The following is a 140947-nucleotide window of genomic DNA, read 5'->3' as shown; positions in this document are numbered from 1 at the left end:
CATTTCCTATTCATATGTAATATGCACTTTTATCCACACTGTAGAGTAGCGGTCCCCAGTCACCGGGCCCATTTGGTACTGGGCCGGACAGATAGTTTTTTTCTGGAGGTCAGTATCCAAGGCCACCCCAGAATCTGACCCGACACACACACAGCAATAATAATAATAATAATAATAATAAGCTGGGTTGAGTCAGCTTGAATTACAGGTATAAATTGGTTTTTCAGCATCCGACCCGGTGTGGACCCAGGCCCAACCCTGGACCGACCAGAGACTGACCTGGAACTTTCCTGGAACTTTCCTAGGTCAGTTCCGGTAATGTCCCAGATACTTCGCGGGACATTGACCCGGGATCCAACCTTGGCACCGACCCAGGACTTACTGTACCTGGAAAAGGCCAAATGATGAGACGAAGAAGAAGAGCCTGCAACTTCCAAGAAAAAGAAAACTGCATTTGAGAGACAATATCAGCAGTCCTACTTAAAAATACAGGTTTATCGTTTTAGGTGATTCTTACGCACCAAGCCCGGTCTGGGTAATATGTGGCGACAGGCTCGCAAATGAGGCAATGAAGCCTTCTCGGTGAAGAGAAACAAGCGCAGGGTTTACATGAAACCAGTCCGTGGCGCATAAAAGGTTGGGGAGAGAAGCAGTGTGTTAGTGTTGTTTTTGAGGCTGAAATCTCTTTCACACAGCACAAAAACACCTACTTTTGTCCTCACTCAGCATTCATTCCCAGGTCAAATGACTCTGCGGTAGTTATGGGCATTTATCGACTCCAATCAGCAGTGCACGTTGAAGTTGCGGATGTTGGTGTGTGAATTGGCAGAAACCGCGAAACACGAACATCGCTCAGTGGGCTTTCAAGTAAAAAATTTTAAACAGTAACCATCGTAATATTGTCACGGACCTCGATGTTGCTTTCGTGTTTGTGACAGCACACGTGACACAGCAGGAAAAAGACGAAACTATGTATGGTTTAAAAATTTTCTGAATAACTTCAATGTTCACACAGACTACCTTCGCCTGTCAAAAGTGGCGACTGCTGTCTGCGATTAACCCAAACATCTCGGCCTCAGAGATGTGCTCAGTTTGATTCTGCCACCGCAGCAATGGGAGCGGTGCTTTTTCAGTTTGTCATATTTAAAGGCCCATGAATGACAAATGGTTCTTCAAATAAACACAAAACTGTGTTTGTATATGAAGGGCTCATTTGCAAAAACAGATATCTCCCTGTTTTATTGTTCATTGAAGGGAATGTCAATGAAACTGCTGTTGTTTTATTCATTTTAAAAGTGGCTTTTATCTGTTTTTGCAAATTAATTCTTCACATTATATGACGAGCTTCCAGATAAAGAAACATGTTTTTTTAATATATTTCCCAAAACTCATACACTTGAGTCTACAAAGAGCACGCTGGTCTTTGTGGCAAGCCAGACCATGTAGCTGGAATGTTGTTTATTGGAATTCAATGTCTTCAAGCAAATCCATTCCCAAAACTGTTTCCCAGCCCACTGTGTCAAGACCTTGACCCCAGGGACCATTCCCAGGTTTCAGCTAAAACATGAACATCAATCATAGTTTAGACTTTGAAAGAAAGCGTCATGGATTGAAGGAACTCTGGCTATAGTTGTGGGTTTTCTGACCACCAGGCTGTCTTCTCCCGGGACATTTATCAACCAGAACTGCAGTAAAAGCACACAGGGACACTCGCCAGCCAAGGCAAAGCTCCAAATCATAACGTGGCTAAAAGAATTTTTTAATGTTCCTGGGAAGGTCCCCCCAACACTCGCGCAATATTACATCAGTAATAAATATCACCTCTCAACTCATATTTTACATTTGCAATCTGGATTTGGCTTCAGGTTTAATTCCCTGTGGATAATGGATTTTTTACTGCTGACAACACAGATAAGGTTATAAGAGCGAGATAAGTCTATCTCTGTAATCTTTTCATTATTATCCACCCGGAATAACAAACAGAAATCATCCTCTCCTGTGAGACAAAACAGCCAATTTTGGACCATTTTCTTACTCCCTGAAAGACAAACATCAGTAGACGTATGGCTCAGGGGAGTTCTTGAGGCAAACCAGAACATATGTCTGATATTTTTCTCCAATGTCAGCTCACATTAAAACTGCACCCACAGTGTCCCACCATATCACATCAGATACATATCTGGCTCTGGGATGGAGGGATGAAAAGTCTGTCCATGCAATCTCTGTGGACTTTCTCGTGGAGCTTTAACTCTATTTTAGCCACCCAAAACAGATAGACACGCTCCAGCTGAGCTCTGCTCTGTGTCATCTGCAAAGTCAGTGATGTACAAGCTGTGCAGCCAGAGAAATGCAGTTTAGTTACACTGAAGAACAAAGTAATAGTTTCACCAGTTGCTCTCAATCAGGTCAAAGGGTTTCTGTCTGGAAGGCAAACTGTAATCAAATGCTTCACGTTGAAATTTTCTAAACCAAGGCATGTTTAGATTTGACAAACCTTTGTAGTGTAGTGCAAGTTTTCACATTCCTCGATCAAGTAAAATAAGGTCAGTTTTTGTGAAGTGAACTCAAATGCACTCATGAACAACAGCATCCAAAAACTTCATCTCAACATGTCTCCCACCCAAAGTCACAAATTAATGGTGGTGTTTATATTCTGCGGCCTAATTTACAGGTGTGTCCTAAACACCTCACGTGCAGGCTGTTGCAGAGCATGCAACTCAGACAGTTGTGTGACAGAAGCTCACTTATGAAACTTCAAAGCTATAAAAATGCTTCTGAACGAGAAGTTATCACTAAGATGAACTTCATCAGTCATTTCTTTCCAATTAAATGGGTTACGCTGCTCAGTCAGCTAGTTAGCATTAGGTTTTTGCTGCAGTAGAGTTGAAACAAGCTGCTTAGTTGCTCACCTCTGTCAGCTTACTTGCAGCCTAGAAGCTGCACTAAGTGCAACATGTAGCTACAGCTGCTACTGTAGGGTAAGGTAATTTGTGTGTCTGAATAAACAGTTTAGATCAGACGTGTTTTTTATTAAAATTATTATTATTGTAATGGTTGTTCAACTGTTCAACGGACTTATCTGCAGACTGTTTTTTTAAAGGGACAAGTTTTTTCCAGTGTTGGGAAAGTTCACTTTCTACATGAACAAGTTCAAAGTTAAGTTCACAAATTTGAAAATCAACTAGTTCAGTTCATGAGAGAGAGAGGAGACTGGAGCGCTGCTGGTGTCCCTCAAACCACCGGTGCTCATGGAGGGGAAAAATGTCCAAAATAAGAGGAAAACTTTTGGGTGTCACCCTGAAGAAGGCGCAAGCCGATACACGCTGGTGTAACTTTAATGAATGTAGCCCATTAAATTAAAGGCCTGTTACATTTTTCAAACCCACTTGAGTGCCTGGACTTGGATTTTTTTGTGCCATTTTTTTTGGCCAAAAGTTTTCCTCTTATTTTGTTCAGTTCATAGTTCATTGAACTAAGTTCACCGTTCCAAAAATGAACCAGTTCATAGTTTGTTTGTTTTTTTCATGTGTTTCTGCAAGCTATTATTTTTCAAAATTATTGCCACAGCCCGTATAGAACTACAGACAACAATTATTTTATCAGTTTTAACACTGTAACTAAGTGTCAGATTTCATCTTCATATCCAATTTTGAATCCTTATACAACCAGGGCTTACATTAGCATTGGAGGGACAGCATTTCCCCATTGTTGCTTTAACGTCCATTCAGTCCATTATTTGTTTGCTTGCACATACCTTGAAAGGCTAGCCGGGTGCTTCAGTTCAATGTACCGTTTCAGGTTTGCTGTGATGTTTTAGCCGGGTTTTCACCTGGAAGGCTGTATAGAAATCTGGCACCCTATTGAACGAAGTTAAACTGAGACAGCGTGCCATTCACAGACACCAGAATGAACGAGTTCACAGTAACGTTCATCAGGCAGTAATACAGTAGGTTCAGTTCACGTTCGCCCAAAATATGAACGAGTTTCAGGCACAACACTGTTTTTTTCTGTGGACAGCGCTGCTTCATCTGCTCTTCACATTGTCATCATTGCTCTTGGATGCCTTCATATATAATATTGCTTGGAGTGTTGTTTTTTGGTGTTTTTTGTGAGCTGGAGGTATTAGAGTCTGCTATGCCAGTCTTCTTACTGAGCCTAGTGAATTTAGTGAACCCAGTGAACCTCTAATATGCTCCAGATATAGATACTAAATGCAGGATCAGCAGCATAGGTTCTTCACCCAGTGAAAGGTTACATGTCAGACATGTTGCAGTGGCTTGGAGCAAAATGCCTCAGAAAGTTCAGAAACCTCATGTGATGTTACAATAGCTCATGTACAGTGATCCTGATTTCTACATTTCAACCAGTTCAACATTTTTTTCCCACTGAAGTTCTATGCATGCATGTGAACACTTTCCCAAGTGAGTCATCAGAGATGATTTGTGGGAATGTACAAAAGGGGAATCTTTCCAGTATTTTTCCCTGAGAACAAAAAATGGGGTGGTTTTTCATCAGTAAACAACGAAGTATGCAGCCCCAGGGCAATCGCTAACACTGGCCACACAGAGCCCACTGTGTCGAGGAAAAAGTAAAGCAGAGCAATGCATATCAGAAAAAAGAAGACAGAAGAGCAGAAAACCCCCAAGCTTTGTAAGATCTGCAGTTGGTTTCTAACAAAATAAAATATTTGCTTCAGTGGTATAAATCAAATGTTTTTTGTCCTTTAAATGAATATCATAGATCATCTGACTGTTTCTAATGTTGCCTAACCTCCCACACAAAGTTCCTGCTCCACCTTCACAGACTGGAGTTTTAGTTTTGGGATAGGTGAAGAAAACAATTCATTAAAACGATCAGAATCACCTTTGGTCGACCTAACCTGCCCTAGTGGTGCCGATGCAGTGGGGCTTGTGGTTATGTATTAAAACTTCTATCGTGTACTTTGGATGTCTGATTTGTTTTGTGGAGGTTGGTGTGTGCGTGCCAGAAGCATGCCAGCTTCAGTATGTTCATTAAACTAAGATGGTGAACAACATTAAACTTGCTAAACATAAGCTTGTTAGCATTGTCACTGTGAGAATGTTAGCATGCTAACATTTAGTGCAAAGCATCAGTGTGCCTATGAATACAGTCTGTGTGCTTGTTGACCTTTAGTCTTGTTGAGTAACACTTTGCACTTTCCTCTGCTGTCTGCCTTATGCACATGTTTTCTGTCATTAGCATTTACCTGTACACTTTGTTTTCTGAAAACCGCAATAGAGAGCAGAGGAGAAGCACAAAAGAAAGCAGTCTGCCAAAGTAAGACTTCATAGCATGGAGCATTTTCAACCTCTGGATGATTCCCCTGAGGTGCAGTGAGGTCTGAATCCTGGCCACCTGCACTGTTCTGTATTGTTCTCTGTTTCCACGTCCTGTATGACTGAAAAAATAATCTGCTGCTGCCGTGGTTGCATTGTTTCAACCCTGCATGTATCATAATTCATCCTGTTATAAATAGCTGCAGTGTGTTTTCAGTATTTCAATTATGTTACTTAAAAAATGTTAAAAAGCTTATTTGACAAATTCAACAAGATACACCTTCTTTATCAGTGTAACATGCATCATAGCGTCATTACCTTCTCATTAAATGTGGAAAAGCCCTTCATGTCTCCCCTCAGTTCTAATTTTGCGAGTGTAAAACATGGGGAAACATGAGTTACACAGTCTCATTCCTTTGTGCTCTGTTTGGTGATGCATTTGGCAGTCTAACCTCCATTGCTGACAGGCCTTTGAGCAATAGGCTCATGATCTATAACGTTTGGGCGCGTGTTCAGTTGGAACTCTTTCCCGATTCCACAGCACAACCTCACATCAACATGTGGGAGTGACTGACAAATGAACATAGCTCGCTGTTGTTTGGCCATAAAGTAACAGAATAATGGGGAGATTGTCATCTTGCAACCATCTTTAGAAAATTTAGGGTTATGATTTATTTTTCTCGCCTGTCCGCCGCTCCCGACCCTCTGAGATTGTGATTCAGTCCACAACATCCAAGGTAGAGCCTGTTGTCATTGTTGGATTCCATTCAACTTGAATTTCCATAAATAACCCAGTTGACTGATGTCCCTGTCAAGCAAAAGCCATATTATATATTTGCAACCCAGCTGGGATTTAAGTTACAGTGTTAAAGACTCATTTTCTTGGAAGTTTTGTCTCTTGTTCTTTTTATACTCGTTTATTGTTTTTATGTCTTTTGTTTTGTGTCACTCAAAAAGAGACAGAGACAAGCAGCCACTTCATAATTACACTTTGCTTGACTTCTGGAAACTTCCAGCTTCAGTGATGGCTTCACTTGAATCAAATCATTCTTCTTTACGCCAGGAAAGTAGCCACATATAAATAATGGTAATAATAAACGGCATTTTAATTCATATTAGTACAAGGAAAATGATAAGAAAGCACCTGGAGGCACCAAACCTTTGAAAATGAATCGCTCTCTATCTGAGATCACTCACAATTATCACCTGTATTTGTTTTTAATATTCTATCTATTGCCCTGCAATCAGCTGGCGACCGGTTCAGGGTGTACCCCGCCTCTCGCCCATTGTAGCTGGGATAGGCTCCAGCCCCCCGCAACCCCGAAAGGGATAGGCGGTATAGATAATGGATGGATGGATGGATTCTATCTATTGTCAGAACAGATCATCTATGGTGTCAGGTGAAGAAAGTCTTTAAGGGTGCTTTATTAAAGGCTTAAGTCTATGAATTCTGCTACTTGACTCTTTGATAGAGCACGAGTCTTTCGCAAAAAGCCGCCCTGTTTTAAATCAGCTCTAACGAGGACCATTGTGACAGTGTATTTGAAATCTCATTATATCAGCCCTTGATTTAATTACTCTCAACAAATGTGCAAAAACAGCAGTCAAGTGGCTCTTGAGGGCCTGTGCCTCTGAAAAAACATCACATAAAATTACATAAAGCCTTGATTACTTTCAGAAACCGCAAGCTCTCACTAAAGTGGCAGTGACTGCTGGACAGTTTATTAAATGAGTTGTGCACTAAGGAAAATAAAAGAGGAGCTATCACTACCATATGTTGTTTTATTCTACTTTGTTTTCCATTAGCTATAAATATATTGATGATTCCAAGAAGTATAAGTCAGTGTGTTTTTAGTGTTTTGTCTGGAAAGGTTCAATAATTGCTATGGAAACATTTTCTTTGCAACAGAAAGTGTAATCTCTGAGGAATTCAGCCTTTATGACCACCGTGTGTCAGTTTGATTTCAGTTCAATCCTTTGCTAGTCTCAGACAGGACACTGCAATATGGGTTCTCTTCTCTTTGCTGGATGCTCTCTGCAGGTGATAATATCAGTCTGTCGGTCAGTTGGTTCACTGCTTTGGTCCAAACTGAAATATCTCAACAACCGCTGGATGGTTTTCCCAATAGCCTCAGCCTTGCTAATTATCAAATATCAGCATGCTGACACACTAAACTAAGATGGTGAACATGCTAAACATTTTAACTGATAAACATCAGCAAGTTAGCATCATATTGTGAGCATGTTAGCATGCTGATGTTAGCCTTTGGCTGAAATCACTGCAGTGCTGAAGCACAGAGCTGCTGGCATGGCTGTGAACTGTCAGTCATAAATAAAACCTGTTCAAGCCCTCCAGGAGCCTCTTTCAGGAGGAAAGCTGAGTGTCTCTGCTCAAGGTCTCCCAGGATTTTCAGAGGTATCACCACCATGCTGCTTTTCTAGAGAATGCAACATAATAATATTTTTACATGTGTACCATTTAAAACTCATGTCACACAGGGTGTTTTTTAAGTTGTAGTAAAGGCGTTTGGCATCTTGAAAACTGTGTCTACACTTCTGCCCTAAAATGTAATGAGATGGTTTATCATAACTAATGTTATGTAAGTTAGTATTTCAAACATTTTTACTGACTGACTTCTATTTTCTAAAGATTTGTCACACAGGCATTCAGCGCATGAATAAATGTCTTGTAAAGCTTGTGTACACCTTCCTCCGTGTCCCCCTGGAAATGAGCGTTTACAGGTTGTTTTAAATCTGCCCCCGAGCCTTCTGGCACTCAGCCATGACCCAGTTGTTGGTCCCCTTCAGTAAACTTAGAGGGGAAAACAGACGTTATTCATCATTATAAGATTAATCATTGCTCGTGTTGAACTGTGAGTTTCACAGTTTCACAGAATGGTGATCTGAGCTTAAACACCACGAAACAAAAGTGCACCTGAAAATCCTCAGTCAAGTCTGGTGTCTGTTTTCTCTCCTCTTGAAGTCATGGCACATTTGCAAATGAAAAATAACACATTTTTATACTTCTGGCACCCCTTCATCCTGTGCTCTGTATAAAGAGAGCTTGAGAGCTTTACCTTTTATTGATTTCATTTTTTACAGTAGGAACTGGATGAATAATGAGATCGGGCACATGGTGGCTCTTGCTATACACTTTGGCAGAACATGAGAGTGACCTGCGGGGACATACGCTATTCATCCCCTTCCATGATTAATTACTTCACTTGTGCTGCTTTTCTGACATGAGTTCCAGTTCTCGCTGACATGGAGAAGCCAGCAGCACTGATAAGCTCTGCTGTTCTGTTGCACTGTGCTGCCGGTCTCTTGCTTTCACAGGGGTTTGGGAAGGTTTCAGGATAAAACATGCACATCTGCATGTCATGTTGACCTGAACATCTTGACCAGAACATTAGATTTGTGTTGGTCACAATGTTTGCTCAAACCAAAGAGAAATGATTCTATTAGAAATACCAGTACACAAAACTTTTGTTCCTCTGGATAACTTAATGGAGATGTGTCAGCTTTAGAATGAGCTTCCTTTCTACATAGGGTTAGGGTTATCTCAGTAAACATGACTTACATGAGTATATGACCTTGGTCTTTTGAGCAGATCTGATGCATTTTCCAGGCATGTTTTAGGGTGTTTTGCCCACAGCATGTTTGGATTAGTGGGATCCTGGTTGCTCTTGTTCATAAATCATGACTTATGGCTAGAGCTCTCAACTGCTCATTTAGGGATTAGAGACTTAAGGTTTGGGCATGAACCTTTATAATGCCACGTTGTCTGTGGCACATTGTAGTCCACGTTTTAAAGCAGACAGAGATACAGTAGAATAAATGGCATTTCTCCTGCTAAATGCTCAGTTTTATAGGTTAATAGCGTCATATGACTTCATCCTCTTGCTTCTCCCTTCAGGATGCTCAGCCAATGAGAAATGAACTCTGGAGTCTCTGGAGACTGGTGGGGCCAAACTGATGTGGCTGAAGTCCAAACACATTCTAGCTGCAGGCAGCAGGACTGGGCCAAGGTTAAAGGCATAGCTTGACGTTTTGAAATTCAGCAGATTATTTGTCTCCAGGAACTTGTCACACTATAGGAAAATCTTGCCAGTTTGTTTCCCTAAAATGGCTCACTAGCATCATTAGCATTCCCTGCTGAAAGCAGCACAGCTGGCCAGAGAGAGAGAGAGAGAGTTTGCTCTGCATTGTTGAAACCTTCACCTGAATACGTTATGCATATGCAATACTTTTTTTCTCCTCCTGATGAATTACAGATTCCATTTATTTGCAAAAAGGTAACTCTTTGTCATTTTCTGGCCAGCCTCCACTGGACTTTCCTTGGGCACATAACAGGCCAGTCAAAGCTGCTCTGAATTCACGTTAAACAAAGAACTCAAAGCAGCCAGACCACCCAAAACATTCATGAGTAAGATTATGAGCGGCCGGAGCAGCCAGCTCGTGTCCTGCTCTTCCAGTGTTCTGTATACACTCTGTGACTTTGATCACAGCTCCATGATTGATGCCATATTTTTCATTTGCATGGGTTTGTCTTTGTGATCCAAATTATAGTGTGAAGAATAAATGTCAGAACTCTAAAACAAGCCCCCCCTCTTTTGGGCATGTACCATATCCCGTCTCATAAAGACACACATGGTTCTACTTAATCTCTCTCTTCATTGTGGGACCTTAAAAACCTTTTGATTAGAGTAAATGGAATATGAAACCCCAGATTTGGGTCTGATGGTGTGCCTTTCTATGAGCAACTCAAACGAAACATTGAATTATTTCTCATACAGCCGCACTGAAGCGATGTTCAACTGGCTGCATTACAGGACTTTGGTGCTGTGTTTGATGATTAGCTTCCATTCGACCCTTGGCCTGAGAAGATAAAACTGAGCGCATACATCAGCTTCCAATGCAGCAGAAACACATCTAACACACACCTTGCACTACATCTACACTCCTATAATCCTACTTCCACAGTTACCAAAGGAAATGAATAAACGCTCATGTTTCAGCGTTTAAGTTGCATACACTTTACTATGATGGTGCCATTTTACAAATAACAGTTGTAGTTTTTGATCAAGACCCAGATAAAGGATGGGGGAAAGAGAGAGAAAAATAAACTTATTGGTGTCTGTGGCTCACAGTCTGCAACACAAATTTCCACAGTATTGATAACATCAGTGCAACATAATCTGAGTTTATTTTCAATAGAAATCCTATTATTCAACTTTTCTGTTCAGCTGCTGTAGATGATGACCCCCACTGCCCACTGGGGCACTAACCAGAAATCTCAAACATCTGAAGAGATGGCTCCCTGCTGTTTCCCCTCCACCAGCTGACATCGGTCAGTGATCATCGCACTCCTCCACCCATCCAACCACGACCTGGGTTTCTCCCTCCATCCCCTCATCTCTCTTCTCCTTACCCTTCCAGATCCTCATACATCCGTCCTTCATTATCCCCATTATCCATAGCATGCATTAAACTATTCTAAATCCAAATCTTCTTGCTGTGTTCTTTATTAGAGAAAAAAAGTCTTTGAAGTTCAGGAGTTATTGTGTACCCTCTGAACTGCTGGAAGTACTTTCGTGTGAAACAGATGCAGTCTTGAATTTGTATTAACAATAGCAAATTAACATGACATACTGTGAGGAGTTTCAGTCCTACAGTGATTCCCATCCTGGGGGCTGCAGCCCCTGACGGGAACCTGAAAAGAACGCCAACTGTTTTTTTTTTGGTTTGTTTTTTGTTTTTTTCAGACTTTCCTATCATCTTTGTGCCTTTTCTAGGGTTTGATTTTTTAACTTCTCAAGGCCTCTGCAAATAAATATACCCGCTGACAAGAGGTCACAAGAATCCATTGCTTTATTTTAAGGGGTCATGTGCAGAAAGGTTTGGAAACACAGTTCTGAAACATAATGAAATATACTTCAGTTTAAAAAAAACAAATAAAAAGCCTTCTAATTATTTTTAATGATAACCTCTCTCTAATAGCTTTGCTTTTCTTTGTCCAGTAGAGGTAAAGAAAGGAATTTTTGGCTGCTTCCTCCCTCTTGGCCGACAGTCCAGACGATGAGCCCCGTTGCTTCTTGCTAAAGAGTTGCTTTATTTAGTCCTTTCTTTACACCCTTAATTCTATAGGATGAGGAAAATAATCCCACCTGTACTCAGAAACCAGTACTTGTTATGCTGCATTCCTTTCACTTCAGCCTCACTGGAGGCTGGACAGAGGTTTCAGTTGTCTTATTGCAGGCTGACAAAGAAAAAAAAGGCATTTTCTGTCTCAAATATATGTCATGGTTGGAGATGGAGGATTTCATTTCTGGATATCTAATGGTGTTATACTCTATATCCCTCTGTTATATAGCTAACAGAATGTCAATGATTCAGATGACTATGTGGACCATCAGACTGCGCAGGAACTGAGACTATTGCACTTTCCTTTCAACTAAAAGAGACACAGTTGCAGACACTAGTATGAAGCAGAAATCTGGTGTTTCTCACAGTTTCTCCTTCATCATTGCTTGCTGTTGTCACTCAACACACAAACAAGTGCACACCTTGAGTCTACATGTTGTCTAAAGTTAAAACTAGAGGCTGGTGCCATTGTTGGCTTGGTACTGATACCACTGTAGATTATGTAAACCAGTCAGCAGTGTAATTCCAGACTTAACATCAAAGGGAACAGGTTCATTCATTCCCATTGCTAACAGGTACAAGGTTGGTTTCTGTAGTGTCTGGTGTCTGAACTGGCACTGGCCTAATCTCATGAACATGAAGGATAACGTCTAAAATGTCTGCATTGTGTAACCTGCTATCAAAGCATTGCATTGAGAGCGCTGACACTAAATGCTGGAGCTCAGAAAGTGGTCATTACTCGTCTTAAATGCTTTGAGATTTGGTAAATATAAAGCTCATGGGCAAAGGAATGTCCTCAGTGACCCTATCCTCACACAGACATGCCACACAAACAAGCTCACACTGAAGTCAGGAGTTTATCTCCTCCTAGATCTCCAAGCACTCCCTGCAGTTGGCCGCTTTATGTCTTCAAGAAGCTATTATAAACCAGACATCCAGATTGGGCCCAAAAATGCTCACCTTTGAACACTGCTTTTAAAATCAACAGTGCAGAAGATCATGAGAAAAAGTAGAGCAGATTTTTGCGTTACCTTCTCTGTCCTATTTATCCTCATGCATGTTTCCCCTCAGGCAAGGTCAGAGGTGAGTGTTACAGTGATAAGTAACCAAACCATCCCTGTTAGGCTTGGAGCTGAGCCACAGTGCTGCAATCACATTGTCTTACCTGAGTAAGCTGTTGCTGTAGTTCTGTATCAACAGAGTTATGGGAATGCTTTCCTGCAAAGTTTCCATATGACTAGCACATGAATGTTTACATGAAGCTGTTAGCTGCAAGTATCAAACATGTGGAAAGTGAGACATTAATTCATGGGTATGGAAGGCTCCATGATCTTTCTCTGGCAGAGCTAGACGAGGAGATTTATATTGCTTTTATATGTGTGTGTTAAATGTGACTTTATCAGCATTAGCAAGCAAACATAGCTTAGCACAAAGACTGGAAACAGATCCATCCATCCATCCATCCATCCATCCATCCATCCATCTTTGGACAGATCCAGCTGTTTCTGTTTCCTGTGATTGTGCTAAACTTTGTTAACTGGTGTGAGAGGGGTGTCAATCTTCTCACCTTTTCCTTTAAGTTGCATTTGCAGTAGATACTCACTTCGTCTGTTCAGCAGAAGACTAAACAATGTTGTGTTCAGACAATTGATTTTGGCTTGTTAATGATGTTTGCCGGCTAACAAAGCCACAACCACACAACATGAATGTGTCAAAAAAAAATGGCATGCAGTCTCAGCCACACTAAGCTGAATCATTAGACTAGTTTGCCATGAGCAGAGGTCAGCTGTGGATCCGTCATCACTTTTGTTTGCAGACAGATCCTGATCCTGCTGCAGTCAGCAGACCTCCTCAGAGATGCGCATTAATGAGGCTGCTCATTGGGCCTTTCCGTATACCCATTCAGAATCACATGGACTGTGTACAAAGCACTCCTTTGAGAGGGGATATCTTTAAAATGGTCTGTGGTGTGCAGTCCATCTGACTCAGCAATCTCTGCAAAAGCAAAAATCTGCTCCTGATCAGACAGAAGACGCCACATAGAAAATTTGTCACTGGGCTGCTCACCCTAATTACTTACAGAAACTCTCAGGTCTTCTCTGGTTTATAATGGTTTCACTAATTAGGGGTAAGCCTTCCCTTGGTAGGGGGACTATAAAAAGGGAGCCATAGCATGTGGAGTTACGGGTTATTTTTTTGAGCAGGAAATGCAGTGATGCACTTCTGGCTGACCCAGCTAAGTTTGTGGCTCAATGTGAAGCCTTTGCAGCACTAGTCAGAGAAGCACGACTTATTGTTCAATAGCATTCAGTCCATGCATCCTTTGTCTACTCATTTAGTGATAAGGGGTGTTCTATGTACAGGAGCATTAGTGGTTCACTTTTTTGCCGACAAACAAAAGATAATTCCTATTTTATTATAACTTGGGGCCTTGTTTTGGTGGTTTTGGCTGGTTGCGATAATGTTGCACTCACCAAAGAAATTTCTGGGCTCGGGTAACGCTGCAACGTCACCACAATAAAATCTGAGTGGGCAAAAATACACAAGTGATTAAATGACCAGAAGGGTTGCAAACAAGCCACCAGTTTAACCAGATTATCTAAACCACTTTATTTGGAGGTTAAATCAAAATGTCTGGAAAAACCTTTATGACTAAGAACTGTGGTTCACACAGGATGGCAGAGGCAGACCAGGAAGTAGTCTGTAAACAATGACGGATGTTTGCAGTTTGGTCAAGCATTTTACTGTTTGCTTTGGTTTTCTCTCTCGTATATGTTTTTCTTACCTGTCTTTCAATCATTTTTAGCAATGTCCCTAACTTTAGCTTGAGTGGATTGCTCTCATTACTGGCAGGAATGATGACCAAAACTGCACATATATGACCCAAACTGAGATAAAATTATTTTTCAAGGACCAAAGGTGCAGATCCAACATGTGAGTTTCAGTCATACAACCATCTGTCCACTGTCCTTCCCTCCTCTTCATTTACTGGAGAATTCATGGTACAAATTCTGCTCTTCTATAAAAGATAGTATCACTCTAATGAATGTGTGCATTGCATAAACTATACACTGTTTTAGAGACTGAGATCATTAATCCTTGGCATTAAGTTCAAATATAACATGGGCCTCTCAATAAGATTTATTTTTCCAAAGCAAAAGCTTCACTAGACAGGAGCTGGTGAAGCCAAACATTCTTTTTGATAAGGAATCTGGCTCAATTAAAGGCATCAAACCTGCAACTAGATATGACTATAAACCCAGGCAAGAGGCAACTAGGAGAACAAATAAATATTTCCATTGGCTCCACTCCAGGCTCTCCTCTATCTGCTCTTATGTAGGTCAGACGATTCAGCCTTTTTTGACACATCACTTCCTTCCCAAAAAGCTTAAAAAATGTCAGACACCAGACCTCCCATTCTAGACTCTGACCTTTTTCTCAGAGTCTTCAGACACGTATAAGTCATCATGTTCAGAATCGTACAATTCAAAATTTCCACCTTCGCACACACGGCTGCATTCTTGGATTGGTCATAGACAAAGACAGGCAGAATGAGTCCACGTCAACCAGTGGAAAATAGCTGTAGTTGCATGTCTGAAATGTTGACGGTGAAACCAATGGCAAAGCAGAGTTTGTAGGCTACAGTGAACTGCTACGAGGCCTGCTGGCCACCCATCTCACCTATTCACTTACTATAGCCACAGTTGTCCCAGCTGGCAATTAATTTGATATGTCACAGAGAGGAGGCAGAGAACTTGGGTATATGTGCTGGCATATGTTTTACAGTCCACACTTTATCTTCTTTCTCTCTTTCTTCTGTTTAATTTGAATGCTGACCAATGGTACATGGATAAGTTTATCATACATGTGCTCTACCATTTTTCTCCCTCTGGCATTTTAACACATTTTGGGGAAAATTACATATTACTTTATCTTAAAATGAGGCCATTAGTGTTTTTACTTGTTTAAAGCAACAAATGCTCAAAATTGCTAGAATAGAATATGGACCAAATGGCTTTCTTATACTTAGAAGGCCCAGAAAGGCTTGATTTTAAGGATATTAGTGCACAAATGAGTATCCTTAAGAAATGTAAAAAAGATTTTGATACATGTCCCTCGGCAGTCAAATGAAGGTTGTTATTATCAAGAACTGTTAAGTCAAGAGCAACTGGACTTGTTTAAGGTTTTGATTATATTTTACCTTTCATCCATAAGGCCTCTTCAGTCCTGGCTGACTGATGTGGAGTACCAGACAAAACCTCTGTAGGGTTGTGAAGGTAGGGTATGTGAGCTGTTAATCCACCTGCTTGTCACAACACACTCATAGGAGGGTTTAAGGTATGAAATTAATTCATCTGTCTTTTCAAAATGTTTGATTATAAAGGCTTGGTGACATAGTGACTATTGGCTGGACTGGTTGGTGACCTAAACATGAACAAACTAACTAACTAGGCTAGTTAGTGTGACTAGTCAGTCACAACAGTTCTCAAGCTTCTCTGTTTTCTTGTACTGTGTTGTTTACTCTGTGTGGCATTTTGTTTATGGTAGTAGAGCCATTTCATTCAATTAAAAGTTCTTAATGATGGAAAATGAGTTTGCCAATGTTAGCAAGCATCTTAGCTCATTAGCTTAGCCACTAAAGGGACAATAAGTTCACAAAGTTAATTTTAAAGGCACATGTACACCATGGACTCCTGTCTCATAACTGTGTGTAAAGCACTGCTCTTAAGTGGAGCAGAGGTTAAAGTGAATGGTGCAACACAACTAGTAAGATATGATGAGTCTTCTCATTTTGGATGGTCCCTTTCCTCAAAGATCGGGACAGTCAACTCATACCACTGGATTTACCTCAGTGGTATGAGTGAACCAACTAATCGCAGCAAAAAACACTGGAATGACTTGAATTCACAGTAAAATTTCACTGTTTTAAATACCAGTCCTTAATATTGACATTAAACCACTGCACAGCAGGAAAGAAAATGCAGTATTAAATAGAACTGTTTCTTAATGGCTTTATTTTTGGAATAAATATAATGGAGTCAAAGACAATTACAAATGCCTGTGTAAAAAAGATTAAAAAAAAGTATTTACATTATTTTTTGCACAGAGCTGAATAAATGTATACATAGTATACAATACAGCACATGTAGGTCATAGGTTTCTTTTGCTGTACAAAGTGCAAAAGCTGAAAAAATAAAAAAAATTATAATCAAAATGATAATCCAACTAACGCAGGATCCATCCTGTAGTGGGATGTTGGATTGGACAATGTGGCCCCTTTAAAAAACAAAACAAGAATATATGGATTACAGGATTTCATCGAGCGTGTAGAAAGAACAGCTTGGCTCAGGCTGTGGGGCCATGAACAAGGAGATCCAGGAAAACACACAATCTGTACATCATAACAGAGACCTGCCAGGTTTTCTTCCCGTTTCTACTTTATTGTTTCATTGATAATAAATTATCTGTGGTAACTGTGCCAGACAGGCATGACTTAACATGGCTGAACACTGTGAACTTAGAAGACAATTGATGTGGTCAAATGACAGATGAAATGAAGGAAGTGATCAAACATGCAGGCATTTAACGCAGCATATGTGCGTGTGTGTGTGTGTGTGAGTGATATCAAGCTAAGCCCATATCTCAGATGAGCAGTGCAATGTTGGGTGCAGCCTGATGATATCACTGAGTTGGCGTCCACAGCAAAAACCACTGGCCATCATTTCCTCTCCTACAGACTGTAGTTCAGATTCTAGTTTAAACTGTTTCTATGACTGGTGCTGAGTGAGGTGTTCCTCTTTCAAAAGGAGAAATGCTGGCTGCATCATTATTGTCTGTTTCTGTGAAAGTTTTAGAAATTATTTGAATTAAATAAACAATGCAGCACACAGTATGTTAAAACACGGCCACAACTGTATGGCCAATCAAATAATGTGATCTGTTTCACCAATTTCAAGGTTTTATAAGGTTCCCTGAAAAAACATCTAAAAGATGGCCAATGAAGGTCGCACATAATCATTAAATGGATTGTCCTTCTCACTGTGAAGTGTTGTGCAGCACACAGGCCTTACATTTTAGTCCAGTTTGTAAGAAGTTCTGCATGTTGACCCCAGTATATTTGCTTTCTGAGCAAATTTTCTTTGAAAAACCAGAGGGTGTCACTGATCTGCCTGCAAGAGTCAGCTAAAACTCTGGAACCTGCACAGCTCAATTATTACCATATGAAATGGGACCTAGACTCATAAGGTAAACTACATTGATTGCTTGAAAATGGGTATTCTGTATCTGCTGCCATCAGAGTTAGACCTGGATAATGTCTTTTGAAATCAGAGTGATGGCAGTGAAAAACATCTTCCAGCATTCACCCTGCAAATTTCACTCTCCTTCCAATATGTGTCCCATGACGCAGGTGGAAAAATCTGCACCTAACAGACACTGTGTGTGTAATATTTGTGAGTGGATTCAATTCAGTCCATTTAAAGGATGACAATAATTTGTAGTTCATAGGTCTTAATTACTAGCAAGGCCTCAGGTTACAGAAGTCCAGCTCCTGTGGCTTCCGAAAGCCAGTGCAGTGGTCCCTTGGAAGCAGATGCCCACTTTGGGTTTTGCAGTTCAGTGGTCGTCTCTTGAAGCCTTTCCCACAGGTTCTGGAGCAAGGTGACCACTGCCCCATATGCCACTCAGGACATGGGTCTCCACAAACCCTGGTGGCTGGGGGTCTTTGTGAAGGACCACAGTCCAACCCAGGCTTCCCATCCGGTCTTAGACACTGCACCATCCTTCTCTGGATCCCACTGCCGCAGGTCACTGAGCACTGGTCCCAACCTGTGGATATCCATTTCCCAAGAGCAGGATCCTCCTTGCTATAAGATGTCTTCAGGGTGTCCCCTCTCTTCTCCTTGGTACTATCCTCAGCCAGGACACTGTTATGGGAACTTTCACGCCCGTCCTTCTTCAGAGTCTTGTCCTCCTTGGTCTGACGGGCGAGGTAGAAGGAGTAGCGGATTCGTGGTGGTGTCATCTGGCCTGCACACAGCACCTCCACAGTCAGGGCTTCTCCTAAGGGCTTCACGGCATGCAGGGTCTCGGAGAGGCCGGCTGTGCCACTGTAGCGCAACAGGCTGCTCTTCACGATGATGTCCCTCTCACCAGCTGACACTATGTAGTTCCCATTGAGCAGGTAATGTCCCTCGCTGTTCTTCACCGCCAAATAGTTGTCATCACTCAGCATTCCCTTGTAGCCTCGCTGACGGATGTCTATGTTGGCTGCGCCGACTGGCAACATGACAACAAAGTTGTAGCCGTGCCTGCATGCCAAAGCATATTTCAGTCAATGAGAGCTTATAATAGTGACACTGATAATTCTATCATGTTGAAGTAATGGGAGGAAAAGAATGACGTAAGCAATATTCTCTAAAGGTCCCGTGATGATGTGGGTTTTACTCACACAGGCTTTGTGAAGAGTCCCGACACCTTTTTGCAGCCTTTGTTATCACCTCCGCAGATTCCACACCTATCAAACTTCTTGGTTGAGCCAATTTTTCCATCACAGCCAGCCTTAATGCACTTCCCTTGGACACACACTCCTGTGGAGTCTGGGGAGCATGGAGTCCCATCCACAACCTAAGGGTAGGTTAGGTTTAAGGTTAGTCTTTCATGTACACTACACATTACAAAAATCTCACAAGAGGCAACATGACAGAGCATCCAACACATACTACAGTCCACATAAGAGTCCCTGTGAATTTACTTAACTTTATATCTTTATTCCAGTTAATTGAAATACTGAAGTAGGAATTCCTTTGATTACACACACTGCTTGTCTTTACGCAAACATGTGACTGATAAGTTCACTTAATGTGAGTGTGAGCACCCTTACACAAATATTTTTTTCCACCCTAGGGTGTATCATACCTTAAAGCTGACATAGAATGGACCAAACTCCAGCTCAAGTTCTCAACTAAACCGTACACAGAAACTATTGTTAACTCATTTTTTGGTTCAAAGTCATGACTGTGGTTAAAACATCCAGCTGCTCTGCTGCTCTGTGATTCAGAGCTACATGTCCTCTGAGTGATCTTATCTACTCCTCCTAAACCGGTATGATAGAGTGAAGTGTGAACTCTGTCTCACTGCTGCTTAAGCTCAGTTCACACCCTGCTATCTGAAAGAGCTAAACTCTACTCCTCCTCTTCTTCATTCCTTCCTTCGCTCTTTGTACTTAGACCAGAGGCAGCTGGCTGACAGGCAGTCACGTTCGCCCACATGGACTCATTGTTATCTTGGCTTCATATTTAAAAATCTATCCTTAATTTATTCAAACTTTAATCTGATTACCAATCTGATTATCTTCACAATTGTTCAGGCAAAGCAAACAATACACCTGAGGTGTTGCTGTTTACCTTTGGTGCTAGGACGTAGAAGTAGCCAGTGCCATTAGCCCTGCAGATGAGTTTACACCTGTCATCCGTAGACACTCCAGAGTACTTAGGCACCCACACCACGGATGGGCCGATACGGTTACTGTTGAAACTGCGGCCACTGGTCATACACTGCTCCTCACGATAAGTCATACCTACACAGAGGGAGAGAACAAAAGGTGAGAGGTGGGAACGCTCTAGGGGGAAAAATGTCATTGGACATAGCTGTCTGTTTTGAAAGACTTGTACCTGTGTCAGGGCAGCGGTTCAGGTTGCAGGAGCGGTATTTGACCCGAACCCCTTGGCAGTATTTACCCCCATTTGATGGAACTGGATTGTTACACTCTCTTTTGGACAGTTGGACGCCGCCTCCACATGTGCGTGAGCAGGCACCAAACAGGCCCCACTTACCCCAGCGGCCGTCCACCTGGAAAAACACAAACCAGTCACATATTACAGGAAGTATAACATCACCTTGCTTAATCACACCCCACTTAAGGTATATGTTGACATGAAGAACTCACGTGAGCCTTACCTTGGCACTTTGGACATGTTTTTCAGAGCAGACCCCTTGGTCGCAGACCTGTCCGTCCCCACAGTGGGTGCCATCTGCCCAGGGGAAGTGCCGAGTCATACACACCAGATGGCCATTTGATTTTCCTGTGCACCACAGACGGCCGCACGGTGGCAGCATAAAGGGACAGGGCTTGGAGCCTTCTCCGAACGCAAGCTCACACTGACGATCAAGGTTGTAGGCCACTCCTGGCAGCATGTCGGGGAGGACCAATGGTTTCTGAGGGTGGTCAAGCAAACATTCCCCTGGAAGAGACAGACGCAGTAAGCAACACACTGAAGGAGTATTAACTGTAATGTATGGCTTGTCTTTGTCTTTGATTAAAGATTTCACCAAAATATTATCACAAAATCACTAAAAATGCTGCATTCTATTCTTATGCATCAATATTTCCACTATGTTTTTCATTAAATGCGTGTGTGTTGTTTGTGGGTGGGATTGTGGGTTGGGGGCAGTAAACAGACATTGCCCTTGTGATTTGGGCTCTTTGAAGTGAAAGCACAGCTTGATGCAATGCATGCAGTGTATCCCACATACCACACACAGACACATCCACACAAACATGCACAAGTGCCCCACACACAGTCACCCCCACCCCATCCCATTCCAAAACTCTCCCTAAAACCCCTCACACACCACAACCTCATGTTTGATCCCACCCTTGTTGCATGGTTTATAGAAATAAAGTTATACTCGAATCATGTTACACTTTCACATTTGAGCTTAGACCTTAGCTTTACACTCTTTAGCAAAGTGACATGCAGCTAGCAGGCAGTGCAGAGGTCAACAGCATGGACTCCACTGACAATAAATGGCATGCAGAAACTTTCCAGGAACAGGCTAATAATAGAAAGAGTTTGACGAGCAGGTGCTTGGAAACACGAAGGATCAACTGGATGAGAAGGTTTCCAGGAGAAGGTTTTATCACTCAGCAACACACAGAGCTTCCCACCCTTATGGGGAATTTACACATCCAAAAACAAGTCATTTGCAGGGAAAATCTGGGTTTACTTCCTTTGAACTGTTTATTGTGCCATTCCTGTTGTGGTGAATTCACAACAGATAATAAGGCTGTGAGTGAATGAGCTGTAAGTGGTGGCAAACTTGTTTCCTCCCAGTTTACCGCAGATTTGGCAGAAGAAACACACTGATTAACTGATACAAGTACAATACTATATAAACAAGTCGCTAAATAAGCTGAGTCTCACTTCTTCCTTCCTACACGCTCTCCAAAGAGCAATCATCAAAAACAATAGCTGTTATTGTGCGTGTGTGGAGAAATTAACTGGTTACAAATGATTTTGGGCACAGAACTGCACAAAAACTGCCTCAAACATGTGGCAACATGTTTTTTTTTCTCCCCACTGCTTTTTGAAGTCTAGATTTATGACAGACAGCGAGGAGAAACCACATCATGACATTGTTAGATAGAAATCACTCTATGTCAAGTCAAAAATGCACTTCTGTATCTCACTCTGGACCAGTTTGTGTTCTTTTGTACCCAGGCCATCTCTAAAATGGACACAGAAAGAAGCAAAAAAGTTTGTCTATTTGGAGTAAACCTGCATGGGAAACACTGGGCAGATACACCTCGCTGTCCAAACCGCTGTGGTGACTCTCCCCAGAACGAGCCCTCTAATATGGGACAGATGTGGGGGCAGTTTTAAAACAAACGTTTAGCATTGCTCCAAGGCCAAGTCCTGTGGTCTGGCCTGCTTGGCAAACAATCTGCATGCAACCAAATACATTTCTTTTTGGCTTTTGTGAGTCTTTTCTATGAGTATGGTACTATTCTGTAGGAAGTTAAACAGATGTCACATTTGAAGCATTGACGGACACTGAAATTCAGTCATGCTCTCACTTGCATTTAGATGATTGTAGTCATAGTACAAATGAAAAAAAACCTGAGCAAAATCCAGAAAATGTCGAAGTGCCTCACTGCATGGAAGTCATATCTTGATCCACTGACAAACAGAATCAGAAGCGTCTGATTGTGTGAATAATGGCGTGAGTATGTGCTCTCCTAATGCAATCATCACCTTGCTACATGTTTGTGAAACACTGTTGGCAGCCTCAAGCTCCCTTCAGAATACCCCCGTGATTAAGCATCAAACTCCTATAACATTGCCAGACTCATGATGGAAAGTTTAAAAGAAAAAGTAGTAAAATTGATGAAGCAGAACCAGATATTGTCTTTTTATTCCACGGACTCATATTCATTGTCATTACCTGGCATCTTATCCACAATGCAACTTGACTGCTGACAGTTTGGCAAGAGATTCAGCTGTGTTATGCTTGTAGAGGATAATGTAGCCTTGAGCTGCTAGCCTCAAGCAGAGATGAGGAGCTGGATAGTGAGGTTTGGTAAGGTCACTTCTTTTGAACTCCACACCCCCAGATTTTGTTCATTTTTACACTCATAGTCTTCAATGCCAGTGGACGCTGACTCAAGCGACATCATTTGAGACATCACTATCTGGTGCCAAAAATGGCTTTATACAACTTTTCAGACACACACTATCTTTGTCATGGAAACTCACCGTGCCCACTGTCCAGGAACTCTGTGATGATGGCAGCGCTGCAGGGGGACCAGGGGCTGGTACGGTTGATCTGAATAAGGGTCGGCGACATCATGTGGTTGTCCTGCAATTTCCCAAATATGTCCTCACAAGCCTTCACATTGTCATGTGGCATGTTGAACACGTGTCCTGTCAAGAGGAAACAAGACGTCAGTTGTCTTTCAGGAACGCATGGATACTTTTATCTGCGATTGTGCATGTGCGCTCACACTATAGGAAAAACTACACCACTAATGTGTATTGAATGATGGATGGTGTTGGCAAGGCTCACCGAGCTCATGAGCAGTGGTGAAGGCTGAAGGTAGACCGTCGTCTTCGATCACAGAGCAGCTCCTCTTGGGGTCGCACATGGTGCCAACATCCGCCATGCCAAGAGTGTCACAGGTGGAGGCTCCACACAGGTCCTGGACACAAAACAACATTTTGTATTAGTACGTCTGAGAGGGTCAGAGCTAGAAAAAAAACAAAAAACATCTCACTTAACAAACTTGGCCATGGCCTTCATTTCTGTTATTGACAACATTGTGATCTGGTTGTAGCACACAATTTTGGATGGACTCAAACACATCATCAGTGACTGATGTACCATGGGGTCACTGGGTGTTTTGGGTTTTTTTAACATCAGACACCCTAATCTAGGTAACACCGCGAGCTGATTGGGCTTCTCCAATCACCTAGTTATTAGCTGTGATCTGGGAACATTGCATCATTGCTTGAGCAAAGTCCCACAGGGCAACAAAACATGATCTGAAAACTATGTGCCCACAACTATGGTAAGTGCAATGGTCAGTTAATAATCATTAGTGATGTAATCATTTTACAGTTGGCCTCTGTTTTATCTCACACATACATTGGGCTAACCTTAGAGTTTATTCAAAACCTGTGTGATTGTGTGACTGTGAGTTCTATTTTGGTGATGTCATCTCATTCCCAGACGTCAGAAATTAACTTGGTGAGTACAATGCTATTAACACCAGTAATAAATATGGCCAATACTATGAAAATAAGGCTTAACATGTAACAAACTGGAATTATCCTTTAGGTTTTCTTGTTGTCACAAATAGTTTTCCAGAGACTGGGAGAGGATTCAATTAAGTCATGTAAGGCTTTCCGTTCAGTTTAGTTTTTTAGAGGGCAATGGTGTTTAGCGCACACCTTTGTCTATGAGGTAATCTAACAGTCCCCAATCACAACATTTCCATGCCAGAGCAGAGTTTCCAGATGACCTATTTCTACACCACAAGGTTATAAAACCCAATCTTAGAGAGTATCCATTTGGAACTGAACCTCCTAATCACAGGACAACTTGGGCAGTAACCGCCACAGAGAACCGCCCATCTGCCTGGCCCATAAACTGCACTGTCTCTACATACCCAGAGTGGCGGTCAGCTATTACAGCTAAAGCACATTACTGGTTTAATGTCACACAGCCCCTGCAATCCTCTGCTGCACTGAATGTACACATAAAACACAGTGCCAAGTGAAGACCTCAAGCGCTATGACAAATCATTCCTAGAATAAACCGCAAAAACCACAGTTGTTGGCCAGTGCAAATCGATTCCAGATGTGCTCATGTGCAGATGACATCTGAACGCTTGAGCCATTTATGAGCAAAAACTAAAAACTGCAAGATGAACAAAGGAGAAGAAACAGCCGTGTCAATGAGTTTGTTCCTTGCTTTGACCTACTTGCCACATCTGTCATCTATCTGTGCATTTTTTGTGTGTTTCTGCAATTTAAAAACAATATGCAAGTCATCTCAGCAAAGAAATATTTCCTTTTAATTTTGTGTACAGATTCCAATGCATTTAACTACCATCTGGTGTTTCATGGTTTGTGTTTTGGGTGCAATATTCCTAACTATCATGTTGCTAAGAAGTTCACTCAGTACCCAAGTACTCAATTAAAGACTATGAGGAGTGGAAAAAAGGTCTGACACAGCAGTATCACACACATGGCTTACGACATCCGGACATATTTGGGTGTACTTCTTTCTTTCTCAACCTATTATCTATCATGCAAACAAAGGCAAACATGCTGTGAATGAAAGTGCAACCAGCCCCATCTCTCCCAGGGGAAACATAAATATGTTAGTTTTACAGTTAGATTTAGTCTTCTGGAGATTGGCTGTTGAAATACAATGAACTTTCTGTGTAACTTAATGAACTGAGTAAACGTTCTTTACACAACAGTCATGCTAGCGATAGAGTTTAAAGACAACCACAGTTGCCTCTGGACAGCACTGAGTTGGTCTTCATAAAACCTACAAATTACACTGTGGGCTGGTAAACATCAGACAATGGACGTGCCTTAAATGCCCACTGAAAGCCATGGTAAACCAAAACAATACCACTGACTAAACTCACACAGTCAGCAAGTCATGACTCAACAGAAGGTGGACTGTTGTCTGAATTTCTGACCTTTGCTGATTTGCTGAGCAGAATGCACTACTATTAGCAGGCATGTGTGCAGACACATTTTTTGATATCTGAAGCTGTAAAGTATTAAACTGTGTCGTGAGTCAAGGTTGGATGAACTGGCATGTATGCATGCTGATGCCCTGAATGGCAAAAGGTTTAGTAAAAATATGTCATTTAGATTTTAACAAACAAGACATGGCAGTTCCATACATAATTTGATTTCATGAGGGCTATTGTGTGGTCTCGTGGGGCACTTCATCCTTGAAGTGTTGACACTGTTGATGTTAGGAAGTCCAAAACAATACTCTGTATTGCTTTTTGAAGGAGAGTTTAGATGGATTCAATATTCTATTTATTCATACTGAAGCTGGAATGTCTTTGTTCATTGCAGGGAGAGTGAAAGTGAAATGTCAATATAAGCATATAAGCTGTAGGTTCCTACAGTACTGTTGTATCTAAACAGAAGCTTGGTTTGATGGATGTTGATTAATTAGCCGTAGTGATTTACATTTGTTCTTTGTTGTACACTCTAAATACTGCCCTGAGCACTTAACACTGGTAATAAATGGGTAAATGTTGTCAGAGTCAGTTTTTCTTTCCCAGTGTAGGCAAGAAATTCCATCAGCGGGAATCTGTTTTTCACACATAAGGGTTAGGACCACTGCCAAGAGATTTTCTTTGTTTGACCAATCCTGGTAAATGCTCCTGAAATACAGCACTTGTTACAGTTTGTCAAACCCTTGATCAAAGCAACGCTTTCACTCATGCAGTCCAATATAATGTTAATTCAAACAATGACTGAAACCCATGACGAGTCTCTTTCTGCTTTATATAGCAGATTACGTCTACATGACTCGCTGTCTGCAGGCAGGACCAGCACAGTTAGAATGGGGTCACCTAAACTGGATACAGAGTTTACAACATCAACACTGCATGTGGAGTTTAACAGCCCAAAATCTGGTAACACCCTAGACTTTGCGTCAGACATACTTTAATGGAAAACACAGCAGATTTAAAGTGTCATAAATAAAGAGGAAAAGCATACTGTACGTACACATGAGGCTTAGAGTGAGTGACAAAGGAAGTGCATGACAGAGTGAAGAATGTGCTTTAAAGAAGCAGTAGTGCAGGCTGACTGCAGCTGCGCAGAACTGCACCTCTGGAGCAGCTTGTTTCAGACTTGGGGCAAGCAGGTGGGGCAGAAACATAGAGGGATGGGACATCTCTGACATGCACATAGGAACTCCCCACCCCCTCCTACATCACTCCCCCCTCTCTCCATCTCTCCCTTCAGGGGCCTGTTTAATGAGGAGCAGGCAAGGCGGTGGGTAGGGGGCTGGAAAACCCACAGCTGCAGGAAGAATGGGAATGGCTGAGAGAAACGAGACACTTCCGAAGACTGCATCCCCTAGTGCACTGTGGGTCTGCACATTTGGCAAAGTTACAGATAAAACAAGCAATTGTTTGAGGTCTAATATGATCGTGTGTCATGTTGTGTTAATGCCATTGGCCAAAGGTAATTCAGCACCTTATTATGTTGCCATTGACTCCTTAACTCTGGTGCCGGGGGCTTCGATATTGTAATTGCATCTGCAGTTCACCCTTTGACTGCAGACTGAACATTATCCAAACATTATCTTTCTCAGTAATCAAATAAATATCTGCTGTGTTGACTTATTAACTTTACTCCAAGTCCTCAATGTAAAATTGGCCAGATTCCACAAGACAGACAGGTCATCACAGATAAATGAGTTACACACTGACCAATGACTATGAGCAATGACTTCATCTCTGACCCTGTTTCATCTGCCAAAGATTTGGGAGTGCAGCGAGAATTCGGTGGGTTCCAAGTCTATAAAATTATCCTCCGAGGAGCCATGAAGAGCTATCAAGACTATTGCTATGTTCAGCTCAAGTAATTTCCTTAGTGACCCAGCCTCACTGTCAAGTATGTGGTGATATCGGTGGACTGGATATTCACCGAGTTCCTGCTGCCTGAGTTCACCAGAGGTGGAGTGTATGAAAGCAAACCGGTTAACTGACACAGCAGGAGTTGTTGGGGGTACGCATGTCATGTAAAAGCGTCAGTATTTGGTGAACCAAGCTCATCTCTTAACAAACATAAATATGCCTCATACACAAAACATTTTTGTTATCCTTATCATCATCAATGTCGTAATTATTTTTGAGCATATCAAGATGAAATAATGTATTTGCTGAGAAATAAAATCATCGGATTTACACATTTCTGTGCGTAATTACGCACACTAAAATACCACATTCTCTGCTGTTAGCTCGTTATAGTGTGAACTCAGATAAAGCCATTTTTTCTTGTTACCTGTCTAGTGAAAAGGATCGCTGTGTCCCAATAATCTGGATGCTTGTCGTTGTTTTTGTTCATCTTTTTTTGCCAAGTGCAAAAGTTCCGCAGGGTCATGGCTGCGTTCCCGGACACCTTCGGTCCTTTGTCCTCCTCGGATATGATCACGATCTTCACAACTACGATGCTGATGGAGTTAAGAATACTGGGGTGTTTGTAGAGCCTCGCTGCCACTGACATCAGGGTCAGGAGGTAGTGTTTTAGGTCATCTCCATGGAACGTCGCCATGGACTCGTCCGCCACGACGAGCGTCTCCACGTACCTGTGGACTGAGGCGAACCGTTTGGCTCTCCCCATCCTCTTCAGCATCGTTTCGGTCACATTGCTGTCATCTGTCAATCGCTTGTATTTCTCCAACGACTGCGCAACTTGATGACTGATGTCGCTGTCCACTGCGCACCTGGAGGTTGAATTGAGCTTCAGATTGTTGCTGGTTCTGCGCCGGATGATGTGTGCACCGTCTGCGCTTCTGGTGTCATTCCGCGCCGGGCTGATAAAATACTCCCAGCCTTGGAACCCGAATGCACCATTTAAACCTTTACAGAGGCTCAAAGCAGCGTAAGAATAGCGGTCGGCATTCACATATCCTGAGTAGAAACACCGGTTCAGGTCAGTGGTGGCATCGGTGTTGGAGAGCCAGAGTGCGTCTTGATTAGAAATGGATGGGGCAATGAAATTAGAGTCCTGGTGTAAATCGATCACTAATTCCTGCTGGAAAGCTCGTATTTTTATGACACATTTTCCATTGAGGTTTTCCACGTCGTTGTCAAAATCCCTCCTGTCATGGTTGTGGTTATCCAATCTAATCGGGAAGCAAAGTTCACTTTCCATGCAACGCACAAGTTTTGAAAGTGTCACCACAAAGTAGAGGAGAAAAGTTGTTCTGATAAACATGACGATGTTTGCATTCAATAAAGAATGCAATGACCAACAGAAAGCAAAACGTTAATGAATCTGCGAGCTCAGTGGAAGCGGTGGGAGCCACAGATCAGGACGAAGAGCATAATCCAATGCGCAGGAGTCTAAAACAATGTAGGTCGCACAAGTCCGCTCAGTGCAAACTCCTCCTGGTCATTCCCATTCCCATTCTCCACCTGTGTGTGCTGAGTCGACGGCTGCCTTCTGTGGACTTTATGCATTCTCGTCATGTGTAAAAATCTGGAAACCGAGTCTCACTTTTGGAGGGGGGGAGACTTTGGAGGCGCTCATTGGATGCGTTTTCTGCGGCCACTTGAAACTCAGTGAGCAGCAGGCCTATCATCATGTCCCAACACACTGGAGTTATCTCCCACTGACAGCGCTTTGTGCATAATCTGCAGAAGTCAAGTCATATACAAAATGACAATTTTGGCCGCATGTAATCATAAATGCCATTAATGACATTAGTTTTTAAGAGAAATGTGTCTTCTATCCCTAATTTAAGAACTTACTGAGAAAGATGTTTTATTAACTCTCAAACGTTGCATCTTGAATTAAATATTAAAGGAAGAAATTAAAGTAAAGCTGACATAAATCGCTATAATATGGCAGCTGAAGTCCCTTGGAGGAATATGAGGTCTCAGATTCTTTATCAGCTGTCATGTCACGGTCTGATTAGTTTCTCCGCGTAAACCGCGTACGACATCTGGTGGATAGGAAACGAACTGGCTTCAATTGAAACACTGAGGGCGGTATGACGTGGTGGAAAGTGACGGAGTACAATTGCTCAAATACAGTACATGACACATTTTCGAAACACTTGTACTTTACTAATGATGAAACTTTTACTTTTACTCAACAGAGTAAATTTACATGGTATTGATACTTTTATTGAAGTGAAGGGTTTGAAAAACACTTCCTCCACCACTTTCGCTTAAACGCCGCCTGCTTTTGTTTCCCTTTCCCAGCCCGTTGCCAGGAACGCAGCAGCGGTTGCTAGGCTAAGGACCCCTGCTGACGTGTGTCCACAGAGGAGCCAGTTTTGACTTTTGTAATAAATGTATATAAAAATTTGTACGGAAATTATCCAAGTGACTGTTTGTTGTAAAATTGGCCATGAAAATATCCCGCATGCGAAGACTGAGTATATGTGTGTGGCGAGTCAAACTATATGTATTTTGATATCTTTTGTGAAACGGCCGTTAGCTTTGCTCTCTAGCGTGTGTCATATTTGTTGGTACTGTATCCAAAAAGTAGAGGCACACAAAGCTAAGCTGCTCAGTAAACAAACAGTAGCAGCTACTCGAGGCTACTAGCAAAAACCTTTGGTTTATAAAGTGTAAGGTTTCGACGCCGAGTGTGTACATATTCTGTATTTACACACAAAAAGCCGCTTGTCTACTTATAAATGTGTACTTTCTGTCAGTTGTAAGTTAACGTTAGCCTCCTGTTCGCCGTCGACATGGATTTGTATCACGTTTTGGAGCTGGTGGGAGAGGGCTCGTTTGGTCGAGTTTACAAGGGAAGGAGAAGATTTACTGGCCAAGTAAGTAGGAATGTGTAGGAATAGCAGGTTCGCAAGCTCTTTGGTGGGTTTGTTCAGTCACACAGTTACACCGTCTGTTCATTTAGGTGGTGGCGCTGAAGTTCATGCCAAAGGTGGGTCGGTCTGAAAAGGAGCTGCAAAACCTCAAGAGGGAGATCGAGATCATGAGGGGGCTTCAACATCCAAATATTGTCCAACTCTTTGACAGCTTTGAGACTGAAACTGAGGTATGTTTACTCCAATCTAAAGTCTAAATCACATAGAATGCATTACAAACAGTTGCTATCACTTGATCTAACTGATTCTGTCTACATCTGAGTTTATAATCCCATGATTTGTGATTTATATGCTTATAACAGGTTGTTGTTGTAACTGAGTATGCAGAGGGTCAGTTATTCCAGATTCTAGAGGATGATGGGAACTTACCAGAGAGCCAGGTATATATGTACAATATTCAGTGTTATGCCAGACATTACGTTAGAAATGGCTTCACATTTTCTCATCCTTCCCTTCTTCCAAGGTCCGTGAGATTGCCTGCCAGCTGGTCTCAGCTCTGTATTATTTACACTCCCATCGCATTCTTCATCGTGACATGAAACCACAAAATATATTGTTGAGGAAAAGTGGGGTGGTGAAACTGTGTGACTTTGGGTAGGTAGATGTTGATCATTTTAAAGAAAACATAGCTGCATTAATCATTTCCACGTAGAGAAGCTGTATGTGATGCAATCCTGCTGTAGGTTTGCCAGGGCCATGAGCGTCTCCACCTTGGTGCTGACTTCTATCAAGGGAACGCCGCTGTACATGTCTCCTGAGCTGGTGGAGGAGAAACCATACGACCACACTGCTGATCTCTGGTCCCTGGGCTGCATCCTCTATGAACTCCACACGGGGGCGCCTCCGTTCTACACTAACTCCATCTTCCACTTGGTGCAGCTTATAGTGAGGGACCCAGTCAAATGGCCAGACACGATGAGTGACACCTGCACGGTACAGTACAGCTACAGCCTATTACTGACATGATTTCAAACATGTCGCCTGTTGCCTTGTCTGATGCACGTCAGGGGAGTCAAATCCTCACATTTTAGCCAAAAAAAAAAATACTGACCACATGTCCCTGGTATCCTCAGTGAAAGGAACAAATTGAGATTAGAGATAAGGTTTTTGACATCAACAAACAGGCCTTAATTATAGTGCTTATTTGGTGTTTCCCTGATAGAGTTTCCTGAAAGGTTTGTTGACCAAAGACCCTCAGAAGCGGTTGTCATGGCCAGACCTCCTGCACCATCCCTTTGTTGCTGATGGTGTTCTAGGTGATGCTTGAGTCTAATGGAAATATCCAAATATGCATAACGTTGGTCTGTTTTTGAGATGATCCTAACAGTTTTATTCCCACATTGATGTGTTGGCACAGTGCTGTCAGACACAAGTGTTTTCAGCCCCCTGACAGTCTCACCCAGCCCAGACATGCTGGCGCTGAAACTTCAACAAGCGGCGGCGAAGACAGTGCCGACTTCTGGAGAGAGCAGATTATTGCGAAAGGCCAGGGAACAGAAGGACAACAGCAACAGAGGGAAACCAGTGGGCAGTGATGGTGTGAAAGTGAGTCACAAATTGATTTCTCATTTTTAGATTCATGTGGAAATTCATGGAGGAGCTTTAGGCTGTACTGTGTATATTAACAGAAAAAGAAGGATGGAGTAGGAAATGAAAGGGCCAACCCTACGACGGCAGCAGCATCCCCTAGAGCCAAGCCCCCCCCCAGTGATGTCTATGTTGCTCCAGGTCCCGCCATCATGACAGCTGCCAGTCAAAGCCTCAGCCCGAGGGATCAAGCCAGCGTGAGATCAAAACACAGGTGTTCATGGAAACTTAGAACAGAGATGCAATACGCTACCCAAACAGATGATGTGTGTGTTCACAGTTATGTGCATGTCCTCTGCAGGAGTCAGATCAGCAGGGACTATGAACAGGAATTCCCCTCTGTAGAGGTCGGACCACGAGTAGTGCGGAAATGCAGTGAGGCCAGTCAGAGCACACTGCACAGGCAGGTTAGTGTTGGCTGCTTTGTGATTAGAAAACATGACTAGTTCCCTAATATATGCTCTTTCAGATGCAAATATGTCCTGATAATAAACTGGCTGCTTTCCTTAAGGAAAATGTGTCCTACAATATCAATAATTCCTGCAACACATATTCACCATGAAGTAGTTGCTTATTATTGGCTCTTTATTAGTCATTATAAAGGACTTATTATACCATATTCTACAAGTACTAAACTATTAACAAAGGGTTTTCCCCTCAATAAGCTCCTAATTACTACTTATTGATAATAAGTAATGAACTTGGTGTACATGAATTACAATCTTAATAACTTATCCCTAACCCTAATCTTCTTACCCCCAGAAGAAGTCATTAATAAGTGCTTTATCATGACTCATTAAAAGCAAACATGCTACTAGTATGCATGCTAAAAAGCAACTAGTTAATGGTGAATATGTGTAGCTTAATATAAAGTATGACCATAATTTCGTCTTCTTTCAGGATGTAGACAGTGAGGACTACTGGGAGAAACTGGCCCCAAAATCAGACCCAAGCAAGCAGCAGAAAGAACCGTTAAACTGCAGCGCCATTATGCCTCAACTTAAATCCAAGATCCTGGCATTTAAAACTCGGGTAATTAAGCACAACTTTCAACTGAGCATGAATTGATTCTGCCTTCTAACTGGTTAACATTCAGTTTCTTTCTTTTGTCTGGTCAGCTAACAGGTGGCGTGGTTAAAGAAGCATGGCGGATTGACACACCGCTGCAGGTCTTGCACAACCTGATTCTGACCTCTGACCCAGAGAAGTCGTACCGCATCGGCAGGGAACTTGGACTACCACATGTCTTATTTGACCTAGTCCATGATATTGTTGAAAACTCAAGCTTCATCAAGGTCATTGCTCAGGAGTGGAACCATATTCAACAACACAATATTCTTGCAACCGTATTTACTGACTTTTATGTACCTTTTGTCCTTTTTTTTCCTGCTCAGCAAACATGGAGTGTGCCAACACTTGGAGAAATTATTACTGTGCTAGTGGTCTATTGGGAGAAGCACTGCGACTGGGTAGAAGAAGAACATAGGTTTGATTATCCCTTTACCTCACTGAAGCTGATTTTGCTTACGTGTTAAATGTTGTATGTATAGAAGTGATTGTCTTCATTCAACTGCTGCAGCTCATCATCTGTTCTGTGACTGTAGACTGGAAGAGTTCACCAAGCCCTTCATCACAATTCTGAACCAACCAAGCCTCATTTCTTTGGCAGTAAGTACTCATTACAGTTATAATGTATAAACAGTTGTGACTAACATAAATAAAACAGAGTGTGAGAATTTGCTAATCCTGTTTGTGTGCAACAGGGGAAAGACAATATATTTAATATTTGACCTCATCAGATTTTTCACAGTTTGTTTATTGTGTTCTGTTTTTCTTTATGTTTTACACAGCGTCTCAACTTTTTGGGAATGAGGGTTGTATGAGTTTTACAGTTTGTGATTTCTTCTTTAGCCTCTGGCTGCCTTCGTTTTGTCTCTGTTAACACAACATGTTGATGCTGAAGTTGATGTGGACAATCTAACCTCCTTGCTGAAAAACCTGCTGTTGGGCTCATTTGAGGTACTGAATGAGTCATTCATATATTTTGGCATCAATTTGGCAGTTTTTGACGCAAGTTTAAAGTGATCCACCACTGTCTCCTCTGCCTCGTCAGCCCTGGCGTTCTCTTCTGTCTGGCCGGGGACTCTGCGATGGCCTCCTGTCTTTACTACTACACACACTCTCTGAGGTCAGACCCTAACTTCAATGTGATAAAACATTTGACTGGATGAAGACCAGACAAAGAACTGCAGTTTTTTAAGGTGTTTTTTTCTCTTTTAACAGCATGAAAATGGCTCTGGATCTTCATGTTTAGATCCAGTAATGTTTCTGGATCTATGGAAAGGAATTGGTGCTTCACTAGCAATGCCAGACATAGACTTCTGCTCAGCAGATGGTGACTATATGTATCCTATGAATCCCACCATATTAAAAATGCTTTTGTACACATTTTTTTATTATATTTTCATTTCCTTTTTCACATCAGGGCTGTATTCCTTTCTGTCTGTCGCGCTGTTTGTCTTCACCAAGGATCCATACTTGTGCATTCCTCTGTTTTCTGAGTGCGAAGCAAAATGTGTGCACACTCTTGGCCAGCTGCTGGGCACTGACTGGTTGGTGTTTCTAATTAACTTACTGTTTCATTTGTGCCACCAGTCTACAGCTACTACGCCTGGAGCTAACGATTCCATCTTTTATACCCCACAGTCTTCATTTGTTTGCTGCAGGCGGTCCTGAGAGACTCGAGGTGGATCTGAGTCACGACAGCGTGTCCGTGTTGAGCTGCCATTTGTTGTGCTTCCCGTTTGCCCTGGACCTGCCTTCACACACCATGTCCGCGATTTTCCACTTGTATGACAGTTGTGGTATTGTTGCGAGCCTCATGCAGGTTAGGGCCTTCTCATGCTCCGGCAAAGACCTCGCTGACAAACATAATTCTCTGATGCAACAAAGGATAACTCTTGCAATAGGCTCACATCAGGCACACACACAACTGTACATCTTAATGACTCTTGTGAGAGCATCATGTTGTTTGTTGTCAGCTGTTTGATCTGTGACGAGTTGTCTGGATGATTTTGTTTTTTTCTGCTTTGGCAGGTAATTCAAACTCTTCCTCCTCTGCTGCTGGAGCTGCCTCTCTCCCTGCTGAGCCGTTTGCTCCTGGGTGACCCCGGCCGCTCTGTTTCCCGCCTCAGAAAAGCCGCTTGTGGCTTTTTCGCACCACCCAGGAACAGCCAGCTGCCTGCCTCCAAACACCAGACTCCACAAACCAGAACTGCGAGCTCTCTGCTCTCCGAGCTGCTGCAGCTGGATGCGCTGTGGGATTCTGCCGTTGAGCTCCTGACTCTGTTGTCCCAAGTAGCCCGCTGTTCCCCTCCACCTGCCCGCCTTCAGCTTCACCTGGAAGCCTCAGTGCTGCACCAGGCGCTGGCTCACTCTCATGACCAGATCAGGGCTGCCACTTGTCGGCTTTTGGGAAATTTGGATCCATTTAGGCCTCCTACTCTGCACACCCTGAAACCAGACACTTTCAAAAGCATGATAGACTGTCTTCATGATTCCTGCATGCCTGTCCGGCGGACAGCTTGCAGGGCAGTTGGGAGCTGGTTGGGATATATTGCGGCAGGGGCAGGGTTTAAAATGGGTTGGCCCAATGGAAAGGGCAGTGACACTACAAGGTGGGGCAAAGAGAAAGAACCAAATAAACACATATGTTCACATAGTAAGGCAGCAGGAGAGTTGACTACAATAGAAGAACAGGGAGTGGATGATGAGGAGGGGCGCAAGTGGATAGAGGAAGCCAGGAGGACAGCGGCCATGCTGGCGTCTCTGATCACTGACCCCGATGCCCTCACACGTCGTCACTGTTGTGCAGCCCTGGGAAACCTGGTCAGTGTTGATGGTGCTGTGTCCTTGTTGTTGGAGGAAGACGTGTCCAGCTTACTTCTGAGAGCTGCATGCACGGATTCCCATAAGGCAGTGAGACGAGCTGCCATTGCAACCCTGTGCCTGTACAGCAGGCAGGACGCAACATGTCAGGTAATGAAGTGAGCAGGTTACAGGGGGGCAGATGTCGACATTAGGGTGATTCCGTTTCTGTTTTTCAGAATTTGGTTAGAGGGGCGTTTTAATGCAACTTCCACTTTTTTTTCTTTCCGTGCCTTCAAGACTTACCTCTTAATCAGTAGTATTGCCTTGGGCTCTTTCATTCCTTTATATAAGTTTGTTTTCTGGTTGTGTTTCATTACATTTTCTTTCATGGGTTAGTCAAATGTTATTCCTCGTTCAGCCATACCTCTGTGCATGTGATGGCACTTTAAACACATCAAATGAAAGTTGGTCATTTTCTTTTGTATCTATTTGAAGGTCCTGATATCCCTCGATGCCAGTAAGAAACTTCTTCAGGCTTCACAACACGCACCTCCACAATGTGACTATCATCAGCTGATTGGACAGCTGTGAGTGAGTCCTGTTCACCAGGAATGAGCAGATTAAACTCCCAAGTGCAAATAATTCTCCTTCCCTGCTTACAATACTGCTTCCTGTTCAGTAGAGGACTACAGACAATAGTCATTTTTTTGTCTGAAGTTTGTCTTTTAGAAAATAAATAAATCAGAGTTTATAGCGCAGAGAATGAAAGTGGTGCAAATTACAATAAAAAGTCACTTAATGAATTTCTTGGTCGGAATGACTCGTGTCGTGATTGTATGTTGAAATAAAAGTTTGTCAGTATTTTTCTTTTCATGACACCAGTTCAAATTTCATGAGAGAAAAAGTAATCGAAATTACCCAGAAACTACGGCAGCGTTATCTAGTGAACAGATTCTTTCGACCCTTCATCCTCTCCAGCAGTCGTCATGAAGAGTCGTTATGAGCAGGAAACGTGCATGCATTAACTCTAACTGAGGTGCAGGTTCAGGATTTTAGGCTTCATGTTTGTTGAAGTGTACCGCAGGTCATTTTCGGACTTTCAGGGGATGCGTTTGATGATCCGAATCAACCATGTTAAAAAAAAAAAAAAGTTTGTTGTCCGGCTTTATTTTTTATTTTTATTTTTTATTTTTGGCAAATATAAGTTATTTGATTTTGGACCATATAAATAAAATTGACTTGATTTATTGAACTGTCGGGGCACTACACACTACAATACTACACAGCTTTTTTTTTTTCTCCAAACAGCAAACGTGTATTTTGCGGATCCCGTTTAATGAATTAATTCCTTTTAATCTGTTCACTTTGCAGCGCAACACGGACTAAACACGAGGAGCCCATTAATGAGGACAGATTAATGAAAGTTATCGCTCCTCCTGAGTGCCTGCGCGCGCTCGTCCGCCTCCGTCAGGCCCTGCAGGTTTGGACTTCACTTCGTCAAAAATAAGAAATCTATCTCTTGGTTTCAGTGAGCGGACTAATTTCTGGTGATTAAAACAGAATCGGTGCAGGAAATAATCAGTTTCAGTCAATTCTCCAACTCGGAGAGAAAACCTCTGAAAAAACAACGGACTGAGTTGATGACACACTTTATTATTTTAAAGGAAAAAAGTTGACCTCACACAAAGGAAATATGAATGTAGAATTAAATCAACTTGAAATTACAAAGCGTTATAATGTCCTGTCCTTACACGTTTTTGGTTTTAACATTCGGAGCTGATAGTACACCGCAGGGGACCCAACAATGTGACGTGATTTCTTTCCAAACTCAGAAATAAATGTCTGGAAGTCAGCGCTCATGTCCAAGATTGTCTTAAAATAAATGCATAGGAAAAAACTATCCTCGGTCGAGGCATGTTTAACAGTAACAGTAGTGGTTATTTGCTCAGCAACGAATGAAGTGGAAAATAATTCGGACCATATCCTCTTACACCAAAGCTAACACTTCAAAAGCCTCCACAAATAATCTAATGAGATTTTTTTCTTTTCATTTTCTACAAAGAAAAGGCTAACACACTCCCTGTACATACAAAAGTTGATAGAAATTAGTGCAGATCAGCCAGAGGCCTAGAAAACTTATTGCCTGAACAAGCAGTTTAGAGGAAGAATCCCTCTTGTTTCTGAAATCCTAAATTTTATACTCCAATAGAGAGAGAGAGACAGAGAGAGAGAGAGAGAGAGAACATTTATGGAAAAACATGCAGAGGGAGGCTGCTAAAACTCTAATATTTATACGATTAGTAAAATCTTTTTTTTTTTTTTTTTTAACATCAGGAAAACCAATAGCAGTGAGATCTTTACCAGTAAAATGAAGCACAGAAGTCTGTAGTCTCCTGCCTTGAATCATTTGTAGGACTGGAGGACAAATTGCATATCCTGAGCTGCAAATCAGATTCTTTTCATTTGCAATATGCAAAAGACAATTTTACAGATTGCCACAAACACAGTAAAATGTGAGTTTCCGCCTTCAAAATAAATAATAAACTGGTACTGTTTTGGTCACAGAATGTATAATTTGCAATCATTGCTGGAAAAGAATGGGTGATTTGCTACATTAAATGTAAGCAAATATCAGGAAAATAAAACAAATGTAAACACAGCAGACACAGTGACATTTCTGAGAAAGCAAGGTAAAATGTAGAAGTCTGACCTTCAGCAAAAGGAACACGAAATTAATTACATACAAATCTCATCAGCTAATGAATATTTAGAGCTGCATTAAACCTGATGTCAATCAAACTTTGTCAGAAAACTAATAAAACTTAATAAAAGTGTAGCATTAAAATGATAAAGTTCTACATTTTTGCAAAGTTTTTTGCTCTTCTGTATATCAGCAGTTCTTTCCACAATTGTAAAAATCAACTCCAACACAACACAGTTCTAATATTTTAAAATATTCATAGCATTTAGAAATATCATCTGCTGATCAAGGGAGGCCAGAAATTATTCTAGAAAAGTATTTGGTTTGAAAGGTGTGTTCAAAATGAAATGAAGCTGTTTCACATGTTGACGTCAGCAACATATAAGACTACTTCAGCCACTGAAAGGGGTGATACATTAATGGCAAATGAAAATTAAAAGTAGAAAAAAAACCTTAAGTTCTATTGCTGACATCAATTCGAATGTAAGGCTATTGAAAATATTAAACCTGCATAACAAATAACATTACGTCTTCAGAAATTACCCTATTTCAATCAGTAGATTCACGCAGTGCGCGATCTATTAAAAATGATTGTCAGTTAAAGCATTGCAATGCCACAGTGCAGGCTCAAGTGATTACAGTGCGAAAGCAATGGAAGCATCGGATAGTGTTGATTTAAAATGTAAAAAATAATTCACATTTGCAAAGCATGCATTTACCCCGCCCGCCACAAAAAAAAAATTAAAGACGCAAACATTCTCCCTGTTACGCCCTCTTTAAATGTACTTGCTAGGAGCTTGGTGTTACGCTGTTGTGTCCTGCTTGTGCCTTTGGCTACGGGCCTTGTAAACTTCAATCAGCAGGTCTTTGACATACTGGATTTCACGTTCTACCGACTCTGCCTTGTCCCGGAGCTCCCGGTTCCTCCCTTCTAGGCAATGCAACTGTTCCTCCAAAGAATCTAGCTCCGCCCTTTTTCGCTGGCGATACCTGCATTAAGCAAAACGAGGATTAGATCTTTACCCGTCAAATCATGTTAAAAGTTAGATTTCACAAAGCAGAAACTAAAACTTACCTGTGAGCGGCAGTTTTATTCTGATCTCTCTTCTTCTGTTTGCGCTCGCCGCCTTCGGTTGGGATGATGTCCACCTCGTATTTCAAAGCACAGTGGTCTTCAGCCTTCAGCCTGCATGCCTGTCTGTGACCTGAAGACTCCAAGGTCAGACTCTCCCTAGCCATTAAAACACACTCTGGGCCCTGATCTTCCATGAAGTTACAGTGTAACTCATGTTGCCCTATCTGCAGACTTTCTGATTTCACCTGCTCGTTGATGTTGCCTAAGAAGCTATGATAGGCCTCAGACTGTGGTGTTGGAAGGTAACAACCTTCGCCGCTTTCTGATTTCCAAGAAACGCTGGCTTTTGTCACCTCCACACTAGTTTTGATACTATTCAGCACCTCGCTGCTACCAGTGCCTCCGCTGACCTCCCTCATGCTATACATAAGCAGATCCTCTTTCTTGTGTGGGACGTCAAGTGATCCACCAAAGCCAAATCCACCACCAACAACCTTCGGACCACCTATGACATCTTGACTGAAACAGCAATTTTTCTCTTCTTTTGGTAGAACGGCACATCTTCTGACCTCGACTGCACTACCCAGACAGTAGCTTTTCCCTACCAGCTGCTCGTCCTCTGCACAGCCATAGTTACCTGTGAGGGTCACCACTGAGTTACCTGAGTTACTTCCTTTGGAGCTCAAATCATAGCCTTCACTGAACCTCACACCATCAGGAACTCTTTTCCTACCACACCCACTGGGACGACTGCAGCTGTACGGGGCGTGTCTTGGAATTTTGGATCGCCCAATGGGCCCGCCACAGATACTCAGCAGGTCCAGTTCTCCCGTTGCCAGGGTAACAAGAAGTGGGCTGGATTCCGATTGGTTGGATGAAGAGTATGATGCGTATGGCAGCTGACTGAACGGCTGAGGACCCGCCGGCAGTGGACCTCTGTCGCATTTTCCCAGCCTCGGCCCTTTCTCTGGCAGTGGTTCAGACAGGAAGTAGTCCTCTAGTTGGGCGAGTTCCTCTTGCAGCAGAGAGGTCATGACCTCCAAGTCAGAGGGCACCTGGATATCATTCTGAAGGGGTGAAGGGGGAAGGGAGGCATTGGTGGAGGAGGGAGGGGAAGGAGGGTTTGGGAGGTACGAGGAGAAATCCACTTCTTCCGTCATCCAGTCAGTGAGACCATCACCTATTTAGAGAGAAAATAAATGCAATCGCTACATGTTGTTTGTTGGAGGGAAACATCACAGCTGAATAACAACGTTCATGCAAATGTTACAAAAATATCAATCATCCAACATGGCACGTAACAGTTTTCTAAAGACATAATCTGACCAACGATAGCAAACGCAAAGCAAGATTTTTTTCCAAGTTGCAACGTATCAGTGTATTAGACGTAGCTAGTTTATTACTTACTGTTCAAGAAGGACGAATGTGCTGCAGTGCCGAGCCCACCTGAAATGGGGAAAAATATAAAAAAGCGTACTCGCTGCAACTCACCAATTAAGTGCTGACTCTCCTCTGACACCTCCCCCCTGCACCCCTGTGATTGGCTGTGGTTAGCCTGTGGGTGAGAGAGAGCGAGGGGGTCTGCCGGGCAGACACGAAGAGTCTTCCAAACAGGAGCTGATGTTGCCATCATTTTGTCTGTTGGTGCTTTGATTCAGTCCAATTCCAAACATATGCTGAGAGCAAGCAGGGTCTGACAGATGGGCCACAGAGAGCAGGGCTGGGTGAGCATAATGAAACCTGGAGGGTAAACACAAACAGGGATCAGAAATGTGCAGCTAAACGGATGCAACTTCTTCAGTCGACTGATGGGATCAGGAACATCACCCTTGCTGTCCTCAGCAAGTTTGTCAACATGACTGTCTGTTTATGGAGGGGCTACAGTGAAGGATCACCTGCAAATCATCATACAAGAACCATGGGGTTGTGAGCAATACACAGTTAACTCTCCTAAACATGCACCTGCAAAAAATTATAAATGCATATATCAATTATTCAAAATTGGATTCAAAATCAACTATTTCTGTTCAAAAAAGAGAAATGAGAGACAGTGGGTGATACAGAAGGAAGAGCTGTGTCCTTTGGGCTTTGACCTGTCTCAAGGCAAAATTCACTTGACGTCCTCAAAACACGTGGGACCTCGTGACGCTGTCAACGGCCCAACTGTTGTCAAGAAGCACTAGATTAACTCTGGAGACACACTGATCATTAAATCGGATGAATGCAGGTCATCTGCTACCAATCCCATGTTCCTTTTAAACTAATCACCCTGTTTGATCACTTAAGCAGTTTAGGTGACAATAATGTGATATCTAAATGAAAACCTATCAAAACATCCGTTTGGAAGTGACAGAAATGCCATACTGTATTTCTAGTTTACAGATCATATACTCTAGGCTGGACTTTAACACGAAATATAAGTTACCATATCACTATCACATAATAACACAGCTCTAATATTAACCCTGCTACGCACTGATATCAAAACAGCCTAAAACCCCGGAAAGAACGTCAGCATGAAGCATTTAGCCAAGTGGCCTAATGAAGATATTCAATTAGAAGACCTATAAAGCAGAGAAACCAGCCAAGGACGGACCACTCCGCAACAGTAACCACGTGTGACACACAAGCAGACACAACAAATTGATAACAGTGACAACCACGCAGTAACAAACTTGACACAGCTGTATGGAGAGCAGAGAAGAGTTTGACTTACTCCATTATTGCAGAGAAAAATGTAGAGCACTTGGTGGTGCGTTGCTAAAGCAAAGCACGGCTTCTTCTCGGGTCCAACAACTTCACGAGTTTAAAGAGCCATATTTTAGCTCGGAATATCCAGGACAGAGCAAAAGGGACGAGTTGTTGCTTTGTTGTGGTCGACCTGTAAACTGAGGAGCTGCTTAATTGTGAGAAAGCATCAGTTCATTCACACCTAGCAACCAAGTGCGTCACCAGGACAGACCGCGCTGCCGAGTGTAGATCCCTCCGCCCCCGCCCGCCGCGTCGCACCGAAGGACGTCCCACAAACTCACTGCTGGGCTCCCGCAACAAAAAAGCAGTTACTCCTTCCTTGATGCTTCTTTCTAAAGTAGTACCACCACTTCATTTCTTGCTTTATACAGCCACGAAATGGCGAAAAACGTTGCTCCTGATGAGTAAAGGGAAACACGAAAAGAAGTAAATAGAAAGGCAAACAGTATTTACAAAAGTATGCTTTAATTTAAATGTTATTAAAATTACCGTGTATAGTAGTTAACCTAATGGAAAGAGGGATGAAGATACTAATTTTTACCTTAGCTTAGCTGTAAAAATCTCAAGGACATATTCAGTCAGAGGATAAATACGTATTGAGAGTAGATAAGTAAATGGAAATGGGAAGTTTCAACACGGGACACAAATTACAAGTGTTTTGACTCGCTCCGTGTTTCTAACTTAATAGTAATCGCATTACTGTAACGCGTTACGTCGCGTCATTGTTTTTTCATACCCAGTTGTTGCTAGGAAACGGGGCTGTGGCGCTATTTTCTGAGCTCGACAGGGTAGACGACTCCTTTAAATAACTGCCCATAATCTGCTGATAGGCTTGATTTGGCTCTCAAATGCACGCGTTCAGATAGTGTACTTCATAACGTGGCGTGGTGTTGTTTTGGAGGGGGACTATTTGATTCACAACGCACTTTGTTGTTCAGCAGAAGTATGTTGCATCTCCGTTGCATCAGTGGTCCACGCTCAGAGCGATTGGCTGCGCGTGCACAGACTGCCGTTCCGTCATTGGTTGAAAGCGGTTACATCTGAAATTGTATTGGTTGATGGTAGGCAAGGCAAAGCATCACCGTGTTGTTGTCTTTTTTTCCTTCAGCGCAGACTGCACATGCTTCACGTAAACAAACCGGGCGTGGATACCAGTGCTGCAGTATTTAAAGCTGAGAAAAGCTTAAACATTTTCTGTTACAGTTTTATCAAGCTCATTTATACACTGTCAAAACAGAACAGCTTGTGAAAAGCAAGTCTTTTGGGGAAAAGTATGTGAGAGTGATAGGATTTATTACTAGACTTAAAAGATACTCTGTGATAGAGTCCATGATTATCATGGACTCTATCCATGATAATCATGGACACACAGTCTCTTTGAGTTGTTCCTCTGCTGTTACTCTATTTGTAATTATGTCAAATTATTATTTATTTTTTATTTTTTCCCCTTGTTTTTTTTTTTTACATGAGCATTGCTTGATGAAATGACCTTGGGTTAGTGAATAGTAGGAGATGAACTGTAACCCTTTGTTGCAGACTCTTATCCCAATATATTTGAGAATCCTTAGTTTCACGGCTAATTTAGTGAGACACAGCTGTCAGAGGCAAATTAATTTGCTTGTAAAGACTGTCAATAATAATTATGTGAGGAATAAAGCTTTGTTTTTCTCCTCTCAGCAAATCCCGATGCTGAGTGAATGTGCTGTTCTCCTGTTGCTATAGTAATAGCGGACACTGCCCCCTATTTTAGACTTGTTTTCTGGTTGCTGTTGCCATGGGATTTGCATCTCTCTCTCTCTCTCTCTCTCTCTCTCTCTCTCTCTCTCTCACTCTCTCTCTCTCTCTCTCTCTCTCTCTCTCTCTCTCTCTACCTGCTGTTTTCCTTCCACCTTACCTCTGTTTTTTGCACCCCTCCCTGTCCTCCATCCGACTTGCTGAGTTGCATCTCAGTGACAGTATCATTTTGCCAAAACCAATGGTCTTATTTCCAGTTCTGCTGAATTTGCATATTGACAGGACAGCAGTGTCTGGCCCCTGAAAGATTTGTCCACTGAGCAGCATGTCTGTGTATTGATTGACAGTCAGGGAAACATCCAACTTGAATTGATTGCACATAATCACATTATCCAGAATGGCTTCAGAGAAGTTGTTTCCGCACAAAGGGGAACATGTCCTTTGTGTGGAGTTAATCTACAGAAACTGTCTCTGTAGGTTTTATTGAATTGGAGTAAAACATTCTGTGTAGGACTCAGACAAGTCCATCTGTGTTAATCTGAGTCATTTAAAGGGACAGCCCTGTTACAGAGGGGCAATTCAGCAAAATGCCCACTGAGTGGTAACTACCATATGAGCGGGGCTTTGAGAGATTTGTAGAAAGGCAACCTGATGCAATCTAGATAAATGTGGTTGTAATGGAGACCAGATTGAGATAGTGGCTGGTGAAGTTGGAGGGTCTCCCAGGAAATCGCTGACTGCTCTCTCTGTCTGTGTTAATTGGTCCATGGAGGGCTTCCTGTTTGCGAATCATGAGAGAAATCCAAGGTGTTCATGACAGCCCTGTTGCATTTCCCCGCTGTCTCCACTATTAAGTGCAATTTCCTTTGTCATTATTTAGGAAAAGATGTAAAATGTGTAAATTGCGCCACCAAGTACCTTTAATTCTCCCTCTTGCTTTAAATAAGCCAATGGGCTCAGTGTCTCAGAGCAAAGTCTGGATAAGCTAAATTGTCCAGGTTGTTAAAAGAACACAACCAAATTTAACAACTGGTGAGTTAAGGGAACATCAATAAACTTTGGATCAAAGTGGACTTTGGATATATTTGAAATCTTTAACATTGTATTCTATACTGAGCAAGCCTGTCCAGCAGTTGATACTCAAATTCATTGTCTGAATATTGTGTATGAGCCCAGAAGTCAGAAAAGTCGATGCTGCATGCCAAGTGCATGTATGGCACGTTAGTAGGGGTTACACCATCATTTCATCATCATCTCTCTCAGAATTTATTGTCCTCAACTTTTGCCCCTCTTTGAACATACGATGAAAACATGGAATTCAGTTACAACTTGTGAATGGAAGCCCCCCAGAGGGGATTTGTGGATGTTTTTGTGTGTGTTCGGCCTACAAATCACTCCCATTTGTTTCCATGTTTGGCATGAAAACAGTTAATCATGTTTCAAAAAGGTGACAAGTGTAAAGACATTTTCATTCATGAATGTTATCTAAATTAACTTAATTTGCATTCAGTCATGACAGATCAGAACCAGTCAATCACATGGTTATATTTACTTACTATACCTCAAGGACTTCATGGTAAATTAGAGACATTTGATGTAATGGACCGAAGTATCTGTTTTGTCCTCCTTCAGGATGTGGCAGCTCTAGGTGGCTCGAACTAGCTCTAACATCTTGAATGACCTGGCATGAAAAAAAAAACTCAAGTCCATATTGTGAAAGATTTCTTCAGTCTTGAAGGAAAAACTCATAGAATTAACAAAAGTTACAGATGACTTGAAGTAAAACACAACAACAGCAGCAGAAGAACCAAAAGTGTAATATAATATTCTAAAATCACAGATTAGTACTTAGACTTACTGTTCGTGCATCACTTGTGTTCTTCAAAATTTTAGCTCTTTAAGCAAACAAGTCCCAAATGGTTCCTCGGTGTCATTCGCAGCACTCAGGCTGTGTCATCCTGCCCTGCAGAGCCATTTGTGCACCAGAGGCTCGACGTCTGTCACCTCTGAGCTTTACACAGCCGATATTTATTCAGGCCCAAGCGTCATGCTCATAACACAATTTATTCTCCTCACCCATCAGAGATGAACAGTCAGTCACTCAGCTTTATTTCTTGTTTATGCTTAACTTTACATTCTGGATCTTAATTTGTCTGTTTAAGTTTGGCAATTTTAAGCTTCTACTTCAACTGTAAATCTAAGTCCTACATCACCAAATGTACAAGCAAATCAATACACTGAGGGTAAAGGTCAAGGCCATGGTACCCCAAAATGATCATGCAGCAGATAAAAGCTAACATTAAGATGTAGCAATGAGCAATCCTTTTTGTGATGCATCCACTTTCTTTAATATGCATGTTAAGTACGCATACTAGGACACAAACAGTGTGATACTCACATCAAGTTTTCACACTGAAGTGAAATGTACTTCACATTCATGGATGATACAAAAGAATAATATCCCACACTGGGGTGCAGTTGTGGTATTCACGATCCATGTTTTTGTCAGCCTCATTAGGTCAACGCTGGTGCTTTTCCTCATTTTCCCCCTCTGGATATTTTTCAGATGCCACTGTTGTGCTTGCCATGAAATCCGAAAACATGTTTCTTGTATTATAATTTAATGATTTGTATGTATTTTGTTCCCTATTTTGAATTAACGGCTGTCATATCAAATTGCCTTCAGAGAGAGCAACGATGATTTGTTCAAAGCAGCGAGCATTAAGAGTGGAACTTTCACTGGTGTATCAGATGCATTTAGTCAAAGTTTCTTTCATCTGCTACGTCTGAGTGTGTGTGTGTGTGTGTGTGTGTGTGTGTGTGTGTGTGTGGACATGTTCAGGGTTGGGCAGGAGATATTTCTCTTTAATCTCCTAAATTACTCTGAACTCACATGCGGATATGAAAATTTATAAATTACAAATGTCTCGCGCTGAACGTTATGAAAGATGTTCGGGTGGAAGTCTTTGACAAGTGATGCTCTAAGCTCATCCTCTTAGCCGAGACATATCCATTTCATCAGAATTTTTTAAGGTTGTTCCCAGACAAGGTTAATATCTCCCATTAATACTGACAAAATACATGCGAGACCTGTATTAATTCACAGCCGACTGTCTTATTTGTGCTCTAAAGGCTCGGGGGAAAGGCCAGTCTGCGTGTGTGAAAGTGAGATCACCCTTGGCTCATTAATATTTCACCAACAATAAGGCTGGGTGTCACTCATGCTCATCACCACGGTAATAAGCTCACACTGGCCTCTTAAAGGTCTGTTTATTATTCAGCCGGGCAAAATCTGTGTGTGAAAATCTCTCTCAAGGTCAGAGAAGCACAAATGGTGTGAACGTTATATAAAGATACAGTCCTTCTGTAGTGTTTGAGCTGTAGGAAGCAACCCTTACCTGCACTGAACTGGCAGAGGATGAATTGGATGTTCATTTTAATAAATATCACTAAACATGTTTTTCACTTCAAACCGTGGGAATTAAAAATTAACCTTTCCAGTGCTGAATCTAATCGGTACCTGTCAGGGGAAAGGTGTGTTTCAGTGATTACATGCTTGTCTGTTAAATATTCCACTGATCCCTGCAATAAATTAATCACACAGCCCGGTCATATTATCATCTATCTGCACGTGCACCTCTCTTTCACCGATCCGAACCAGGAGAATAAGGAGAGACACGCTGCGTGAATATATTTTTATGAAGGAATTCACATTAGACCCTGTTTATGAGGACTTTTCGCAAGGCTCCATGAGATTTTTTTTTTTCTTCACATGATTTCAAATTTCTCGATGTTGAATCATGCATGTTAAGTTGCATGTAATTTCACTTCATGTTTTTTATTTTCATGTGGCCTTCCTAGTGCAGGGTGAGCCATATAATTAATTACACTGTGCCAGAAATACATGCATAGGATATGATTTCATTACTTGTGGAGCAACCTCTGCAGATAACCAGAGTTAATGAGCCATTTAACTAATTAAACCACCTGATTGTTCTTATGTAAACACAGAAGTGTGTTACAGGGAACACCTATTGTGTGCTCTTGTTTAAATGGGAATGCTAGCAGCTCATTAAGGCGTGTGAGATTATTTAAAGAGAGCTGGTAATTAACGACTTGTTTGCAAGAAACAGTAATTAAGGAAGCCAGAACTTGTAACTGAATGTCCTCGGTTTAGCCAATTTGTCAGCAACAAACTAGTTTATCAGACAAACAAACCCACGAATGCATCATATATATATATATATATATTTATTTCTTAGATGTACATGGTAGTTTTACAGTATTATTATAGGCCTATAATTTAGGATTTTTTAAAATGCTAATAGAATGTTGTCTCTGACATATTCATGTGAAATACTAACATGTAAATGCTCTGTTATTTGCTTGAATGAAAAGCCCTTGGAACAATATATATATAGTCACTGAACAGCCATATTAACATTTATATTGTAGAAATCTGACAAAACATTACATAAAGTATTTGGCACCAAGTAATGTTTCACTGAATAAGTAACATGTGACTCTTTTCAAATATTTACCACTAAAATTTGTTGACTTTTTTTAAGCGTTCTCAAATGTTAAGAGATTATTTAGTCATCTGAGAAACGTTAATAAACTCGAGGGAAAAAGTAGAAATGTATCAAAAAGGGGGAAAGAAGGCATCAGTTAGAGTGATAACACTGCATGCGCACGTCAGCTTCACAGGTGAGAACAGCCTGAGCTTATATGAAGTAAGAGTTCCCCCTGAACCCTCAAAAAGTCTATTGTAATTATTAACATTTTGGTAACAGAATGTGATTGAACTAACTGAGAGCTCCCTTCATAGATCCATTGGCTCGAATTATTTTCCTTCTCACAGCGGCTGACAGATACATACACCTGGTGAATTCTTTCAGATGCACCTGTGTCATTGCTAAGCCCTCCTCTGATCGAAGGCATGAGGCTTCTTATGAGAGCCCCAGACGATTCATCTCTTCAAACGTCCACCAGTTTCACACACCATCAGGCCGTGTGTCGTCCAGCTCAGCTCCAGCTCCGGCAAGGAGCAGCCAGGTTGGCTTGCAGGTATCTGGGTGCTCGCTCAGTCCCCGTCTTCCTCCAGATCCGTCTCCCAGTGGTCCCTCAGCTCATGAACTGCGTGTAGCCCTCGGCACCTGTTACTATGACATCCATCCAGATCCTCATGGCCTCCGGGGACGGGGCCACCATGTAGTAGAGGCGGTCGTGGGTTTTCACACAGAAGGTCAGAGACGGGTTGGGGCTCTGGAGGATCACAGGGAGAAGGGGAGATTTTTTAGACCAGAGGCTGCACCTGTTGCGTCTTTATCCTTAGAGACATTTGTCAAAACACCAGACTATAACGATGTTTAAAACAAGAGGAAGAAGAAGACGAAAAAATAATTTAATCCAGTCTAATATGGATCTTTCCATGCCTCAAAAAATAGCTTTTTGGCAACGCCAACACTCAATTCGGCAGTGGGACATTTTAATTCTAGAGTTTAACTGATGATCACAAACGTCAGAACTTTTCACAATATTTTCACACTTCAAATAACTTGTGGGACTGTAGAAATGCTGCTTTATTCCAAAATTAGTTTCATTTCAAAACAAAATTACACCTGCTTTAAAAATACATTTATTATGAGGAATTGTTGGAGTGAGAGTAAGTTCAAGATCCTTACCAACAGAATAAATGATGTTTTTAGTACAGGAGCAGCATTTCATATTTTGAAATAGTGAGTATATTTTTTCCACTGTGAATAAGTGCTATTAATTAACATTACACCCATCTGCTTTTACATTTATTGATATTGCAAGAAATGAAAGAAGAGCGTCGCTTACCTTGGTGGCACTGCGCAGGTGATCGTAATAAACCTCTTCAATCGCCTGAAAGTAAATGAGCCCTTTCAGCTTGGTCTCATGCTTGTCTGAGAGGAGAAAAAGAAAAAAATAAAACATATTAAGATACATTACATTATGTCTAGTACTGATGCAAGACCTCTGTCAGCCCAAGCAGTAGACAGTACAATCAGCCAGCAATGTGAGGGAAACCTTTCATGTTTGTTTTCGGTCAAATAATGATAGACAGGCTTTTTTTAAAAAAAAACAAATACTTCTTGTTATTCTTGGACTTGAGGTCACATCTGTAGAGACGCACAGAACATTTGATCATTTTGCAATATTCTGTCTCTAAACGTGGCTATTTTCAATGACATTAAAATGTCAATATGACTAAGATGAAACAGCTAAATAAAAAGCACATTTCTTCGTGCCCCTAACATATCTGTTTAGAAATAAATGTTTCAGAGAAAGACTCAGCAGTAGCGCACAGAAAAGGAAAGCTGACGGTATCCTACAGTACACCTGTAAGTCTCTGCAAGAATCCAGATGGAAAAAGGATCATGGGATGTAAAAGTTGTACAGTCGGGAACTTATCCAAAATAGTACTGATTTTAAGAACAAACTGCACAGACACAATCTAACTTTTTTGCAGGAGGTCTGCTAATTTTTCAAATAAAACCATCAAAGTCTCATTTTAATGAAAATGTGTGATTCACCATATATTTTTTTAAAATGTCCTGCTAGAGCCAAACACTTCTACTTTTGGACAAATGTTCCTCTGCCTCTTCTATTGAAGGTGGCTTGAATGAAAACAACTCAATAAGCCTAAAACCGCCTGTTGATCGGAGCGGTTCAGTGGTGAATAGGAGACATATGTGAACGGATGGGGATTGTTTGTTGTAGATTAATTAGAATAAAGAGCAATATTGTCACAATATCACAATTATTATGTGTCTTAATCTTGTGAGTTTGCACAGAAGATCAAACCCTGCCATGAAAGCCGTTTGTGGAGTGAGTAAATGAGAGGAGCGCCGACTTAAATCGAGGCACAAAAACAAGGAGAAAGGTGTGAACTCTTTTTTTTCCCAGCGACACACAACCCATGAATAGGTATGAGGAGCACTGTATTAGAGTAAAAGTTAATTAAAAGTGCGAGTCTATTTCAAGCTATGCCTGAAGTCTTTACCATCCTATTAATTTGACTTGTTTTCCTCAGTCTCAGTACTTTCTGGATTGTCTCTGTGGTTTTTTAGCCTCTCCCCTGCCGGCGAGGTTCACTTCTTGAGATCTTTTGGAAATCTCTTTTTCTCTTTTTTCTATCAGATTTGATCTTTCAGTTGAACATTTCCCTTCAAGCAGGTCAGACCTTCTGTCCGGTCCTTTGGACGGCTCTTCTCTATTCAGAGCATTTCTTTAAGCATTTTAAAGTCACTCCAGACTGAAGCGTTTGCTGTTAAGTTTCAGGGAAACCTGCGGATGAAGCTCACTGGACTGATGGGTTTCTCTAGTTTGGGGCTAAAATAAAGTCATTTAAGTGTGAAGGGGACTTTTCTCACGTCTAAGATCAACTGTCTTCAAATAAAACCGGTTTAAAGAGTTTCTGGGGTCCACTCATGTTCAAATAAACACTGGTCTTTTTGTCTATTCCGTGCACACTGGAGGGCTATGAAACAAACATCCAGCAACAATTAAAGGCAATCTTTTGAAACACGTCTGACACTTTCTCTTGCTTTGCCTTTTCCATAAGTCAAATCTGCTTAGTAATGAGATAAATGTTTTTGAAATGTGAGTTTCGTTTTATTAGTCACGAACAAGCCAGGAGCTAGCCTCCTCCCCAAGAAAAACACATCTAGAGAAAGTATTGCATCTTATTTCATCACCATCATCACCATCATCTTCGTCAGGAGTAAGGGGGTGAAAAGGCTAGGCAAGTGAGTGGAGAGAGAGAGGGGAGCAAAGAGAACAGGGGCGACAGTAATAAAAACATCCTCGGATTCTATTTTGAACTTGATTGTAAAATAACGGCTCAAAAACACACGCTCGTGAATTATTCAGAAAACTAACTGTTCCCGTTTCAAATCCAGGGGACAGTCTGATAGACGTGAATTACAAACGGACTTTGGCGTAAACACACAAGAACAAGGCGGAAAATCCCACTTAGTGCAGCTTTAATTAGTGTTTGGTTCCAGATGAACAAACGCTGGTTGGGACACAAGTCGGGTTTTATTGAAAAACACAGCAAAGAGAGCGAAGTGTACATTCTTCAGAAGAGCCTCAGCACTGCTGTCGGGTGAACTGAATAAATCAGGTCCGGGCCCGGTGCACGGGAACGTCCCTCCGCAAAGTTTGGAGTTTATGAATGCTGTGTGTGAGTGGATTCATGTGTGAGCAAATCGGTTTAATCGCTTTAATCTGAAGCTTGAGTTGGACAAGTCAAGCAGAACTTGGACAGAGTAGGAGCCTTTATAGTGAATCCAAAAAAGTTAATATAAGCTATTAGTGCTTCAGCCTGTGAAGTCCGGCTGGTGCAGAAGACATTGAGTAGATTTACAGGCTTGCTCTGAGGCCTCAAAGGCATGAGGGGAGGTTTTTTGTTTGTTTGTTTTTTGCAATTTTGCAGATTTTGAAATGGACTTTGAGAGAAAATCTCAACATGTTACACAACAGCATTTTTTTTGAAAAGCAAGATTTGGTATTTGGGCCTCCAAACAAAGCTGAGCCCACAGGGCGCTGCTCTAAAACAACAACAACAACAACAACAACAACAACAACAACAACAACAACAACAACAACAACAAACAACTACTAAAAAAACATCTGGTATAATTCATTAACTGTAACGCCACATGTGCAGTGCATCGCCTCACTTGTCCATTTAAATGTTTCTATTTTGGACGCACCAAAGGATGGCTGAAAGACAGGGTGTGGAATCGCTGCTTCATCTGGGTTTGAATGGGAAAATTGATTTTGAACAATCTTTCTAAACACAACCATAACCTTTCTTAACTGCTCATACTGACAGGACTGCATCACTCTGAGTGATGTGATTCATGCACTCCTTTCTTTTTTAATTTTAGGAATGTAGTGTTTTGGGAAATTCAGTTCTTTCTTTGTGTACTGTGGATAGATGTGGGGCTTTGTTTCCTGTGTGTCCTTTTTTGGAAACAGAGGCTGGCCGTGGTTCAGCAGGTGTCTGGGAGCTGACTCCAGCACAGCTGGGACTCATCACAATCAAGCACAGCATAAAGACAGTGGACTGCAGAGGACTCGAGGCCAGATTGATATGCTGCTTAGGGGTGTTGTTGGCTGTTAACTAGTGCTACCTGCGAGTTTAAGTGAATATTTAGTCTTTATTGCGTTCCCCTGCATCGATCTCCAGCTCCACTGTCTCTTCCACCACGTGTCCTCTACACTGTGCTCACACCACCTGAGCTCTGTGCTCCAGCGTATCTCTGAACTGCTCTCCACCTCAGTACCTCGTGCCTCACCTGCTATTCCCAGGACTTCCCAACTACTAGTTTCCTAGTTACCCTAACTTTGTAATGCAATATTGTTTCTTGTGTGTTGTCTACTGAGAGTACCAGGTGTCCATATCTTCATCATCTGCACTGATGAAGATCCTGTGAGGCTGAAACCTGTCTGCATTTTAACCAGTGAAAGTTAATGTAACTCTGCTCCTTGATCTGAACGTTTTCTTTTCTGTGTTCAGTTTTTCATCTTCAAGAGCACTTTAAGGTTCCCTGAACTTGCTACGTGTGAAATTGAGCGAGCTCTTGGCTATTTGCAAATGTGGGACTTGATTTCTCCTCACCAAGGATTCGCCTCAGTGTGTATTTAGTAGCGACACATCAGTAAAATCAAGTAAATTGGATGGTTGAGTTTAAAGAAAACAGTTGGGGCACCAAATCACAGGATAGGTTCACTTTAAAGGTTCTCCAGACCAACTCTGAACTGATGAAGACTGGTTTCCAGTGCTTACTGGAATGAACTGCAACGCAGCTTGAAGTTACAGATTGTTTTCATTTGTGTGTGTGAAGCTGGTTTTGTGTGACTGAATCATCTTGAATACATTGAATTTATCTCCATGTTTCGCAAATGAGATCCTGACACCAGTTAGACTTCCCAAATAAAGAAAGCTCTACTGAGGAATTACCCATAATTACAGAAACAAACCCTCGTATCATAGATGAAATGTGGCTGTATCCTCACCCACGTAATAAGAGAAGTTCCTCTTGAGGCGGTCAAAAACGAACCAGCGTTTCTTCCATGACTTGATTTTGCCACCCATCTTCACCAGGTGGCCCTTGCACATCTTCTCTGTGAGGATGACGAAGGGGCAGGTGTCGATGCTGTGGCCGGACGACTCCACGTGGGCACGCAGGTCAAACTCCTCCTTACGGTTCGGCAGATAGCGCGTCATCGGACGGGCCTGTGAAGAAAGTGTTTGACACCATCTTTTAATGCTTCTCGATTTTAACCGGTGAAAGTTTCAGGTTTCTGCTTTTAAGTCTCAAGTCCTTGGGGGCAGTGGAGACAAGTTACAAACACAACACTCACATAATACGTTGATTTGTCGAAAATTTAAGCAAACATTTGTGCATTTTTAAATGCTAATACAGAGCAACATCAGCAGTCATTTGGAGTCATCAACCTGATGAATTAGACCCCAATATTCACCCGACTTCTAACTCTTTTTTGGTCTCCACAGACTCCTGAGGGAAACATCTCTCGTTAGTTGCTCAGTGCTCCGCTATGTTCTGGGGCCGGTGCTGAGCAGGTAATGTCATAAAAATAACGCTAAAGAGAGCAGTGACATGAAGAGTGCACCAAAACAGTAAAGTTGCAGCAATTAAACCAAAACAACAAGCTAAAACTGAGGGGAACTAATAGAATAATAATGATAATGACCTTTTTCACCTGACATACAGTTGTTTAGTGCATTTTCTGTGTAACAATGGTGTGTTTAGCAGCGTTGAGAACAAAGACAGCTCTGATCTGATAATAAGTGGAGTGTTTGCATCTGTATTTGATGATTTGAAGATTTGTTTGCTCACAGTGCCCATACCACAGATGACTGGTAATTAAATACACTCAGTCAAGATTAAAGCTTTAATTATGTGTGCATTATATTTTTTGTGCACCCCCCGCATCCACTTTTCTCTGTTCTTCCTCTCACACTCTCCGCCCTCCTCTCCATCCTCTCCCCTTTCTCTCCCTTCCCTGACAATCTTTGATCTTCCCATATACCCAGCCTTTCTTTAGTGTCTCGCCTCTCATCCTCTCCCCCAAGTCTCCCGTCCCCTCCTCCCTCCCTCCCCTCCTCTCTCTTCTTCCCGCCACCCGTCTCCTCCCGCTGCTCCACTGACCTGGGAGAAGTGTTTCTCTCTCATCTTCACCTCCTCCTCCACCAGCCTCTGCCTGTGGGTCGTCTCATCCTGAAGCCTCCTCTCGGCCTCCTCTCGCCTCCGCCGCTCCTCCTCTAACATCTGCCGCCGAGCCTGCACCTCCCTCTCCTGGGAGCGTCAGGAGAGGAGACAGAGGAACAGATGGAGAGAAGAGAGGGAAAAAAATAATAGGGGGGAAAGGGAGACGGGGACAATATGTAAATTTTAGGCAAATATTGCAATACAAAGTGAACGACTGTCAGAAGAGGCACATGAGAATACAAGTCCCAATCCAGGGTTTTGTAAAATATATCCCTGAAGTCTGAATATAGAAGAGTAAGCTTTGCTGATGTAAAATGATCCTTTGCAGCTTTCAGATACTTACATACAGGTCTACTTTGTTTCAACATGTAGAAATAATACAAAGGTAAACAAACTACTTACAACTTCATTTCAGCACACCTTTCAGATTGATGTGCTGTGTGTCTTATCTATCTTGTCATAACACAAAAGTTATTGTTCATCAACTTTCAGGGGAAGTTTGGTGATAATATGATCATATCATGTTATTGTTTTACAAAATCTGAGGTCCAAATTAATGAGTTCATGCAAATGCTGGTTAAAAATCTATAAAAATGCATTTTTTTTTCTGATGAAATATAATCTGATCATTTCTGTGATTATTTCCTACATTGTGACATATATTGATATGTTGTATGATTTTATCCATACTGCTCAGCCCTAACTCCAGCAACAACATCTATGTATTCTTATATCTATACATCCTTAGCTGCAGTGTTGTAGTTTCAGTATTTGCCTGAAACCTAAATATTACTTTTGAGAGTGCAGAACCATTGTATTGTCACTACTGAGAACAGCTCAAATATGCTCTCTTAGCACAGCATCCGTTACACCAGAGGTGAGGCAATAACGTCAGGTCTACCAGTAGAAACCACTGCAGCAGCAAGTGATTAATTTTATTATTGTTTAATCTGCCAATTTTCTCTCGAATAAATCATTTTGTTTATGCAATGTTAGAAAATAGTGAATGAAAGCCTTTTATAATATCTCACAGCCCATAAAGATGTGTTCAAATTGCTTGTTTTATTTGGACCAACAGTCTAAAACCTAAAGATATTCAGTTTACTGTCATGTATAACACAGAACTGCAGCACATTTTGGCACATTTGCCAATGGACTAATTGATTCGTTAACTAATTGCTGTGACTCTAGTTGAAACCATAAATGAAGTGACTGGCTACGTGGTGATAACTGGTGTCTTGTCATGTCAGAACTCTGCAGCACTAAAGCTGGGAACTCACTCGGTTCTCAATCAGCCTGGCTTTCTCCTGCTGAGCCTCCTTCAGCATTTTCTCCATCTCCTCTATTCTCTGGGCCTCCAACCCACAGGCACTACAGCACACAGAGGAGAGGAGCGTGTGATGACACGGCTACGACAAGGCTTGGGATGAGAAGAGTAAACAGACATGCCTGGAAACCAAACACTGGGAGCAGTGGGAGATGATGAGCAGCAGTAAACTGAGTCTTTGAACTCCTAACTTCATGAAACACTGAAAACTTGAAGAGGTTGGCATGGCAACAGCCAGGGAGCAGAGATGTTGTCACGGGAACAAAGCGCAGTGACCCTTCTCCTGGGAGACGGGGCAGACTTGAGTGTTCCCATGGAAACAGAGCCGCCTCATTTCCCAGTCTCTCACCTTTCTGGGGTACAGGCGGAGTTGCCGGTGGAGACGCTGGTCTCCATGCTGTCTGAGCTCTCCAGGCTCAGGGTGTCGTACGCTTGGCTGCCACTCGGTGGCGACTGATGGTGCAGGATGGAGTGATGGACTGTGGGAGACAGATCTGTGAAGGCAGACACGGGGCAGAGACAGCTGTCATGGATCTACAGTGCCCTCTACTGAAAAAGCCAAGTCATTGTCAGTAGATGATTATAATCTGATCAGAGTTGACACACACTGTTCCCCAAGACTCTACAGAGAAAGAAGCCACATCCTTAATAAATGACCATGCTCTCTTCTGCAGACTCCGACCTGTCCAAAAGTTATGAGTGGATGCCAGCTGAAACCCTCCACTGACGGATGAGATGGGACTGACGGACTCAAGTACCTTTGTTGTGCAGAGCCTGCTGCCTCCTGGAGTCCATGTCCAAAGGGTTGGACATCTCTCTCAGCACTAACTGTAACCCCTGTGAAGCACATAGATAGCATCACACATTTAACCACTGATAAGATTAGTTGTTTACACTTTACATGTGTTAAGTTGATACGCTCACCCTGGTGGATGCATTTGTCTCGAAAGCGGCACCACTGGAGTGTGGCAGGGCTGCAGCCACACATGATGCTGCCTGTCCAACCTCGCCATCGGATTTGGACTTCAGTAGCTGAGAGAAATAAGACAGATCAGTTCATCATTTTTCACATTTGAGGAGGAAGTGGATATGCTTCCTCTCAGCTTCTACATTGTTTTCTTAATATGGAAGATTCTTTCAAAAGACTTAAACTGATTGAAACTTACCTTTTAACTTTCATTTCTATTTTTTCAAGCACTGTACTTAGGTGCAATCTTGATTTTTGCTACTTTATACTTTTTACTCTACTAAACTGATTTGATAAATTTAGTTGCTTTGCAGACTCAGACTAATGATATGAAATGCAGTCAGCAAATAAATGATTATGTATTATCATAGGATAAGGAAATAAATGACTTAATTGATTCAGTGACTGAATTTAGGCCCACCTTTACCAGCTCCAACAAACAAATGAACATTATTCCAAAATGTGCCATTCTGCATATTGTGAAATTTACTGGTTCTTTAAGTATATTTTCATGCTAATACTGGACAGAGATTTACATACTGAGATACTGCTGCTTTTACGTGAATAAAAGAGTACTTTTTCCTCTTCTGCATCTGAGCTTCATAAATCAGAATTCTGAAAAGGAGCCCATCTAAACAAATGAACTGGATTACAGTGTCCTTGACATCTCAAAAAGAATAAACTATATTTCTGTTATCTATGACATTTAGTTTTTCTGGATGTCATGGAAGCCTTGTATCTCAGCACTGATGAGCCTCGTGTTTTTTGCATCTAAGTAAGTTGCAAGGTCAAATACCCAACTGGAGATTAGACTAACATCAGCATTTCTAAATGAGAAATGGTAGCAAAGTTCCTTATTAAGTCTCTTACATCTGCCTTATTACAAATGTTTGGCAGCAGGAAAAATTTCAGACTACATTGTCCTGTTTTGTCCACTAGAGGGCCTCCTAGTCATAAGAATAAGGATGGTTGAGTGACTGGTGAGACAGTCATCTAGATTCAGTGGTTCTAGATGGTGTGATGGCAATGCACCAGGCCTGCTGTTAGCTCCCTTTATCAAAACACTGAATTGAACACACTGAAAGCTAACAACCAGGAGAGGATAAAGCAGTGAGTGAGAAAGAGTGGAGAATTTACCTGGCCCTGTCTGCGTGTGGAAAAAGACTTTGCAGGCAGTGGTGGAGGACATGACTGAGGCTCTCCAGCAGCCATGATGTCCTGGTACCAGCGCTCAAGGTTAATAGGACACATTGCGTTCCTGCTCAGCTCAGGCTGGCTCTGAGGTGATGGAAAGCATCCAGCCAAAGGAGATGTGGGGGCAGTAAAGCATCAGTGACAGAACATCAAGCAGATACAGGGAAGATAAACATTCTCGTAGCAATATCAAGCTGTGGTAGCTGCTTTAGATGGCGGTGTCATCAGTTACCAAAATGGGAAAGAATAACAAACCTGTGCAGAGAGAAAGGAGGAAGGACCACATGCAGTTGAGTGGCATGAGAAGGAGGATTCAGAGGAGGCAAGTTGGAATGATGGAACAGAGGAGGAAGAGGAGGGATCAACTCTGTGCATCCCAAAGATGTGGCTTAACTGACTGACTGTGATGTACTCCTTCACACAGAAAACCAGCCCACACACACACACACACACAGAAACAAGACACACACATATGTTTACAGAACAGGGAGAGAGAGAAGAATGTGGAAAAGAGCGTTAAGTAGATGTCAGAGAAACATGTGGGAGAGTATGGCAGAGAGCAGGCAGGGTGTGTACCTCACAGGGCAGAGCGGGAGCTACAGTGAGGGAGAGGCAGTGGAGAGCAGCAGGAGAAGAGGAGCGAGGCTGCGCAGAAGCATTTCCATACATCTTATAGACATCAGAGAGCCTGAGGTACTCCTGCATTGACAGCCAAAACACAGGGATAAGGAGGCTGAAGAGACTAAGAAAAGTCATGCAAGGATGCACAAAGCAAACATGTGGGCATTACACTCACAGCTTAGTTTATTCTTTCCAGGTCATCATTTAGCATCATCTATCTTATTAACAATTCTCCTCAAATCGTTCTAGTATAAATATACACTGCAAATACAAATACAGATAAAGGCATAAACTTGACTGACCGACATACACGCTGCAAGCTGTTGTTGCTGTTGTTTGTCAGTATTTGCTAACACACCATCATGCCTGTTTTTATCTATCGGAGGAACTGCAGCACAGGCTTCGTTAGGTTTCGTCACAAAGAAGATTTTGCTGAGATTTACCTCTTGTAGTCTAACAGGATAGAGTTCAGGGGAGGGGATGTGAGAGGAGGAGAAGGAAGCAGAGGAGGGACAGGGGCTATGAGGAGGACCGTCCACATAAACAAGGTCAGGCTCGCTGATGTGAAGAAGCTCCTGTTTGAGAAGTTCAACTAAGTTAAAAGAAATCCACTTGGAAAGAAAGGGGTTGTGTTTTTTTTTTTTTTTGCAATACTTCTCCTCCCGTTGTGATAACATGTCTGCTCATGTGTTCCTGCTCACCTCTTTCATGCTGCTGTTGGCCTTTGGGAAGTTTCTCCCTCCTGTCAAGGTGTGGTACCTCCTCTCTAGGGCACACAACCTGTCCTGCTCCTAAAGGGCACAACCAGATTGGACACAGTTGTACAAAGAGCATGCCATGGATCACTATTATGAAATAAATACAAGCCTCCTGTAGAGGCACTTATGTGACAGGCTAACCTTGTGTAACAGCTGCAGAGTCAGTGTCCTGTCTTTAGCCATCCTCTCACAGTCTCGAGCTGCCTGTAACCCCAGCTGCTTCACCTGAGCCTCCAGAGCACCCATCTTATCCTGCCAACGTGTCCAGTTTCTAGATGTCACACTCACATATAATCTCACTATAAACACGCACACATACATATTTTCTGCAGTGCACGTGTCCTCACCTTCCTGTGGGCCACGCTGGAGTGATAGTCGGCTCGCTCTTGGAGAAGCTGCAAGCTCTGAGTGTCCTTCTTCTCCTCCAGACTGCTCTCCTCCTCCAGCTGGCAGAACTCCAGCTCCTCAAACTGCTTGGTCCCAACTTCCAGAGCTTCAGCTTTCTGTCCAAACATGGACATACATGCAGGTTATTCACACTGTTTGAACTCGAGCAAACAGAGGTATTAAAGGATAAAGTTGGCATTATTCTATATTTTTCATATTATTAAAAAATCCCACGAAAAACCAAAACCAACAGTGACTGACTATCTTATTCCTGCACAGGTGAAAAAAGTTCCCAACAAATATATGTTTACTCAGCAACATTTCCCAAAAGCCAGTGTTGAGTTTAGAAAGTTCTTCAGACTTTTTAAAAAATGAAACCACACTACTGCAGCACGATCGACGTCTTTAGTAGCAACTGATAGTTCCACAGACAGGCTGGAGAGGTCGGAAAGTACTCAGAGATGTATGCACTCATTTTTGATTTTGGCGTTTTCATGGAATTCGTTAACAATAAGAAAAACAGACAAAAACAATACCCTTATCCTTTAATGTCTGCAATGAATAACGAAAATGCCGTACCATCAAATCTACCAGTGCTCTGCCTATAAACATTAAGTGTGTGCGTGTGACTTGAATCATTCATGGTAAAAGGCATGCAAACTTTTAGAGCAAAGCTGTTAATGACATTATCAATCATTACTTGTTGCATCTGATGTTTCAAGCATCCAGAGTGAGGGAACAGCAGAGATTAAGCAGCAGTTTAAAAAATTGCTGCTGGTGCAGCAGAAGCGTTGCTCACCGCTTAGTCACACTTACAAATAGCACTGATATGATAAACCTTACATGTTTAGATAATGAAGGGCGACAGCAGAAAAACAGGAAATGCACAGTCTGCAGATCAATGAGTAGCTCCGAGTGCTTCAAAACAGAGTCAGTGTTACGTCTGCGGCCGTTTCTGTGCAGATCATACAGAACTGTGGTATTTGGTATATTATAACTCACTGTTGCCAGCCAGTGGGCTGCGTGAGAACACTGACCCTGCTGAGCTGCTCCTGTAACTGTTCCCTTAGAGACAAGGGGCACTTATCAAACTGCCTCTTCAGCTCATTGTACTCATTCCTCTGCTTTTCCAGGACCTTCCGCTCAGTCGACACATTAGCCCTCCCCTAAAAACACATAGAAACACACACGCACAATTGGGTCCGCATTCATGCACATACACACACACACACACCCACAAACAGAAACACACACACACCACCCCAGGGAGAAACAAAAAAAATCACAGACAACTCAAATCATGCAGGCAAGTTTTAAAGCTACCAGGCCGAGGCAGTTAAAATGTTAGAGGATTGAAGCTGAGGTTAGGTTGGCAGGAGAGTTATGGGTTGCTTCACACATCTGGGAGAAAAATCAAAAGGTGTATAGCATATCTGAAGATCTGAATCAACATTTTAGTGTTGGTCACATCCAGCTAAAAGTTGCCTTTGTAAACACAAGGACTGATGGACATCTCAGAGAGAAGACAGTTCGTGCTTGGGTTTTAGGACAGAAGTAGGCAGTGCAAGTCAGTTGAGGGTCTATAGATACTGCTTATCCAGACTGCACATTCGAGAAGGAGTTTTTATTCAGACACAGGAGCATGTCCAACATTCACGTGCAGTGGCTTTGAGCAAACTGACAGTATTTTCTGCATCACATTGTTCTGTGCTGGCTGCCCACCTTGTCCTTCTCTTTCTGAGTGGCCTTGTCCAGCTGGTTGAGTTTGAGCTGCAGCTGAGAGATGATTTCAGTTTCAGCCTCCACCTGCTCCTGCTCTGCCTGCCTCTCTGCCTGCAGCAGGGCCTGCTCCATCTCCACCTAGAGACAAATATGGAGTCAGAATCCTGCAGACCAACAAGTGCTGTCAAGCTAAATAAATACTGGAGGGTGAAACAGAGAGAGCATGCAAGTTTAAGTGCTGTCAACAGTGTGTCTGCTAGTGTGTGTTTGTGTGTGTGAGAGTGTGTGTGGACCTCTTGTTTGGTCTCTTGTAGCTGCTGCTCGAGTTCGCTGACTCTGTGCTTCAAGTCATCAACCCTGGCCAAGATCCTGTTCCTCTCCTCCTCCAGGTGGATCTGCTCCTGACCGGCTAACAGCTCCTCACACTGAGGGCAGATTTATATATATATGTATAAATATTCTAATAAGATTCCAAAGTAGAGGGAATCACAAATACCACAAAACCTAATCTAGCACTTCTTTATCCCCACGCTCGCATGCCTGCATGAATGTGTGGATTACCTCTTGATGTGTGCTCTCCGTGCTGCTGGACTCCTCTCTCTGGGCCTCCTCATCGTTCTCTCTCCCCCTCTGGGGTCTGTCTACTCCCTGAAGGGACACCCCCCCTCCTGTGTTGGAGCAGGTTCCCGTGGTGCCCCCCAGTAGCCCGCTCCTCACCACCTCAGCCAGCTCCACAGCACTGTCCTCGTGATTATACTCTGCACACAGATTGAGGATGGTCTCCAGCCTCTGTCGCTCCTATAGGAGGGATGTGAGACATAAGCACATCGTCCTACATTATAGATCGCATGGCAGATCAGATTCAAGTGTCCTTGTGTGACATTGTCCCATTTAGGCAGCTGTCCCTCAGCTTCTGGCACGGGACAACTGTAACCTGATAGCAGGAGGGCCAAAGCTGGTGTAGTTTGGGTCTCAGTAGGGGGGTTCATAGTAAAACCTGTCAGAGCTACAGTTGTTTATGAAGACAGAATCTGTTGTAACTGTAAGAGTGAGTTGTGGTTTCTCGGATTACACCTCCCCAGCTGTCATCTGATTTTTTGCTTTCTGATCAGAGAGGCTTTCAGTGTTGCTCTATTTCAGATTCTTCTTTAATTTTCCTTCTTTGTGTTATGTATTTGTGTGAGATGCCACATGGTTGTAGTTTGTGGCCGGCCTGCTGTGTCTCATCACTCCAAACAATGGGACGCTTGCTTTAATCTACCAAAATAACATGCAATAATTAGAAACCTGGCAAGACTAGAAACAATTGTGCCTGATGTGCTTCTTGTTACAGTATTGTTGCTTCCACAACCACCAGCCCACTTTTGTCTGGCATTTAAATTATTCAGGCTGTTCCCACACTGAGTCTGTCATGAGCATTGACTTTAACTACAAGATTTATACCTTGGACAGTTGTTTATGATGTTTAGTGCATTTCATGATGAAAATCAGGAGAGCATTATGTGAAACCATATTTAACTGATCTTAACAGAGCTTTAAACTGGCAGGTTCAGTAAAACATGGACATAATGATTGAAAAGATAAATTAACCCAATAACAGGTTATAGCAGTTTAAAGCAAAAGTTCACAATTTTAAGAACTCATTTATTTTCTTTCTTGTTGGCAGTTAGATGAGAGGGTCCACAAAAACTGGAAGCAGAGGGAACCTACTAGTCTGGCTCTGTCCAAAGGTAACAAAATCTGCTTACCAGCACATCTAAAGCTCACTAATTTACACATTATATCATGTTATGGTATGTTATATCAGGTGGATTTTGTAAAAGTTATGAGACTGGCATTGACCTTCTCATCTAATTGTTTGCAAGAAAGTGAATAAGTGTATTTCCTACAATTCTGAACTTTTGCTTTGAACTAGTAAATGCAGGTCATCTGGAGAAGCAAAACAGTGTAACACTGGAATAATCTCATCTATCCTTTTATTACTGAAATACTGCAGTTTAATTGCAATTACAATGTTTTTTGCTTCATGTATCACTATAGAAATCCTCTAAATTAACCAGAACCCCTTCAAAAATAGAAATATTTGGACTCTGCTTCAAACCAGCAGTTTGGCCTTTTCCTGGTGGAATTGATGCTAAAATTAATTTTTCTATTAAATCTCTTCCTCCCTTGCTATGCCCTTTACGTTTGCCAAGAGATAAAGTGCAGCATGGGCTTTTAAATTGCAGAAATATCCATGTATGTAGGTTGGGTTCAGTAAAGTGAGATTTAAAAAAAAAAGAAAGAAAAAAACTCTGCATAGCTGTGCCAACTGTGCCAAGAGAGCAGTGTGCCAAATGTAGAGCATTCATTTCAGTGCAGGATATCCTGCCTTTGTCTTTCTCATATACGTCTACAGTTTACCACTTTCGGGAGCTTCTGTCAAGACTGCAGTACTAACGAGTCAAGAACCTCAGGGACCCTAACATAGGTCACCACATGTCACCCAGTTTGTCATTAAATGTATGTTATGTGAGGAATATGCACCATTTAAGCACAACTGCAACAGGCATAACAGGAAGTTTAGAGGTGCTGTGATATGACGCTAGAAGAAGAGTTCTGCAATTTAGGAAACACGTTTATTCACTATCTCGCTAGACCTGAGATGAGGATGTGGTGGTTTGGGAAATTCACTTCTCTTCTTGTGTACTGTGGATAGATGTGGGGCTTTGTTTCCTGTGTGTCCTTTTTTGGAAACAGAGGCTGGGCGTGGTTCAGCAGGCGGCTGGGAGCTGACTCCAGCACAGCTGGGACTCATCACAATCAAGCACAGCATAAAGACAGTGGACTGCAGAGGACTCTGGGCCAGTTTGTTTCTGCTGTTTAGTGGTGTTGTTGGCTGTTTATCAGAGCTACCTGTGAATTTAAGTGAGTTTTTAGTTTTTGTTTTTCTTGAGTGAATTACCAGAGCTTGATCTCCTGTGTCTTTTTCCTTTTTGCACGGTGAGTTCTCCTGCACCAATCTCTAGTTTCTCTTGCGCCTCTAGTTTTACCTGTGCCTCCAGCCCCACGTGCCCTCTATGCAACTACTCACACCACCTGAGCTCTGCGCTCCAGCGTATCCCTGAACTGCTCTCCACCTCAGTGCCTCGTGCTTCACCTGCTGGTCTCAGGACTTCCCAGCTACTAGTTTCCTGCATACCTGGAGTCTCCACTCATTATACATTGAAATAAATTCATATTTTACCCTTGCTCCCTCTCCCTGCTAGTGAGTCCAAATCCTGCCCAAACGTAACAGAAGTTAACATCAGCGCCAGATCCTCTAATGCCCATGAATGAATACAGCAGTATCTCATTTGTGCAGTGCCTCATAAGTCCTGAAAGGTGATACGTTTTTATCTTGTTCTCATGTCAGTGTCTTGTGAGATCAACATGTGCATAGTAAAGGCCTGAATGGCCTATGCTTTTAAGACCATGGGAGTAAGTTGCATCTGTAGCTTTTATGAGCTTGGCCATTGACTGTTTAATGTGTCATCAAGGAACTTTTTCACATAGTGATCATGTGTCTGTGCTCTGTGTATGGACATATCTTACTGGATTATTATCATTATTCCGATCAGTCCAACTCAGATGCATGACTGTAACTCTCTTATTTGTTACTAGAAACCTTTTGGTTCCTGAAATAGTCTGTGGGCATGGATTGCTGGAAATTACCCCAACCCCTTCTCCCCCTACCATCCCTTCAGCTGTCATAGGCAGGCAGGGGTGGGGGCCAAAGAATGGTATTGGGGGCTGGTGGGCGTGGACTGAGGATGGCTAACAAGTATGCAGTCAGTGATCTATGGTGTGGGCACAATAAGAAAGAGCCTTCGGTCCAGCAGGGGCAGCTTTGAAAGTAAAAGCCACTCACCCGTTTGATAAATACAGTGTTGAGCAATAACCAGCCGCGCCCTCCACTCTGGACCTTAAGACCTGTGGAAGAATGTTGACCCCGTGTTTCTCGGGCCACATGGCTTGACGATGCCAGTAATGCTCCGGGGAGATGAGCTCGAGGCTGTGTGCCAGGAGATTTAGACAAGATATCTCAATGCAGACATGGTGTCTGCCATGCCCACAGTGTCAGCGCCTTCTCCACTCAACTGTATACATGTCCTTTAAAATCATAGGGTTTGTTTGTCCTCATCACTTGTTCTGTGTTTTTTTTAATGCAGTACGGTGAAGCCAAAAGATACCTTTTGGCATTGTCTTCCGAACTAACTGAGAAGCTACTTACTCAAATAACTTAAGCTTAAAGAAACACTTAAATGTGCATTAATCAATTAGATTAAATGAATAGAGAAAGGAAGAGAATTTGGAAAATACTTATATTTACTTTGTTTCAGAGAGTTTAATATCACTGTGATATCTTAAATATGATGCTACAGCCAGAGGACGGTTATGTTAGCTTAGCATGAAGACTTAAGCTGGGTGAAACAGCTGGCCTGGCCCTGTCCAAAGATAAAACAAATTTGCCTACCAGCACCTCTAGAATTTGTTTAATCTGTGCAAAAATTACATAATTTACACTTAAATCTGAAACTAGAGGAGACAATTGGCCTAGTGTGACCAAGTTAAAAACACCATACATTCTATGGCATGCATTATCTTAGCATAAAGGCTTAAAAATACAAACCAACAAAAGCTTAAATATAAACTTGTAATTTTTACAGTTAAAAGTTAAAGTTTTAAAGTTAATTAGTGAGTTTTCTAGGTACCAGGAGGCAGTTTTTTGTTTTATTTGCAGATAAAACTAGGTTTGCTTTGTCCCCTGTGTTCCACCATCAAGCGGTGGTCGAGCATGATCGTATTTAGCAGTGTAAATTTAGAGATATTTTTCCAGAGGTTGGTGGAGATCAAAGCACAGCTAAAAATAGAGTAAACATTGGACTTGTACTTGTCAGGTCACCAGAAACACGACTCTAAATGAAGCCTGATGTTGCTCTGTGTTGGTAGGATGTTTAAAAAGATGCTTTTTACAAACAGTTTGTACACTCAGATACAGCTGTGGCTCTACACCTGACAGTTTGTTTTGATGTTTTGTGCCAAATTGGCCAAAAATTGCTAATTGCAGATTTAAAGTATATACAAATTCCACGCATACACAGGATATGGACTAAACAAACAGTCATCGTGGACAGCAAATGTTTTCTTTATGACTTCCTGAGCAAAGTTCAAAGTTCACATCAGTGTTCACATTAGGACTGGGACTAGGACTTCCACACTGAAATGATTCTCTCCTCTCATATCTGGTGTGAAGTCATATCTTAAGTGCTGATCACTTACCAGTTTCTCCATTTCCTGCTCACGCAGCCTCTCCTCTCTCTGCCAGCGGTGGTATTCCAGCAACTCGTCCTCGTTGTCACTGATCTCAGAGATGCTGTTTTTGCGTTCCCGGGTGTATGGTTTTATAAGACTCTGTTCCTTGCTGGAAGATCCTGTCACAGTCATGCAGGGGGTCTTTCTTTGGCTATGAGGGCTAGCAAGAGGAGACGAACCGGACAGAGAACCCAGGCCTGACATGATGGCACTGCCTGGGCCGGACCTTAACTGCCTGCCTCCAGGCTCCTTCTCCAGCCCAGAGAGTGATGATGGACTCTGGGCGTACAGTGCCCTCATGGCTTCTGCTTTTGAAGGGGCTATGTGTTTGCGGGGGCCCTGGGGGCTCTCGGGGACAGGTTTAGCAGTGAAGCCCTGCGATCCTGGAGTCCCTCTGTGGGACATGTGAGGGCTGAGAGGAGGAAGTTCTCTTCGGCTGGTGGACCCTGGTGGCTCTGGAGTCCTAAGCTGATCTCTCATTGGACTGGGGGATCTCTTCTGGAGGGTGGACCCTCTAACTCGAGGGCTGGATGGAGCTGTTGGGGAAATTTTGACGGGGGATGGTTTGTGACTCAGGCTGGAGTTTTCTGTGGCCTGTCCTGACCCCCTGCTCGGGGGAGTGAGGCTGGATGTGGCCTCTGCTCTCACATTCCTAAGAAGCTTTGGGCTCTCCTGAGCCCTCTGACTACGACCAGTCCTGCTTGAGGCCACAGAGAGTGAGGTCCTTGGATGAGGGACAGGAGCGTTGCTGGTTTGAGCGGACCTGGCAGGTACTGGAGGGGTTTTGTTGCCGAGGTTCTGGACCAGAAAGCTGCTGCTGTTTTCATAAATGGAGTCCTCTTTCATTGAGCTGTTTCTCCCATTAAGCATGTTTGGTGGAGAGGGCTGTTGAGTAAGCTGTTTAACAGATCCTGATGCTGATGAGACCTTCAGCACTGAAGAGTCCTGGATGTTCTTCGCTGCATTGTTGGTTTTGGAGTTGCCGTTGCTGGAAAGGGACTGATGGCTCCCATTCAGAACACTGTGGGAGTCTGCGAAAGGAGACAGAAACACTTGTGCATGAGCATTCCTGTTGAATGAAGGAAGGAGACACTCAAACAGACAGTTGCAAAAACACATAAACAAACACAGTGGGAGGGATTTGTCCTGTGTCATCATTGCCTTGACATCCACCACACCTCAGGTCAGTGCTGTAGGACAATGGGGGTAAACCATACAAGTAAAAATGCACATACATTGCACACACATTCACACAGCGTCTCTTTAGCTCACTTTAAATAGTGATAAATGTCTTGGGGCCCATGTTCTCCTGTATGAGGGATGTTGTGCTCTTCAGTTGTGTTGTAATCCTACGGGGATCTGGAGCTGCTAAATATAAAAGCCGCAGTCGCGTGCCTCATTCAGAGCTGATGAAATCAGGGCCTGGTCAGGAAAGAGTGGGCCATGCATACTGGGCAGGGTGTGGTGGCTCTTACTGTACTGTTCAGGCACTGACAGCCAAACCAATAAGGTCAGAAGAGAATGGACTCTAAATATCATCGACAGCACACAACCGCAGTCACAGCAGGCAACGGGCCAGAATAATCTAACATCATCTGAATGTAGCCATAAAAAGAAAGATTACAATAATCCTGTGCCACAATGGGGTCACACCTTGAGCAAAAACCACCAATCAAATTTAAATGAACTAGATCACAATGTGGGCCACAGATAATTAGTCCTGAGCAAGCTATTTCTGCATCCAGTCAAGAATAATGACTAATATTTCAGTCAAGGCAAACTGTGCTGGAGATGTAAAAATCAAGAACTGATAAACTCAGAGAAGCACAAAACAAATACAACATCTTTTTTTTCACTTTTGACATGAAAAAGTCAGTTTAATGACAAAAGTCATTCAGTACTGAGTTTTACTTCATAATGTCTGACTGACGCAAGTGTGCACAGTTATCTTTGATCACGTTTACTGCATGTCATCTCAGTAACTATTTGTTAGGATGTAAACACTAAAACATGGATCGTCTACACAACTATCATGTCACAAACATCATGTACGGCTTGATCATAAAATGTCATCCTTCCCAGGGGCGACAGCAACAGATGCACAATCCTTGTTCAGCATTGGCGGGAACTTATGCAACTTCGTGATTTTTAAGGTAGTCGGAATGCAACTGTGACTAAATGTCTATCAGCCCAAAGCATTTGCTCTGCCCAGAATAACTGCTGAGGAAACTGTACAGCCTTCATACACACAGATGTCACTGACACATTTATGCTGTGTCTGTGTAAATATGAACAAAATACAAAAGTATGAACAAAAACTGTGTACTTTTCGCAGCAACTGGATCACAGGAATTGTTCAATCAATGGAGTGTTGTATAGTTATCAAAGCAGGGTCTTTACCAGCAGGATGAGGTCTTGTGGTGCTCGGTCCTCCAGGCAGCATGCTCTTCATCCGCAGGGCCTCTTCTGGATGGTTGAAGCGGAAAAAGGCAGACTGGCCAAAACACAGCATGCACCCTGCCAGGATAGATTATTGCTGATTCAGCATTGGGTGTTTTCATATTTCAGCATTACTAACTCTCAGTCACTTTAACCATTGAACTGATTGTAGTTAAAATGTGACCCAAAATCAGCTCTTCTATGTCTAACTAATGCAATAAGTACTTAATGGCTGCAGTCACTTTGCAGTTTTTACAGGCCACTGTACATGTGCTGTGTGTGTGCAAACAATCTGCAAAGCTGTCTCACTAACAGTATTAAATATTCAAAATAATACAGAGTGTGAGTGTATAGATCAATTTTTCTGTGAGATTTACGTTTTGAATTTAAACCACATTTCAGTGTGATATGTAGTAAAATAAGGACAAAGAAGAGTGAAAGCAAGTAGAAGAGAAAACAAACAGGAATCATGAAGTGTGACGCAGACACAAGATCCTCATATCCACTATTGGTTATTAGTGATGGCAACATATTCATCCTCCTAAACAGCTGAAAGTGCATAGACTGTTGAGCTGACACAAATAAGATGACTTGTTTAACTCACGTTAACCTGTGAGTGAAATCAACTCCTTCTCTTTTCTCTGCATTTCCGATGGATTTCAAGAATGCCTGTATCGTTCTCTGAGACTCACACGCTGAAGTTTTGTTTCCAGTTATGGATAATCCACAGGGAGTTTATTATTTATTTCATCCTCAAAGTCAAAGGTCCATGAGGCTGCAGCACTGTTCCTTATAAATGAAGCAGTTTCCTCTGTTCCTGAGTTGTTTTATTCAGGATTTCATGGCATGTCCTTTGAATGAAGCAAAGCCTGAAGTATTCTTGTTCAGCAGCTGCTGCCCCCACACACTCACACACACACACAAGCTGATCACCCGGCTTCAAATGACATTCTGGTATAGCTGCTGGCTTGGATCCCATGGAGAGGGGACTGATGGGGGCGGGACTGTTATGCCTTTTTTTATGGCAAGTATGCATGTTACTGGAGGGACATGGGACTGTTTTGACTGTTTTCTTCTTGTGAAGCGAGACTCTGTTACAGTTTACTTTGCCTCCAATGTACTTAATACTCAGCAGAACCCAGTTTATGTATGTGGATGTAATGCTGCAATGCATGCAATCATTTTAATAAGCAATCTGACTGTGCATCAGTGTGATTTCACAAGACTAACAGCATGCTAGCAGCTCACAATGGTAATCACAGTGGCAATGCTGACATGCTGACGTTAAGCAGGTGCAGTGTTTACCATGATCACATTTTACACTGCATGCTATCATTTGCTAATTAGAACTAAACACAAAGCACAGCTGAGGCTGATGGGAATGTCATTAGTTTTGCAGGTGTATAATTATAAGCTAAAGTTGTGGGATTTTATTCATTTTTAACCCAATGGTGGTAGTAGATGAAAAGTTAAGGAGTCACCCAAGTTATTCCAAGGGTGGCCAGGTTTTATGAGTGCCATTCCTGCTAGCATGGCAAATATATGCTTTACTGTCCCTCTCAATCACATGTAATCATTTGGCAAAAATCATATTAATTACATAAGTTAACTGATATTAAATGCATTAACAGTTAACACCAACAATCATACTACAGCAGTCATTTAAATGTGTGACAGTGCTACCTTGTGTCAGGCGATAGGGTTTGGAGATGGGGAGGCCATCTACAGAGCACTGGTTCCCACATGGGTACAAGGTGATGCTGCCTGCTTTGTTTTCAATGTAGCAGTGCTGAGCTGCGATGCCATGGCCCTGCAGAGGGATATCTGTCCCCTCACTGCCCAGCGTGGTCCTCCCTGCAAAAACAGGGAAAACATTTTCTCAGCGTCAGTTACAGGACATTCATGTGGACCCGTGAATACTTTTGTGAGGTATTCTTGGGTTGCGGTTCAAAGCCAGGGGTGACGGGTGTCATCTCAGAGGTCAAGGTCACATGGGCGGAGCCACAAACAGGGTCAGCATGTGATTGAATGCTGAACAACAGGTGTCGGCCTCAAGAGATGTGCTCAGCTTGGCAGATAAAAGGCATCTTGTTAGAGGGAATTAATATAATCATCTACAGTACTATTTAATGTTTTGTAATTCGATTATCCGTTATATTTATATTGCTGTCTGGGTGCAAGAAATGTCACCCAACTCAAACACAAATAGTATTTCTTTTCTTTCTGTGGTGCTACTGTCACACCCTCTCTTCCCCTGTGGTGTCTAGGCTCAATGAAAAGCAAACGGTGCAAGAAAATGACAGATCAGGGTGTTACTGCATCTGTGGCACAGTTTGAGAAACAACAACATGGTTAGAAGGTAATGTGTCATCAGTTTTTGTCAATTCATCACTCACGACAAGTTGTGCCTCTTACTTATTAAAGAACAACTGACTGATTTTAAATTATGTGCTTGAGGAAGTGTCTGTATTTGCTGACAATGAAATACAGTAGATTATAGATGCCATAGTCGGCACAGAGATGTCTGGGCTCATACAAACTGTGGTTTATGTTTATGTCAACTTTCCTGATCTTTTTATAGTTACAATCAGTTTAAAAAGTAATGGTGCAGCCTGCTATGACAGGACTGCATATTTAACATGGTGCTAATAACCCAAGTCTTCACCTAAAATTTAATGATTTACATTCTGAGGACTTGCGTTGTTGTCTCCATAAGGAAGACGAGTCATCACAATGTGACTAAACAGATTAATATCTCTACAAATGAGTAATACATGTGCACACACACACACACACACACACACACACACACACACACACACACACACACACACACACACACAGGGGTCTTCACCTTCCAGTAGTGGCAGCAAGGTGATGGCTGTGCTCAAGCGTCCACTGCCCAAACTGACCAGGTGGGGGCGCTCTGCCTGGACTTTCAGGGACTTGCCTGTCTCAATAAGGTCTAAAGGAGTGCTCTGTCAAAAAACAAAATCAAATGGAAAACGTCACGATATGATCCTGATACCATTGAGTTACACATCTGAAAGTCTGAACACTCAGTGAAATCAGTTTTTTAATTTAATTTTAAAAGTAAAAACCACCTGTATGAACTGCAAAGGATAAATATTAAAATGCTCAAATAAGTGGAGAGATGGAGAGGCTAGTTCTGAAAATATCAAGACTAGAACAATTACTACAGCTATATATGAGTAGCTACATTTACTTTACACCATTTTATGATCCTGGAAAATAGCTTCATGTACATTCCAGATGTTTGTTTGCAGGTGGAAGACTGAACATGGTGTGATTTTAATGATTCATTCAACAATAATACAACAATTAGTGTTCATATCAGAGAAACGGTGCATAGAAATTATCTTAATTCCTTTCAAAAATCAGTCACTTAGGTTGTGTAACACTCTGACTCACAGCAGATGGTGATAGCACTGAAGTCAGCTTCACATGATCTAACGTCCAAGCTGTAAATGGTCCCTGACCCTGAAGTAAGACATGACTCACCTGTAAGACCTGGTGCATCTGTCGCCCGTGTTCCACTTTATTCCTGTTCATGCGCTCCATGTCGGCTGGACCGTCAGAATTATCCGACGCATGAAGATCCTGAAGCAACCACGCACATGCAGAGACAGAGAGTAGCAGGGCATGAATGGGAGCGCTGAGAATACTGCTACTACAGTTGTACTACAATGGGAACAGTGCTTTCCTTAGAAACCTTCTGCCCCACTTATAAGCCCATGTGACCAAGCCATTATACTAGGGAATTGTCTCTCCAGAACTAGGGAGACAACACGATCCATCAAGAGAGCTGCCATTGATTTATGCTTCAATCTAAGAGAGATTACTGATTTTTACACATTTGACAACAAGCATTTTATCAACTTCTGAGATGCTGCAGAAGGTGTGAATGAGCTCTGCAGGTGGCTGGCACAACAAGGGTCACATCCCTGCGTCCCCAGACCATGACTCACATACAGATCTTAAAAACACAAACACACACATTCCATGTTTACAGACAGATGCTGCAGATTAGATCCAGCTGTGTGCTCATCGACGCTCACAGGACCAGGACCAGACAGACTTCAAACAATTACTCACAGACACATAAGCAGCACAGATGACTCACCGTATTTTTCTGCGAAAAGCTGGTCTCCACATCTTTCACTATCACCCACATGAGCTGTTTGTCCTGGCAACAATTTGGTATCAGCTCAGTATTCCAAGCAAAACCGAAAATAGACACAACTACCTGTTATCTAATGTGTTTTGTCTAACATCGACAAAACTTAAATCACTGAATGTCATGTTTGACTGTTGAGAGGCTTCTTTCAAAGCAGATCTCTAACGGCTAATTAAGGATATAACCAATGTAAAGTGCCTCAGTAAGGTCCATTGCTTTTTGACATATAGTGTCTGGAACTCTACTGGAGGGATTAAAATCATAAAATATTCCCTCATTTGGTGTTTTTATGGTGTTGGATAAATCTGTCTGTCTGACTGCCCAAAATCTCTCAAAGCTGTTCAACTGGGTTTGACTTTGAGAGCAGAAGCATATCATCATTTTCATCCTGATCAAACCATTAATGGCACCATTTCACCCGTGTTTGTCATTTATGCTGTTATTTCCCTTTGACCACCCACTGCTCTGTACATCAGGAAATGATCATCAGCCCATTCACACACCAACACATGACTGTTGCATCAAAAAGAAACGCTTGAGCTCTTTGTCAATCCATCTTGACATCACTGATCATTTAAAATTCTTGCAAAAATAGGCAAAAACCATCCACAGCTGCTTTACTCCGAGTTTAGCCCAGGCTGAGACAACAGGGCGTTCTATCTGCGTCTGATGTCACTCCAGACGGGGCCACTGGGTGAAACCACACATATCTGACAATCACGTCCAGTGTGTGTGTCAGAGGACCCAGTGACACGGAGAAGAGACCGTCCCCTCTGTTCAACACTGACACTGGACCCCTCACGCCTCTGCTGTCAGCCCACTGGTTGTCAACACTGGGCCTCTTTGAGCCACGCACTCAGACACAGGACAGGAGAGTGGGCAGGGTAATGCGTCTCTGGCTGTCTGACTCACACACACACACACACACACACACACACACACACACACACACACACACACACACACACACGCGCTGCTGCTCCCACAAGCCTCAGTCATTTAACGTACACACCCAGGCCGGAGAATAGTTTTAAAGCTCGCAAATGCAGGGCCTTGCACTGTAACCTGTCATTATGGGGGCAGTTATGCCCTTCAGACTTGCCATGAGCTTCTGAAAATAGACACCACCAGCCGCACAGTCTGGCCTGCTAATTTTAAAGAGAAATGATTTCAGCTGAGAGTGAACACTGACAAAATAGAGGAAGACAGAAAAAAAGTACACTTAAGATGATGCATAAAATAAAATAACACATTTATAAAAGCGTTATTTTGGGAAGGACAGCACAAAAAAAGCAGACGACTGTTTACAAATGCAACAGTTCTGGCAAGCACGGTCAGCAGTTTCCTTACTTCACTGATACACATGCAGCTCTTACCATTTCTCTTCTCTCACAGAGTCCACACCGCAGCTACATCCATGAGTTAGTCTGAAGTTTATCAGTCCATAGAGCAGTGTCCACATTGTTGTTTATGTCTTGCTCCTAGCTTTTTCTCATTCACTCACTGGGCTCTTGTGCTGTTTCCCTCCTCCCAACCCCTTCTCCTCCCCATCCCGGTGCAGAGTTACATCGCAGCAGAGGGGGACCCGGCATCTGCCCTGCCCTGCCCTCCAAAATCTTCTCCTACTTCTGACTTAAGGACATCTTTGTTGACTTCCTTTTTCTTTGCTTGACAAATAAACCCTATGAGTAAAGAACTTCAACCCCAGTTTCAAAAAGTTCAGATCCTCCTCAGAGAGTCCCTGAGATGTACTCACTCCTACAGGGTTTCCATTGAGTGAAAGATCAGATGGACCACACCAGATGATTATAGGAGGCTGCAAACTAAACCCTGCAGTGCTGCGAGTCTCCTCAGAATTGTCTATTGGTAAAGCAGGTGTTCGCAGTCTGATCCCGGGAGGAAATAAAACATGGTGTAGGAGTAGAAGGTGGAACTTCCTGATCCCAGCGCTGTGCCACTGATGTAACAAACTGTTAAGTGGGTATTTCCACTCTGGAAAACTGTTGAATAACTGTTTATGAGAATATGACTAAACACAGTGGATTATAATGCATCCACTGTGCTTGATGCATCCATGATGATGGGATAAAGAAATACTACGCTCCACAGGAAGAGAATGAACACATGTGAGCCATCTTTTCAGATGTCCCACAGGAACAATTTGGCCCAGAGTCAGAGATGGAGAGAGTGGAGGAGAGTGGGAGAAAGAATCCACTATTGATCTCTCAAGGCTTTTCCCATGGTCGGGGGCCAGAGAGGAGATGGAGGAAATGAAGCAGCTGATGAGTCACTAAGGAAAATGAAAACAAACAAACAGAGGCAGCTAAGTAACCAGATGGACTTGAAGCAAAGCCTGCAGAGAGGGTTGATGTTCTGAGTCAGACGCCCTCTCGGTGATGATGTGGACGATACAGCTGAGGGGATGAAAAGTTGCTGAGCATCCTTTAAATAGTGATTTTGAGCGTAGTCACTCCAGCTGCAGCAAACAAGGTAACAAAGCAGTGAGTGTCCCCGCCAATATCTGGTTTACAAAAGTGAATGTTTCAGCAAACTGCAGCTTTTGTGTTGTTGTATCACATCGGAGTGAAACAGCATTATCATTAAGATTGTTACTTATAGATGTCAGAGATAAAGATGTGATGCAATGTTTCAATCAGCTAAAACCATCCGGGCTTTGAAAGACAGGTTTTTATTTTGCCCTGGAGTTCAAACACATTGGTCTGGACAGTTTAATTGACAGCTAAATTATGCGAAATGATCGACATGGATTAATAGTCAATATTGTCTGTTTGCCTCCTGATGTTGATTGTTGGCCAATACTATGACTTAATGCAACTTTTGTGGAGATGCCTCAGTTTTCAAACAGGTTATGAGCACTGTGGGAGGATGATAAAAGTTCACCCCCACTGGAAGATTTGCCAGCTGGTGTGAGGACGTCTTCCAGGTCTTGAATTATGTGTCTGGTGGAAGATTCAGACGTAACGGTTCATGTGCCCTGCAGATACACAATGTTCTAAACCGGCTTCTGGAGCAGATGTCTGCAGATCTCCGCAGGATGTCGGGACATGACATGGCAGTAGACAGGTGGAAGAATGCAAAAGTGCAGGCAAGCACAAAATGCTTGAGCAGGACACAATCAGAGAGGAAGAAGCGGCTGACATTCAAGCATCTGAAGAGTGTGTGTGGGTCTCATGAGAAATAGCTTTCAGCTTCCGTCTGGTACGAATTCAGGTGCTGAGCCCAGGCAGCAGTTCCTCTCAGGCTGTGCACAAATCCTGCTTCTTCCGCTGAGTTTGACAGACCAAAACATAACCTCTGTCCTAACCTCGACCTTACACATAACAAACTGAATGTCGGAGCTTGTTGTTGGAGGAATGCTGCATGACACACTCAGGATCAGACAGACCCTGATCCTGATGGAGGACTGATAAAAGACTGCTTCACAGATGGGTTACACTGATTACCATCATCGACAGTGCAGACTCAGACAGCTGCAGGACACCGTGGTTTAACAAGGTGTCTCGTTTTTGTAACAATGTCTGCTATACAAATTAACTCTTATTTGAATCAACACATCGTCCAGAAAGCACCAGCCCGCATCACGTGATCAGCCAAATGCTACTCTGATAAGGCGTAACCCAGACGAACCAGGATGCATAAAAAAGAAGCGGAAACGGCTAATATTCCCCAAACCTTTCGTTTGAGTCTCCCACCAAACAGATGTGCTGTTTCCTTTGTAACATCTGTCCACTTGTCTCTCATACCTTGTTCAAAACAATGCACATAAGAAGAGTGGATACAAGCAAACTGGTTGTAATCATGAAGTATATTTTACCTGTATTCCCCTGTCACACAGAAATGCAGCACATCAGAAGGTTTTTGGCATTATTAAAAGAAGAAATATACTCACTCAGACACGTGTGCACCTCATGCTCCTGTCAGGGAAATACTTCATCAGCCTGCAATTCCACCAAAGTACATTACTGGCCGCATGAGCCCCAGAGGCAGCCTGATCTCACATACACATAAAAGTGTCCATTCACAGAGATGGCTGGGTTTGGCTGAATCTCTCTCTCTCTGAAACCAGATGACTTCCACCTGCTCTGACTGCTCTGTATTATTCAAGATATAATGATAATGATCATACAAATGACCATGGAAGTATGTAAACTGTCTCTCACACAGTGCACATTGAGTTGGAAATAACTGGGTCGTGTTAAGCTGTAAACCGTGAGTGTAAACTGCCACAATAGCCCCATTATCTCCCGTTCTCTCCCACTTACTCTTTCTCCCATTGCAACACACAGACACACACACCATCACGCAAATATTTTTTGTTTCTCATTACCCAAGCTGGCTGGGAACATCTTCTTGTCTGTGGAATGATTGAGTCCAGAGATTAAAAACATCTCCCCAACACTTGATGAGAAAAGTCTCCCAGTTCTCCAGGATAGAAATATGCTCTCAGTCCGTCACTGCTGTTGGGATAGTTTCAAAGTGAAACATTCGGTGCACCCACATACATCTTTCTGCTTGGTCCACCCCTCTTTCCGGCCCTTTTTCTCTGCCCACTTATCATTCCTTTTCCCCATCTGTGTCTCTGTATCCCTCAGTGCTCTGTGATTGTCACAAGGCACATTTGTTCTCCAGATTTACCTACATGTACAGACAATATCCAGCGCATATGTAGTAACCTGAAAGGTCTTTCCTTTCCTTATCCCCGAGCTAGCTCTGGATCTTTTTTTGTTGTTGTTGTTGTTGTTGTTGCTGTTCTATTGATTATTTTTCAAAGCCATAATGAACAAAATATGGAAAAAGAATCTTCAGGATGAGATCACTTCAACTTATGAAGTATTGGACTGGGATAGCCAATGTTTGTTTGCACTTTGAGAAAAACAGAAGTGACATTTTACAGACGCACTTTCCCTAAAGGTAACGATTTCTGTGCCTTCACATCTCTTCTTCCTGTATAAAATGACATAAACACTGCACAGCTGCAGAAAAAGCAGAGGTAAACTAAGAAAAACAAAACAAAACTGAATATCAGAGTGTTTGCTTTGTCACAAGCAGCTGAGAAGAGCAACACTGGCAAATTTAGAGCCTTTGACACAGTGCCAATCAGGAAATTATAGTTATCACAGCCAATGGATGTTCAGGTTTTTCCTCTCAGGATGGAATTTTTAGCCTGGCTCTTGGCGTTGGACACGTTGTCAAGGCCCAAGTAATTGGTTCAGCCTGTCCTGGGCTCAGTTCAATCCCGGTGCGTCATGCTGCTTTTGCCCCTAATAAAACAGCCCAAGCAGACAGAAATATCTGCATGTTCTCCTCCTGTAATGGAAAGGCTTCGGGTGATTTTAGGTGTACGTCTGAGATGTAACACTAGACATCACATCAAAATAAACACACTTCTTCTGGATCCCACTCTTATAATTATAGGGGACTGATGGATCCTAAACAATATAAACAAGGAGTAATGAAATATGAGCAAACAATACTGATATTGCACATTGATATGAATATGAACCATCAGTACTGACATTTCACATTGAATGATAGTACTCCTGACTGACTACATAATAACACCATGGGGACTTTTAAATTTCGCAGCCACTTGGTGTTAGGTTGAGGGTGTATGAGGTGTTATGGTGAGGGTGCATGAGCTGCATATCTCTTGGAACAATATGTTCAGTGAGCTGTCTGAACAATTGTTACTAAATGGAAACACACATGCGCATCAACATGTCACACACACATCACAGACGTGAAGCAATTGACCTCTGGTGGTTAAATCAGTGAAGTGCACCTTCATCATCATGACTACTGACACGTGTTAATTTGTCAGATTAGGTTTCATTTCTGCCACAAGCATGCTAGAATTGTCACAGAAACAAACTATATTTGTCCTATTAAAGAAGCCTTTGAAAAACTGCAGCAAATATAATGCATAGTGCAGAAGTAATGGACTCTTGCAATGAGGACTGGCTGTTGTATTGCTCTTTTCCAGCATGCTTCAGTGTGTTTGAAGTCTGACACTGCAGTGTGGAGCTGCCTGGCAAGCCATGAATTTCTTTTATGTGGCATAATGTGCATTATTGGCATGTGGCTTTTTAGCACTGGGCAGCTGAGGTTTGGGGATTTGCACTGATCCTAATTAGACCACATCCCTTTCAGACTTTATCCTAAATCTCATTACAACACTAATTCATATCCTACATTACGAGAGCTGACTGTCTGTTACAGCTTCTATTAAGAAGGTAGAAATGGTGTGGTCATCTTAAGACACCGCCAAAGATCAGTCACATGATGCGGGCTAATGGAGCTTTATCCAAACACCACTGTAGGCTGATGGCCTGTGTCTCGGTTCTATTAATTCACAATGGTATACCCTCTGCGCTGCAGCCGCATGTACTCCATCACATGTCACTTTGCTCATGCTAGTAAACTACCATTGTTTGTTTCTTCATGTGTGATGAGGAAACACCTGGAACACAAAAACCGTTGGTGTGTTATGCAGGCTTTAACCACACAGGCACACAAAGGCTGTATTTAGGTCACTTTTAGCTGAACACAGGTGTTTTAATGAGTAAGACCCCAGAGAGGGTGTTCAAAACAACTTGCCCCAACTAAAAATGGGTCTATGCCTCAACATGCACTCATCTGTCTGTTTCATGGCAAACTAAACCTAATGCAGCATCACACAAAGTGATGCAATTTATGTGATCTTCATGAAGACCATATTGTATGTATTAAGATCATTTTGGAAGATGTAAACACACTAGACAAAACATTATGGCACCAGATTCCAAGATGACTGTAATACTCCCTATAACAGTTTCAAGTAAAATACTGAGCATTATGATCTTCTGAAAGTGGTATTTATGGTCCCCTTGGTATTAGACTAAGTTACTTTTTGACTAGGTGCATTTCAGTGGGAAAGCGTTTGAATCACGGGTTATTATGCTTGACTGGGGAGCAACTAAAACAGAATTTGAACTGCAATGTGCCGAATGTCATCCGACGTTCATTCACGTTTTATTCTAATTAAACCCTGAGTCACTTGAGGCAAAGCTTGAACAAAAGCTGCATAGTCACGCTGGAAAGAAGCAGATGAACAGTGACCTGCATGGCGTGCTGCAGACACTGGTCCAAAAACCGTGTTCATGTTGGTCAGCGGGGGCCATGATTTCTGCCTGGACCTGTAAAAGGACTTGCTGAATGGCAGCAGTTTTGAGAGGCAGCCTGACGTTATACAACCAAGCCACTGCATAAGAAAATTAAACTACGGCCTGTCGAGGTTTGGAGAAGGCTGAAACGATAGCTAAATGCAGCAACTCACCGGCTAATGGCAGCAAATTCTTTCACAAAATTAGCGAATATCTTAGCTTCAGTTAGCCTGACTGAATAAGGAGCAGTGAGGGCCACTTTTACAAAAAAGGCGTTTATTAAATTAAAAACAATTCAAAAAGTAACATGATAGCGATGCACAAGGAACGTTGCTCTTTCAGCAAGAGGTGGGGTGGCCCTTAAAAGGGCCTTTGGGGTGAAAGTTATTAGCCAACAAGCTAATACTCCTGTGACTGAGAGGAGGCCTTCTTTCCCGCCTTGCCGGAGCTCGGTGCGGACTGGCCGGTCTTCTTAGGCAGCAAGACGGCCTGGATATTGGGCAGGACACCACCCTGGGCGATGGTCACACCGCCGAGCAGTTTGTTCAGCTCCTCGTCGTTACGCACAGCCAGTTGGAGATGTCGGGGGATGATACGGGTCTTCTTGTTGTCTCTGGCGGCGTTACCAGCCAGCTCCAGGATCTCGGCGGTAAGGTACTCCAGGACGGCGGCCAGATACACCGGTGCTCCGGCGCCGACTCTCTCAGCGTAGTTACCCTTGCGAAGAAGACGGTGGACGCGGCCGACAGGGAACTGCAGACCGGCGCGGGAGCTGCGGGTCTTTGCCTTGGCACGGGCCTTTGTTCCGGTCTTTCCTCTTCCAGACATTATCGGTTGTCGAGTGTATTTTCCAAAACAAAATGCAACACCGTTATAGTGAGCTTGAACCAGAAAGGCACAATTATACACAACCTGGATATAAACCCGGGTTTTGCCCCGCCCTAAGACACGATTGGCTTTTGCAAAGAAAAATGGCTTAGTATGATTGGCTTTGAGAAGGCAAAAGGGACAGGAAGTTAGCGACTATTGGTGTAATTGTTCAAGTGTCAAGCCAATCATAGTGGGCACTAAAGAAGAGACGAAGGCGATTGGCTGGTGTTTTCAGTGCTCCTTGTGAATGGGTCATATCGTTAAACGTCGGACATACAAGACCAATCGAGTATCTTCCCTCCTACAAGTTTCCCTCCTACAACTCGCTACAAGTTTTTGGGCGCTTTTGCAGATGAAATGTGCAGTGAAAGTAAAGTAAATCTAATGAATGAATGAATGAATGAATATCGGTGATGTCTGGTATCTACTATCCGATCACATCAACATTTTACGTATCTTTTGAGTAACGTTACAGCTGGCCTGTGAGAATAACGAAAGCCCCAGCACAAGTGAAAGTAAGAGCAGATACACTAAGAAGTAGTGGGTCATTTCAACGTGAGTAGCTCTGCACAGACATATATTGCATTTACCTACAAAAAAATCCTAATGAAATTGCCATAGTACAGGTAAAAGTCAGGTACAGACTTGTAGGTGATGCTTCAAAAATAATTTATTTGCAATAAGTTAAACATTTCAAATATAACAACAGAAATCATACATATTTTAAATTTCGCAGCCACTTTCTGTTTCACATTCCAGCCATATATACCATATATAATGTGCCTTTGGACAATGAAGTGGCTTTGTTCATTTCTTCAACATTTTGACTTGGCTGGAGTTTTGTGAAGCACATGTACCTGTCCTCCAGAGTCCTTCTGATAACAGTGGCTCCACCTCTGTCATCCATTTGAATAGCAATCCTTTTATTGATGTGAATAAACCTGAACATTCAATCAAAATCATTTAATTTGGTTGCTCTGAAGTCCCACAATTAATGCAATCAGTTAAAAGATATTTAATTACCTCTGACAAAACACAAATGTCCAAAAATGTATGTACATTTTTACATACTGGTGCTGTTTGCCTGAAGCATGCATCAGGTTTCCTCATATCTCTAGTTGCTTGTAGCAATTTCACTTCCAGCCCTGAGTGTGTCAACTTTACTCATCACCTTGTCATAACTTTGGAGATGCTCTGCTCGCGATGCCTCAGCAGAGCATCTCTGAACACTTCTTGAGACCTCAGTTCCATTTATTTCCCAATATAAACTACAGAACTGTTGATACTCAGACTCAAATTTATTAAAAAAGAAATGCAGTATGATAATGCTCTTAAATATTAATATGGTATAGTTTTGCTATGTTTAGCTTATGATTATGAGCTGATCACATCAGCATTTCCTGCAAATGATTTTGCCTTAAACCCAAATGAGGCATTTCACACAACACATGCATCTTGCTGCACAGTAATGACAGTTATTGCAATCATGAAAAGTCCATATGAGCATCAACTGAGGTCTTGAAAATGTGTTGTAGTGGAGTAGAGCAGGAAATGAAAAGTTTTGTTTATTTTTTTAACTGACAGAAAAATGTCAGAATCTAAAAAAAAATGTAAGCTCATTGGCGGCTTGAGGAGTCTGCTAGAGACCCCGGCTGGTCGAAGTTTCGAAAGCAAACTGAAATACATCATGATATTCCACAGAAAGTACCTTCATGAAACAAAAAGTACAATAAATGTGTAAATCTTTACTGCGTCTTATTTAAGATACAACATTGAACAACATTCTAAAACCAATGTATAAGCAATTATGAATGGACTTTACAGCTAGTTTAAGACTGATTTTTGTCAACTTACTTAAAAACTATGTGCTTAAAATTACACTTGCATGGGAAAACACACAGCATGTCTCTATTTTACAAGGTAATGCAACTATGATGAATATTTTTTTGGGGGGGTGGGGGATAAATAGCACTTGTTTCATGAGAACCACATAATAATAAATTACCTTTATACAACCGAGGAATTATAAAACTTTCAAGTCCAAAGTGCAACCAACAGCATCATACTGGCATTTTCTATCATTAATAAATAGTTTAAGAGCGTTCCCCCCATCAGTCACAATCAAACACTCCAGCTATCATGTGTGTTCAAACAGGAACAGGACATATTTTAACTTCCTCTTCGCCGAGCAGCAGATTTCTCCTCAAAAGAAACAGACTTCATAATCACATTTTAACATCAGTGACATGATGAAACATGACTTCTTTCCTGAAGGTGCAGTAATTTCTCTCCAGAGGAAAAAGCCCTCCCAGAGGTATCCTCCTTTCAAGTTGTACAGGTGATCACCCGCCTGGGGTGTTCGACCTGTCAAAGACTGGACTCTTGCAAGGTTTAGTTGTCCTTCTGACAGCAATAACAGAGGCCTTAGACCAATCCTGTCACAGTCAGGATGACCCATGTCCAACCCTAACAGTGGTGATCAGTTATCCAGCGAGCTCGCTCCTCCGTTGGTAGCAGTGGCTTTGCCTTTTGATTTGCCTGACGAGCGGAAAGAGAAGCGCTTGATGAGACGCCGGGAGAAGCTGCCTGACTTCTTACGGCTGCTAGCAGCTGCAGCAGCAAAGTTATTGCCCATGTTGGAGATGTCTTCGTGGGATTGGCTTAGACAGGGCTCTTTCTCTCGATGTCTTCTGCGGAACAACAGCTTCGACCCACTCTGTAGAAAGCCAACTAGAGGAAGCAGACGGAATACATTCATGTAGTTAAGTGGCATTTCATGATTGCAGTATTGGGACCTTGCTGAAAAACATCAACCAATCATCCAAATGTTAGATTTATGAGGTTATTCACGATGTTCAGGAGAGAGCTCCCTTATCTAATTGACAAGCAATTTGAATTCAGCACTCACACATTCAAAGCCACTTTGGTCTGTTGGGTGTATGCTGCAGCATGGCCTCCAGAGGGCAGTAGCAGCACTTTAGAGTCAGCCATGTTGTATGGCCTATGAATCACTCAGTGCTCTACTGAATATTTGATGTTATATAAGGCTATAAAAGAGTTGCTTGCATGTGAAATATACTGTACTAGAACAGCACTGAGTTCTGAAAATATAAATAAAAACCCATCTTACATACTTAAAATATATGCTTCACTGACAAGGGAAGTGATCATATGCAATCAATCAATTAGCAAAAACAATATTTGAATGGCTGAATATTGTTCTTCTACAATTAGCATAAAACATTACCCCAGGCAGCAAACTATGACCACTGCACTACCTTTATGGTCCTTGAGACTGCGGGTTTCCAAGGCACCGGTGGAACCAGTATCTGATTCCACATCGTCCACAGATGGACGCTCCGACACGTCCGAGGGTGTGGTTTCATCTGGGTCCTGGTGATGCCCCGAGCTGTAATGGTTGCCGTGCATGGCTGCGTCCATGGCTGCAGCGTAGCCGCTTGATAACACACAGTCGTCCTCTGACAGCGGAACCTGATGAGTGTTAGATCTCCAATCAAATTGTGTCCTTTTACAAATTTTAGAACAACTAATTAAGGGGTTATATTAGATGTAAGAAGAGTAACAGAAGTGTGAACACTTGTTATATTATCTGCAATCATTCTTACACTTTCAACATCATGATAGCTGCACATTCCAGTGCCTTTTGTGTCAGGTTTCAAGCGTAGCCTCTTGCACTGAATACATTTCTAAAGGCTTTGTGGCTAAAATCAGGACAGAAGACTCACATTCCAGTATAATGTGGCCCAATGGGGGGCTGTGACTGTGGACCAAATTTAGATCAGAGTCACTGTGCCTTGCTCCACTCCACATCACTGTACTTCAGATTCCTTAAAAGTACGTTTTCATGAATGGTATGTCAATCATTAAAAACAAAAATAGCCGTGCGTGTCGCTGTAATCCTACTGATGAATGAAGCCTTCAAACCGAAACAACAGCGCTGAAATAAGCGTCATGGCAGACGACTCGCTCGCTGCCTCAGTTTTGTTTTACCTGTGATGGCACACATTCAACAAGACACTATGTTTGACACAGTTTCCGCTGTCTGACCTTTGACACGCCCGAGATGATCAGCGTGCTCCTCTTTGTTGGTGTCTTCCGAGCTGCTTTGGAGGCGGACTCTGTCAGCTGCCGAATGGCCGTCTCTGCAACGGGATCAAGGCCATTGGAGAGGCGGCTGCTCTCTGAGTAACAACAACACAAACACTGTATGTAGCTCAGGACTATACTATAGACACATAGAAGAAAAACTGTATTGTATCTAACTAAGAGAACACTATTTTATGAGAACTCATAGAGCATATAGTTAAATGTACCAAACATTGCTGTGTTTCTCAGACTTCAAGGCAGAGTACCCAAAGTACTCTGCCTTGTAAAGCAAGTCGTGTCCTCGAGTTAACCTGTTAGAAAACGTTAAGGTTTTTGCACAGGAGTACCTGCACAGAGAGCGCATGATGCGTACTGAAAAGTGCATTCCTCTAATCTCGTGTTACACTGCAGCTTGCTGCTTATCCTACTTTGCATTAGTTATGTAAAACAACGTCTGGCCTCTGAACTCACTGCTGGAGAGGGGACTGCCTCTGCCATCTGACAGGATGGTGGGTTTCTTCTCAGTCACCTCCACTTTGGACGGCGAACGCAAAGGAGATTCACCTGAGAGACATCGCAACTATTTTAAGTCATTGTTAATATCATCACTGCATTCCTTTTTCTCCCATTGCACACCGAACCTGGCACAAGACTTTACTCTGCGTTTACCTGGACTGCGTTCCAGTTTGATTCGTGACTGGACGGTGGTGACGGTGGTGACAATGGTTCCGTCTGGCATGATGGTTCGGTCCACATCGACTTTCTTGGTGGGTGTGAGTGAGGAGCGAAGTGGCAAAGCATTTTGGCTGCTGCGAGGCTCCTCTGTTTCCACATACAGCAGCTGGAGGAGTAAAAAAAAAAAACAATAAATGAACTTTTCAATTAGCAAATAGAATGTGTAAAGGGAATGGGCACTTCATTAGAAAGAGTGCACTTTATTTAAGAGGTGGGCACTTTATTTAAACTGACATCTGGACCTGCAGAGACAATTTCAGATGACTAATGTAGGCATGAGAGGTTGCAGGAGATTTACAGGAGAGGAGAGGATGTATCAACATGAAATCAGCCTGCAGAGATAAAGCAGATGATATGGAGAAATATGGAGATGGAAAAAAGAAAAACAACGGCAACAAGTTGGCTAAATTCAGGCATGACAATGTATCAGCTGTTACACAACACCGCTGCTCCTTTTGTTGTGAATCTTTGTTTCATTCCAGCTTGCCTGGTGTTAGATAATGAAGCGTGATGTAACTGCACACTTCATAGCATGAGAATGGCTTTGACAGAGTTTTCCATCATTTTACAGAAACGTGCTGCATCTTGGCGCTCACCTCCGCTGTGACAGTTGCGTTCGGTGCCAAGCCGTGGCCGGGGCTTATTGACAGTATGTGCTGTCCGGTAGGAACTTTGCACCGGGGGTCCAGGACGATGGAGGCATGGCCAGGCAGGAATTCTATCCAGATTAAAACAAAAAGAAAGTCTTGAAATATTTGTACAAACGGCATGAAAGCTGTTCCTTAAATGTTCTGAGGCCGCAACGACAGCATCTCCTGACATGTTGTGCATCCCAAAAACGCTAACAAAGATTATTCCAGTGAGCCTGCCAGCAGTGCATTTCAGGCATAGATGATTTTGCTTAAGCAGTCGAAACATTACTGCTGATCAGGTTTCTGAACAGCAGCCAATAGTAAATTGCGATCAAGAAATGCCTTACGTTCCCGTTTGCCATTCCGCTCCAGAAGTCTTACTCTCAGCTCTTTGGTTTCTAGGCCCAGCTCCCTTCAACAGACAGGAAACAACTGTGTTAGTTAAACTGGACTGGTCATTTTGTTACACTCATAGCTTCTACTGAGGTTCTTCAGTGAAGATTCGAATATCTGTCGTCACATTTTATGATGTCATCACCTAAAAAAATCTTGAAGTCCTTGAACAAAATCCCCAATTTCAGTGATACATTGGATGAAATATGTTAGTGGGTTTTTTTGTTCGTTTGTTTTAAATAAAATCCGTCAGTTTCATCAACACAAACACATGCAAGGCAGCAGGCTAATCCATCCATCCATCCATCCATTATCTTCCGCTTATCCGGGGCCGGGTTGCGGGGGGAGCAGTCTGAGCAGGGACGCCCAGACTTCCCTCTCCCCGGACACTTCCTCCAACTCTTCCGGGGGGATCCCGAGGCGTTCCCAGGCCAGCCGAGTGACGTAGTCACCCCAGCGTGTCCTGGGTCTTCCCCGGGGCCTCCTCCCGGTGGGACATGCCTGGAACACCTCCCTAGGGAGGCGTCCAGGGGGCATCCGATAGAGATGCCCGAGCCACCTCAGCTGACTCCTCTCGATGCGGAGGAGCAGCGACTCTACTCTGAGCTCCTCCCGGGTGACAGAGCTCCTCACCCTATCTCTAAGGGAGCGCTCCGCCACCCTGCGGAGGAAACTCATTTCAGCCGCTTGTATCCGGGACCTCGTTCTTTCGGTCATGACCCAAAGTTCATGACCATAGGTGAGGGTAGGAACGTAGATTGACCGGTAAATCGAGAGCTTCGCCTTTCGGCTCAGCTCCTTCTTTACCACGACAGACCGATACAGCGACCGCATTACTGCAGCCGCTGCACCGATCCGCCTGTCAATCTCACGTTCCATCCTTCCCTCACTCGTGAACAGGATCCCAAGATACTTAAACTCCTCCACTTGAGGCAGGAACTCTCCTCCAACCTGAAGGGAGCAAGCCACCTTTTTCCGGTCGAGAACCATGGCCTCGGACTTGGAGGTGCTAACTCTCATCCCAGCTGCTTCACACTCGGCTGCGAACCGCCCCAGCGCATGCTGAAGGTCCTGGCTCGAGGAAGCCAACAAGACAACATCATCCGCGAAAAGCAGAGACGAAATCTGCCGGCCCCCGAACCGAACCCCCTCCGGCCCCTGGCTGCGCCTAGAAATCCTGTCCATAAAAATGATGAACAGAACCGGTGACATAGGGCAGCCCTGCCGGAGTCCAACATGCACTGGGAACAGGTCCGACTTACTGCCGGCAATGCGGACCAAGCTCCTGCTCCGGTTGTACAGGGACTGTACAGCCCTCAACAGAGGGCCTCCAACCCCATACTCCTGGAGCACCTCCCACAGAATGACGCGAGGGACACGGTCGAATGCCTTCTCCAAGTCCACGAAGCACATGTGGACTGTTTGGGCAAACTCCCATGAACCCTCAAGCACCCTGCGGAGGGTATAGAGCTGGTCCAGTGTTCCACGGCCAGGACGAAAACCGCATTGTTCCTCTTGAATCCGGGGTTCGACTATCGGCCGGATTCTCCTCTCCAGTACCCTGGAATAGACTTTACCAGGGAGGCTGAGGAGTGTGATCCCCCGATAGTTGGAACACACCCTCCGGTCCCCCTTTTTAAAAAGAGGGACCACCACCCCAGTCTGCCAGTCCAGAGGCACTGTCCCCGTCTGCCACGCGATGCTGCAGAGGCGTGTCAACCAAGACAGTCCTACAACATCCAGAGACTTGAGGTACTCAGGGCGGATCTCATCCACCCCCGGCGCTTTGCCACCGAGGAGCTTGCGAACTGCCTCAGTGACTTCAGCCCCGGTGATGAATGAATCGACCTCCAAGTCCCCAGTCTCTGCTTCCTCTACGGAAGACATGACAGAGGGATTGAGGAGATCCTCGAAGTATTCCTTCCACCGCCCGACAATATCCCCAGTCGAGGTCAACAGCTCCCCACCTCCACTGTAAACAGTGTTGACAGAAAGCTGCTTCCCCCTCCTGAGGCGCCGAACGGTTTGCCAGAATTTCCTCGAGGCCAACCGGTAGTCCTCCTCCATGGCCTCCCCGAACTCCTCCCAGACCCGAGTTTTTGCTTCTACAACCGCCCGAGCTGCCGCACGCTTGGTCTGCCGGTACCCATCAGCTGCCTCAGGAGTCCTATGAGCCAACCAGGCCCGATAGGACTCCTTCTTCAGCTTGACGGCATCCCTTACTTCCGGTGTCCACCACCGGGTTCGGGGGTTGCCGCCACGACAGGCACCGCCGACTTTACGGCCACAGCTATGGACGGCTGCATCAACAATGGAAGTGGAGAACATGGTCCATTCGGACTCAATGTCTCCAACCTCCCTCGGGATCTGGTTGAAGCTCTCCCGGAGGTGGGAGTTGAAAACTTCCCTGACAGCGGGTTCCGCCAGACGTTCCCAACAGACCCTCACGGTACGTTTGGGTCTGCCAAGTCTGTCCCGCTTCTTCCCCTGCCAGCGAATCCAACTCACCACCAGGTGGTGATCAGTTGACAGCTCAGCCCCTCTCTTTACCCGAGTGTCCAAGACATACCGCCGAAGGTCAGATGATACGACTACAAAGTCGATCATTGACCTCCGGCCTAGGGTGTCCTGGTGCCACGTGCACTGATGGACACCCTTATGCTCGAACATGGTGTTCGTTATGGACAAACTGTGACTAGCACAGAAATCCAATAACAGAACACCACTCGGGTTCAGATCGGGGAGGCCGTTCCTCCCAATCACTCCCCTCCAGGTGTCACTGTCGCTGCCCACGTGAGCATTGAAGTCTCCCAGCAGAACAATGGAGTCCCCGGTTGGAGCACTTTCCAGTACCCCTCCCAGGGACTCCAAGAAGGCCGGGTACTCTACGCTACTGTTCGGCCCGTAGGCCGAAACAATAGTGAGAGACCTATCCCCAACCCGAAGGCGCAGGGAAGCGACCCTCTCGCTCAGCGGGGAGAACTCCAACACATGGCGGCTGAGCTGGGGGGCTATAAGCAAGCCCACACCAGCTCGCCGCCTCTCACCGCGGGCAACTCCAGAGTAGAAGAGAGTCCAGCCTCTCTCAAGGAGTTGGGTTCCCGAGCCCAGACTGTGCGTGGAGGTGAGCCCGACTATCTCTAGCCGGTACCGCTCAACCTCCCGCACTAGCTCAGGCTCTTTCCCCCACAGTGAGGTGACATTCCATGTCCCCATAGCCAGAGTCGTTGTCCAGGATTTGGGTCGTCGGGGCCCCCGCCCACGACTGCTACCCATTCCACATAGCACCGGCCCCTTCTGATCCTTCCTGCGGGTGGTGGGCCTACGGGAAGGCGGGCCCACGTCGCTCCTTCGGGCTGTGCCCGGCCGGGTCCCGTGGGCAAAGACCCGGCCACCAGGCGCTCGCCTGCGAGCCCCAACCCCAGGCCTGGCTCCAGGGCGGGGCCCCGGTGACGCCAATCCGGGCGACGTACGCTTCCTTGCTTTAATTTCTTTCATAAGGGGCTTCTTGAACTGCTCTTAGTCTGACCCGTCACCTAGAACCTGTTTGCCTTGGGAGACCCTACCAGGGGCATTAAGCCCCGGACAACATAGCCTCTAGGATCATTCGGGTACTCAAACTCCTCCACCACGATAAGGTGGCAGTTCAAGGAGGAGCAGGCTAATCCAATAAAGGCATAAAATAATGATGAAATAATAGTTGTGCCTTCAGGCTGATAGCAACATTATGCTATAATAGAAATAGCAATGATGCAGGTACATAATGTGATCTTTTTTTAATAACTTGAGTAATATACTATAATAGTATTAGAGCCAAAATAGATTTTTTGTTATTGTGGTTACATAAATGTAATTTACGGTGCTGTCAGACTGCTGCTAAACCTCCCTCCCTTTGTGTTTGTGGCAAATAGTAAAATATTAATAATATTAGTGTAGCCTAATCTTTATCTACAACTGTGCAGAAATTCAATGGCAGTTTCAATGTCTCTTTTCCTTCCTCAGAGAATTAGCTTGGCCTCACCCGCAACCCATTGTTTTAGGTTAGGCTTGATGTCATAAAACCTGTCTCTGAATGTTGACCTTCACAAGAGAATTCACGACTGCTGTGAAATCCTGATTGGTGCACAGAAATGATGGCACCACCCTCACCACCCACTTTTCCCAACTAAGCACCTGAAGCTGACTGAGAAAAGACACTTTCAGGGCCTTCAATGTTGACACGAATGTACACAATCATGACACATTAACAGCAGCTTTGACACTGCAGATGCCGTCTTACAGAGTAAGTTCTTCACTCCATTCCAGTGGGGCGTTGGCGCTGCTGGGCACAGACAGGAAGCGGGTTGTCCTCTCTGTGGAGGGTTGGTCCAGGCTCAGGACACAGCACAGCTCCCCTGATCGAGACCACTGACCTGCAAAGGCACAGCAACACAGTGAGAACTTGGCAATCAGCAGGAAGCTGGACGGAAATGATCTGACGCTGAGAGAGAATATCTGACCTTTGGTTAAGGTCACCCTGAGCTGCCGGAGCAGTAGTCGTCTCACCAGAACGCTCTGGGGGACAGGGTTCAATCCCACCGACAGATGGTCCATGGAGGCCTGGGAGTGTGCAGAAAGAGGGTTCAAGTCAACTTTATTCAAAGAGCTTCACAGTTAATCATAAAATACAACAGCAAGAAAAATTACAACAGCAAGAAAATTTACAATTTTTGAAACTCAACAATAAAAGCAACATAACAAATAAAACTGAATATAAAAGGCAAAACAAATAAGAAATGCCATTGCAACACCTTGTTAAAATCGCCAGCCTACACAAGTAGGTTTATATAAAGTTTAAAACGTGGTACAGACTCAGCTGACCTGACAGTGAGGCGGAGGCAGTTCCATTGTACTGGAACTAAAGCAGTGTTTTCAGTCTGAACTGTGGGACATTTAAGAACAACTGTTCTTAATCTTGGTTTTAACAGTCATAGGCAACAATCTGAAACTGACAAATGACATGACCAAGGGGGTGTTCCTATGTTTTGTTCCTTTCCCTTTTCCCTTAGTGTTATTTGTCTGTCTGAAGCTGGGTGTGTGCTTGCACTCAGCTGGCTCCGCCTAATCAGCAGCGCACCTGGGGCGCATTAGGCTGATGAGTACTGGGTATTTAAGGATGGCTCTTGGTTCTACCTGTTGCCAGATTGCCCTGATCTCTCTGTGATTTTCTAGTTTGTTCCCAGTTGCCTGCCTACCAGCCATGTCCAGTGTTTATTGAGCCTCAATCTTTCCAGTGGTGTTCTTTTGTTACTTTCTTCTTCTGCTCCTAGAGAGTGCTTTTTTGTGTTTGTGTTCTCCACTACTTTTGAGTGTGCCTTTTGTTCACATTTATTGTATCCTTTTGTTTCTTTGAATATCACCTCCAGTCTGCATTTTTAAGTCCTGAAAAATATTTAAGGTGAAAGCCTAACAGGGGGACCATATACAAGGTGAACAAGATGAGGACCAAGGACTGAACCTTGTGGTACCCCACAATGAGCCCCCAAAGAGACAAAATCATCAATAATCACCCGGAAAGATCTCTCTGTAAGATATAAGCAAAACCATCAGAGGGCAGCTCCATCTACGCTAAGTGCTTTAGTCTATCCAGCATGACAGTGTGATCAATAGTGTCAAGGGTGGCAGACCAGTCAAACAGTATAAGAACAGAGTGATGGCCAGAATCTGCATTGATAAGAATATGATTAGTGACTTTCAGCAGAGGTATTATAGAGGCTTTCCTGGCCTTCAGATTAAGGCCAGGATCTATCATACAGCCTTCAGTCAGAGCAGCTTATTTATTTCAGTCCTCCTTTGTCTTACTGCTTACAGAAAAAAAAAACACATTTCTCACCACAGGACTGGACGCACAAGTCTTGAGGTTGAGGACCATGGCTGGCTGAGTGCTGAACAGAGTATCCTCTATCAGTCCTTTAATCATGTCCAGGTCTGCCTCACCCTCTGTGCCCTGAGAAGACAAACAAGCAACTGATTCCTCTCTGATGATAAACCAATATGTGTTGTAGCAGCGGAGGTTAATAAACTGATTTATGAACACAAACTGGGGCTCGCCTTGACTACAAAACATACAATTTAGACTTTTCTGTTCTTGTTTTCATATTGAGTGCATATCCATGAGAGCTGTCTTCGGTAATGAAAACAATTTCCTAAGCTCAATACTTGTTTTTTTCCTTAATTTACTGACTTTGTTGCCTTCTCAGACAAAATGAATTAAATGACAAGCACATTTATGCAACGATATTGAAGAGCGGCATTTTCCTTCATGACTCACGATGAGATTAATGGGGTGGAAAGTGACTCACATGCAAAACATTACATGTTGACTGAGATTTATGGGGTCAGTCTCAGAAAAAAAACATTTGCATACTGTGTGCCTCCTTTTTTGAATGCATGCAACCTTTCAGTCTCTAAAAACTCTAAACAGTCTCAAAACTGAGGCCTCTGCAGACTGCACAAGGCCGACATATCAGATCAGTGGTATCCGCATCAGATGTTGTCACCTGTCTCTGCAGTTTGCATGGAGACACGGTCAAAGTGAACGATGGCTGCTTGGAAAGAGTCCAGGACATCAGCAGCCCCTCGTCCTCCACCTCCTCCAGACACACCGCCACCTGATGGAGACAGATAGGGGAAGCAGGGGCAGACAGCAACTTAACAGACGTGAAGTTACAGAATATTACAAGTATTCCAAATTATTATTTTTTCATTATTTACTTGAAGAAACACCAGGTAACATTTGGCAGGGTTATTTTATGACACAGAAAATGCTGTAAAGGTGCAACAATAAAAGTTTCTCATAATGGTAGATGGTGGCATGTGTGACATGCAGATGGAAAATCACTTGCAACATGATTATCCATAAAGAAAGAGAGAAAACAGCCATCACTGAGACAGGAGCAACAGGGTTGACAGAGGCTACTGATTCTCATAACTAGTGAAATATACTAAGATTCCACATTCAGCGGCAGAGATGGCAGGACTACACGTGATCTTTAAGAGGGGAATTTACATATTTGAATAAACAATGCAAATGATGCTCTGACATTTCTCATTTGTTTCAGTGGCCTGCCCTCAAATGTGCAAAAATCCAGGTGCGTTTTGTACCTTTGTCACCATGGGTGCTATAGTGATCTGATAGGTGTCCATGGAAACGGCAGCGGGTGACTGCTGGGTGACCGTCACAGGAAAAGTCACCGTGTCCACCCAACATTTACAGTGTAGAACCTGTTGAACAAGAAGAGGTTGACAAAGGACAATACTGCGATGGGGGAACACTAACTTTGTCTTTGCCTATTAAAATCCCCGTCTTCATCTGAATCTCACTGACACAGATATTTCCAGGATTTTGTGTTGCTCCAGTTAAAATGTACTGGGTGGATGACTAAAGATGCCTGCCTTAGGAGCTAATCCCTGCATGTGTTGCAGCTGTGACAAACATCAACCACAAACACTACCTACCATTCGGTGTGCCGATTGGTCAACGCAGGTCACGCTATCTATGGCAGAGGCAGCAGTTAACTGGAGACTGCTGTCAAAAGTGATCTGGATGGAGCTCTGGAGGAGACAGAGGAAGAGAACAAATGTCCTAAATATTACATAAGAGAATGAGGAGAGACACTTGGCAATGACATGAAAGATTTTGTACCGCAGTGATGCAGCCTTTAATGCAGCTGGTTAGCAGTTTGCAGCCCTTCTGCATCCTTTGTTAGTGTCATGAATTTTAAGCATGTTTGGCATCAGAACTGCACTGAACTTTGTTCTGTGATTGGATGATCACTCACACGTGGTCCTGATCACGTCGTTTGCATTCAATGCTTATACAACAACATCACAGCAGACAGCGAGCTGTTTCTTTAGGTGATTTTTGCGATTGAATCAACATTATGCATGCCAAATTCTCATCACTACAAGGTGAAGCTGTTAAATCTGCAGAGTATATACATGAATGGATAAACACACTCTTGTAACGAGTATGGCTGTAATGACCACGTTGCCATCAAACATGAGGTTAAGTCCAGGCAGCACTGTGGATTTGTGCACTCAGATGAATAGTGCCTGAAGATACTGGCAAAAAAAAGACAACATATGTTTGACTAAAGGGTGAAAAGGAGTGCGTTCAAGTCAACATGAGCTTCTGTAATAATGCAGAAGTGGTGGTTTCCCTCTCTCCATCAGGCTGCTCAGAGCACATTGTGCCTCAGCCTCATAACAGCCTCCATTATCAAGGCTGCATCAGTCAATGCTTAGTCATGCCCACAGCATGGCAGCTTTTACTGTATGAGTGTCGGACTTGGACAACATCCGTAACAAGAGGAATTAGTGTCACGGTTGTAAGGAAAGATTCACCAGAACCGTGGCAACACCAGTGGCCTACTATCACAGTGTGAGTGTGCCAGAGGATCTGTTTCAATAGACGGCTTTAACTGGCTCAGGAGATGCAAGTGAGAGAAAACAAATCCCCTATTGTCAGGGCATATGTTCCTCTAGGTCCAAGTCCAATCTCTATCAAACACAACAGCGGAGGCGGGGCAGAGGTGGGAGGATGATATAACAAAGTTTGCTGTGTGTGTGTGTCTGTGTGTGTGTGTGTCTGTGTTCCAGCCAGGAGGGCAGGAAGCCAAGTGCAATACTGCAAGCTTACGTAGTTTCCCTGGACCAACACCGCAGTCACATGATGACAGCGTACTACCGGCTGTGTTTACCTCGGTTGGCTGGAGCCTCTAAAACTGCTTGGTCACCCAACCGTTCATTACATCCAAAGTGCAGAACAAATATGATGTGTATTTCAGATTGCGAGCGCTTTAGATAAACCCGCTAATCACAAGGTTCTGATTGTGTGTGTGGCTCATCGATGTGCAAAGCTCAAGGTTTTTTTGTTTTTCGCTGCAGTCAAACCCCACCGGCATCTTTGCAGTGAGACAAATTAGTCGGTACAATGCTGAGAAAATAATTCTGAATGTCAGTGTTGTTTAGGACACCTACAGCCTGCGTAAGTGAGCATCTTTAGAGCAAAATAACATTACATTTTCACATCATTTTTTCCTGCATTTTGCCTTAATTAGAAATCTGAAGGTGTTGGTATAAACAGGAACTATGGGGAGAGAGAGTGGGGCATGACCATAAACTGAATATATGTGCATGTATACAAATAGTTGTATTTGTGTACTTTATACAGTCTATAGCTATGATATGCATAGATGTCTGTCGCTGGAATCAAACCAGCAATGTTGCACTTACATGGTGCACATTTTAACCAACAGGCTGCCAGACGCCCTCCAGGATTACAATTTTCATACCACAAAACCCTCAAGTCCATACCTCTATTGTTGACGAGTCATGGCACATTTCAGGCACAGATTTGTGCTTTTTGTGTCAAACATGCTAATCCATGACGAAGAGAAACTGACAACTTTATATTTTTGCGAACGACCTCAGGACACACGGCAGCACAGGCATGCCAGTCAAAGTCTCGCATGCCCGAGAGACGGTTGTGTCATCAGATATTCAGTCTTTGTTGTTTCTGCCAGGGGGTGCTGATATCATTTCCTGCAAAGAATCACTTTCTGGGCTGAACTAGAATGTCAGTGTTGTAAGATTTGGGGTTTGCCACAGTGCTAGAAGCGTACATGCTTTGAGGTTTGCTCAGAATGGTGCAGTCATCACGCATCATGTCCCTGAAATGAAATATGGTTGGAAAATATTTAATATTACATACTAATTTAAACCTTTAAGGTAAAGCCTTGAATATCTACCTGGTTCATGTTTTTCTACCCATTTTAAGGGAGTTCACTCAGACATTTTGGCCTCTGAGGTAGCCATCTGGTGCTCTGTGGTGTTGTATATCCTCCTGGCAGAGGCTACCGAGCTCACTTTGTCATGGAGAGGGCAAACCTAGGAGCATAACCACAAATTTGTTCTCGTGAACCACTACTGTTCAACTGCATGTGTGTGTGGACGGTATTTCTGGAGAGAGACAGTTCCTGAGGACATCCGTGGTGTCACTTCAGGTTTGTCAGCATCCCCCCTTTGGGTCTGGCTGGCAGAGCCTCTCAAAAGCATGTGGGTCAACCAGAAATACACTCCCCCTGTGGCTTTTGTTGACCCTCATCTTCCTTTCCTGACTTTTCCTTTCATAGTGAGTATCTGAGGTTCAGGCTACACAAAGGTGGAAACTTTGTGGTGCAGAAAAAGCTATTTCTATTGTTGTATTGTTTTTTCTCTTTCACAAAACACCTTTGGTAAATTTTTCAAAAGAAATACATGAAGTTATTCCTTTGTATTAAAAATATTGTGTCAGTTTGTCCCACCGTGCTGCAGAGTAGTGTGTGTCCTACTCTGTGACACGATAACAGCATTCATTTAATTCATTTCCCACCCATATTGCTTTCATTCCGCCTATAATAACATATTTTTTGTGCTTTCATGGCACAGAACAGACACATAATCATTAATTAGAGGTGTCTCCATCTCACCTGTTCACCCTCTCAATTTGAACAACCTGTATTTTATGTTAGCTGAAAACAAATGTCTGTATTGATGCTACGTTGTCTAAGATCTGGACACAATGTGAACCAGACCACCTCCAGATGTGGTCACGCAGATCCAATCAGGATGCACTTACACCTCCCATTAACATGTTTTATCCTTATATGAACAACTATATATCAGACTGCATTTTAATACCAGGTATAAATTGGGTCGTAGTGTCCCAGCTGAAACCTACAAACCAATCCACTCATCAGAGTTTTAACTAACTGTTGGTCTACACATAAAACTACAACATAAAACACTTTCATTAAAATTACAACAAGATGGAAGAAGACTTCTATGTCAAATATTTAAGATTTAGCTCCACTTCACAACTTGTTCAGGTACTACATCGTATTAGAATAATGCCTAATGTGTGTCTCCATTTTCAGAGCAGCCGCCCTGTCGATGAAAACCTTAGCTCACAGAGATTGCAACATCAAAGTAAAATTTGGTTGTTAAAGTAAAACTGGCTGCTGAATTTGATTCTCATCAGCTGCTGTGACTGAGGTCAGCTTCCTGCAAATGAGCGCGGAGTGCTTAACGTCCCCTGTCGTTGAGAGGAAATCTACTTGAGCAAAATCACAGGGCATTAATCATCTACCGGCAGTTCACAGTCAGAGAGGGAAGAAGTGAACTGTGGCCTAAAGCTAATCACCAGCCTCTTTATAATTGCACATCTTGAATGGACAGGGAGCTTCCTTCCCTGCAGATGCACACTCCTATGCTCTATTAGTCTTCCTCTCGCACCCACTGAACCCAGTGACGACAGCTTGGCATCATGTGTCAGCTGCAGATGCGCACACACTGTGGTGAAGCTACTATGATGTGCAGGTCTGAGGAGGCCAACCCGGCAAGTCCTCCAAGCCTCCTCCACAGACTAATCCGGCCGGGGACATCTGAGTGGTTCCATATCAAGTCCCCCTGCCAAAGCAAGATTATATCCCGAGACTTCCGCGCTAATACTTCAGCAGACACACATTTTCTCTGGATAAACAACTGAGTCATGCAACAAGCTGCATCATGGGATTAGTGCTGTCCAAAGGTGCAGGAGGTTCTTTTTATGCTGCAGAAAAGACGCGCGTGTCTTTATGTTCTCTGGCATATTAGCCTTTGGACACATACAGCTCAATCATTATCATGCTTAACTGCGCTCACTGAAGTGTTTATGGCTGTATAAGTAAATCTAGTGAGCAAGTAACTCCATGGAAATCAGCATCAATTAACCTAGCATGCAGACTGCCACACACACGCGTGAATGTGTGTTTGTGCAGCAAGAAGACGTCCTTCTGTTGACACTGCAGCATATGACCAGCTGCAATGAAGCCTCAGGCCAAATCTTTGGGTTACAGGGACACAGGGAGAGTGAGAAGGGGGGTTTTCTTAGCGACAATGTAAGTCATCATCATTTCACCGGAGGTAGACTTGACATATCTTTAGATATGTCAAGAACCCAGCTGCAACGCACGGCCAGCGCTGAACCACTCTGCTTTTCACCCTGTGGTTGCATCTGTCTCCTCTGATCTATATCTAAAGACAGGCACTCCGAGTGTCTCACCATGTCCTCAGAACTCTTGGACTTTATTTTGTGGAGATAAAAAAATAGTAAACTTTTGACTAAATGTCTTCAAAAAAGAAGCCGAACAGGGCACCGTCACTGACACCTTGTCTCTGTAAACCCAAACAATGATGATTTAACGTCTGCCATTTGCTGCTGTTTGCTGTATTCATGTGACAACTCCCAACCTCCCTGTCAGGATTCAGCCTCCCCCGAGCATGTTTTAGTCTCGTCTTGTTGTTTTGAGTACTGGACTTCAGGGGTCAGGGTCAGGTCTCCCCTCGGGGTCTCCCTTTGCCACGAGGGCACAGCATACTGACGGCACTCAAAATTAGCGAGACAGCATGAGCTGTTCTGTAAGCTAGCAGTGTTTACAGAGTCCCACATCAGCATTGGAGGGTTCCTGGCTTACGTCACTGTCTGCTGCAGTGAACAGAATATCGACGAGAGCAGCCGAACCAGACCTCTGAAATGAGTGCTGTTAAAACCTGCAGACAGTGGCCCACTGACTCTTACACAACCTTCATAATAATCAAAATGCTATATGGCACCAAGCACAGAGATGCAGCCCTGCTTTATGAAAAGCTTTATAAATAAAAACAGACCCTCAAGCACTTTTTTGTCCAGTCATGACTTTGTTTCTCCCTGATGATCGTCACCCAAATAAAGGCTACACTCGCTCAGTGACTGGGATACAATGGCTTATGTCACTGGTGAAGAAAACAGGGTCCTGAAAACAATATCATGTTTCACAATGATCTTTAGAGCGACCCAGTCTTAAAAACCCTGAGGTGACAGGCCACATTAGCAGGCAACACCAGTCTGTATGTCATATTAGCTCCCTTCCCACATCATTTGTTAATTAAGCATCAACTGTCTACATAAGATGCTGCAGCGAACTGGAAAACTCAGGATCTAGTAAGACTTTCTGAAACGTTTACCACAGTTCTCACAGGAGCAAAAACACTGACCATTAAATAAAAAAATAAAAAAAGAAAAGAAAAATAAAAGAATAAAAGAAAACATCCAGTATCTGTGGCCGGTGCAGGCCTGTCTATTCATTCGCACCTGCACTCACGCTGCCTGTGCGCTCATTGCAAGACCTTCCACAAGATGAGGCAGATATGTTTACATTATGATAATGTGAGGTGTTTTCTTACATCTGAAGGAGACACGAGGTCGTTGGATACAGTTAGCGATAACGATACGCTGCCCTCCAGCACACACACTCTGAGCCCACAGACTCTCGTTCAGCAGCTAACCCAGCAGCACAGTATCATGATTTCTTATTACAATATGGTGATAGAATAGATTTTCTGTCCGACACATTCACATCTGCTCACAGTCTGCAGAACATGCTGATGAACTGAATGTGAGAAGTGGCTTCTGTCTAATAGCTGACCCTGAACCAGAGGGACTTCAAATTCATTTATTGGTCTCTGTAATCAATTAGAAAATGGCCTAATGTGCCTTTATTGTTATTGATGATGACCAGATATAGACCTAGGGCAGCAACTAACGATTGCTATCATGATTGATTAATAGGCCGATCATTGTCTCGATTATAGGAATAGATTGACATTTGGGGGAAAATGCTTATTCCCGGTCCTGCTGCGAGCTAGATGACAACATCAATACCACTCTCTCTCTCTGAGTCTAGCTGGTGGTGACGACAAGCACCAGGAGGTCACAATACCACAACCTCATGCTCTTACACTTTGTTTTTTGTATGGATTAAACAAAGATAACAGGTTAATGATGATGGTTTGTCATTATCTTTGGACACAGTACCCCTGCTTCCATTCTTTATGCTAAGCTAATCGGCTACTGGCTCATCAGAACCACTGCCATGTAAGACAAATATATTTTTCAAATGACTAATTAAAAACTTCACATAAAAAGTAAAAAATAATTAAAACAATATAATCTAATGCTCAAGCAAACATAATGGGGCCTGCAGAGGAAACGGCTTCGCTGAATCTAGTTTATAGCTCCAACTTTCCATTCAACTTGCCTTTATTGGGATAAATTTCAACATAATTATTTAAAGACCTCTGTCAGCATCAATCTTAAATGCCGGAGAAGTACTTAGGTTAATGCTATAAAGGATTGGTGCTAATCCCCACATGATGACACTGAAGCCGTATCTTCATCGCACCGTGTTCCTCCAGGGAAGCTCATGTTTTTGTAGAAACACAATTAATGAAATGCAAGTGAGAGGAGAACGCAAGTCTCCGGGTCGGTTTTCCAAGCGGCCGCAGCGACGTGCCTGGCAGGCGGCGGGTGCTTACTGTATGTGAGAGGCAAAGAATGCAACGGGACTCGCTTGTGGCCACTTAATACTTGCCACTAACCCTCACAGCAGGTTTTTCCAGTCAGGTTTCCAGGTGAAGAGCCAGAAGCAAGCATGAAGCGTAAGTCTGAACAATACAGAGATGACTGGTTATTACAACACGTCACAACCACTCACTTTCACATTCGTTGCACCTGTCTGATGCTAAAAGGACAATATGGAGACCAAGCCTTTAAATGGCCTTTAAATTCCAAGACTGTCCCCTCAATCACTCCTCGACTGAGTCCTTGAGGTATTTCTATTTGACAAGACATGTTTGGAATTTAAAATCTCAGTGTTGCGCTAGGAGTTTCGTTAACAAACAAAGTCACGAGTGATTTGCATGCGTCCCAGACACATTCAGAATAACAGATTGCCCTGCACGCAGACACAATGACTAGCAGATATTTCATTGTGATGGGTGAGCTGGGGAAGCTTTGGCTCGCACCCTCACTTCACAAACTAAACACCACATGGACACACAGACACGGACAGCTTGTCTCGGCCTCCTCCTCCACCGGTGCATTTAACCAGTCTGGAGAATTATCTTACAATAAACAGCATATGCCTTATCGCTGCCGAGGAAAAGGCCTGTGCCTGCTGGGCCTTTAAAGCATTTTATAAGCCCAAAGGTCAAACAGCCGTAACAGACTGAAGCTACATGTACAAAAACTGTGCTCCTTTTTAAAAAAACACAAGCTCTTAAAAGCAGCATCTTTGTGTTTAGCGCTGCCAAAAGTCTATTTAAACTACAGCTAGGTTATATTGTGATTCATTTTGATGACATGACTGGCAAGGCGTCAAATACAGTTCTTTATATGACCACCAAAGAGCCGAACTGGAATCTAGCTCATTAAACACTCCAAAGTTCACCCGAGGTTCACACCGATGTTGAGGAGTTTCTTGGTTACTGAGAGGCACGAAGGTCACAATGGATCAACTAATTAGGCCACTGTAAGATAACTAAGCTGGCACACGGCAATTTACCACCACGCATCAAAGACAAGCAGCTCCAAAGAATCGTGCCGCTCTGTCCTCTGGCACGAAAATGATTAACACTTTGATGAAAACAGATATAAGCTCAGCAGGCTTAACGCTGCACCACTACTACACAGAGAAAACGCACACAGACTCACTGACCATGAAGGACTCACACGAAGAAACACAAACATTAAGTGGCCCCAGTTTTCAAAGCTCTGGATTTGTCTTTATGGGACAATCAAGTCCACTCACATACTTGTACAACAGTCATAAAGCTGAGGGCAGCAGGCAGTTAGCTTAGCTTAGCATAAAGACTGAAAACAGAGGGAAAAGGCTAGCCTGATGTCCAAAGGTTAAAAAAATCAGCAAAAACAGCAGAGTTAAGTTAATTGCTAGTACAGCTGACTTACATGGTTGCAGTCATAATCATGATATTTTTTCCAATACATGCTGTACATACAAGACAATACAGCAAATGTACACAAAGTCAAGTAAATGTTAATTCCATTAACTGCGTTTCACTTATATGTATTACATCAGATAAAGCGCAACACACACTTTCTAATTCCGATTTGTTCAGAATCGTTAATTTAGAAAACACACAATGACCGAATTGTCACAATACAATAACTCTGAATGAATGTTGATAAATGAAGGGGAACAACGTCATGTTTTACTTTCCCTCCTGTGTGATGTCTATTCGTGAGCAGAGGATCTAAAAAAAGTTGCAGATTTGTGTTGAACTCTGACCCTCAGTGAGCGTTTCTCCAGAGCGTTTGCTTGAACATCTGAGGGACGGCTTTCAATCAGGTGACCCTTCATAAATCAAAACCTGGTGATGATTGAGGATTGATCTGACCCCTTTGAACTCCCCGCCAACTCATGCCACACTCAACACACACACACACACACACACACACACACACACACACACACACACACACACACACACACACACACACACACACACACAGTTCCTGAGTGGGGGGTAGTGCTCATAGGAAACTGACTGCGTGGCAGACTTTGATTCACAGATCAAATGAACAATTTAAAAGGAGAAAGACCTTTAGGAAGTCACTCATGATAAGCCTCGAACACGTGCCAGACGACCGGCTGTACGATCTGCTGAACTTTGCTTTATGAGCAGTGAGAAGAGGTGAGACAACCGTTCCTCTGTGATCGAACACATCCATTCCCCCCCACAGGCCGGGGTACCAGGCTATTTTTACGAGGTGTGGGTGTTCACACTGTTGCTGGTCTTGCCTCTCTGCTCTTCTGTGCATTGATTCAGAGCTGTTACGCAAGGCTCTGCCCCCCATTCTCTGACAGATTAGACACTCCAGCTCCCACACCTCCACCTCCCTGCCTACACACACTTCCAGCGCGCATGGACACACCATCTGCATCAGCTTAACTATCTATGCCTCTGCTCAGTGGAGTAACTTCAGGTGTGTTCTTCTACACACTCACACTGTTTATTCAGCACCTCCTTTGCAATATGAGGAGCTCCACCTCCACAACACTACACCTCCACAACACTCAGATGAACTTACCCCATGCCTGCAAGCTTGCTCATTCAGAGCTTTGACCCAGGTTCTCTGCCAATGCTCCCTGAAGGACTTGAAGGAGAACAGGGAGGTCAGCAAGCCTTTCACCCCGTCCTCAGATCCTCCATCCCGGCTCGGGCGCAGCTTCAGCAGGAAGCTCCACACACCTCTAGCCCAGCTGTGGTGGGGCTGTATGAGGGAGAGCTGCTGCCAGGCTGGGTCTCCCCCGTCCTGCTCCCCCGTCTTCCTGGCTCTCCGCAGCCGCAGCAGGGTGAGCGAGTACTGGAGCAGCCATCCCAGCACGATGAACACGGAGGCCAGGAAGAGACCCACCAGACACAGCCAGCCCAACTCCCGGAGCTCCATCACCGCCTCCCGGAGCCTCTCATATCACCAGGTCCAGATGGAAATGTCAGGGCTGTCAGTCAGGGCAGGTCAGCTCCCTTTAACCTGCGAGAGGCAGCGATCAGTGTCAGTCATCTTGTTTCACACACAGGTAATAACTGAGGAATACGTGGAGGATACACAGAGATGGAGGCTACGACCGCATTAACTTGCTTTAACACCACTTGCGTGTGTGCATGTGAAGCAGAAGCCCGTGCATTAAAACTGCGTAGATACCTGCCAGGGAATCATGCACGAGCAGAGAGGACGATGCAGCGCAGGTGAACGGACCAAACTCCGATAATCAACAGCAGCTTCATCCCAACCTACCGTTCAGTTTACACGGTCCGAGCGGCGGGCTGCGGGTCATCGAAAGCAAGGCATCGGTACCGTGAAGCTGGCTTCGTGGCGATGTGCAGCGCTGCCAACGACAAATGTGCGCGTCCCATCTCCGAGTCATCAGCGGTGTGTCGCCTGGTGTCCGTCCGCTGTCATCTCCAGCTCAAAAACAAGCCTCCTGCTCCGGCAGCGCAGCGCAGACTCCAGCCGCTTTCAAATCTGCGCCCGTCGTATCTGACGCCTCCGTCACCTCTCCACAACGACGAGCTCATGCACGACAGAAGCGGCCCACAGGGGGCGCTGCAGGCGAGGACCGCACCAGCAACGAGGAAGTGAAATGTACAAGCTTCAGAATAAAAGCAGGAATTAATAAGTGTCATTTTTGCCTACGTCCACAACATATGTCTATGGTCCACAAGGTTTGATCACAGACGCAGTGAACATGTGACACAATGCGCTGCATGAATGAGCATGTTTTGGATTATTATTTTTGCACGCACAATATAGTTTAAGGCAACTTCACTTCAACAAACCACAATAATAACAAGCTATTATTAATAGCTATATTAATGCATCAGAAAGAATAACCCAATAATATAATACATGATGATGATAACATAACTGAGCGATGAGCCACTTTTTTTTTTTGTAACTTTCACTTTTGATATCAGTTCAGGTACATTTTGTTCTTGATACTTTGTACTTTTACGTGAGTAATATCTTGAATGCAGGACTTTGTAACGAAGTGGTTTTACATACTTGTAACTAATGAATCTGAAAACCACTGATCTGTAAAACAGAAATATATCTCTGCACAATGGCAGTCACATGTCCTGGAATTTAAGGAGGCTGTAGTTTTTAGTTGAAGTTTTTCCAAAATCTTTTATTCAAATTGCGCATTGCCTTCTCCACATTTCCACAAACCCTTCTGTTGTCGAAGATGTTTCTTTTTAGATTTGTGTTTATTTGTTTACATCATATATAAACTTGTTTAATTCAAAATTTCACCCTCATTTCGCCCTGCTAAAAGGGTCGTTGGGAATTCAAAATTTAAATTTAAAAGAAAGAAAGAAAGAAAGAAAGAAAGAAAGAAAGAAAGAAAGAAAGAAAGAAAGAGCACTCTAAGAATCCGTTTAGACAGCAGATGGCAGAGGCTCATTATACCACTGTACCACTGACATGTCAACCACAGAAGAAGAGGTCACTTCCGTGTTGGCGGTGACAGAAAGCTGTTAAAGCGAAACGTTTGTTTACAGATGTGTCATCTGAGCAGTAACGATGTGCAGAAGGGAGCGCCTTAGAAAATAAAGCAGACGTAATTATATTTTATTAAAAGACCAGAAATCATGTTCATTTACAAACAATACATTTAATACAACCATTTACAGCCAATAACAAGCGTTTAAGCAACATTTTATTTTGAAGGGAGACCGGAAGCTCCTCTTTCTCGTAACTCTGGATACTTAACGGTTGAACTGATATGAGACGTTGAGTTAACACCGACAGGCAGTGATCAGCTAATGCCGTAAATAACCCGTAATGAGAGATGATATGAATTACCATGGTGACTCGTGGACTTCTTCTTCTTCTTCGACGCCAGAATCGCGGAGATGTGTTTGGCTCTGAATTAACGATATGACATGCTTTTACCTCAGTGAAGACAGCCAAAGCTCGTTCATCGATCGTCTGAAGGGGCAACGTCAGATTAGCTAGAAACGAGATTTGATCTGTCAGACACAGACCCGCCAAAATGCCTGGAAACACGTCCCCGGTCCCCGTCCTGCCGCTGGTGATCAGCTGTTTCATGTCGGCGCTCGGCTGCATGGCCACACTGAAACTCATTCCTGCTTTCAAAGACCACTTCATCGCTGCCAGATTGTGCGGAATTGACCTAAACAAAACAACCAAAAAGGAAGTGTGAGTCGTTTCCTTATCTGTCCCACAATGGTATCAGTCAGTGTGTGTTTCATATTATGACAGGTGAAGTGTGTCCAGTTTGGACGTCAGATTTTGCTCTTTTCCTGCCCTAATTGTCGCCTTGTTTCTCATTCTGTTCATTTTTTGCAGTCCAGAGTCCCAAGGAGTCATCAGTGGGACGGTCTTCCTCATCATCCTCTTCTGCTTCATCCCAGTGCCTTTCCTTAGCTGCTTTGTAGGAGATCAGTGCACGGGCTTCCCACATGATGAGGTGGGTCCATTGATGTAAAGCAAAGCTGTGTGTTTCTCTCCAATCTGAAGGCTGACTCTGTGTTGTTGTTGCAGTTTGTGCAGCTGATTGGTGCACTTCTGGCCATCTGTTGCATGATCTTCCTGGGCTTCGCCGATGATGTGCTGAACCTGCGATGGAGACACAAGCTCCTGCTTCCCACCATGGCTTCCCTGCCGCTGCTCATGGTGTACTTTACTAACTTTGGCAACACGGTCATCGTGGTGCCCAAGCCCTTCAGAGCCCTGCTTGGGCTGAACTTAGACATGGGTGAGTTGTGCGGTTGTGTCATCCTGCAGCCTCTCCTGGGGGATCCCAAAATGTTCCCGGACCAGATGGGATGTACTGTATAATCCCTCAAACCTGATCTTCTTGTGGGGTTTCTACTAATTTTCAATAAGGAGCCATTGAAAATTACTCTAGCTAAAATATGAGTGTTTCTCAAAGACATAAAGTAGTTGTCTTGTGCGTTTCTGTCCATTATGCTGCATTAAACACACATTATATGAAGTAGGAAATGACACCTCTGTTGCATTCATCTTCAGTCATTCTGTAAATTATGTTGAGTGCTTAATGTTGGATCTTCTACAGGTATTCTCTACTACGTCTACATGGGCATGCTTGCAGTGTTCTGCACCAACGCCATCAACATCCTCGCGGGAATCAATGGCATCGAGTCAGGTCAAGCCCTGTTCATCTCCGGCTCCATCATCGTCTTCAACCTGCTGGAGCTCAGCGGTGTGTGCTTTGTCTCCTTTCTCGCCATCGGCATTGCAGATGATTCCCTCCACAATGCGAGGCATGGGTGTGATGGATACGGATACACAGATTTTACTTTGAAAGGATTGAAAACAAGTGAAAAAAGTTTGGAAATCAGTGTGGAATTATCACGTTGGCAGAATTTGTCACCCTTTTCAGCCTGAATGTGTTACTTTGTTCTTTACGCATGTGGAAAGTTTCAGTGTCTCTTTCCCGTTGCACAATAATTCCTCATAATGTGCAAACTGCTGAGCACTGGTCTGACCTTTGGTTTGTTGTGCTCTCTATCAGGGGATTACCGTGATGACCATGTTTTCTCCCTCTACTTCATGATACCATTCTTCTTCACCACATTAGCACTTTTTTACCACAACTGGTAAGTTTGTCCTGTTACCTGAGGCAGCTTTACTAAAAGTGCAGAGGGACGTATGACATGTCGGTGGCCTTGTATTCTGTCAACTTGCAGCCTGTTTTGTCACAGGTACCCCTCATCTGTGTTTGTGGGAGACACTTTCTGCTACTTTGCCGGGATGACGTTTGCTGTCGTCGGCATCCTGGGACACTTCAGCAAAACAATGCTGCTGTTCTTCATTCCTCAAGTGGTTAACTTTGTCTACTCCCTGCCTCAGCTCTTTCGTATCATCCCCTGTCCCAGACACCGGCTCCCCAGGTAACCTGCCGCTCATGGACTTGTTAACTTTTCATTTATCATCATTTGTGCTGTTTTGTGTAGTCAGCATTATTTCCTCTTGTCTTTTCCCCAATGTCACTGCTCATGAAAGGCTGAATCCTGACACGGGCAAACTGGGGATGAGCTACTCCAAATTCAAAAGAAAGGACCTCTCTAAATTAGGACACCTCATTCTGACGGTAAAGCTCTTGCACTATGTTTTCTTTTCTTTTTTAACTCATCGCTTGATTAATTTATGTAAAAATATTCAGAAAATGGTGCAAAATATCTGTCACATTTGTCTGGCCAACAGTCAAAAACTCAAAGATATATCATTAAAATTTTATGAAACACAGAAAAGCAGCAAATCCTCACTCTGGAGGAGCTGGAACTAGAGAATGATTGGCAATTTAACTTGCTGATCCACTGAAATGAGCTATTTGAAAAATTGCAAATTAATCAAAATGCAAATAAATTTTCTATCTCTCAACTAATCATTTAATCCACTAATTGTTTCTGCTAATGCAATGGCATTATGTGGTTCCGATGTAAAACATGGTTGCTCATGTGCACATGCTCATCTTGCACATCGTACCCACAGTCCAGTACACACATGCGAGGGGCAGCACGTACCCTCAGCACCAGAAAGCGAGCGGGTAGCGTCATGCCTGATTGTGCAGATGCAATAAACCCTCAAACGACAATGCTGGCAGACTTGTTAGCATCGCAGACGTGTCTCTCATCTGATAAATCAGAAATGTGCAGAGCAATTCATAGGTCTCATTCCAGATCGCCTACTGCAAGAGTGCATGTAGAGAGGATTGGTTGAGGTAAGCAAACACACACACACACACACACACACACACACACACACACACACACACACACACACACACACACACGAGGCCGACCAGTGGCAGGCTTCCAGCTGTGTTTATTGGTTGGTGATAATAATAATGCCTTTAATCCTCAACAGGTGGCAGAGTTATTGAAGCTGCTAGAGGTGCGAAGAGGCCAGGAGGGAGATGATGAATTTATTGAGTGCAACAACATGACCATAATAAATCTGGTCCTGAAATTGCTCGGTCCCACCCATGAGAGAAACCTCACAATCATCATGCTCATCATACAGGTATAAGAATAACACCTGCTGTGTCCAAACACCCTGGAATAATGGAGGAGGTTATGAATGTTGATGCTCATTTCTGTGTCTCCCTCAGGTGATGGGCAGCGTAGTTGCTTTTGGGATCCGTTATCACCTGGTGCGTCTTTTCTACGACGTCTAGACGGCTCTCAAGCAAAGGGAGAGAATGACGGACTGAGAAAATATGATATTATTATGGAACTATTTTATAGGCTCATGGTCCATCTGTCATTTTTCTGCCTCAGACTTGACCGGCGATAAAGACCCAGACCAAGGTTTAAAGCTCTATTTCTCTTTGTAGAACGGTTTGACATATAAGCATAAACGGCAGCAGTAGTGCTGGTTGTTGTCCTGGTTTTCGGTAATTACAAGCAAGAAAAGGAGCCTGGGTCTTAATCATCTCGTGTGCCCACTCTGAAAGTGTATTTTTATACTTGGTTTTTTAATGGAAAAGTGCAGTAAGTGAGGATGACTTTTGGTCTTCATGGCAGCCGGAATCAATGGCCGACCGCTACTAAATTCTCACCATTTCATACCAGATTTCTGGATGTAGAAGTGCCCTAAAATATTCACAGTGGTCTGCTGCTTGAATCTGCTGTTGAAGCAAAAACGTGCCCACCCATGTACCCATTTCATCCACACTCATAGCTATCAATCCATATACTACGGGTGGGAAAGTTGGTATCTTTTGTTTGTTTGTTTACCTCTTAATAAATGCACACAGAATGGTGGTTGTGAAGAAAAGCAGCGAAAACATAATGAGGTGAGAATCAGTCTGAAAGTGATCACAGGGAATTAGTTGGAGACAGGTAATATATTGGATATTGGGTAAGGAGTGATGAAGTGAGATTATAGTGTCTGGATTATTGGAAAATATAATTAAGGTCTATGGAAGGTGAAGGGGTGGGAATTGATGGTTTATGCCTTTCTGGGTATTATTGGATACATACACTAGCTATATTTTTACTGACTGATGTATTTTCCTCCCAAGGGTTCAGCAGACATGACAATGTGAAGTCAACTGGCACTGGACTATTTTGTTTAGGAATGTAACTACGGAACAAACTGTTTACTGTTCAGATGGAAGGCTCAAATTGAGAAATAAAAGCTGATCAAAATATTGTGTAAAGATTGCGCCATTATTATTATTATTATTTGCAGTGGTTTAAGAAGTATTTGGTTTCTGAATTAGAAGCAGCAATTAGAAAAAATATATAAAGAAAATATTTTTTATCAGATTTCAGTCCTCAATCCAATCTAGAATCAACTGGGGTCTTGTTGTGGGGTTCAAAACTGCAATTTGTCAATTGTAACTATAACTGCCAAATAAATGTAGTGGAGCAAGTATGAAGTAGTGTATAATGAAAATACTCAGGTAAAGTGAAACTACTTCATAATTGCACTGAAGTGCAGGACTTGCGTAAAATAACTTAACTATATTCGAGGCCTGATTATCTCAGAATTTTGTGGAAAACGCGAAGTCAAAAGGAGATTTTGAGGCGGAACATTTTACAGCCGGAACTATTGAAGTATGCGTTGTTTCCGGAGTGACATCTGCGCTGCACGTAGCTCGCGTTGACTGGCCAAAACAATTCTAGTGTTTTCTACGTGCTAGTGCCTTCCCTTAGCAACATATAACGTTGAAACTCATATCCAAGAAATATTTTGACGCTTTTTAGTTTGCCAAAGTGCTCCAATATGAAGTTTCTGAAACACTGTCAGAGCTGGTAAATATTTTAGAGACACTGGTCACTGTGGCCAACCAGTATCCGGTGTTAGCTAGCAGCCTGTGTGCTGCAGGTGGTGGTCAAGCCTGGGCGACGTTTGCAGTTTCAGCCCGTTCAAAACACACCACATTCAGCCCACCTCTGACTCAGAGAGATGCCGCCTAACAAACGGATCCATAAGAAGACACTGAAGTTGGAGTGTGAATGGAGTTCGTGTCAGGAGTCGTTCAGTCGGATGGAGAACTTCTGCAAGCACGCGGAGGGTCACCTTACTGCTCTGAACATGGCGGAGGAGGATGAAGAAGTAGAAGGTGAGGAGTTTTTAGTGTAAGAAATCAAAGTATCTGTCTGTGGCTTATCTAGTGGGGGTTTTTTAGAGCCTAATAGCACAATTTACTTCAGATATGCAGCCTGGAAGTAGTGAGACACTGACTCATCCTCATCCTCATACAGGTATGAAATGAATCTGTCTGCAGCTTGAGGCCTGATAGACCACCACCAGGAAGTGTGTCCTGGTGTGTGTGTAGGTTGTAAACCTGATTACAAAAGATTTCCTGATAAATATTAATTGTGATGTCTTTATGTAACTTTAACTGACTATATTTTGTCTCCCTGCTCCTGTTTTGATGAAAATCCATAATACTCCCAAATTATAGCTGTAATTTTCTACCTCAGCCAAATAGTTGTTGCTTCATCTTACATCTATTGTGCTGACGTGCTGTTAAATGCATAATTTAAACAAGAAATACTTATGCTTTGCGTACTTTACTTTTTGTGCAAAGGGGAGAGAAACTGTCTTTGGAGAGACTGTGGCTTCTGTTCTGTGGAGGGTCCTGAAGAGCTGCGAAGACATCTGTTCTTTCACTGTTACCACACTAAGTTGAAGCAGTTGGGTCAGCAGGTGCTTAACGCCCAGCCAGAAATGGGCACCTGCTCCATCGGCTACCACAACCGCAACAGCATCCCTGAAATCCCAGACAACTTTATCTGCCTTTGGGAGGAATGTGAGGTAAACATGGCAGAAGCCACCTTCTCACATGCACATGCACTTTGCATGCTTCAGCTAATGCAAGTCCATGATGTATAGAAAGTGAAGTCTACATCTGTGAAATAAATAACATCTCTTCACTTAGTTGTCATGGATTCACTTGCCTTAATAAATTCACTGAATGCAAGTGTTTGAGTTTTTTTTTTTTTTTTTTTTTTAAAGCTAAGCAGTTTGAGTGACTTGACTGCCAAAGAGCACACAGTTGGGATAAGTGTCCATGAAGCAGAACTTAAACTTTTGTCTTCATGAACTCTTAACATTTCTGGCTATGTGTTTTTTCTTTCTTTGCATATTTGTTAAAGCAACCGCCATATGAAAATCCAGAGTGGTTCTATCGCCACGTAGAGATGCATGGCCTGTGCATGGATGTACCAGCAGGAGACTGTGAATTCCCAATACGTTGTGGATGGAAAGGTACTGCGTTCAACATGGCGTATCTCCTGATTAGAGCTCAGAAGTTTAAAATGCTGATTACATTTTCTTCTTGGTACTAAGACTGTGGGATTATTGAGGTCTGAGCCTGTCGCTCCACAGATTGCGAAGCCACTGCTAAAGGGCGTCCGAAGCTGCGGGAGCACCTGCGGAGCCACACCCAGGAGAAGGTTGTGGCATGTCCAGGCTGTGGGGGGATGTACGCCAACAACACCAAGTTCTTTGACCACATCATAAGACAGAACGCCATGGAAGGTAAAGTCAGAATTATGACAAGATAATCAGCAATGATTGCAACTTTTTTTAGGGTCAAATTGTGTCAATCAGTAATTCTTGCTTTGTGTGCTTGCATGCATGTTTGCTGTAGGTCAGAGATTCCAGTGTTCTCACTGTTCCAAGCGTTTTGCAACAGAGCGACTACTGCGAGACCACATGAGAACCCACGGTCAGTCCTGCGGCCATTGTGCTGTCAGTATTACTTGTTCTTAACGTGGACTGGGGAGAACAAAAAAGACCGCTCTGCTGTTTTTGTGTGTTTCAGCTCAAGAACCTCAAAGCACACAAAGTTTGTGCAACTAACAGAAATTAATACCATTTTCCAAACCATGCCTTACACTTTTAGACTCATTTCTGTCTGCACGTTTGAAATGACACCTGACAACTGAGTGTTATCATAAAATGTATGATGTACTAGCTTTTCCATGCAAGTCAACATTTGGTCCAAAATAGGCCTTTACAGGTTTGCATGTGTTGTGTTTTTTGTTTTTTTCCTCGCCATAAATCCACTACCCTGCCAGGTGTGTTTATCTACCTATAAACATTAGCAAACGTTAGCAGGCCTCAACTCTTTAGATCCCTGCATCCCTATGAGAAGCTCTCAAGAAAATCTCTGAGCTGGATGTCTGAGTTGTTATGGCAACAGTGTCAAGTTTTAATGTAAATTATTTCACCAGTATTTTTTGGCTTGAAGCACAAACGCCTGTGACGCCTGTTTTTGAGCAGCTGACCATGTGATGCACTTTGATGTCCAAGTGAGTGAGGCAGTTCTTCTGACAACAAACAGCTCTGCCATCTTATCAGATGATTTAATCTGATCACTGCTTTGTCTTTTTCTGGTTGCTACAGTGAGCCACTACAAATGCCCGCTGTGTGACATGACGTGTCCATCGCCGTCTTCACTGCGCAACCATGTTAAGTTCCGCCACAGTAATGAGAAGCCATACAGCTGTGAATACTGTGAATACAGGTATCACATCCTCTCAAGCTGCAGCAATGGAAAGCAAGATTAGGCTGTAACAGACACACTTGCATTCTTTTTTTCTTAATACTCCCTTGGGTTTGCAGGTGCAAGAATCTAGTCGACTTGCGCAAACACCTGGATAGCCACAGCAGCGAGCCGGCATTCCACTGTGAGGTTCCCGGCTGCGACTTCACCTCTCGTACCCTGGTGACCATGAAGATTCACCACAAAAAAGAGCATGAGGTGAAAGAGGGGATTCTTTAAGTTATTGTTCATTTGCACTCAGATTGGGATTTTTGATGTCATCTGTAGTTCTCTAATGTTTCCTTTCCGTAATCAGGGGAATTTTGTAGCTCGTTATAAGTGCCATGTGTGCGATCAGTGCTTCACCAGGGGCAACAACCTAACTGTTCACCTGCACAAAAAGCACCAATTCAAATGGCCATCTGGACACCCTAGGTTCAGGTAAGTCTCGCATTTACAAATCAATCAATCCAGGAATGCTGATTTTCCAATGTTGGGTTGATGCAGCACTCACAGTCTCTCCGTCACTCGGTCAGGTACAAGGAGCATGAGGACGGCTTCTTGCGGCTGCAGCTGATTCGCTACGAGAGCGTGGAACTGACAGAGCAGCTGATGAGGGAAAGACAAAATAGGCAAGCAGATGAGGATGAGGACGATGGCCACGCTGAGGGTCAGGAGCTGGAGGAAGAGTCCCAGGGTGTGCCTCCTTCAGAGCTGCAGGTGGAACTGAGAGGGGTGCTGCTGGAAGAACAAAGGACCGAGGAGCCATCCATCAGCGCTGAGGAGGGCAGTCAGGAAGACGGCATGTTGTATGTTCTCGCAGGAGGTTTGTCGTGAACAGGAGGACTCTGCCATGCAGCAGCTCCAGGATACTGCTCAGCAGCAAGGAAGGCAGGTGGATTGACCACCATAGCAGTCTGTCTACATAACCCAATACATGACAGGACGCTCTGTAACCAGCTGTGCTGTTTCAGATACATGGCAAACATGAAGAATCTTAAGCACTTAAAAGAAGTTAATACGTCTAACTGAAGGTATGTGTACTCCGTGGTGACCCATATTGAACCTATATTAGGTAATAACCCTGTTTTAATGTGTTTTGTTTAGTAGTGTTGATCTTGTGGATAACCTATTTGACAGTACTTTTAGATTATTTTGAATTCATTCATTGTACCTCATACTCTAACATCTTCAGACTGACTTGAATGGCCACTAATGCTGCACTGCCTGTTGTGTGGTCTTTCTCTTTTGAAAGCTGTCCCAAGTTCAGAAATACATCCGCATGATGCCATCAGAATGGTTAATATTCAGTAAAATGTGTGGCATCCAGCAGAGAGGGCCCTACCTCATTAAATGATTGTGTGTGTTTTTTTTTTATGCTTGAATAAACTTGACAAAATGTTTGCAAAAATCACATTTCAAATGTTTTTTTGTTTGTCTTTAATGTGGCACCGTAAAATGTTTTCTGTAATGCACAAAATTCAGTGCCATTACTTAAAATTAGTCATTTAAAGAGGAATGTGCATCATCCTACTGTCATGAATTACAGCTCACTACACAGTTCCCGCATGGCGCCCCCTGCTGGATGCAGTTCCTCCACTGCAGCCTGATAATATCAGGCTCTCCTAGAACAGACATGTTATTATCTAAAAATCTATTGGCTCGGCTTTTAGTAGACAAACTGATTAGGTGACTAAACTGAATTGTTGTCTCCCCATTATTCAACCTGATCAACTTACTTTCCTCCATTAGATAAAAGCATAATTTTAAGTCCAAAAGTTATGTCTTTGCTTTTGATTCAACTCCTCAAAGAGGAGTACAATATCAGTGCTTTGATGGCAAATACTACAAATTACTGCCTTACTTCACCCTACCCATGACAATACAATGTGATCTTGTCCCCCTTTTTTTTTTGACATTGAAAACCCTGGTGATTAGGTGACTTAAATCATGACAACCCTCGGCCAAAGCAGCATGTCCAGTCACAGCATGACATACAGCACGCAGTGGCATTAGCTGAGTGTTGAAGATTAGGCAGCACACACAGCTTAGTCTCAGTATTACCGCTCTCTGCAGCCAGTGAACTCTACTCGGACAGCTTCTAATGGCGTCATGTCTGTTGATTTTGCAAATAAGAGGATGCGTAGAATGTTACTGGACAGAGATATGACTTCAACCCAGATCCCAGATCCATCTGCAGCTTTTCACACACACTGACTGCATCAGAGGATGGGCACTGTGGCGTTATATCCACTGCTGCTGCTGTTTGGGTCCTTCCAAAGAGCCATTTCTCAGTTTCCTGGATGGACTGGAGAGGTGGACGTTAGTGGTAAGACCTCCTATAATGCCAGCATATTGTTATTTTTCTGGTCTCTAAGTAATGTGACAGTATTTATGGATCCCTATATAATGTCAACAGTAGCATTCTTAATCTTTGCCTTGAATCCTGATTAAAAAGATATGAAAAAAAAAAATTCCATTCTGTTATTATGTATTATATGGATGTTCGTGACTTCTGTTGTGTATGACAAAACTCCTAAAAATGTTTCATTGCAGGTGAGACAGAATGGATTCCACAACCGGATTTCATAGACGACATCTATTGGTCTGGGGTAGCACCGCTTTGTTTAGGAGGCTGTAAGGCGCGGCACCAGGAGCTGAGGAGAGATCGCTGTGGAGACTCGAGCTGCTGCTGGCTCGGCTACAAGTCCCTGTGTAGAGGTGAGACCACCACAGCAATGACATTAGGTAGAACCGCTTAAACACTGTAAACCTGAAGTCACCCTGTCTGATCAGCCTGTTGTGGAGCTTCGTGTCATGCTTTGTGTTTCCTTCACTTTGCACGGCAGTGAACTGTGGGAGGCCAGATGTGGACTATAATGGAGTAGTGTACGGTAACGACTGGTGGGTGGGCTCTGTGGTGAGGTACACCTGTCGCTCTGGCTTCATGCTGGTGGGAAGTCCTACCAGGTCTTGCCAGCCTGATGGCCTCTGGACCCCGAAACCTCTCTGCCTCCGTGAGTAAACACTGACCACAAAGACTCTATCCTTGAACCTTTTAGCTTATCACATGATTTCTCTCTGCCTGTCCTTTAGGAATGTGTCAGCGGGGACGCATTGAGATCAGTGAGAGGGAGCTCAATGGGACATGCAACTCCACCTGCGCATATAAGAGCTACTTCGGCCCACCCAAACAAGGCTGCACTCGGATAGACAACTGCAGGAAGAAGGAGACCGGCTGGAAGCGCTTCTTTTCACAGTGTGTCCCTTGCATTTGTGACTGCGCTTTATCATGTGGTGAGTCGCCTCCAAACCACACTGTCAGGCCCGAATGAAGGACTTATTGAACTGATGTAATGTGAGCATGTTGCAGTGTTGTCTCAGTGCAAATACACATGAATGTGGTTAATTATATTATTGCTTTAAGCATGAATTTGCCGCCTGTCTTTGAGGAATTCCATGCAAAGAACTCTATTGCCTTTTTATTTTTAGCATCTACAGTCTGACGCATGGTGAATACACTGTGTGGACTGCACAATGAGACATCAGATGAAGAGGAAAAGCACACACAGCTTCAACACCACGGAGCTATACTACGCTGCTTCATCCAATTATGTGGACAAATCAGTGGACCAAAATCTGGGTGTTCACAGACATTCATTTTAATCTCTGGCACACTGAAGCCAACAATGTCTCCTCGCTTTCTATTTATAGGATGTCATACTATGACGAGATTTCAGTGCCTGAGGTTCAAATCCCTCTGAGTCGGTGATGACTTATAAGCAAAGCAGAACTGCTGAATTCTGTGTGTTGTAAGGCGGCAACAGGGTCAGAAAGGAAAAGTGAGGTGAATTTTGCTCGGTTAAAGCAGTCTGAGAGGCCGAGTCCAGTAATTGAAATTCTTAAAATAAAAAGTTGAACCTGAGTTGCCGAGTTGCTGAGGTCTGTTTTTTAATAAGAGCTCATCTCAGGCACCAATTCAGGCTTTGGAGCCTGAATTGGTGCTGTAATGTCATGTCACAGATTACACCGACCAGGAACATCTCACACATGTGTCTACAACGCCTTTCTAAGAGAAAGGCAGAAATAAAGATAAAGACAAGGAGAGAAGGAAGTGAAACCGCAGAGATTAACTGCCTCATCGCTGCTCCTCTCAGTCCATCTGTCCTGGAAGGAGATGAAACCTTAATCTTGTTACAAAGGGAGGGACTTTGGTCAGGAAGCTCAGGGGTCACAGTTAACACGAAGAATGTCGTAGAACCTGCAGGCAAAGTGTTCTCATAGATAGTCGACTATGCTCTGTTTTTTTTTTTTTTTTTTCGTTTTTTTTTTGTAGAAAAATAGCACCGAACATCTATTTTCCTTGTAAATTCTTTACTTTTTATATCGATGTATAAATGTGAAAATGATTATAGTGCATTTGAAAGGAAGAAAAAGGAAAAGACACTGCTGCCCTATCTGAAGTCAAAGCATCCGCACTGCAAACACCCAGTCCATTTCAATGCTTTACTCACATCTTCCACCGAATTCAAAGTTTGAATGTGCAGCAGACTTTAAGTTGTCATGAGCTGAACAATGTTGCCACTCGTACCAGTTGTGTGCATCTCACCTCCAGATTATTCAGCCTCCAACAACTGTGACGGTCAGTGTACTTCCTGGCATGTGACATTTCTCCTTATATTTCAACGTAGTTGAATACCATATATTTACTACATTTTTGATTTGATACTACATTTATTTGAGGAAAAAGTCAAATATTAATTCTAACTAACTCAAAGATGAGATCACCGTCCAAACACTCCCAAAATGTAAATAAATGTCTATATTTTTCAACCAGTGCCACTATATTTGTCATGTTTTGCAAGCCAGTTGGGTGGAGCTGATGCAGACTCCCTAGCTTTGATTCGATGAAATGACATTGCTCCTGAAATCCTCTAGATGTTGCTATTTTGTTTATTCTCACAACATTTAGCACCACTTTGCAATTCACAGGAACTTGATAATGCAGAGATCAATGCAGAATTGAAAGATGAGCTAAAAGCTGATCCTCTGCCACATCTGATCCTGAAGAGTGACGGTGAAACGCTTCAGCCGGTTCATCACTGCTGGGGCCAGGTGCTGAACCTGAGGATGATGTGTTCATTTGCTTTGGGTTTGTAGCAGCCAAGTCCTGTGAAAAAGGAAACATTTGGATCAGAGTTGACGCATGATCACAGATTCTCAGAGGAGCTCAGCTGTGCTGCTCAGTGATTTGGAGTTCTTGCAGCAATAGCCAATTAGAAGATAATGAAGCGCTATTAATACATCCTCTTTACTCCAAAAACCAAAGAAGCATGCTCAAATAATCAAAATTACTGACTAGAATTATGTCTGCCTGCCTATGAGCTGCAGAAATTGCACCAAATATATCTAAGACAGTGACTAATATCATCACAACAATAAGATTTTAGAATAATCACACTCAAGAACATCCGGAGGCAATAAGTGAAAGGACAGCCAATTCTCCTGCCTCATTACAGCTCATTAAGTCTTCGTCAGATATGCCGTATTGAAACTCCGGAGAGGATACTCACCCACATCCAGCCTGTTGTACTCTCCTGAGCTTTCTGCCAGGATCTCCCAGTACGTCTGCTCGCGATCACTCCCTGATACTCCATTCACACTCTCCAGCAACAGGCCGAAGTCCGGGTCCTCCTTCACTGTGAACCTGGCAGTGCACACAGAGTCAGGACACGTGTCACTGCCTGAATATGTAGAAGAAACAGCTGAGCCACATTAAAGAATAAAGGATGATATGCAGAGATATTAAAGGGGAACTCATGGGTGGTCACACTTGAAGTCATGCTGCATTTCCTGCAGTCTCCTCAGAGCGCCCAGCAGCACACCTCCCTCCACCACAGAGCTAAAGTACGTCTCCGGAGTGATATTAGACAGCACATTCTCCACAGACAGTAGGACAGGAAGAGTCGCAGGACCTGCATGCCATGTTATCTTCAGTTAGAGTGATGCTGTGCATGATACAAACACAAAAAAAGTAATTTCAGTTTTGATTTTTCCATGTTCTCAAATATTCACCTGTATGTGTGAGAGCTCCTCGTGTCAACAACAGCAGAGAGGCCACAGAGAGGAGAGCAGCTGTTCTGAGTTCCATCCTGTGCAATCTATTCCCTTCAGATGTCTAATAATACTGCAGCTCAGTACTTATAGCGCCTAACCCTCATTTGTGTGCTCACTCCAGTCCACCTTCACTCCTGCGGTCCACATGTAACTTTGCAAAGACGTCTTTGTTGTGTGTGCTCGGTGTTTGCTCGGTCACTGTTAATGTGTCGCTTATGAATAGACAAACACTGTTATCTCTGGAGTGACTTAATGATCATTTGGTTGATTAATGACCTGCCTCGTGGTGTCTCGGAAGGCAGTGAGTGAGACTGGTTGGCTGTATTTATAGAACTTATGCATGCAAACATAACTCTATTCTACAGAGACTGTAAGAAAGGTCACCCCTCTTTCCACAAGGCAAATATTACATTATGCAATCAGGATTTGGCCTTTGAAGTAAAATAAAAAATTGAAGCAGCATCTCCATAGCAGTCTTATCAGTCAAGCTTGAAAATGGCCATGCAACACACTTGCTGGACCCAACTAACAAAGCATTCATCTTTATTTTAGATAGTGACTTGTCTCAAACAAAGGCTGAATTATAGCAACAAATCAAATATAATAAGAAAAAAAATCAAATGGCTGGCAACATAATGCAAACGTGTTGATCTACAGGTCTAATCATATATAAGCTTTGCAATCAGTGAGATGGACCCAGCTTTGCATGCTTTGCTGCTATAAGGAGAGAAATCACACAGAGAGGGAAAGAGATGGGTTGCTGTGCTGGGAAATTGCTCATGTGGCGACGTGAGGCTCGTTTTAAATTGGTCTGATTAAGAGGCAGGTACGATTGGCTAAAAATGGTTTTGATTTCCTCTCAGGGGTGATGTAAGGCATGTAGGGCCCGCTTGAACGCGAGTAACCCCGACTGTTTTACCGAAAATAACCCGGGCACTGCAGCATCAGCACCAGGCAGCTGCGCAGGTGCGGCCTTTAAAGAGACAGCGGGGCCTAAAATCTCAAACCGTTTCCCCATGTTTATACTGTCTGTCCACAGCACTGCACAGACAGCGGTGGAGCCCGAACTCATCATCTGTTTCAGTATTATGTGGGAATATGAGAAAAGGGGGGGGGGGACCCTCTTGTTCACAGCGGAGCTCTGTCTTTATTCCAATGGGTTATTCCCTTTTCTCTCATTTCCCCAGTGATAACAGCCCAAAGTCGACCTCGGAATAGAAAATAGAATAGTTAAAAGCTTTAAATTGGCACCTGAGAGGCTAATTTAGTGAAATGGGCTCTGGTGGTCAATACGATCTGAATGCATTTAATCAACTGTGAAGTAATTCCAACTTTCAGATCAGTGGCTCAGCCTTAAATCATCTTAATATCATGAAAATGTCTTCACAGAGACCTAAAACTCATCAATTATCTCCTATTGTACTGTGCTTTTACAAAATGCTCTATCTCCACTTGTTTTCAGTGAGACTTTATTCATTCTAAAACATGAGGTCAAGATGCGGATTAGGAGGAAAAAATCACAATCAAAACAGTATCTATATATTTCCCCCCTCCAGTAGCATCCTGGCAGCAACGCCCTGCATCCCAGACCGGCGTGCGTACCACACAGACGCACTAACCGGTAAGAGGGTGACGGCGGCTGCTCCATCGAGCTGCTGCTGCTGCTGCTGCTGCTGCTGAAGCATCTGCAGCGCTGTTTGGCTGTTTTTGTTTCATTCCAGATGTCGGAGATGTCATCAACACTCCTGCTGAGGATGTGTGTGAGTATTTCGATGCGAGTGGGGCACGGATGGATTTCATGAAAGGAATAATCGCACCGAGGGAAACAGAAACATGACAGGCATCCTGTTCCCCTGACGATTCTCTGGGATGCAGTCATAGTTTGAGGCCGGACATGATTTTAATCTCAGGAGTTGCTGTAGTGGATGCGAGACGATGTGCGCCGCACCCCGAGAGATATTGACGAGGAGAACACAGCTCGGTACCTGAATGCCTCTCAGCCGATCCGGATTTTTCCAGGACTGTGGCGCGCAGTGAGCATCTTGAGGGTTTTGTTTGTTTGTTTGTTTGTTTTCTTTTCTTTTGTTCTTTGTTTTTTAGCTGACTCGGACTGTTTCTTGGACCTTCTGATGTGGAGGGATTGTGCTGTGTTGTCTGAAGGCATCAACTGAGCACTGTTGCTCTCACCCACAGAGGAGAACCAGGGCTGAGCTGCTCACCTGGTCATTTCAACACACAATAATAAGTATGTGCAATGTGTGCGTGCGTGTGTGCGTGTGCATGTGCAATGCAACACATAATAGGACTGGCTAGTAGAGCCACAGTTTCTGTTGATGTGTCCTCAGGACAGGCTAATTTATGACTCATCTACCTTGAGAGAAAAAAAGAGCTACTGCTGAATTCCGTCTCATGTTTTCATCCTCATCAGTTTGGTGTTAACAGGTGCTTTTTGAAGAGCTGGGAGCATCCTTCATCACTGACAAGTCACTGCAGAGCACAGAGCCGACACACCGCTGCCAAGCTGTACACCTAGATGCATTTAGCCACCATATTTCATCTCTTCAGGAGACTTTTACTATGCTATGCTGTGTGTGTGTGTGTGTGTGTGTGTGTGTGTGTGTGTGTGTGTGTGTGTGTGTGTGTGTGTGTGTGTGGCTCACGTGTGCTGGCTTTGGGGTTGCGCATGACAGATCATGGAGGCCTTCATCTGACTAAGAGGCCATTAAAGCCTGCCAGTGTTTTACAGAGCTCATATGCAGGCTTGTAATGGAAATTCACTAATGGCCGAGTGGTCAGTAGAAGTCGTGGTCAGTTTTCTTCAGCGGTCCTCTTCACATGAGGGTATTTTACTACACACGCAGCAGGTCATGGGCAGTAGACAGGGAGTACTACAGGACTGCACGGCGGTGGTTTCTAGACAGAGATCATGTGTCCACACATGATATGAGTTTTGATTAGGACAGTTAGACCCAAACAGACTCTTCCTGCTTGTATATCTGTGAGTCAGCTTGTGCTGCTTTCTTCTTCTATGTGCTCAAGAACATTCAAAGCAGTCCTAAATGTGATCTTTGGATAACAACGATATGCATGCCAATTTCAGGTGTGGATGCACATAAACTTTACTTTAACACAATCGAGTGGTTCTGTATATTAGCTTATTACTTTTACAACTACGCACAATTCATTTACACTAAAACATGCATCCCATTTGCTTTCCTGCAGCATTTAAGCGCAACCATCTCTAAACCCAAAACTGTTGATTGCACGACTCTTATTTACAGCAAGATCACTAAAGATCGCTAAGCTGAAGTAGGTCGCCTGATGAACTTTTAAAAACTCATTTGAATCATTCTTGTAATCCTCTGAATTCATATAATTTAGTACTGGGCTTTTTTCTGATGTTTACCTGAAAAATGAAATATAACATGATTCTGAAGATGCCACATGTCTCGACATCTCCAGCATGCTGATGATATGAGGGACAGTGTGCTGTTTCAGTTTCAGATTATTGGAAAACTAATGGATCAACAGCCACTGCATGGTTTAACAGACACTTCAGTCTAGGAGGAAATATGTGAATCAGCAGTATAAAGTGTGCTGCAGGACTGAAACCAGATCCCGACTCCTCACACTCAGAATCTCATTCCCCTCAAGCAGCCACTCCATAGAATGAACTGTAATCAGATCACACACCTAGGTTTAGTATGATGCCTGCAGTCATCATAGAATCATTCCTACAGCACAACTTTCTGTCCACACATCTGCTGAGGCAAAGTGTTCTTCTATCAGGAGGCTTATCGTCATCAATGAAATGTTTGTCTTGTTTACTGGCCAATTTTAATTTCAGATCTCTGAAGAAGTTACTCACTTTAAAGGATTTTTCAGGTGAAAATGAATCTGAGGTTCTTCATAAATAAAAATGTAGGAATTTAAGGCAGGATCACACCTTCTTCCTTTGAAGCCCGAGACTTAAGCCTAACATTTCTGTCCTCTTTTGCAGCCTTTCAGCATGGCTGAGAGGACACTGGAGCAGGGCTCGGTCAGCATCCCCATGGAGGAGCCCAAACTCCCTGGCGGAGCGCCTCAGGAGGCACCACTGCTCACCCACTTGAAGAAAGTGGAGAACCACATTACTGAGGCTCAGCGCTTTTCCCACCTCCCACGCCGCTCCGCTGTGGACCTGGAGTTCAATGAGCTCTCGTACACCATCCGTGAGGGTCCCTGGTGGAGGAGGAGAGGTACTGCAAGCTCAGTTCTCATAGTAACCATGATGGATGAGTAAGCCTGCACCACCCATGACAATCAATATCTGGAGTGGACAAATTTCAAGGGAGGCATTTGAAAGCCTTGGTTGACATTTAAGAAAAATAATTTTTCCTCGGTGTTCGTCTGTCTCTCTCGTCTTGCTCCGTTGTTCTGACACATGTAGTCCGGCCCAGTCCTCACACACGCTCCTGCAGACTTCCACCATGTTGTAGAGGCCAGTGTGCCTGTAAGCTTTGCTGCGCTCAGCAGAGTTTAGACATAGTAAATAATTTACGCTCACAGGTTGGCACACTGCTTGCCTCTCTTCCCTGTGTTGTCTGACGAGAGACGTGGCTGTGAGTCAGGCCCACGGCTGACCTGCTAATGAAATATGGACAGCATTGACTGTAAACTCACTGCCCTTACTAACGATGAGCCTCCAACCTTCGGTCAACTCTGCTTGTCTAAACCACCCTCTGTAAACGGTTCAGTTTAGCTGCTCTTGTTGCGTTCTGTACATTCAGCAGGGCGGGGATGGGGGACTTCAGCAGAATCTTTTATTCACGTTCTCCATGTCGTAACCTTAGGAGAGGCCCTGCGTGATGCATTGCAGGTTGTCTTGTGTAATATTGATGTGCATTATGAAAGCCTGGTGGAGTGTTTGTTGTTCCACTGGAAAATCTGAATGTATGGAGAGTCTTCATGAGCAGGCTAGAAAGAGGAGCCTTTGTTTGTTGTAGCGAGGCACATGTTTTTCCTTCAGTAGCCTCCTCAAAATCAACCCATGGTTTCTGCTTTTGTTTGTGTTGTCTCTTCAGGGTGCCTGCCTTAGCTCATCAGGCTGATGATGTGTGAACAGGAAGTGTCTCAGCGTTTACTAATTAAACAGTGCCTTCCATAAGGAGGCTTGCCTGCCATTTTACTCTCCCTCCAATCTCACTGAACCCTCCGTCTCATACTTTACACCCTGCTCCTTATAACCCCTCTCTGCCTCCAATTACCTCTGCCACTCACAAAAAATAACACGCCACACCGATTCTTTATAATCAGTGCTGATATCTGACACAATTCTGAGGGGCTTGTCAGTGTTTGCGTCTCATTTAACAAGCTAAGCTCAGAGCTGATTGTCTGCAGTCCCTGTCTGCCTGATCAAAGCTGTAAAACAGGTGTAATCACATGAAGCTTAGGGCTCTTGTTTTGCTGTGTGGTTCTGTAATCAGTCAGATTATTTCTCCCTGGAAAACAAAAAACATCATTTTACGGCATGTTTGCTGAATTATATGCAATTACACAGCTGGTAGAGCGGAGAGGAGGGATGGACGATGTGCAGCATAAGCCATGAGCCTTAAATGTATGATGTCATTTGTAATTTAATGTGTTTTTGTATTTGAGTCACTGACATGCTACTTAAAGTTTGAGTCATTGCTTAAAATGTCTGCCATGAACAGGAAGAGATTAACAAGAGGAAGACACCGTAAATGCAATAAATGTAGAGTTATTTCTTTTATTGTAAAAGGGTTCAGAAAGGTTAGGCGATGTATGAGCTTCCCTCCGTCTGCATTTGTTATCACAGGCTCCTCTGGGTGAGGGCAGCCATTTATCCCTGTTAGGATGATGCTGCTGTGGCCTGCATTCATGTCGGAGGTATTCTCCTCCTGCTGAGGTATTCTCCTGGTGAAACACGAGCCCTGCTGTGAAAGGGGGTTGACAGGAAGAGCAGGAAAATGTTTACATGCCTCTAGGTGATTTCAGCTCTGCGTTTTGTCATTTGCTGCTACTGGGCCTCTGCACCTGCATCAATGATGCAAGTTTGCTTGGAGGGAGACGACCGTGGTCATGTCACAGATAAAATCACTTCTCTTGCTTTAACAAGCTCTGTGTTGCTCAGGCCGTGTTGGGATGGAAATGCATCAGCATGCACATGATAACTCAAATTTATGACTGTGATGCAAATTAAGATTTTACTGGCAAAACGGTTCAGAAAATATATGATTAGGTTTCTGAAAGGAAATTCTTTACATGCAGCTCACAGTAATATGTGTCATTTCTATATTTGCTTATTCATCTTGTTATGTTGTACACTACATGGTCAGTTTATGCAGAGTCTGAGTGTGTTATCTACTAATTTCCCTATCTGAGGGGGGTGAACCATTACAAAAATTATCTTATTACTTAATTTTAGCTCTTTCATTCCTTCATTTTCATTTTTCTGTGCGTGCAATTTCACAGCATTATTATTCATTTAATAATATGCCAACAGTTTCAAAGACTTGTTTCTTTATTTAAAGCTGCTTACTATTTGCCATAATTAGTCAAATTTACTTGAAATGAGTTGATTTATGCAGATATGAGGGAGACTTCACTGACTTTACATCATAGTCTGTTTACAGGTGTTGTGGAGATTTCTGCATATGTGAAAAAAGCTGCATAGATATTGTGATGCCAGCCTTTTTAATATTAGACTGAATTTCTGTTATGTAGTAAAGAAGCTAACACTGAGCCAGTGTGAGGAATAATAACTACGTCTCTTCAGTTTGTAGAAACATTATATTCCTGATATTGAGTTGTCGTTTATGCCATGGGCTCCAATCTGAACCATGTGGTGACCCCTCCTCAACCATGACTGATTAGAATTTGTCTACCAATTACTTTGAAATTACCCAAGAGATTCGTCTGGAATTGCTGAGCAAATACTGTCACGTACTGTTAAGTCGGTGTGTCTTCTTGGTGTCAGGAGTGGACAGAGAGGTGAGCTCCATACTCTGTAGCTCTCGTGAGATTGGGTGATCAGGATGTGCCTGCAGCCTTGCACAGATAAAACCATTATAGTACGTGACCTACAGAAGCGGGTTTGATCATCAGTATGCACCACATGCCAGAGCAACGCTGCTTCACTGACAGCAGGCCGCTCTGCCGTCTGAGCGCAGGCTGTCTGATGTAATAACACAGTGTGGGAGGAAGGGGCACTGCCATCAGGCTACTTTACTCGTAGAGTGAGGGGTGAAGGGGGCTGGCAGCTCTTCTGAGACCCTAATTACACAGCTCGAGACACGAAGAAGCACCCCTGCAGACAGTGGAGAAATAGGCAAGGTGAGGGAGACAGGGGTGACAACAGGGCAGGATACTTACAGCCCGGTTTAACTTTCCATATCTGGAAGTTTTCAGAATCTATGTCAGGTCAAAAACAGGTGGTTTGACTGTTTCCAGGACAGCAAAGGTTCGGAAATGCGTCATGAAAAACCGGAGCCATCTTCATTAGCAGGTCGCACCAATGGAACCATTTTTAAAAGTGCTGCAGGGAAGTAATGTCTGTGGTTTCCTGTTGGCGCCACTGAGGGCATCACGATCAGCAGTCTTTTTTTCCATCTCTTCTCTTCACTGTGCTGTTTTGCTGCACACCTGATGCCCAGCGCTTCTAAAATGCTGTGAAAACTTTGGACTTTACTTTTTTATTCTTCACACAACCAACTTCACCTTGAAATCTTTTCCCCAGACACCAATGGCAGCTTGCCTGTGTTTGTCTAACTCCCCATTTACACCATTTCCAGTATTTCCTTAAATGGTGGCTGTAGTCTGTGAAGCCTGCTCATAAGGATGCTTTGACCACTTAGAATAGTCAACATTACAACCTTTGTCTGAGGGTTCCTGCTATTCAGATATAGTAGCTTGTGGCTTCCCCTGCTGGAGTGAAATGAGGCTCTCTATCTGCATGACCATCCACAGACAGACTTTAAAAGTCAGTGAACTTTCAGGCCTCAGTAAGTTCCAACTGTGGAAAGAAAAACATTACATTGCTGTTCCACCTGGTTCACTTTCTCAGGAGTCTCTAAAGGTCTTATAACAGTGAGCAGACTCACAATCGATCAAGCAGACCATGACTAAAATTACCACGAGCTAAAGGCAAACTGAAGACAGAATCTGAAATAATTTCGTCAGCAGAAATTTTCAGTTGTTATTCTTGTTAAGAGCTCACATCTGTCCTTCTCTTGCTTTTATATCTGTCTTTTTCGACAATTGATTTTCCACATGAGCACACTGAAAGCCTAGAGAGGAACCTAAGGTGTAAATAAACATCCCTTGATAGCCGCCCTGTTCAACATGTACAACATGCATTCAGAAACGTGCTTTAGGATTACCTCAACCACATCAGCATCAGTCAAATTAACTTTGAAATAACTTTGTGCTTATATTTGTCTCTCACTGTGCTTCAAACTGTTTTTTGTTTCCTCTCTTTGCTCGACATCCTTGGTGGCATGAACATGACAGATTGCTGTTACTGAGTGTTATTGCTGGTGCATGTTCAAAATACACTTTAGACATATTTTGATATGATCTTGTATAAGGGCTGGAATAGTACAAATAATGAACTCATTGAAAGTTCATTGTTTTAGATCTTCTGGTATGTAGCAACTAAAATGCAGAATGTAACAATGTCAGACCAATCACAGCACCACCAATAACTTTTTTTCTCATTGTCAGGTTACAAAGCCCTTCTCAAGTGTCTGTCGGGAAGATTCAACAGCAGAGAGCTGATTGGCATCATGGGGCCTTCTGGAGCCGGGAAATCCACTCTGATGAATATTCTGGCAGGTTACAGGTGAGATTGTGCAGAATCCTGAACAGCTTATTCGTATTCTCTCACATATTTGTAGCTATAAGATCATAATTTTGATTCAGGGAGACGGGCATGAAGGGCCAGATCATGGTGAACGGTCGACCGAGGGACCTGAGGACCTTCAGGAAGATGTCCTGTTACATCATGCAGGATGACATGCTGCTGCCACACCTCACTACGAGGGAGGCCATGATGGTGAGGTCATCAAAAAAAAAAAAAAAAAAGCCTCCAAAATCTCATTAAATTCTTATATTTAGTTGTACTGTGTTGACTTCTGTCTGTCTTTCAGGTTTCTGCCAATCTGAAACTGAATGAGAGCATGCAGGTCAAAAAAGAACTTGTAAGTCTGAATTTATTGATTGAATTATATGTACTACATTGTTTTTCAGTGAAAGATGGGAAAGACAATAGAGATTTGTCTCATGTCAGAGATTTCCTGATGTGGCTGGAGTCCACAGCAGCTGTGCTTCATTGGAGCTAAGAGAGACTGGAGGCTGGGCCATGTGAAAAACAAAGCCCCAGTTCTCATACAATTTTAAGAAAGGCAAGAAAGTGAATCGTAATACTACACAGTATGGTTGAATTTGATCAGAAAAGAACATCCTGTGCCGTATCATTGAGCAGTGTCCACCTCCACCCCCATCGCAAGGTCTAGAACTGAGTCAGATGAGGTGGAGCTTCAGGCAGACAAACAGCACTCTATGTCCAGAGCTGGGCAGGTGTGGATTGGTGGACTCATTTGTGATGCGACATGGTGGCTCATGGGGAAATACTTTGTTTACTATGGCGAAGGCATGACCTGCCTTTACCATAATAAACAAAGGAGACAACAACACACACAAAACACTGTTTGTGTGTCTACACAACAACTAACAACTTACTTGCTGTAAACTGGAATTGACTGTAACAATCATGGTTGACGTCCACCATCTTGTCTGCAGCCTCTGCAGGTCCTTCTTAGATTTCCATAAAGTGTTTTACATCACATGACAATATTATGACACAAGGTCACATACAGTATATCATGACAGAAGATTTTGTTGTCCACCTCGTTGTCTGTGTCTCAGGTGGATGAGATCCTGACTGCTCTGGGTCTCCTGGAATGTGCTCAGACACGCACCAGCTGTCTCTCTGGGGGTCAGTGTAAAAGACTGGCCATTGCCCTCGAGCTGGTCAACAACCCTCCTGTCATGTTCTTTGATGAGCCCACCAGGTAGGATATTACTCACCTAGTTTGAGTCTGCGTAATCTCAACAGAAATCCAGATTAAACAGCGCATCCCTCTCTCCTCTTGTGTCCCGTCCCAGCGGTCTGGACAGCGCGTCCTGCTTCCAGGTCGTTTCCCTCATGAAGTCTCTGGCTCAGGGAGGACGGACAATCATATGCACCATTCATCAGCCCAGTGCCAAGCTCTTTGAGATGTTTGATAAGGTAACTTGAGTGCTTAAAGTGCTCGACACGTCCAGCCTTCCATTAGCTGCTGCTCAGGCGGGGCACTACAGGTTAGCATGATTCATTTTATCCAGCTGACAAGCAGAGCAGCAGTCGATACCTGGCCTGATGTTTTGTCAGTTCTTCATTTAATATTCAGAGAGTCAGTGTGTTGAAAACTAGGTAGATCACTCTGTACCTGTGTTCCTCCACCAGCTGTACATCCTCAGTCAGGGTCAGTGCATATACAAGGGCACAGTCCCTTACCTCATCCCATATCTGAAGAACCTGGGCCTCCACTGCCCGACATATCACAATCCTGCTGATTTCAGTAAGTCAAGCAACTCCTTTAGTACAAGTGAATGTGTGTGTGTGTGTGTGTGTGTGTGTGTGTGTGTGTGTGTGTGTGTGTGTGTGTGTGTGTGTGTGTGTGTGTGTCTGTCTGTCTGTCTGTCTGTCTGTCTGTCTGTCTGTCTGTCTGTCTGTCTGTCTGTCTGTCTGTCTGTCTGTCTGTCTGTCTGTCTGTCTGTCTGTCTGTCTGGTGTTTTTGTTCTTACAAGCTTGTCCTCTCTGTCCCCAGTCATTGAGGTGGCATCAGGGGAGTATGGGGATCTGAATTCAGTGCTGTTTGAGGCGGTCCAGGGTGGGCTGTGCTCAGAGGAGAGCAAGAAGAACTCCAGAGACAAAAGTGACTCTTCCTGTCCCTCTCAATGTCACAGTGTGAGTAATGGCAGCCCCCTCACCACAGCACCACACCTGTCTTGTATTTACAGACATCATAGCCTCACATCATATACTGGAAACCCTCCAACCACAGAACGCTGAAAATGTCCCCCTTGACTGATCTCAAAGAATTGATATAATTGAGATATATTTCAAATCTCAAACGCTTCAGCGTGATAGAAATGATTCACGCTGTCTTGATTAAATAATAAATCGGTGTTGGTTGGGTCCATTTTGAGCAATAATAAAATGTTGTTACCTTTCCTGTCCACATCATTATTTACCTCAAACTATTCCTCCCCTCCTCCACTCCATCGATCTGTCTCCTCGCTTTCCTCTCACTCTCTTTCGCAGCCTCATCAGTCACTTTTGATAAAAGCATCAGCTAAATGCTAAAACTGTAAATGTAAACCACCAGGAGCTCTTTCCACCATTACTCTACATGGCGCATGGTGCAGCTTTGCCCTTCTACTCTTTAAACAGTTTATCAGTATTGATTTTCTCTGTTGCCCTTTCTATCTTCTTCTGGGGTTTTACCAGAGACAAACACATTATGGTGTTTTCTATTCTTATATAAGTCCATATCGTCATTTTCTGGCAAGTGCCTCTGAACTTTCATCCTCTTCAATTACATGAGTTACAATATTATTGTAACTATAATGACCTTTTGCACTGACTTCTCAGCTTACACTCCTCACCTACATGTGTGGTGCAGATACAGTGTGCATTTGGAAGTTGTCTTTCATTAAAATACAAAATGTATGCTGATATGTATAACATTGTTGTCTCCAGGATCAGTCAGAGACTTTTTGAATCCATTTTTCTTACACAATATAAAATACAGTCACAAGTTACACACACAAAAAACTTTCCGATCACATAAACAATCAGACTGTTTCTATTCTTCTTCTGTTTAGACCATTTATTTGCAACATGTCATGTCATGATTTCTCCTTTTTGCAAACAATTGTCTTTTATCTATTACATGACTAATTTCTTGTTTCTACTGTCTCTCCCCACAGGACACAGGAACCCTTGAGAAACACAGCTTTGCCACCAGTACATCCACACAGTTCTGCATCCTCTTCAAAAGAACCTTCATTACGATATGCAGGGACATGGTAAAATAATTATTCTGTGAACGGCTCCTACTCAAACTCAGACTGGGATGGGCAAAATTGTCATGAAAAACAGCTTTAATTTCATTCTTGCTGTCTCCTAAGGGCTTTTGAGTTGTGTTGATGTTTATTTGGTGTATTTTCAAGGTGCTGACCCACCTCAGGGTGATGTCCCACCTGTCTATTGGAGTGCTGATTGGCCTGCTTTATCTCAAAATCGGAAATGATGCCAGCAAGGTCTTCAACAACACTGGCTTCCTCTTTTTCTCCATGTTGTTCCTCATGTTTGCTGCCCTGATGCCCACCATCCTAACCTGTAAGTTGTTAAGTCTAGCGAGGTGATTGGAAACATTGATTTGCAGCATTGTTTTTCTGGTTCAAGTGGAAAGATTTTAACGCTGCTGTTGTTCCACAGTTCCTCTGGAGATGTCTGTGTTTATACGGGAACATCTCAACTACTGGTATAGCCTGAAGGCCTATTACTTGGCCAAAACCATGGCTGATGTACCATTCCAGGTAATGTTCAAATGACTGATCATGTAGTGGTTTAGGCATGCATACAATATATTTCAAATTAACAACTCCTCAAAATCTCTTTCACAGGTGATTTGTCCGATCATGTATTGTAGTATAGTGTACTGGATGACTGAACAGCCTCCAGAAGCGGGTCGCTACTTGCTCTTTATGGCCTTGTGCACATCCACAGCCCTGGTAGCCCAGTCTCTGGGTCTGCTTATAGGTGCTGCATCCACGTCTCTGCAGGTATGCACACCTTAAAGTCCCCCTCATCTAAAAAATGTGCTGCGCTTTTTGTTACTTCACTTTGACCTTCACTGTGCAGAATGGTGTATGTGCAGAGTTTGACACTTGAATTTTTCACATTCGTCTGCTGAAGGAGAAAGTTTCTCTGTGCTCACCTTTAATAGGAGTTTAAGGCATTTTTGTATGGCTGTGCTTTTGTGACATCATGAGCATGAAGCCAGTCATGCTCCAATATGCAGCTTACACAAGTGTGATGAGGACACTTGAAACCTCCAGGGCGCACACACTCACATACACACTGAGGTCTACTTCACATGTACACCGGTATTTTCAAAACATAGCTTTTTCTGTGCATTTTGGCCTTTTGTCCACACACAAATGCAGTCTTAAGTCAATGTTGTGTTAATGTGTAGAGAGGGAGTTTTTGGCTTGTGTGTGGTCTGTGTGGAACAGAGGTCACTGTTACATAATCCAGCACTCCGCTAATATCGCTGGTTTAGGACTTGACCCAGTCAGACCTCAAGTTGCAAGGAGCACCCTTAATAGCTTTTTTCAGGCTTCTGATTGGCCAGCATGTCTTTAGGGTAACAGTTAGTTGCTTGTTGGTTTGACATACTCTTGACAGCGCCTCAGTTGGGTTTTTGTGTTTTCATATGGATGGAGATTGTGCTTGTGTGGGCAAGATTGTTTTTTGAGAAGTAAGAAGGAAAAGTCCTATTCTGGGTGTTTGGAGCAGTTTTGGGCAGTAACACGCTGCAGTAATGCTAGTACTTTTTCAGTAACAAGCCTTGTAACAGATTTCATTATGAAATTCAGTAATTACATTGCACCTACTAATCACAGCAATGTGGTGTTGTGGGTAATGCAGGCACTAGGAAGAAGCAGAACATGTGGAATAATAAAAGACGTTATCTCTGGTTTTGCTGCATAGACCTTCATCCTTTTTCTTAAACCGTCCATCATGAGTTTTTTAATTGAACACTGCTCATTTGTTCCACAGGTGGCAACCTTTGTGGGTCCAGTCACAGCCATACCTGTGCTCCTCTTCTCTGGCTTCTTCGTCAATTTTGACACCATTCCTAAATACCTACAGTGGAGCTCCTATGTTTCCTATGTCAGGTACTGTCTGCTACTTTACACCGTCCAAATTTCTAAGAGAGTTCAACCAACAAAACTTTTGCTGCATTTATTTTCATCATTGGTTTTTGGGGCCTTTCTCTGATCTGAGATGATTCTCTTCAAATGAGCCTGTGTTCATGAGGTGTCCTCTTTCAGGTATGGCTTTGAGGGGGTGATACTCTCTATCTACGGGATGAACCGGTCAGAGCTGGAGTGTCCGGGCCTGGTGTGCAAGTTCCAGAAGCCAGAGGAGGTCCTGCAGCTGCTGGATGTGGAGGATGCGAAACTCTACGTGGACTTCATGGTGTTAGGGGTTTTCTTCTTTGTCCTTAGACTGGCTACTTATTTAGTTCTGCGCTATAAAGTCAAGTCAGAGCGTTGAGATGTCCAGAGGCATTTACTCATGGATTTGGATGCTCACACGTATCCCAGCAGTGTGAGATAATAAGCAAACATTTAGTCTGTCTGTCTCTGTCTTTACTTCACATACATGTACAAAGACATACACGAGTCCAGCACATAAAATCTTCAGAAGGCAGTGCTGCACCATTACTCAAACTGTACAGTATAATATTATCTTTGAAGCGCTTTTCCAAGACAAAGGAGAGTTTGTGGAATGTTGTACTACCCCCATACATTATTAGTTGTCCTCCGGGTTAATAATATATCTCAAATCACCATTAACTTCCAAAAACATTGTGTATCTGCACCATGCAGAAACAGAACACCTGACATGTGACAGAAAACATGTTTCTTTAAAGTGAGAAATTATCCAACAAAGCCTGCGATTCATGTGGTAACCATCTTGGCACCAGAGCATCCAATAACTTCTTCACATCAGAATCACTTTATTTAATTGGTTAGCATCCATCAAGATGCCCGAGGAACAAGATTTCAAGATGGATACCCTCTTATTGCCATCAGGAAAAGTGGAAACTTTGAGTGCCAGAAAACTTTTGTGTGGCATCTCGCTCTCCTTTAGGATCATCTCATCGGGTGTCCTTACCAAGAGGCTAAACGTGATGGCTTTTATTTATGGAATACAACCTGAGGAAATCGACTGCCAGTAGATGACTGTCCTCACTTTTCCATCTCCAGTGTGGATCATTTTTGCCCAACCAATGATGGTGGTAGAACGTTTAGACAAAGACGAAATGTTTGTAAAAATGTCCAGCAGTGTTTCAAGACTGACATGGATTCACCCTGCGACCCAGTCCTTACTTGCTCCTGATTATACACGTTTGTTTCTGCCATAACCGAGGAAGCATTCAGTGAGCTGGGAGCACAATGTGAAAGCAAGCATGACTGCAGTTTCCAGCCTGATGCGGTGGGCTGTCTTAATCATACTGGTTGCAATGAGAGTGTTTTAGCTGAAGTGCAATAGCCTCTTCTGTGGTTAAAAAGAGTGATGTTTAATCAGTGTCACTCTGTTGACACAATGCTTTGAACTGCTTGTTTCCACTCGTTGTATGACTCTTTAGCTGTCCCCTCCCTGAGCTATGAAAGGAAATATCCTTTTTTCTCTCTTTTTCTTCTCTTTCTCTCTGCTTTGCTGATGTCTGACAGATGTGAGTTGTCCAAAACAATGCTAGATACTTGAAATGCAGCCTGGGCAGTTTTTGTGCCTCTGAACTAGAATGATTTGAGTTTCTTCTGCTTAACTGTTTGCACATACACCTTATGTCCACGTACATGCTGGTCCTCACACACATACAGACACACACACATAAAGGTACATGTGCATATAGACATACAGACACAGACACACACACCCACACACACACAAGCAAACACACACAGTCACCCTTGGCAATGTTTAGAAGAACCTCTCCTTGTCACAGGGCAATGCAAATATTTTCCAATAGACTTGCTATGAAATATTTCTTACTCAAACTATGCTACTTAGTAATCCTTATTATAATGCATAAAATAATGTGAGTATATAATCAATGATTGTACAGTGAATATGTCATGCTGTAAACAAATGTACATTTGCACTTTTCAATATATGTTTATTCTCTTTTTATTTATTTGTATTTGATTTTATTTTTATATATCTATGTGATGAGTGCTGCTTGAAAGTATAACAGGAAAACAGCAACCGAATGTTGCATGTTCGCTTTAGGAATGAAATTTATGAGATATTAAATTTCAGAGCAAAGCATAACGATTTTATTTCCTCATCCAAATGTACGTATGTATCCTGCCATGTTTGAGGAGATGCAAATCCTCTGCTTTCTGCTGAACATGTCTAGAAGCCTGGAATCGAGCGTATCCCTGGTGTAGATAAAAAAAAAAGAAAAAGAAAAAGAAAGAAAGAATCGGTAGTGAGAAGGTGACGTGTGAAATGTGCTGGGTGGAAGAAAGCAAGGAGAAACAACAGTTGACCAAATGTATCATGAAGTAGCTGAAGAGACTGATGGTCTCTTTAGGAACAAAGATCAGTGATCACTGATGGATTCTGTCATTAATAGCAATAGTCAACATTGTGATGTTTAATTGTTATACCTCCCACTGCTGCGGCATCAATCAGTTTATACAGTTTATATTAAGACATTGATTTGAGTCTTATTGTTCCTACCTGTTTTATTATGTGCAATAATCATCCAAAGGTACCAGTTTCACAAAGGGAAAATGTGGTGCTGAAACCTGTCTTCTTTTTTTTTTCATCTTTTTTATTTTTCTTGTGTTTTTGCTGTTGCCTCTGTTCACTGACATAGGCTAATTTGTTGGACATGTTTATTAGATGACCCTCTTAAGCATTTAATTAGAGAGACAGAAGCAGAATAATAATAGTAAAATGTGCTGTAGATGGGTGCTGGATAAGATAATGCCACTGGGCAGATGTTGCCATTTTAATGTCAGACCAGGTCAAAATAATTGGTTCTCAAGTTAGCGCATGGAAATGTGAAGCATGGGAAAAATGTTGCATAAGTCAGTTTTAATGTCAACACAGTGGATATGTGTTTTAACCCTCCCCAAATTAAATCAAAAGCCATGAGCTGGTAACAGGCCTGCAGGTATGACCAAAAAAAAAAAAAAAAAAAACTGCAGAAAAGAAACACTCCAACCCCCGAACAAAGCAGGGATAATTAGCAGCGCTGAAGTCATTAGCCAGTCTGGGAGAGTCTCGGCCTGAGGTCTAAAGGCTTGCGGTACCAAAGACGAAAACAAATCACCCGTTCTCTGCTGCAAAATGTGAAATGTGAAATATAGTGAGTGCACTTCTCAATGAAATTATGTTGTCAAAATATGAAAGTGCTCTGAAAAAACGTCCACAATGTTTGTAGTAATTCAGACCCCACTGGATATTCCTGATGTCTGGAATTTCATCCGTGATTTGAGATTAAATTTCAAGTGTCCCTTCTGCGTCAGAAAAGCAATGATTACCGACAGATATGATGAGGCTCCAGTGGAGATCTTAATTTTATGTAAACATGTGTAAGCAGTATTCTGGAAGCGTGAGATGCAGCTGACGAGTATAATATGTTCAAATCTATTTATTTGCACTCTCTTTGACACTTTTATTTATCATGTCATTATTTCACTTGTTTGTCATAATAAGCCACCTGACCTTAGTGCACTCTATCATGCATGATAAATAATAATAATCAGAACCCAATAGAAAGTTACAATTGTCTGATGGGAAATCAGTAACTGAACTGAAGGCTGTTTAACACAGATTGTTCTTTTTTATTTTGGTCTGATTGATTTATTTATCATTTACAGTACAATTAATGCAAGTTCTGTATATTGAAACGCTGTTCCAAGGATTATAATAAAGATCATTTATAACCTTTACCCTTGCTCAGTGAGAGGATTTCTGTGTGTTAGTTCACATTATTTCCTCATGAGGCTTATACAGTACATAGCCACAAATCCCAAATGAAGTTAATTTAGTATATATGCAAGTATAGTAAGAGCACTGAACTGTACAGTACACAAGAGTTTCAAGCTTTAGTTGGTTGTGTCTCATGTCAGCAGTGAATATGACCTCACCACTTTATTGAAAGGACACACCACTCACTTTGAATAGCCTTTTCAAGTGTAAGCTTTACTACTGCGGACAGAATAAGTCAATGTCAAGAGGAGATAGTATTCTTTTTAAAATTGAAACGCTAGGAGGGTAAATATCAAGAACCAGAAAAATCAGCATGACCACACCTTTTTACACATTTTACAGCCCAAAGGCGCCATTGTGCTGATGATTGCAAGAGCAGTAACTGCAGGCAAACACAATGCAGCATGATGAGAGTGACTTAAGTGCTTCCACAAATGTACATAATGGCTTCATTCAGGGGGTGAGGCTATTTCACAACAGCTTCTGTTCGTCAAAACATGAGACGCCTCAACAAAAGCTGAGAGCAGGTTGACAAAAGAAAAAGCATTAAGGCTTTAACTAAAACTTGGATTTATTGCCTCAATCGCACTGCTGTTCTTTTTCACTCTCACAGGAGCAACATCTGGAAGAAAAGTAGCTAGACTGGGTCAGGTTAGGAAACAGAATTTCAGACTGGGGCCTTGAACTACAGTCATTGTTGCGTAGAGAGTATACAGGGGGAAAGTCAGTGGGGAAAAATGAAGACATCGAAGAATATTAAATCATTGTGTATTCATTAGTTTCCATGGTTGTTTTTCTAACTCAATCAGTTATTCAGACCTCAATTAATGTTGTCAATGAAAATCATCAGGACCACATCTTATATGAAGCCTGTTTTTTCCTTCAGGCTTGATTAGGTTGTAGACAACAGGGACCCCTCCTGGCAAGAAATGTATACTGTCATTACCTGAAAATACGTAGGGACTATATCTATACTTTTTACACGTCCTGTGTCATTACATGTCATGTAGTGTCTTTGCAGTACAACAAATGAGCATGAATGCATGTGAAATGGCATCTCGATATAATGAGGCTGGTGCCTGGTGTGATTTGTCCCATAATCAGTAATCACAGCCAAACGTGTTTTCTTTACTCACCATACCTGAATCCAACAACACTACAAACTCACACTGTCTGATACTGAATGGCCGATGTTAATGGTTCAATTGTCTCACACTGCAATAGTTTTACAGAGTAAGTTTTTGAATGTGTGCACTCACTCTTCTAGTTGTTTATGAGTACTGCATAGCAATCAAATGGGCTTTAATTGGATGAGCCCCTTTAAGGCTTCAGCTTCACCCTGAGACAGATCAACACACTCACTGTTCAATCAGCTGGTAATAATCCTGATGAAAGTGTTTCACGCCTGCGACTTGGCTCACATAAAATTCAGCAAACTGAGAACAAGGGGGCAGTTAGGCATGCAGTTAAAAGAAGATACATGTACTCATAATGCTGGACTTACTTCAGGCGACTAGTACTATGCAAGTGCTCTGCATTTTAATGGGCTTCAGTAGTGGTTGAAACTGGCCTGAGTACACAACAACATCCCAGCCTAGGCTCCTGATTGGACAGAAAGGGTGCACACACAGCAGAGGTATGAGCACCGAGGGCTGTCACTGTCTGAATCACATGCACCTGTGGGATGGTAGAGGCACTATGCTGTTCTGGGACAAACTGTACTTCCACTGGAGCTGAACTAAGAAGTAAATGAACTACAGAATAGAGATTGTATGTCAAGATATGAAGGTAGAGGTGGAGGCGATGACACCGCTCTCTGCCATCACACACCTGTAAAATCAGGCTG

At 43.1% G+C, this 140947-nt stretch overlaps 10 protein-coding genes across 13 annotated transcripts; 5 read left to right on the top strand and 5 right to left on the bottom strand.

The window, feature by feature from the left end:
* Window positions 1-17840: 17840 nt before the first annotated feature.
* On the bottom strand, window positions 17841-28711 carry LOC139344602 (A disintegrin and metalloproteinase with thrombospondin motifs 15-like). Its single transcript, XM_070982899.1, has 8 exons — window positions 27776-28711; window positions 23289-23421; window positions 22979-23146; window positions 20400-20683; window positions 20114-20291; window positions 19847-20019; window positions 18892-19067; window positions 17841-18751 (listed from the first exon to the last, which is right to left on the bottom strand). The coding sequence occupies exons 1-8, from the start codon at window positions 28709-28711 to the stop codon at window positions 17959-17961; spliced, it is 2841 nt and encodes a 946-aa protein (XP_070839000.1). The 3' UTR covers window positions 17841-17958.
* Window positions 28712-29975: 1264 nt separating this feature from the next.
* stk36 (serine/threonine kinase 36 (fused homolog, Drosophila)) lies at window positions 29976-36592 on the top strand. The gene is made up of 20 exons (XM_070983142.1): window positions 29976-30281; window positions 30368-30508; window positions 30641-30718; window positions 30802-30932; window positions 31022-31271; window positions 31501-31594; window positions 31696-31883; window positions 31967-32139; window positions 32227-32332; window positions 32826-32957; window positions 33044-33220; window positions 33320-33411; window positions 33530-33593; window positions 33837-33944; window positions 34039-34113; window positions 34209-34320; window positions 34411-34537; window positions 34632-34812; window positions 35022-35963; window positions 36291-36592. Exons 1-20 carry the CDS (start codon window positions 30198-30200, stop codon window positions 36384-36386), a joined length of 3351 nt encoding a protein of 1116 aa, XP_070839243.1. The 5' UTR covers window positions 29976-30197; the 3' UTR covers window positions 36387-36592.
* Window positions 36593-37428: 836 nt separating this feature from the next.
* On the bottom strand, window positions 37429-42516 carry atf5a (activating transcription factor 5a). The gene is made up of 4 exons (XM_070983838.1): window positions 42288-42516; window positions 41063-41311; window positions 39572-40751; window positions 37429-39486 (listed from the first exon to the last, which is right to left on the bottom strand). Exons 2-4 carry the CDS (start codon window positions 41202-41204, stop codon window positions 39300-39302), a joined length of 1509 nt encoding a protein of 502 aa, XP_070839939.1. The 5' UTR covers window positions 41205-41311; window positions 42288-42516; the 3' UTR covers window positions 37429-39299.
* A 5777-nt stretch (window positions 42517-48293) lies between these two features.
* On the bottom strand, window positions 48294-76052 carry phldb1a (pleckstrin homology-like domain, family B, member 1a). Of its 3 annotated transcripts, XM_070983580.1 has the most exons (24): window positions 75650-76052; window positions 73598-73696; window positions 72930-73053; window positions 71759-71929; window positions 70037-70153; window positions 67604-68667; window positions 62864-63100; window positions 62596-62727; window positions 62303-62440; window positions 61618-61746; window positions 60541-60696; window positions 60335-60445; window positions 60137-60226; window positions 59391-59513; window positions 59070-59228; window positions 58758-58898; window positions 57578-57685; window positions 57412-57490; window positions 57003-57147; window positions 56607-56697; window positions 55267-55413; window positions 54110-54329; window positions 49901-49986; window positions 48294-49321 (listed from the first exon to the last, which is right to left on the bottom strand). In XM_070983580.1, the coding sequence occupies exons 1-24, from the start codon at window positions 75650-75652 to the stop codon at window positions 49181-49183; spliced, it is 4011 nt and encodes a 1336-aa protein (XP_070839681.1). In that variant the 5' UTR covers window positions 75653-76052; the 3' UTR covers window positions 48294-49180. The 3 variants fall into 3 exon arrangements, with proteins under 3 accessions (XP_070839681.1, XP_070839682.1, XP_070839683.1); XM_070983581.1 differs by lacking the exon at window positions 61618-61746; XM_070983582.1 differs by lacking the exons at window positions 59070-59228; window positions 59391-59513.
* A 5653-nt stretch (window positions 76053-81705) lies between these two features.
* On the bottom strand, window positions 81706-82345 carry h2ax (H2A.X variant histone). Its single transcript, XM_070983751.1, has one exon. It carries the CDS (start codon window positions 82262-82264, stop codon window positions 81836-81838), a length of 429 nt encoding a protein of 142 aa, XP_070839852.1. The 5' UTR covers window positions 82265-82345; the 3' UTR covers window positions 81706-81835.
* A 613-nt stretch (window positions 82346-82958) lies between these two features.
* Window positions 82959-106188, bottom strand: c2cd2l (c2cd2 like). Its single transcript, XM_070983748.1, has 15 exons — window positions 105872-106188; window positions 105164-105607; window positions 95671-95766; window positions 95317-95436; window positions 94713-94823; window positions 94046-94159; window positions 92673-92772; window positions 92453-92585; window positions 88128-88192; window positions 87745-87866; window positions 87083-87254; window positions 86885-86977; window positions 86375-86508; window positions 85585-85798; window positions 82959-85036 (listed from the first exon to the last, which is right to left on the bottom strand). The coding sequence occupies exons 2-15, from the start codon at window positions 105521-105523 to the stop codon at window positions 84786-84788; spliced, it is 2085 nt and encodes a 694-aa protein (XP_070839849.1). The 5' UTR covers window positions 105524-105607; window positions 105872-106188; the 3' UTR covers window positions 82959-84785.
* Window positions 106189-107329: 1141 nt separating this feature from the next.
* Window positions 107330-111777, top strand: dpagt1 (dolichyl-phosphate (UDP-N-acetylglucosamine) N-acetylglucosaminephosphotransferase 1 (GlcNAc-1-P transferase)). The gene is made up of 9 exons (XM_070983637.1): window positions 107330-107797; window positions 107948-108068; window positions 108143-108356; window positions 108678-108824; window positions 109137-109221; window positions 109327-109515; window positions 109628-109715; window positions 110492-110647; window positions 110736-111777. Exons 1-9 carry the CDS (start codon window positions 107631-107633, stop codon window positions 110799-110801), a joined length of 1233 nt encoding a protein of 410 aa, XP_070839738.1. The 5' UTR covers window positions 107330-107630; the 3' UTR covers window positions 110802-111777.
* A 420-nt stretch (window positions 111778-112197) lies between these two features.
* hinfp (histone H4 transcription factor) lies at window positions 112198-116536 on the top strand. The gene is made up of 9 exons (XM_070982874.1): window positions 112198-112697; window positions 113169-113395; window positions 113737-113848; window positions 113969-114121; window positions 114234-114311; window positions 114992-115112; window positions 115211-115349; window positions 115447-115571; window positions 115667-116536. The coding sequence occupies exons 1-9, from the start codon at window positions 112541-112543 to the stop codon at window positions 115965-115967; spliced, it is 1413 nt and encodes a 470-aa protein (XP_070838975.1). The 5' UTR covers window positions 112198-112540; the 3' UTR covers window positions 115968-116536.
* A 644-nt stretch (window positions 116537-117180) lies between these two features.
* LOC139345087 (sushi, von Willebrand factor type A, EGF and pentraxin domain-containing protein 1) lies at window positions 117181-119054 on the top strand. Of its 2 annotated transcripts, XM_070983556.1 has the most exons (5): window positions 117181-117459; window positions 117687-117851; window positions 117980-118147; window positions 118227-118427; window positions 118623-119054. In XM_070983556.1, exons 1-5 carry the CDS (start codon window positions 117360-117362, stop codon window positions 118634-118636), a joined length of 648 nt encoding a protein of 215 aa, XP_070839657.1. In that variant the 5' UTR covers window positions 117181-117359; the 3' UTR covers window positions 118637-119054. The 2 variants fall into 2 exon arrangements, with proteins under 2 accessions (XP_070839657.1, XP_070839656.1); XM_070983555.1 differs by lacking the exon at window positions 118623-119054 and having other exon boundaries at window positions 117242-117459; window positions 118227-118541.
* A 3795-nt stretch (window positions 119055-122849) lies between these two features.
* Window positions 122850-138289, top strand: abcg4a (ATP-binding cassette, sub-family G (WHITE), member 4a). The gene is made up of 15 exons (XM_070983082.1): window positions 122850-123492; window positions 125248-125485; window positions 129972-130089; window positions 130170-130302; window positions 130397-130447; window positions 131175-131320; window positions 131415-131538; window positions 131755-131869; window positions 132119-132258; window positions 133284-133382; window positions 133527-133695; window positions 133795-133895; window positions 133983-134141; window positions 135142-135260; window positions 135417-138289. The coding sequence occupies exons 2-15, from the start codon at window positions 125257-125259 to the stop codon at window positions 135640-135642; spliced, it is 1929 nt and encodes a 642-aa protein (XP_070839183.1). The 5' UTR covers window positions 122850-123492; window positions 125248-125256; the 3' UTR covers window positions 135643-138289.
* The last annotated feature ends 2658 nt before the right edge of the window (window positions 138290-140947 follow it).

The sequence above is a fragment of the Chaetodon trifascialis genome, chromosome 16 (assembly GCF_039877785.1).
Source record: "Chaetodon trifascialis isolate fChaTrf1 chromosome 16, fChaTrf1.hap1, whole genome shotgun sequence".
In the NCBI taxonomy this organism is placed as follows: domain Eukaryota; kingdom Metazoa; phylum Chordata; class Actinopteri; order Chaetodontiformes; family Chaetodontidae; genus Chaetodon; species Chaetodon trifascialis.
Note: the sequence above shows the minus strand (reverse complement) of the source record. Positions and strands in the feature narration are given on the sequence as shown.

What these genes read in the sequence shown, in the direction of transcription:
- LOC139344602 (XM_070982899.1), bottom strand. Translation starts at nt 28,711, where the DNA reads ATGTTTATCAGAACAACTTTTCTCCTCTACTTTGTGGTGACACTTTCA. An exon ending in CACCACTGCTCATGAGCTCG is followed by an intron (nt 23,147 to 23,288) that starts GTGAGCCTTGCC and finishes TCCTCTTGACAG; the next exon opens with GACACGTGTTCAACATGCCA. An exon ending in GAACCGCTGCCCTGACACAG is followed by an intron (nt 20,020 to 20,113) that starts GTACAAGTCTTT and finishes CCCTCTGTGTAG; the next exon opens with GTATGACTTATCGTGAGGAG.
- stk36 (XM_070983142.1), top strand. Translation starts at nt 30,198, where the DNA reads ATGGATTTGTATCACGTTTTGGAGCTGGTGGGAGAGGGCTCGTTTGGT. An exon ending in TGGGTAGAAGAAGAACATAG is followed by an intron (nt 33,412 to 33,529) that starts GTTTGATTATCC and finishes CTGTGACTGTAG; the next exon opens with ACTGGAAGAGTTCACCAAGC. An exon ending in AGACTTCTGCTCAGCAGATG is followed by an intron (nt 34,321 to 34,410) that starts GTGACTATATGT and finishes TTTTCACATCAG; the next exon opens with GGCTGTATTCCTTTCTGTCT.
- atf5a (XM_070983838.1), bottom strand. Translation starts at nt 41,204, where the DNA reads ATGATGGCAACATCAGCTCCTGTTTGGAAGACTCTTCGTGTCTGCCCG. An exon ending in GGAGAGTCAGCACTTAATTG is followed by an intron (nt 40,752 to 41,062) that starts GTGAGTTGCAGC and finishes CTCTCTAAATAG; the next exon opens with GTGATGGTCTCACTGACTGG. An exon ending in AATAAAACTGCCGCTCACAG is followed by an intron (nt 39,487 to 39,571) that starts GTAAGTTTTAGT and finishes TGCTTAATGCAG; the next exon opens with GTATCGCCAGCGAAAAAGGG.
- phldb1a (XM_070983580.1), bottom strand. An exon ending in CCTCCTTTCTCTCTGCACAG is followed by an intron (nt 58,899 to 59,069) that starts GTTTGTTATTCT and finishes CCATCACCTCAG; the next exon opens with AGCCAGCCTGAGCTGAGCAG. An exon ending in CCACACGCAGACAGGGCCAG is followed by an intron (nt 57,686 to 58,757) that starts GTAAATTCTCCA and finishes TATTTCTCTCAG; the next exon opens with CTACTGAAGTCCAAATCCGA.
- h2ax (XM_070983751.1), bottom strand. Translation starts at nt 82,264, where the DNA reads ATGTCTGGAAGAGGAAAGACCGGAACAAAGGCCCGTGCCAAGGCAAAG.
- c2cd2l (XM_070983748.1), bottom strand. Translation starts at nt 105,523, where the DNA reads ATGGAGCTCCGGGAGTTGGGCTGGCTGTGTCTGGTGGGTCTCTTCCTG. An exon ending in TGGAGTGAAGAACTTACTCT is followed by an intron (nt 88,193 to 92,452) that starts GTAAGACGGCAT and finishes TGTCTGTTGAAG; the next exon opens with GGAGCTGGGCCTAGAAACCA. An exon ending in AGGCAGTCCCCTCTCCAGCA is followed by an intron (nt 86,509 to 86,884) that starts GTGAGTTCAGAG and finishes GTTGTTACTCAG; the next exon opens with AGAGCAGCCGCCTCTCCAAT.
- dpagt1 (XM_070983637.1), top strand. Translation starts at nt 107,631, where the DNA reads ATGCCTGGAAACACGTCCCCGGTCCCCGTCCTGCCGCTGGTGATCAGC. An exon ending in CGGGCTTCCCACATGATGAG is followed by an intron (nt 108,069 to 108,142) that starts GTGGGTCCATTG and finishes TTGTTGTTGCAG; the next exon opens with TTTGTGCAGCTGATTGGTGC. An exon ending in TGGGCTGAACTTAGACATGG is followed by an intron (nt 108,357 to 108,677) that starts GTGAGTTGTGCG and finishes GATCTTCTACAG; the next exon opens with GTATTCTCTACTACGTCTAC.
- hinfp (XM_070982874.1), top strand. Translation starts at nt 112,541, where the DNA reads ATGCCGCCTAACAAACGGATCCATAAGAAGACACTGAAGTTGGAGTGT. An exon ending in AGACCACATGAGAACCCACG is followed by an intron (nt 114,312 to 114,991) that starts GTCAGTCCTGCG and finishes TGGTTGCTACAG; the next exon opens with TGAGCCACTACAAATGCCCG. An exon ending in TGTGAATACTGTGAATACAG is followed by an intron (nt 115,113 to 115,210) that starts GTATCACATCCT and finishes TTGGGTTTGCAG; the next exon opens with GTGCAAGAATCTAGTCGACT.
- LOC139345087 (XM_070983555.1), top strand. Translation starts at nt 117,360, where the DNA reads ATGGGCACTGTGGCGTTATATCCACTGCTGCTGCTGTTTGGGTCCTTC. An exon ending in TGGAGAGGTGGACGTTAGTG is followed by an intron (nt 117,460 to 117,686) that starts GTAAGACCTCCT and finishes GTTTCATTGCAG; the next exon opens with GTGAGACAGAATGGATTCCA. An exon ending in CCCGAAACCTCTCTGCCTCC is followed by an intron (nt 118,148 to 118,226) that starts GTGAGTAAACAC and finishes CCTGTCCTTTAG; the next exon opens with GAATGTGTCAGCGGGGACGC.
- abcg4a (XM_070983082.1), top strand. Translation starts at nt 125,257, where the DNA reads ATGGCTGAGAGGACACTGGAGCAGGGCTCGGTCAGCATCCCCATGGAG. An exon ending in TTCTTTGATGAGCCCACCAG is followed by an intron (nt 131,321 to 131,414) that starts GTAGGATATTAC and finishes GTCCCGTCCCAG; the next exon opens with CGGTCTGGACAGCGCGTCCT. An exon ending in TCCTATGTTTCCTATGTCAG is followed by an intron (nt 135,261 to 135,416) that starts GTACTGTCTGCT and finishes GTCCTCTTTCAG; the next exon opens with GTATGGCTTTGAGGGGGTGA.